This window comes from Bos indicus x Bos taurus, chromosome 16, assembly GCF_003369695.1.
Source record: "Bos indicus x Bos taurus breed Angus x Brahman F1 hybrid chromosome 16, Bos_hybrid_MaternalHap_v2.0, whole genome shotgun sequence".
Lineage (NCBI taxonomy): Eukaryota > Metazoa > Chordata > Mammalia > Artiodactyla > Bovidae > Bos > Bos indicus x Bos taurus.
This window is the reverse complement of record NC_040091.1, coordinates 3,407,479-3,513,243: the sequence shown is the minus strand read 5'-3', so window position 1 is coordinate 3,513,243 and position 105,765 is coordinate 3,407,479. Positions and strand designations below refer to the sequence as shown.

Genomic DNA, 105,765 nt, shown 5'->3' with positions numbered 1-105,765 from the left:
CCTCAGATATGCAGATGACACCACCCTTATGGCAGAAAGTGAAGAGGAACTAAAAAGCCTCTTGATGAAAGTGAAAGAGGAGAGTGAAAAAGTTGGCTTAAAGCTCAACATTCAGAAAACTAAGATCATGGCATCTGGCCCCATCACTTCATGGGAAATAGATGGGGAAACAGTGGAAACAGTGTCAGACTTTATTTTGGGGGGCTCCAAAATCACTGCAGATGGTGACTGCAGCCATGAAATTAAAAGACGCTTACTCCTTGGAAGGAAAGCTATGGCCAACCTAGATAGCATATTCAAAAGCAGAGACATTACTTTGCCAACAAAGGTCCGTCTAGTCAAGGCTATGGTTTTTCCAGTGGTCATGTATGGATGTGAGAGTTGGACTGTGAAGAAAGCTGAGCGCCAAAGAATTGATGCTTTTGAACTGTGGTATTGGAGAAGACTCTTGAGAGTCCCTTGGACTGCAAGGACATCCAACCAGTCCATTCTGAAGGAGGTCAGCCCTGGGATTTCTTTGGAAGGAATGATGCTAAAGCTGAAACTCCAGTACTTTGGCCACTTCATGCGAAGAGTTGACTCATTGGAAAAGACTCTGATGCTGGGAGGGATTGGGGGCAGGAAGAGAAGGGGATGACAGAGGATGAGATGGGTGGATGGCATCACTGACTGGATGGACGTGAGTCTGAGTGAACTCCGGGAGTTGGTGATGGACAGGGAGGCCTGGCGTGCTGTGATTCATGGGGTTGCAAAGAGTCGGACACGACTGAGCGACTGAACTGAACTGAACTGAAAGCAGTTGATACATTGCCAGATAAGTCAGGAATCCATACACAACATTCAGCCTTAATTATAGCACAGGTCCCTCTTTGAGCAGCTGTGAGTATGTCCAAAGCCATTCTATTTTCAATTACCACTTTTCTCACTTGGATCTGCTCTTTATTTAAGGCTTGGATGGCTTTTGTTCTATCTAGGAGGGCCTGTTTTGTGAAATTAGCCAAGGCCTCTACTTTAATCATAATATCTGTTTTCCCTATAGAGGGTACAAATAAGGCAACAATATACTCATACCACTGAAACACAGATCCTGTCCACCTAGCATGTAAATAAGGTAGATTTACCGGGGCTTGTTGTAGGTTAGGCTTTTGTTACACTGGCATTTATATCAAATGTAACCCTATGACCCAAGTCTATTGACTGTAGGTCTGGCTTATACCCAGAGAACAGGGAGAGATTATGATTGTGTCCCAGAAGACAGCAGAGTGGTTTAAAAGCTCCTTGGCAGAGTGGTGACAGCCACCAGGGAAGTCCATCCATCACAAACAGAGGCATAGCCCCACACACCCAGCAGTTGGAGGTATTGTGGAAGTTGGCGTAGGAATGTGCATGTTGATGAGACCAAGCAGCAGGAGTTGATTATGCAGCTTCATCCTCAAGGAGCTCATCTGGAATCTTCTTTTCCTTCTTCTTAAGGATGGTCTTAGTCTCTCAAAGGTCAGTGGGGTCCCTCTGTGCAGTCCACTCAGCGTTTTCTGGGTCTGTGTGGTATGTTCTCTTCACCCTCATATGATGGATCCAAGGGGCAATACCTGCAACTTTAACTGCAGTAGGAGTAGTTAGAATAACATAAGGGCCCTTTCACCAAGGGGTTAGTAAATCAAGTTTCCAATCTTTGACCCATACTTGGTCACCAAGTGTAAACTCATGAATCTGTTCCCCAGGGGGGAACGGCACCCTTTCTTGTACAAACTTGGTTACCTGATTTATTACCTTACCCAGTTCCATCTGCTGTGAAATCTTATCCCCCCTTACCTGAGGCAAATTTGTTGACACCTGTTTTATTATGGGAGGGGGCCTCCCATTCACAATTTCATATGGAGAATAGCCTTGGGACTGTGGGGTCATCCTGAATCTGAGCAGAGCCGTCAGAAGCAAGTCCACCCAGGAGCAATCAGTCTTTATGATCCACTTGGAGAGTCTCTTTAAGTGTCCGGTGGGTTCCTTCCACCATCTCAGAACTCTGGGCCTATATGCAGTGTGCAGTTTCCATTTGATGTTTAAAGTTTTGCTTACTTGTTGTACTAAATCAGCTATAAAAGCCAGGCCATTGTCTGATCCAATGCTGGTAGGAAATACAAGTCTGGGAACTATTTCCCTAAGCAGGCACTGGGCTACTTCTGATGCTCTTTCAGTCCAGGTAGGAAAAGCTTCTACCCATCCCGAGAACGTACATACTGTGACCAGCAGGTAACGGTAGTGTTGGTGAGGTTTCATTTCAGTGAAGTCCACTCCCAGGTGTTCAAGGGGCAGCGTGCCTTTCCGCTGAATACCCGGAGGTTTTTGCCTGAATACCCAAGAGGCAGCATTAACCTGCGAGCAGGCAGCATGGCCTAAGTGGGTTGCTTGGTGTGTTTGGCTTACCAGAGTGTGTGCCAGCTCCTCCGGTACCAATAATTTGCCACTTGGCAATTCCCACCATCCCTTTTCAGTCTTGATGGCCCCTTCTGCTTTGGCTAACCTGACAGCCATTGTCCTTGTTTTATCAGGCTAGTGTCATCAGTATATAGGACCCAATTAGGGTCTGGAACCTTGTGCCCTTCTTTAGAACAAACTTTACCTCCTCTTTGTAGATCTGTGCCTTCTTCTTCGACACCCAGTAACCTGCTTCCATCAGCTGCTGGAGCAATGTTTTTGTCCCTTCCCAACATTTTTCCTTGGTCTCGGCAGCCAGCAGCAGGTCATCCATGTATTGTAGGAGCCAACATCCATACTCTTTTGGATGGAACAAGTCCAGGTCAGAAGCCAAGACTTACCCAAAGATGGTTGGGGAGTCCAGATGAGCTTGGTGCCCCCGACTGGATCTTCCCATTCAAAGCAAAGATGGGCTGTGACGCCAGGGCAAGGTGTATGCAGAAGAAGGCATCCTTGAGATCTAGGCAAATATAAACTTTAGTCCTCGGCGGGAAGAGGCTAAGTAAGGTATAGGGGTTTGGAACAGTGGGGTGTAAAGTCACAGTAGCCTGGTTGACTAGCCTGAGATCTTGTACAGACCTATAGTCCTGTCCTTCTTCCTTTTTGACTGGCAGGATCGGTGTATTCCAAGCCGACTGGCACTCTACTAGAATGCCCACTTGTTTCAATCTATTGATGTGGGGCAGTATGCCAGCCCAGGCCTCTATAGATAGTGGGTACTGGCGCTTTCTAACCGGGATGGTGCCTGGTCTGAGTTCTATTATCACCACGGCTTGATATTTAGCCAGCCTGGGGGGAGGGGAGTTTGTCTTCTGCACAGACCTCAGGGAATAATTGAGTTAGCTCTCTCTCATGCTCTTCCGGCCCACCCGGTTCTTCCTTTGGAGGCTCATGCAACCTCCACTCATCCTGGGGTGGTATTGAGAGAGCAAATAAGTCATAGTGCCCATCCGGAAAGTTGGGTCTCTCCTCAGGGGAGAAAGTTACTTGTGCTCCTAGTTTGGAGAGCAAGTATCTTCCCAACAGGGGTACTGGGCACTCAGGAATGTAGAGGAATTCATGAATCACTTGGTGCCCCCCCATCTGACATTTTCTGGGCTGGCAAAACGATTTAATCATCTCTTCTCCCAATACCCCAGTTACAGCAGTAGTCTTTTTGGATAGTGGTGCCACAGGTTTTGTTACTACCAATAGTTCTGCTCCTGTATCCACCATGAAGTCAATGTTTTGGTCCCCCACTTTTAAGGTTACCATGGGCTCTCGGAGACCTGATATCTCTGAGCCCCAGCAGCCCTATTAAATTTCCAAGTCAGCAAGCCCCACAACTGCGGGAGCTTCCTATTCCTTCCTTGTCTTAGGTCATTCATTTTTCCAGTGGCCAAAAGCTCGGCACCGGGCACACTGGTTTGGCTGTAATGGGGCCCGAGGCCTCCACTGGGACCGGTTGAAGGACTATTCTGTCTCTGGGGTAGAGGAGGTTTTCCGGAGGGCCGGAGATAGACTTTCCCAGTGCAGCAGCTAGCATTGCAAATCTCTTGTCTGTTCTCTTTCATTCCCTCTGGCTCTCTGGCAGAGCGCGTTCTCTGCTTAATTCCAACCTCTCCCTCCTCTTCCTGTCAGTACTCACCAGGAGAAGCGGGTATAGCTTAGGCAGTTCAGCTGGAGCAGGATCCTGGAAGTGTTGGCCAGAGGTTTCTGCCACTGGGATCGGAGCCCGCCGAGGTGGCAGCCCTATGATCTCTGGGAGAGCTGGTGGAGGAGCAGCAGCTGCTTGCAGGAACTTCACCTGGCCCTGGATCGGGCATTAAGGCGGCCTCCAGTCATGGTGGAGCACTGGGCCAGCGGGCGCGTCATCATCCAGTATGGGGGAGGGGCAGGTCATCCTCGCCCAAATCCTGCCAGATCCCAGATGGAGAAGGAGGATCGGCGTGTCTTCAACTGCTGGTCAGCAAGGCCTAACCAGAACGCCACGTGGTCCAAGACTGTTTCTCCCTTAAAGTCCCTTCTGCCTTGGTGGGCTTGATCAGGTGCGGATGAAAACATCAGATCAGATCAGATCAGTCGCTCAGTTGTGTCCGACTCTTTGCGACCCCATGAATCGCAGCACGCCAGGCCTCCCTGTCCATCACCAACTCCCAGAGTTCACTCAGACTCACGTCCATCCAGTCAGTGATGCCATCCACCCATCTCATCCTCTGTCATCCCCTTCTCTTCCTGCCCCCAATCCCTCCCAGCATCAGAGTCTTTTCCAATGAGTCAACTCTTCGCATGAAGTGGCCAAAGTACTGGAGTTTCAGCTTTAGCATCATTCCTTCCAAAGAAATCCCAGGGCTGATCTCCTTCAGAATGGACTGGTTGGATGTCCTTGCAGTCCAAGGGACTCTCAAGAGTCTTCTCCAACACCACAGTTCAAAAGCATCAATTCTTTGGCGCTCAGCTTTCTTCACAGTCCAACTCTCACATCCATACATGACCACTGGAAAAACCATAGCCTTGACTAGACGGACCTTTGTTGGCAAAGTAATGTCTCTGCTTTTGAATATGCTATCTAGGTTGGTCATAGCTTTCCTTCCAAGGAGTAAGCGTCTTTTAATTTCATGGCTGCAGTCACCATCTGCAGTGATTTTGGAGCCCCCAAAAATAAAGTCTGACACTGTTTCCACTGTTTCCCCATCTATTTTCCATGAAGTTATGGGACAAGATGCCATGATCTTCGTTTTCTGAATGTTGAGCTTTAAGACAACTTTTTCACTCTCCTCTTTCACTTTCATCAAGAGGCTTTTTAGTTCCTCTTCACTTTCTGCCATAAGGGTGGTGTCATCTGCATATCTGACGTTATTGATATTTCTCCTGGCAATCTTGATTCCAGCTTGTGCTTCTTCCAGTCCAGCGTTTCTCATGATGTACTCTGCATAGAAGTTAAATAAACAGGGTGACAATATACAGCCTTGACGTACTCCTTTTCCTATTTGGAACCAGTCCGTTGTTCCATGTCCAGTTCTAACTGTTGCTTCCTGACCTGCATACAAATTTCTCAAGAAGCAGATCAGGTGGTCTGGTATTCCCATCTCTTTCAGAATTTTCCACAGTTTATTGTGATCCACACAGTCAAAGGCTTTGGCATAGTCAATACAGCAGAAATAGATGCTTTTCTGGAACTCTCTTGCTTTTTCCATGATCCAGCAGATGTTGGCAATTTGATCTCTGGTTCCTCTGCCTTTTCTAAAACCAGCTTGAACATTAGGAATTTCACAGTTCACATATTGCTGAAGCCTGGCTTGGAGAATTTTGAGCATTACTTTACTAGCGTGTGAGATGAGTGCAACTGTGCAGTAGTTTGAGCATTCTTTGGCATTGCCTTTCTTTGGGATTGGAATGAAAACTGACCTTTTCCAGTCCTGTGGCCACTGCTGAGTTTTCCACATTTGCTGGCCTATTGAGTGCAGCACTTTCACAGAATCATCTTTCAGGATTTGAAATAGCTCAACTGGAATTCCATCACCTCCACTAGCTTTGTTCGTAGTGATGCTTTCCAAGGCCCACTTGACTTCACATTCCAGGATATCTGGCTCTAGGTCAGTGATCACACCATCATGATTATCTGAGTCGTGAAGATCTTTTTTGTACAGTTCTTCTGTGTATTCTTGCCATGTCTTCTTAATATCTTCTGCTTCTGTTAGGTCCATACCATTTCTGTCCTTTATTGAGCCCATCTTTGCATGAAATGTTCCTTTGGTATCTCTGATTTTCTTGAAGAGATCCCTAGTCTTTCCCATTCTGTTGTTTTCCTCTATTTCTTTGCATTGATCACTGAAGAAGGTTTTCTTATCTCTTCTTGCTATTCTTTGGAACTCTGCATTCAGATGCTTATATCTTTCCTTTTCTCCTTTGCTTTTCCCTTCTTTTCTTTTCAAAGCTATTTGTAAGGCCTCCCCAGACAACCATTTTGCTTTTTTGCATTTCTTTTCCATGGGGATGGTCTTGATCCCTGTCTCCTGTACAATGTCACGAACCTCATTCCATAGTTCATCAGGCACTCTATCTATCAGATCTAGGCCCTTAAATCTATTTCTCACTTCCACTATATAATCATAAGGGATTTGATTTAGGTCATACCTGAATGGTCTAATGGTTTTCCCTACTTTCTTCAATTTAAGTCTGAATTTGGCAATAAGGAGTTCATGATCTGAGCCACAGTCAGCTCCTGGTCTTGTTTTTGCTGACTGTATAGAGCTTCTCCATCTTCGGCTGCAAAGAATATAATCAATCTGATTTCGGTGTTGACCATTTGGTGATGTCCATGTGTAGAGTCTTCTCCTGTGTTCTTGGAAGAAGGTGTTTGCTATGACTAGTGCATTTTCTTGGCAAAACTCTATTAGTCTTTGCCCTGCTTCATTCCGTATTCCAAGGCCAAATTTGCCTGTTACTCCAGGTGTTTCTTGACTTCCTACTTTTGCATTCCAGTCCCCTATAATGAAAAGGACATCTTTTTTGGGTGTTAGTTCTAAAAGGTCTTGTAAGTCTTCATATAACTGTTCAACTTCAGCTTCTTCAGCATTACTGGTTGGGGCATAGACTTGGATTACTGTGATATTGAATGGTTTGCCTTGGAAACGAACAGAGATCATTCTGTCGTTTTTGAGATTGCATCCAAGTACTGCATTTCGGACTCTTTTGTTGACCATGATGGCCACCCCATTTCTTCTGAGGGATTCCTGCCTGCAGTAGTAGATATAATGGTCATCTGAGTTAAATTCACCCATTCCAGTCCATTTCAGTTCGCTGATTCCTAGAATGTCGACATTCACTCTTGCCATCTCTTGTTTGACCACTTCCAATTTGCCTTGATTCATGGACCTGACATTCCAGGTTCCTATACAATATTGCTCTTTACAGCAACAGACCTTGCTTCTATCACCAGTCACATCCACAGCTGGGTATTGTTTTTGCTTTGGCTCCATCCCTTCATTCTTTTCTGGAGTTGTTTCTCCACTGATCTCCAGTAGCATATTGGGCACCTACTGCCCTGGGGAGTTTCTCTTTCAGTATCCTATCATTTTGCCTTTTCATACTGTCCATGGGGTTCTCAAGGCAAGCATACTGAAGTGGTTTGCCATTCCCTTCTCCAGCGGACCACATTCTGTCAGATCTCTCCACCATGACTTGCCCATCTTGGGTTGCCCTACAGGCATGGCTTAGTTTCATTGAGTTAGACAAGGCTGTGGTCCTAGTGTGATTAGATTGACTAGTTTTCTGTGAGTATGGTTTCAGTGTGCCTGCCCTCTGATGCCCTCTTGCAACACCTACCGTCTTACTTGGGTTTCTCTTACCTTGGGCGTGGGGTATCGCTTCACGGCTGCTCCAGCAAAGCACAGCCACTGCTGCTTACCTTGGACGAGGGGTATCTCTTCACCGCCGCCCTTCCTGACCTTCAACGTGGGATAGCTCCTCTAGGCCTGCGCTGTGAGAAGGGCGGTGGTGAGGAGATACCCCTTGTCCAAGGTACATTAGAAGTGGTCAAACAGGAAATGGCAAGAGTAAACACCAACATTTTAGGAATCAGTGAACTAAAATGGGCCAGAATGGGCAAATTTAATAGAGATAACTATTTAATCTACTACTAGGGGCAAGAATCCCTTAGAAAAAATGGAGTAGCCCTCATAGTCAACAAAGACTCTGAAATGCAGCACCTGGGTGCAGTCTCAAAGACGACAGAATGATCTCTGCCCTTTTTGAGGCAAACCATTCAATATCACACTAATTTAAGTCTATGCCCCAACCACTAATGCCAAAGAAGCTGAAGTTGAATGGTTCTATGATGACCTACAAGACCCTCTAGAACTAACACCCCCCAAAAATGTCCTTTTCATCACAGGAGACTGGAATGCAAAAGTAGGAAGTCAAGAGATATCTGGAGTAACAGGCAAGTTTATCCCTGGAGTACAAAATGAAGCAGGGCAAAGGCTAATAGAGTTTTGCCAAAAGAATGCGCTGGTCATAGCAAACACCCTTTCCCAATAACATGAGAGACCTCTCTACACACAGACATCACCAGATGGTCAATACCAAAATCAGGTTGATTATATTATTTGCAGCCAAAGATGGAGAAGCTCTATACTGTCAGCAAAAGCAAGACTGGGAGCTGACTATGGCTCAGGTCATGAACTCCTTATTGCCAAATTCAGACTTAAATTGAAGAAAGTAGGGAAAACCACTAGACCATTCAAGTATGACCTAAATCAAATCCTTTATGATTATACAGTGGAAGTGACAAATAGAATCAGGGATTAGATTTGATAGAGTACGTGAAGAACTATGGATGGAGGTCGTGACTTTGTACAGGAGGCGGTGATTGAGACCATCCCCAAGAAAAAGAAATGCAAAAAGGCAAAATGGCTGTCTGAGGAGGCCTTACAAATAGCTGAGAAAAGAAGAGAAGCTAATGGTAAAGCAGAAAAGGAAAGATACACCCATTTGAATGCAGCATTCCAAAGAACAGCAAGGAGAGAGAAGAAAGCCTTCCTAAGAGATCAATGCAAAGAAATAGAGGAAAGCAATAGAATGGAAAGGACTAAAGATCTCAAGAAAATTAGAGCTACCAAGGGAAAATTTCATGCAAACATGGGCACAATAAAGGACAGAAATGGTACGGACCCAACAGAAGCAGAAGATATTAAGAAGAGGTGACAAGACTACACAGAAGAATGATCCAAAAATGATCCTCATGACCCAGATAACGATGATGGTGTGATGACTCACCTAGAGCCAGACATCCTGGAATGCAAAGCCAAGTGGGCCTTAGGAAGTATTACTGTGAACAAAGCTAGTGGAGATGATGGAATTCCAGTTGAGCTATTTCAAATCCTAAAAGATGATGCTATCAAAGAGCTGCACTCAATATGCCAGCAACTTTGGAAAACTCAGCAGTGGCCACAGGACTGGAAAAAGTCAGCTTTCATTCCAATCCCAAAGAAAGGCAATGCCAAAGAATGTTCTAAGTACCACACAGTTTTACTCACCTCAACATGCTAATAAAGTAATGCTAAAAATTCTGCAAGCTAGGCTTCAATAGTACGTGAACTGTGAACTTCCAGATGTTCAAGCTGGATTTAGAAAAGGCAGAGAAACCAGAGATCAAATTGCCAACATCCACTGGATCATGGAAAATGCAAGAAAGTTTCAGAAAATCATCTACTTCTGCTTTATTGACTGTGTGGATCACCACAAACTGTGGAAAATTCTGAAAGAGATGGGAATACCAGACCACCTTACCTGCCTCCTGAGAAATGTGCATGCAGTTCAAGAAGCAACATTTAGAACTGGACATGAAACAATGGACTGATTCCAAATTAGGAAAGGAGTACGTCAAGGCTGTATATTGTCACCCTGCTTATTTAGCTTATATGCAGAGTACATCATGAGAAATGCCATACCGGATGAAGCACAGGCTGGAATCAAGATTGCCAGAAGAAATATCAATAACCTCAGATATGCAGATGACACCACCCTTTTGGTAGAAAGTGAAGTAAAGAGCCTCTTGATGAAAGTGAAAGAGGAGAATGAAAAAGCTGGCTTAAAACTCAACATTACAAAAACTAAGATCATGGCATCCGGTCCCATCACTTCATGGCAAATAGATGGGGAAACAATGGAAACAGTGACAGACTTTATTTTCTTGGTCTTCAAAATCACTGAAAATGGTGACTGCAGCCATGTAATTCAAAGACGTTTGCTTCTTGGAAGAAAAGCTATGACCAACCTAGACAGCATATTAAAAAGCAGAGATGTTACTTTGCTGACAAAAGTCCATCTAGTCAAAGCTATGGTTTTTTCAGTAGTCATGTATGGATGTGAGAGTTGAACTATAAAGAAAGCTGAGTGCTGAAGAATTGATGTTTTTGAACTGTGGTGTTGGAGAAGACATTTGAGAGTCCCTTAGACTGCAAGGAGATCAAACAAGTCAATCCTAAAGGAAAGCAGTCCTGAATCTTCATTGGAAGGCCTGAGGCTGGAGCTGAAACTCCAATACTTTGGCCACCTGATGTGAAGAACTGACTCCTTGGAAAAGACCCTGATGCTGGGAAAGATTGAAGGTAGAAGAAGTGGATGACAGAGGATGAGATGGTTGGATGGCATCACCAACTCGATGGACATGAGTTTGAGCAAGCTCTGCAAGTTGGTGATGGACAGGTAAGCCTGTTGTTCATGGGGTCACAAAGAGTCGGACATGACTGAGCAACTGAACTGAACTGAGCTTATGGGTCAATAATGTTATCTCTTTGAGCCTCAAAGCTCTTATTGTAAAATGGAGCTACTGAGTCCTTGCCTACTCCAAACGTGTAGGGGTCAGTCCAATAAAGCACAGAAGTGTCCATGGTACACAAACTGTAAAATGCTATTCTAGTGCAGGCATTTTAGACTTTTTTGTTCATACCTGTTCCTGTGGTATTTGGTTCATATCTCTGAATGTTCACCATTGTTTCATGGTTGGCCATGCAGGTCTCTGTTTCTCTCAATAAACTGAATTTTTGATGGCAGCAACAGATTTACGTTCAGAGTAAGTGTGAAATAAAGGTGTAATTATCCACATGAATAATCTCTATTCAGTGAACCCCTACTAGTGCCACACACTTCACCTTCATATTATCTCTATTACCAGAAGAGACTCAGAGAGGTGAGTGCCCTGCCCACAGCCATTCACCAGCGAGTGACCAAACCAGGATGGGAGCTTTCATCTCCCTGCCTCCAAAACCCGGGATCTGTCACCAACCCCAAGCTATCACCTGATTATCCATCACACAACAAAATATTTCACGAGCACCTGCTATGTTCTAAGTGCTTTATTAGGTGCTGGAGGCATGGAGATGGATAAGGCAGGTGTGCGCTTGTCCACAAAGAAGACAGAACCGATACATTAACAAAGAACTAAGAGAGGCCCACTTGGACATGCTGGGGGTCCTACCCAGGTTGAGAGAGGGAAGGCCTACCTGAGGCAGGGGCTGCAGAGCTGAGCCCTGAGAAATGAAAAGAAGCTGACTTTCAGAAGATCTTGGAGGAAGGGCCAACAAAGAAAACAAGCTGAGGTGTGAATGAGCGGGGAACGTTCTCCAAGCAGCAGGGCAATGAGTTGGTCTGAAGAGTCATGAGAAAGTAAGAGGTGAGGTAGGAAAGGAAGTCTGGATCTGCACCGGAGCAGGACCTCAGAGACTGTGGAGAGGAGCGTGGGGACCTTCAGAGGTTTCCCAGTGGAAGAGTGATGTGATCTGATGTATGTTTCAGAAAAGACATTGTTAGTAGTAGTAGTTTAAATGCAATTGGGGTTTGCCGATACTAATTATAACAATATTTAAAAAACATGTTTAGAAGACAAGCGACAAGGGCAAAAAGAGTAGGGAGTAGGGACGATAGTTCAGCAAATGATTTTCGCAAGTGTTTCCCTGCATCTGAACTTCAGCATAATTAAGCCTCATTTATTTTATATATAACAATCATGGGCTGTAAATGGAAAAAACTAAATAGATTTCCAGAGCTCTGCTGTGAGAGGGATCAGATTTCTTCCCCTTTCTCTTCCCACTCCCAAGGAGAGAGGTGGCCCAGCGCCCCAGGGCTGAGGGGATCTGTCTGCTGCTGTCTGGAGCAGGGTTATCTGTTTAGCAGCTTCCCTGGTGGCTCAGATGATAAAGAATCTGCCTGTAAGGCAGGAGACCCAGATCCAGTTTTCTTGCCTGCAGAATCCCATGGACGGAGAAGCCTGGCAGGCTGCAGTCACAGCCTGCAGTCACAAAGTGTCAGACACAACTGAGCAATGGCTTCCCTGGTGGCTCAGACGGTAAAGAATCTGCCTGCCATGCAGGAGACTGCGGGGAGCGAGCTCCGCCCCTGGCAAAGGTCATGAGGAAGGAGGCTTGGCATACGCAAAGGCGGGATCGAGCCTCAGGAGTCTCCCTGGAAATTCTCGAGCAATCTACCCCCAAAACCAGAGTCTGCCTACTTTCTGCTTTGTGCTTTCACCTACACCTCTGACTTTACGGGTGGCTGTCCCCCACTACCTCTCTGAAAAAAGAGTTAGCTTACAGCTCCAGTTAATAATTCCTGGGTGTGACAGTGTTTCAACCTACAAACTCCTTTGGAAGTCCTCTAGCCTGCCTGAATAGGTTTTTCCGGCCACATGTGATTGCTCAGAGCCTCCCAACTGTGAGAGGCATGAGATGTTCTAAACTGTCTAAATACAGATTCCTTTGAGCAGTTAAAAGATTGATTAGAAATTGTATTCGTGAAGGGATTTTCACTTGTTGGGCCAATGTTTGCTGCTAAGTCTCCATATCCCTTACCTGCTGTGTCCCTGGCAGTGTGTTGATTAATATAATTGGTGTAAGTAGTAGCTTTAATGTTTGTAACCTGGGACCCTTGAGTTAATTCTTTTTCTTGTTATAGCCCACCACACCTTTGCTCTGTAGGAATGCAACTTTATCTAATGCTTTTGGAGGGTGGCGCCTGACCAATCACCTTTAGAGAAAAATAAGTTTTCTGAAGAAAGGGTCTTAAAATATTAACAGGCCTCTGGGCCAGAAGATGATGCAAATCACCTAAGCTTTTGCATATGATAAGTTTGCAGGAAGAAAGCCTGGCTTGCTGCATAACTCTACCCCTTCCCCCGTTATCCTCTATGCATAACTTAAGGTATAAAAACTACTTTGGAAAATAAAGTGCGGGCCTTGTTCACCGAAACTTGGTCTCACCATGTCGTTCTTTCTCTTACCTTCTGGCTGAATTATTCAGCCTCTTTTCTCCACTGAATTTCCTCACTGAGCTATCCTCATTCTATTACTCTTTATATCCTTAATTAACATTTAATTAAGCAGTTGTTTCCTGATCTTCGCCTACACTGTCTCTCCTTTGAATACCCTGGATCAGCCGGGGCTGGACCCCAGCAGGAGACCCGGGTAGCAGTCTGGAGAATGCTTCTTAGGACCATTCCCTTCTCCTCAGGAGCAAAACTCTTAAGTTCTAGATACAGTTCAGTCTTGGCCAGATTGTGGTCTGGGAGTCGCGGTTCTTATTGTACAGCCTTGGTTGTCCTCTGGGAAATAGGCAGACAGCCCAGCCTCATCGCTGCTCTATAGCCATGAATTTGTGAGTAGAAAGACAATCCCACAGAGTAGGAACAACAGAAAGGGGAGACAGAAAGCAGAGGCCTCAGATGTCTACACCACCCCTTCTCCAGTTCAGATGTCTACACTGCCTGTCTTCTGCTCCCCATCCCCTTTACCATGTTCCTAGCCAGTCCTCTCCAAGAAGCAAAAGAAAATTCACGCTGAGGTTTGACAGAAAGCAGCAAAGTTCTGTAAAGCAATTATCCTTCTATTAAAACGTAAATAAATTTAAATTAAAAAAGAAAAAAGAAGAAGCAAAAGAAAGAAAACTCCAAGAAAGAAAAACTGTAAGAAGCAAAAAAGATCGAATTTGAACATTTCTGGACAACAGAGTAATCTCACCCATGCAAATTACATCGGATTATGCTAATTGTAGTGTAGCTCAGTACACTGTCACATTTCCTCTTCTATTTCCAACTTCAGCTTTTTGTACCCTAGAGGTGTTTGGGGTGAGGGGATCCTGGCAGAACCCCCTGTGCTGGTGCAAAGCTGGCAGAGCTGAGTTTTCCACTCCCAGAACTGCAGATTTCTTCCTTCAGTTCTGCTTCCCTCCACTCTGGCCACAAGGCATCTCCCAAAGGGACCTGGGGAAAGCCTTTGCCCATGCCTACCTCCCCAAAACACCCTTTGTCCTAGTGCCTGGACAGAATATTTATGTACCATATTTAGAGACGATGGGGCAAGTTTGAAGGAGGGAAGGGCTTAAAATAGATTCATGCAAATAGAACTCCTTTATGCTAATGATATGTAAATACAATTGGTTTTCTTTTCTTGGCCCCCTGGAGCCAAGAAAAGTCTTGTCTATGTGCACTGGACCAAAAAGAGGCACAGAGAGTGAGCTAGAGAGCAGGAAAGTAAGAAAGAGTGGCCTGAGAACCCTGGCTGACACACCACCCACCCATCCAATCACCCACCGCCGCCCCCCCACACACACATATCCTACCCACCACCACCACCTCCCTGCCCAGCCTAGACTCTTCTAAGCCCTGGACAAAGGATGCAGACAAGGCTGCCCAGGCCTCCAGAAGGAAGCAGAGCGCTCAGACGGTGGGGGTGGGGGAGTATCACCTGGGCTCTGAGCTTGCAGGACAGGTGCTTCCCCTTCCTCCCTGCGGGGAGTGCCTCTCACTGCCTCCCTCCACCTGTGGAGAGTCTCTCTCTGCTATTGTCTCCTACATTTGCTCGTAAATGACAACACCCCCCCAGCGGCCGCCCAGCACTTGAACCCCTCCTGGCCAGGCAGCTTGCCTGAGGATTAGCTCCTCTTTGGAGAGTCCACAATAGCCCTCCACATCCTTTGTGCCTCTGTTTGCTGCAAATATTGAAGCTCTCTCCTGAAACTCATTACAGGCCGTCAGGACAAAGGCTTTCCACGGGTCTCCAGGACAGAGCCGACACCAGGATGCTCCTCAATACCGTACCTGCTGCCTCACCTGCCACTTCTTCTCCAGTTACCCCTGAAGGGAAATGACCCACGTTCACACCAGCCGTCTCTGCTCCGAGGCGGTGGGCGGGCGGAGGCCGTGATGCCCACTTCCAGGCTTGCCCATCCGAGGGGAAGAGCAGGGCTGGGCATTCTTGGGGTGAACAGGGGTCCCAGGCAGTTGGGAGATGGGAGGATCTAGGGCAAGGGAAACGGATGGAGCCAAGGACACAGCAGCAGGGGCACTAAGCGCTCACTTGCCATCAGGCCTCCTTCAGCTCGGCCTGGAACGTTCCTCCCTCCCTCTCCTCAGCCTCACTTTCAGGGGCTGGTTTTACTTATTCCTCTGGTCTCACCCTAGACTTTGCTTCATCACCTCCTCCAGGAAGCCTTCCCTGCTTCCCAAATTTAGGTGTCCTTCCTCAGTGCTCACACTGGGTATTATAGATGCCTGCTCACCCTCTGCTTCCCTCGTCCCTCCGACACCCAGGCCTCTGAGGTCCCCAAGGCAGCTCATCATTGCACCTCACGTAACATAGCCCTTAGAGCGTGGCGAGTGAATACGGCTGAGCAAATGAACGACTGAATGAATTCAATCAGGTGTGGGCTATGCCTGGTCCTGAGTCCTCAGAATTCTGCTTTAGCACCACGAAGGGCCCTGAGGAGGAAAGGACCAAGAATCTCTTGCTGCCTTCTATGGAGACTCCTCTGTTTACTGAAGAGCACGGGACTGAGTCTACCTACCAGGAGACGCTGGGTGAGTCTCTGATCTCAGAGCCTCCGTCCCCTCGTCTGGCAAATGGGAAAAATAACATTGGGAAGGTGAAGCAGGCTGCTAAGTCGATTAAGTCGTGTCTGACTCTGTGCGACCTCATAGACAGCAGCCCACCAGGCTCTGCCATCCCTGGGATTCTCCAGGCAAGCACACTGGAGTGGGTTGCCATTTCCTTCTCCATTGCGTGACAGTGAAAAGTGAAAGTGAAGTCGCTCAGTCCTGTCCAACTTGTAGCGACCCCATGGACTGCAGCCTACCAGGCTCCTCCGTCCATGGGATTTTCTAGGCAAGAGTACTGGAGTGGCTTGCCATTGCCTTCTCCGAGGTGAAGCAGGAGAAGGCACCAAACACAGCAACGGAGTTGAGGTGTGAGCATTACGTGGGGGGAGGGAGGGGAATGTGAGACCCTGGCTTGGGGCCGGGGAGGGGCCTGGTGGGGACGCCTCACGAGCGGAAACAAGGGCTCTTCGGGTCGGTGCCCAGAGGTCACTCAGGACTAGGGGCCGGGCTGGAGACGAGGAGCCTGCCCGCAGGTCAGGGGGCAGCACGTGCGTCTCTGGGCCTGGGACTGTCAGGAGGCAACCCTAGAGCCTGAAAGCCAGCCGGCTCTGCGCGTGCGCCAGCCCCTTTGCTCACCCGCTTCCTGTGAGTGAGGGGCCTGGTCAGACAGCAGGGGCTGAGTACCGCCCCTTAGTGGGCAAGTTATTCGTTGCTCTTTGTGAAACAGAGAGGAAACGGTGCCCCCGCACAGGCCTGCTGAGGAGCCTGGATGAGATGACTGTGCAAACACTGAGCCCTGCTCTCAGCACCTCACAAGCACCCCGTAAACACAGTCGCTGTTCCTGCCTGTCCCTGTCTCACCCTCACCTTGTTTCGGGGAGCCCAGAGGTCATCCTCCCGTTTCACAGAAGGCGATCCCAGAGCGGTTCCGGAACTTACGAGAAGTTACCAGTGACTCAGGGAAGGCTGCACGAAGACCTGGGCTGTCCCAGTTTCTACTCCCATTTCCTCATGGTTTGGAACTTGACTCATCTCGCATTACTTCGTGTGTATAAATCCAGCCACCCCGTGGGGCAACAACAGACGTTTCTCCTGTATCTCTTACCCCCTTGGTAGTGCTGAGCTATATAGAAACCTTCGAAAATTAGTGCAATGGCTCACATACTGAGAGATGCACAGCAAAGCAGAAACGATTCCCTAATCCCCTCGGGCTCCTCAGAGAAGCTGACCAAGGGTATCTGGGAGCCCAGACATCCAGAGGTGGACAGCAATGCCCAGGTGACTCTGGCAGCTGCAGGAAGGTTCCTGACAGGCCTGGCAAGCAGGGCCAGGGGCACTGGTTCTGACACAGGACTGCCAGGCGCAGAGGCAGCCTGGGCTGTTCACTTGCCAACAGGCCTTTAGTCATATGGAAGGAGGCTTCTGTGGAATTGTGACGACATGCTGGAGAGCTGGCGGCCAGTCAGCTCTCTGGCTGTTTCCCTACAGGAGCAGGGGGCAGCTGTCAGGAGACAGGGCCTGCCACCCAGGAGTCTGCCCTCGATGCAGTTGCTTCATGAGGAGAAAGGCTTTCCAGACAGAAGGGACTCTCCCCACAGCCTTCAGCTTGGGAGGGCTGCCTGGTTCACGCCTTTTCCCCTCTGTGGAGCAAGGGCCAGGCCCACAGCAAACACCAAAACATACCGGAGGGACGACTGCATGAACTGTCCTCAAAAAACAGCAGGATGGAGCCTTTCACAGCCTCTTCCTGGACCATGTCAGGCCCTCAGGAGTCCGGTCCTCTCATCTCACTCCAGACCTTGAAGCTGCCACTGAATCTCCGATTGTCGGGTCAAGAGTCTAATAAGTAAGCCTCTCCAAGCTCTTGGATGGTGATAAGGTGCCCCCTCAGCCTTTTCTGGAATAAGTAATCCTAAAAATATCTTTCATCACTTCCTTGGCTCTCCGCTTGGCCCATCTCCAAGCCCTTCCTCAGATTTCCTGCTTGGACCCAAAGCCGCGCATTCCTCTGCAGGGGAGAGAGCTCTTGTGTGAAGAAGCCTGAGGCAGGGGGTGGCCACCCGGAGGTGAGAGCAATCTTCCGCTTCAAGGGCCCGCAGCCAGGGCGCTGCCTCCCTGCCTGGTGTCTGAAACTCTGTTCATTCAACCAGTCTTATCTTAGCGCCATCAACCCAGCCTCTTTCCCGGAACCCCGGGAGATGACCCCTTCCTGGCAGGGTACAGTGTGATGAGCTCAGGCCCTGGATCTTTCCCTTTACCATCCCTCAGAACTCCTTGAGGGAGCCTATTCAGAACGCAGATTCCCGAGCCCCGTCCTCAGCAGCTTTGATTCCAAGGATCTGGGGTGAGACCCAACCAGCTTCTTTTTAGCAAGCCCCCCAGATGCTGATGGCCCAGGAATGCTGCCCATGGACCGTCTCTCCAGGGGACCAAAGGGCTGACTGAGAGATGGGTGGCTCCTACAAGGAGCGCAGACCTGGTCTTGGTGCCCATGCCAGGCATGAGGCAAATGGTGAGGTGGGGGCTGGATAGCAACCAGGACCTTGGAGCTGGTCCTGGTGGTGGAAAGGGAAGCCCTCTTCCAGGTTTCCCCCCACCGGGGCCCAGAGCGTCAGGAAGCCAGTGGAGGCAGGAGCAGGAAGGCTGCAAGAGAAGAATGCTGTGCAGCCTCCACACTGACAGAGGCTTTCCTCCACCCAGGGCAACTAGCGGGCAGAGGCTGGGTGCCTAGCTGATGAAGGGTGCTGGGTGCTGGGTGGGGGATATGGAGCAATGGTCTACCTCCCCCCTCCGAGTGAGTGGCCCCTTAGTGACCTGTGAGCTTGTCCGGTTGTCCCTCCAGTCTCTGCCTCCCTGCCCTTTGCAGTCATTCTGGCCCCTGAAACTGACAGTCCAGCTCAAGGTTCCTGAGCTTCCTGACACCACCCGTCAGGTCCCACCCGCAGAGGAGCAGCAAACACCACGCCCCATCACCCCTTGACCCATCAAACTCAGGACCTCCACCGCAGTCCCAATCCACCCTTGATTCTGTGCAGCTCTGTGCAATCCCATTGCACCCCAGGGGAGCTGCCTGCCTCCCGGGCATCCTGGTTGATTTAGAGTCGAGCTAGGGCAGCCTCCAGGCATTTCTGAGCCCCAATTTCTTCATCTGTAAAGTGGGGCTAATGATCCCCACCTCCAGAGTGCCCTTGAGAAGGCTATGAGTGCTTGATCAGTCAAGCGCAGGTACAGTTGACTCAATATCCCTGTCTCAGCTGGCTTGTCCTCTGCACCACGCCCACGTGCTCCCTCTACATACCCAAACCCTGATCATCTCTCTAAGCCCGCAGACTCCAGCCTGCTCCCTGCATCAGGGTCACTTGTCAGTCTTCTCTCATCACCTAGACCCCATGTACCCCAAAAGCAACTCTACAACTTACCTGTTTGATCCTAGCCTTAAATAATCAGGTTCCAAAGAAGCCAATATCAATAGCTTCAGATATGCAGATGACACCACCCTTATGGCAGAAAGTGAAGAGGAACTAAAAAGCCTCTTGATGAAAGTGAAAGAAGAGAGTGAAAAAGTTGGCTTAAAGCTCAACATTCAGAAAACGAAGATCATGGCATCTGGTCCCATCACCTCATGGCAAATAGACGGGGAAACAGTGGAAAGAGTGACTGACTTTATTTTTTTGGGCTCCAGAATCACTGCAGATGGTGACTGCAGCCATGAAATTAGAAGACGCTTACTCCTTGGAAAAAAAGTTATGACCAACCTAGACAGCATATTAAAAAGCACAGACATTACTTTGCTGACAAAGGTCCATCTAGTCAAGGCTATGGTTTTTCCAGTGAGATTTGGACTATAAAGAAAGCAGAGCACCAAAGAATTGATGATTTTGAATTGTGGTATTGGAGAAGACTCTTGAGAGTCCCTTGGACTACAAGGATGTGAGATTTGGACTATAAAGAAAGCAGAGCACCAAAGAATTGATGATTTTGAATTGTGGTATTGGAGAAGACTCTTGAGAGTCCCTTGGACTACAAGGAGATGCAACCAGTCCATTCTAAAGGAGATCAGTCCTGGGTGTTCATTGGAGGGTCTGATGTTGAAGCTGAAACTCCAATACTTTGGCCACCTGATGTGAAGAGCTGACTTATTTGAAAAGACTCTGATGCTGGGAGGGATTGGGGGCAGGCTGAGAAGGGGATGACAGAGGATGAGATAGCTGGATGGCATCACCGACTCAATGGACATGGGTTTAGGTGGACTCCGGGAGTTGGTGTTGGATACGGAGGCCTGGCGTGCTGCGGTTCATGGGGTTGCAAAGAGTCAGACATGACTGAGCAACTGAACTGAACTGAAAGAAGCCAAAAATATCATAAAAGACACATCACACACACCATTCCCAAATCCATCCCTCTCTAGGAACTTGGAAACTAGCTGAGGATTTTCTAGTACCAGCTGGTATGATGGTGGCCCACCATAGAAATTCAGGATTGGGGGCATGCCAGTGATGGCCTGCCAATCAGTGTTCGCCAGATCGAACCGGAGTCTCCTGCATTGCAGGCAGATTGTTTCCCAGCTGAGCTACCAGGGAAGCCCTTCAAAATTCCTATTCAAGGGCTTTGGTGAAAGAAAGAGACCCTCCCTGGTCATGCTGGCCACCAGCAGAGACCTTTGTGCTCACATCCAAATGGTGGTATGAGGATCCAGGGCATTTGACTCTTCAGAGCATATAGAATTCTAGAGTTGGAAGCGGTCTTAGGGACCATGTGTTCCCATGTCCCTTCCCACCTCCACTTCACAGAAAGTCCCAAGGTCACCTCAGGGGACAAGGACAGAGCTAAAGAGTCCCGATTTCCTAGCACTCTGATCTGACTGTGAACTCCACGGGGAGGAATATAGGCTAAAGAGCTACAAAAGGTCAAAGCACTCTCACATTTGTATCTCATTTAGTCTCCTCTAGCCTGTGAGGTCGGAGAAGGCAATGGCACCCACTACAGTGCTCTTGCCTGGCAAATCCCATGGATGGAGGAGCCTGGTGGGCTACAGTCCATGGGGTCGCTAAGAGTCGGGCACGACTCAGCGACTTCACTTTCACTTTTCACTTTCATGCACTGGAGAAGGAAATGGCAACCCATTCCAGTGTTCTTGCTTGGAGAACCCCAGGGACGGGAGAGCCTGGTGGGCTGACGTCTATGGGGTCGCACAGAGTCGGACACGACTGACGTGACTTAGCAGCAGCAGCAGCAGCAGTAGCAACCTTTGAGGTAGAGCTTCCCAGGTGGTGCTAGTGGTAAAGAACCCACCTGCCAGTGCAGGAGACATGAGAGATACCGATTCAATCCCAGAGTGGGGAAGACCCCCTGGAGGAGGGCATGGTAACACACCCCAGTATTCTTGGCCTGGAGAATCCCATGGACAGGGGAGCCTGGTGGGCTACAGTACATGCGGTTCCAAAGAGTCAGACACATCTGAAGTGACTTAGTACGCAGGCATGCAACCTGTGAGGTAGGTATAATTAGTAGCATTCTAATTTTAATATTGGGGAGTGAGGCTCAGAGGGGTTAGGGTACCTGCCTGAGGTCACACAGCTGACACGTCTGGAGCTCTGGCCTCGGAGCCTGTCACACCAAGCTCTGTTAGAGACCCGAGCTCTCTGTGTCTCACTGGGCTTAAGGGAAAAGGGCCCTTGGCCTCCTAAGTGGGAGTGGGAGAGTGGCCACTGTAGGCAGTGGGAGGAAACCTCACTCCTTGAATTTTTAACCTTCACAATATCTCGAGAAGACTGTTCCCAAAGTTATACAACCACTGTAAACCAGTGGTAGCTCTTGGAACCAGGCAACGTGGAGATCTGCTGTTCTTGGCTGGTTTCTGTAGCCTTCCACCTGTGCATAAAAGTCCCACGGTGGGGACAGCTTCTGTGACCCAGAACCACTGACTCACTCACTTACTTACTCAACAAACAACTACTGAGCACCAACCACAGACCAGGCAGGGTGCTAGGCACTGAGGCTGCTCGAGCGACAAGGACAGTCAGCAGAGCCAGAGGGACCGGGCTGCAAGTGGGGCTAGGGTCCTCCCTGGCCTTCACCTCTTAGCCACTAACCTGCATGACCTGTATTCTAGTTGGGGGGTGGGGGCGGGCAGGGAATAGACACATCAACTAGGACTTGAACATTCACCCTGGTAGGTGCTCTGATAAGGCTCACAGGGGCTCAGGCAGCCCAGGGAGGGGCACCTGGTCCAGGCTAGGGGACGACAGGTGGAGCAAGTGGGCTGAGTTCAGAAGTATGTACAGAGGTAAGTCTAGCAAGAGAGAAGAAATGCCGCTCCAGGAAGCAGGTGTAGACAGCATGAGCAAAGGTGTGTACGCTGTTTGTGCATGCTTAGAGAAAGATCTGGAAGGGTGTACCCTCAGGTGCTAGGCTGGCTATCTCAGAAAATTAGATTACGGAAGCTTTTGCTTTCTTATTTGCACATTATTTCACTTGAAATTTTTACAACGAGCTGGAATTATTTTCATTAGCAGAAAAAAGAACACACAAGGCGAGAATGTTTTGTGTATGATAGAAGTGAAAAAGCACAACCTTTGACGAGTGTAAAACTGAAGGAGAAAATGCAAGGAGCTGTCAAAAGTCCCCAGGGCCTGGAGCAGTAGAGGGTTGACTCTAGCCTGCAGGCAGCAGCTGGAGCGCTCAGTCGTTGGGCGAGTCCTTTCCTGGGGAGGCTCAGGGCAGCTGGAGCCAATGTCTTCCAGCTAGAGCTCCTTGTGGCTCCGGTGCCCCCCAGTTAAAGCTCCCACTTTCCTTTAGGCGGGGAACCGTGCTGAGGTCAGGCAGAGAAGTGATTCCACTGGCAGCATCAGGGGGTTCTAGGCTCCTATTGGGTATTTCTCTTGGCCTCTGTCTCTGTTCCACTACCTCACTCCCAGGCCTGCAACTGGGCTAGACCAGTGAAGGACAAAATGCCTGAAGCTCTTTAAACAAGGTCGCTTACAAAAAAAATATTTTGATCTTATTGACCTTTCGAAGAGATTTTCTATAGACGTCATTTTTTTTTTTTTTAACAACCTCAGTATTAGTAGGCTCTTTCCCTATTTGTCCTTAGCCAGAGAAGGAGGAAGTAACTTGCAAGCTATAACTCAGGTGTATCAAACACACACACGCTTACAGTTTGTTCATCCATTCAGCAGAATCTATACGAAGAGACTGCAATGAGTCCAATCCAATCCAATCTCCTTCACTCGTATTTGGAATTGTACTTTAGAGTTAGACACTGCTCATCCTCTTCCTAAAGCTTCTATCTTCCCCCCACCCCACTACAAATGCCAGGATCAGGTTAGAGCCCAAAAATGTAATGCAGGTTTGTTGGTGGTGCATATTTTTCTCAGCAGAGATTTCAGATCAATTTGGTATTATTGGTTCCACTGTTTAAAAAGCTCAGAAAGTGGAGAGTGCCTGGGAACAAACCAGGGGTATGAGTTTGGTATGCCTTATCCACGCCCTCCTTCCACTGAGAACTGTGAAGAGTCTCCCAAGAAAAGAACGGGAGAAGTCAGCTTTCAGAGGAGGAGCTTGGTTCAGAGCCAATCCCCAGTCTGATCACTTCTCTTTTGGTTAGAACTAGGTGGATCCGCTCTCTCTCCCCTCAGGGAGGTGTGCATTCAGAGCCTCAGCAGATAAGGAACCCTCCAGAAGACAGGGACATGTCTCATTCAGTGATACCGCTGGTGACAGAGATGACAGGTGTCAGTATCAGGGTGGAAACGACACAGGAGACAGAGGGACATTTCAGAGAATTTTTCATTTTAAAAGTGATGATGTGAAAGATCATCAGTTACCAACCAAAATCGCATCGTTTGTGCCAGGAGACAAAACACATATTTGGGAGTCTAGGGAGGGAAGAAGGTGGGGTTAGGGCTATGGTTGGGCCTCCCTTACCTAGCTGAGTATTTAAATAGTCTACAGAATACTCATGACCAGGTCCCCGGAAACACAGTGAGTCGGAATATCTAGGGACAAAGCCTAAGAATTTTTTGAACCCTCCAGGTGTTTAAAGTATAGACCAGTTGGGGAAACCTAACTGTGCTTAAGATGAGGATGGAGGCTGGGGCAAAGAACCACTGTGCTAGGGCGGGAGAGGGCAGGGAGCCCAGCTCTGAGAAGGGAAGACCTGGAGAGAAGGAGTCCTGTGCCCATTCTGAGGTGGCCTCCTGATGCTGAGAGCTTGTCCGGAACTAACCCGGACTCGTTGTTCCAGAAAGAAGCGTCCCCAGCTCATTCGCTCTGCCCAGAAGCAGAGGCTCTGGCGGGGAGAGGTGGGGATGGGAGCGGGGTTTGCAGATCGGGCTCCAGCCCACTCAGCGCCCTCTCCCATAACCAATGTCCTGCTGAAAGAGACAACTTGGTTTCCCTTCGGGGGCCAGCAGAATGCACTCAGAGTGATTTTCCGGGTCCCTCAGATCCCGTTTCCCAGCAGTGCCTAAAATGCCTTTGCACAAGTCTCATCTCCAGGGCCTGCTGGTGGGCTGGGGGAGTCAGAGAACCCCCCAGGTGAGGAGGAAATCTGCCAGATCCTAGAGCCTTGCAGAGACCCCGCAGGGGGTTAGCGGGGGATGGGAAGGGTGGGACCCAGACCCGGTGGGTAGTGGGATGCCTCACGCACATGCACTTGTGAGGAGATGCTCCTTGAGCGACACTTCTGAAACTGTTTGGGTCCTCACAGTCCGCTTGCCTAGTTTGTTTTTTTTTCCTGAGTCTTCCGGCAGCCACCTTTGGATCTCAGTATGTTTCAACCTTTATTTATGATGATTGTTTTTGTGCGTCATCTCTGGATGGTGACCCGTCTCCCCCCAGGGGAGGACGCGGAACTGGCCCCCCAGACAGAGCATTCCGCCCCTCCTCCGTCTCCTGCACAGCATTGCCTGCGTGTCATCACAGAGTTGAGCCTCCTGTGCTGTACCTGTGACTGATTCCAGGAATGACTAAAAATCCATGACGTCAGAGCACAGCAGCTCAGTGGGGGCCGCGGGGCTGCCTGTCCTTAGGGAGCCTCGGTGGGAGTCAGAGAGGCCCAGAACCGGGAGCCTGTCGGCCACGTTGGGAGATAAAAGAGGGGACAAGTCAATATCGGTAGAGGCAGCACCTCGGTGGAAGGTGGTCCAGTTACAGTGTAACCAGACTATCAGCTATCTAGTGTAAATGACTGGTTATCAGATCCTCCTGGTGGGGGTTAGGGAGGAGGGGAGGGTGAGAAGGCAGGATCCTCAGTGCCAGAGTGGGGAAAGGATATAAGGGTTGGGGGACCCCGAAAGGCCAGCTCAGTTCACAGCAGCAGGAGTAGGCTGGGGGTTCAGAAGTCTTGCCAGCCTCCCCGCACCCACTCACAGCTCTCTGGAGCCAGTGGGAGCAGCCCTGTTTACCTTTAGCTGGTCAAGGACACCCAGAATGGGCACTGAGATGTCGCGCATGCCTTCGTAAACACAGTGTCCCGGCTTGTAACGAAGATTAGATTTGGGGACGTGTTTCCTGCTGGTTTAAAAAAAGTCTGACTTTATATAAAACAGACTCTTTTCCAAAGAATGCAGGATCCACTATGTGAAGGGAAAGAAGCCCTCCCAAGAAATCCAATTGTATGGTTTCATTTGTGTGAATAAAGTTACAGAAAGGCCAAACTAATCTACGGGAGAAAGAAATCAGAAGAGGTTTTTTTGGGGGGGGGGTGGGACTTCTTAGGAAGGAGTCTGAGGGGACTTTCTGAAGTCATCACCGTGTTCTGTAGCTTGATGGGGGTTGAGTTGCACAGGTGTATGCGCTTGTCAGAACTCATCCCTGGCACACGAGATCTGTGTGTTTCATTGTGTGTAAACCTTATCACACACACACAAAAAATAACTGCAACAAATATTGACCTCTTGTTCATGATATGATGCTGACGTACTGGCCTAAATGGGTACTGATGTCCGCACCTCACTTTTTAAAATTCTGTGTTATATTAACCTATAGTGGATTTCCAATATTGTGTTAGTTTCAAGTGTGCAGCTTCAGATTCTTTTCTGTTATAGGTTATTACAAGATTTATAATATAGCTCCCTGTGCTATACAGGGTGCATCTATTAATCCCAAACTCCTAATTTATCCCTCCCCCTCCCCTTCCCCCTTCACTAATCATATATTTGTTTTCTCTGTTTGTGAGTCTGTTTTGTAATAGAGTTGTATTATGTTTTTTAAGATTCTACATACAGTGTTTGTCTTTCTATGTGTGACTTATTTCTCTTAGTATGTTAATCTCTAGGTCCATCCGTGTTACTGCAAGTGTCAATATTTCATTCTTTTTAATGACTGAGTGATACTTCATTATATATATCATATGTATGATGCATATACATATATCACACCTTCTCTACTCTTTGTCTGTCGATGGACACTTAGGTTGCTTCCATGTCTTGGTTATTATGAACGGTGCTGCTGTGAACATTGGGGTGAATGTATCTTTTCGAATTTGAATTTTTATCTTTTTCAGATATTTGCTCAGGAGTGGGATTGCTGTCTCGTATGGTAACTCTATTTTTCGTTTTTAAAGGAAACTTCAGACTGTTTTCCATAGCTGTTGTACCAATTTCTATTCCTACCCACAGTGTAGGAGTGTTCCCTTTTCTGCACACTATCTCCAGCATCTATTATTTGTAGATTTTTTGATGGTGGTAGCTCTGACCGGTGTGAGCTGATTGTAGTTTCAATTTGCATGTATCTAATAATTAGCATTTTTTTCAGGGCCTGCTCCTCACTTTAAAATGCATCCAGAAATTAGATGGATAGAGGGATGGATAATGGGACATGTGATAAAGCACATACAGCAAATGTTAACGGTAGAATCTAGGTGGTGGGTATAAGGTGTTCAATGGAGAATTGTTTCGGCCTTTCTGTATGTTTAAAATATTTCTTAATAAAATGTGGAAATAAAAATAATTAGAGTATCCAGGAATCATCCTACCTCCTTAGGACTTTCTGAGCCCCTCTCACAGGTCTCGGTCGGTTTGGCTCGGTAGAGCCTGGCTAAGTGAGCGGAGAGCCCAGCACCCCTTCTCTAGCCTGCCTCACCCCTTTCCCACTTGTTCTGCCTGCTGAATTCACATGCCCAGGCCGATCTGATGACGACTCCCAATGTCCCTGGCCTCCTGAATACAGGGAAATGTTCCTTCTCACAGACTCCTCACCATTTCCCTGTTCTAAGGACCAAAGAGTCTTCTTTTTTGAAAACTTTCTGTCCAGCAGTCAAGCAGTGCCCCACTGCAGTATTCCAAGCCCCAGATTTCCTCCCTCTCCCATTTCCAGGTACAGAAATAAGCAAGGGGGAGAGTCCTGTGCACCTCTTTACTTTGTTCCTTTATTGCTTCTCCTTCTGCCTGGGCTCAAGGTGTTCGCCAGTAGGGACTGCACATCTTATTCATCTGGTTGCCTCTGGGCAAGTCCAACTGAAGTGTCTCCCTCGCCCCAACAATCAGAGAGATAAACATTTCTTCCACATTTACAGAGACTCTCAAGCTTCCTTCAGAAGATTCCACACTGCCCAGTCTCTGATCTAATACCCTCACTCCAGGAAGTTCTCCTTTGTGTCTAACTTAAATCCTGTGTGCTGCTTTACTAAAGAAGCCAGCGGGGCCTGAACCTGGGGTCTGTGGTTCTAGACATGTGGGTGTGCTCATGTTGGGTGCTCAGGACTGTTTGTGTAATTGGTGGGGCAGCAAAATCAGGAGCACCTGGGGTCAAGCCAACCTTCCTTCTCCACTGGCCTTTATCCTGCACTCCGCCCAAGTACCTGGTGTGGCTGAGCCACTGGAGGTGAAAGAGCAATCTCTGCCCCCTCCCCCCAAGTCTCCCTAGGCTGAGGACTCTCTCAGTTAACACTTTCCAGGAGCAGCCTAGTGGGGTTCACCCCATTGGGACATCTCTCCCCGCTGCCCAGGCCCTACCTTCCCCATATAAGCCTGCAGACCTGTTTGCCTTGCAGTCTTGGAGTAAGGGCAGGAATTGGATGGCGACAGGATGTGAGGGAAAAACAACAAGCCCTTTATTTGGTCTGGGAACTTCAGGGAAGTCCTGGGGCTTCACAGTGTTCACCAGTAGGGACTGTACATCCCATTCAACTGTTTGTCTCTAGACAAGTCCGGTTTAAGTGTCTCCCTTGCCCCTACCCTCACGTCAAGGAAGTCCTTCCCTTTTCAGAAGAAATGCAGGCCTGGTACTTCCTTAGCATAAATCAAAACATACCATTTTTTTCAGCCTGGCAGGGTGGAGACATAAGAGCACAAAGCTAGAAAGTCGGGAACCCTTTCTAGCTGGTCTAGAGGTCTGATGCAAGCTTGGGCATTTCCCAGGCGTGGGTAACTCATCCTTGGTTTCCACATATGCAAAACAGTGATGAATAGCCCCTGTCCCCGCCACAGGGCTGTGGCCAACAATTAGATGAGATGGTGCGTGTGGAAAGCACCCTATAAATTGTAAGCGCTCTATAAATATAAAGCACCATTTTTCCTTAACCTTAGTTAGTAACACAACTCCGTTTTTCATCTACTTGCTAATCCCAGGGAGACCCTAGCAGACTAGAAACTACCAATCCATGGGGTTCTTTCCCAACCCTAAGACCCCCAGCCCTTCCCATATCTTCTCATTCTAAGCAGAAGACAGAGGTGAACTAAGCAGGAGGGTAGAGCCCTCATCCAGGAAGGCTCACCTTAACCGGGGGCATCAACTATAAAGATTTTGCTGTTGGAGACAGAGAACAGACTTCCGGTTGCCAAGGAGTCAGGGTCAGGGAAGGAAGGATTGGGAGTTTGAGATTAGCAAATACAAGCTACTTTATATAAAATTGATAAACAACAAGTTCTTACTGTATAGCACAGAGAATTACATTCAGTATCTTGCAATAAACCATAATGGAAAAAAAAAATGAAAAATGTATATATATATACAGAGAGAGAGAGATAGAACTGAATCACTTTGCTGTACAGCAGAAATTAACACAACATTATAAATCAATAATTCAATAAAATCTTTTTTAAAAAAGAGAGAAAGGGAAAGGAGGAAAAAAATGATTCTGCTGTTGGGAAGCACAGGGCTGGGAGTCCCAGCTGACCAAATTGGGATCCAGAGACTGGGTGTATCCGATAAGCCAGTGAATCAGAGGTCCTCCAGACCTCTATTTACAGGAGAGGAAGAGTTCCTGTGGTCAAGTCTCCGGGGCAGAGGAGGAGAACCCAGGAAATGGGCGTCTACGTTCTCTCTCCTGAGCCAAGCCGTGGTGACTACAAGCAAAAGCTGAAGGGCAGTGTTTTCATCATACTCGGGGCCCACGTGTGGGTTAAAGACCAAACTACAATGAATGGAGAGGACCCCACACAGTGGACTGCAGAATAAAGTCGCTCTTTCTTCCTACAGCAGTCTCAAGACTACTGGAGCCCTCGGCTTCATAAGGTCATTCATGAGCTCAGAGCCTTTCCATCTGTTGTTTCCCGTTTGCCAGGCCACTGTCGTTGTGCACGGTTGATGCTGGGTCACCAGCATGGCTGGAGGAGGAAAGAGCGTGGAGACTTCCCCAGCATCTCAAGGCCCAGACCTGGAAGGAGCTCCTCTGGCTCTGCGTTGCATTAGTGCGCACTCAGTCACACAGTCAGGGAGGTTGGAAAATGGACTCTAGCGTGCCATCACGTGCCCACAGCAATGCTGTTGCTGGTGGTAGAGAGCTAGCAGTCTGTGCCATGGCTTCGCCGGGGTTGGGCCACCACAGTGTCAGACAGCCTGGAGGGAAGCACCCACCGTGCTCCTGTGGGACGCACAGAGTGCTGCTGGTCACAGGGCACAGTGAGACACTGGACCTCGAGGGCGGGAGCCCCAGGAGGCAGCAGAGCAGAACTCTCCAGAGAGGCCCTCTCTCCACGGCCAGTGTGCAATGCAGAGTAAGAATGAGCTAAGAGCAGAAAAACCTACCCAGGGATGCCCAGGGACTCCCAAGCCTGCCCACAGGAACCTCAGCCCTGGAGGGGAAGTGGGTCTTCAGTCAGAGGGATGGGGCACAAGCTGGCAAAATGGGGGTCAGTCGTGACCCTTGACTGGGTCTCGTCAGCTGCTGGGACGTGGCTGAAAATGACACACCTTCTGGAAAGCTTGGACCCTCACAGAGCAAGGCTGAAACCACAATGAATGATGGTCCTCCTATAATCGTCCTGAGGCAGGACCCAGGATGGGCTCTCAGTCCGTAGGTAAGCACTGGTATTAATAAGCTCAGGACATTTTGGTCTGTGAAGGACACAATAGAAGCAAAACACCCAAATCCTATGATCCAGGAAGGGAGTCCCTTGTAAACCATTAAAGCCAAATCCCTAAGAGCACATGATCCAGTGTCTGGTTGCAGTTATCACCTGAGAGAGCTGCAGGAGTCTGAACGCGGTCGGAGCAAACAGGCTGGCTGCACGGGAGACAGGTGGCTTGAGCTGAAGGACGTGGAGAGCTGAGAAGGAAGGAGAGCATTTCAAGGTGGGCGGGGACAGGCGAGAAGAGAAAGGACCAGTGGGTGGGGTGGGCCCTCTGGAAATCGCCAGATCTTGTGATAAATGTTTTTCCTGAATTGTTGCTGTTGTTCAGTTGCTTAGGCATATCTGAGCTGACTCTACAACCTCATAAATGGCAGCACGCCAGGCTTCTCTGTCCTTCACTATCTCCCTGAGTTTGCTCAAACTCACGTCCATTGAGTTGGTGATGCCATCCAACCATCTCATCCTCTGTTGTCCCCTGCTTCTCCCGCCATCAATCTTTCCCAGCATCAGGGTCTTTTTCAATGAGTCGGCTCTTCACATCAGGTGGCCAAAGTATTGGAGTTTCAGCTTCAGCATCAGTCCTTCCAGTGAATATTCAGGGCTGATTTCCTTGAGGATGGACTGGTTGGACCTCCTTGCTGCCCAAGGGCTTCATGAGTTACCTTGTTCAATCTTTCCGGTATCACTCTGCGGTAGGTGCTGCTATCGCTCTCACCTTGGAGATGAGGAAGCCGGGAGATCAGAGAGGCTCAGCAGCTTGCCCCAGTCACACAGCTTGCTCCCCGGGACATGCTGGCAGCAGGGTCTGCTCTCAGCCTCCTGGCAGGGCCAGCAGCGGCATCAGAACTTCCCAGGCAGACTTGCCACTGCCCTTGGCAAACAGCCCCAGGGTCACACTGAAGGCTGGCGAGCGCCCCTTCTCCCAGCTCCCTGCTCGACGGAGCAGTCCGGGGCCTGCCCGCAAGCCTGGCGCCCTGCCTGCCTCTGAAGATGTCCTCAGTGGGAATCACAGCCAACGAATGTACCAGCAGGATGAGACGAGCTAAACGCTCAAGCAGTTCCCAGGGAACAATGCGGCTCTGTGAGCAGCCCGGGCCGGAGCTCAGCCCTGGACAGCTGACAGGAACTAGCCCCAGCGACCAACTTGTCCTGGGGACTCCTCCAAAGCCGTCCGTGCTGTGGCCTGCTCCCTGCACTCTGGAGTTAGGACATGTGCTTCTTGAGCCTTGGACCTCAGAGCCTCATGGCCAGCCTCCGTCATTCCCGCCTCTGCCTGCTGTGCTGGGAGACCCAGAGAAACAGCCCCAGCCGAGGTCCCAGCACACTAGCCTAGGCCCCCTCCTGCACCATCCGTCCCTCTGGGACCACATTCTCCCACATTCTCAGGGAATTCCATGCATATCTTACGCCCCAACCCCCAGACTCCCAGAGGGATGGTGTTCAGGCTGCTCAGGACTGAGGAGCTCTGAGCATGTCCCGGGCTGAAGCCTTGAGCCGGCCCAGCCCCCTACCAAGAGTGGACAACCTCTTCTCTGGGGCTGAAAACCTACCCCAGCATGCTCCCTCCTCTGCCTGAGCCTGTGATGGCTGGTTCTGGGCAAGGAGAGGGCAGAATCAGGATGCTAGGTGACCTGACCTTGGAGGGCTGAGAAAACACAGCAAGGAAGGCTTATTTGGGGAATAACTTTCTGGACTTATCGCCCAAACACAGCCCCTGGGGGAAAACTCGGGGAGACACCTTCCCCTCCACCATCCCTCTCTCCAACATGAACTGAGGGGAGTCCCAGCTGCAAGGCTCTGTTCTTGCAAGGGCTGCCCACACCTTGTGCAGGTTCAGCTCTCGAGAGTCAGGCATATTCCTCAGGTAGGAGGGCACCAGGACCCAGAGGGTGAGGGGACCCACCCTAGCCCACCAGCCCACAGGCTGCAGGGTGAGGCAAAGACCACAGGCAGAAAGTAACTGGGGAGTTTGTGAGGTGGGGGGGCGGGCAAAAGTAGGGGTGTATACATGCCCTGAGCCCCACTCTGTTTTAGAAAAGCAACTTGTTCAGCGCCCACATCGTGCACACGCACACCGACATTCACGCTCACACCCTCTCTGCTTGGCACCTCCCAGAGGTAGGAGGGGAAGGGGGTAGGGGCTCCAAGGCCCAGGTGTGACTAATGCCCTGATGTTTTGTTGCAGCAACTCGGGAGGAGAGCCTTCTTGAACCTAGTCTGCCACTTGGCTGCATCCCTGGGAGGCCAGGAGGGCAAGGCCTGCAAGTGGGAGCCCAACACTCCTGACTCCTGAGACGAGGGAGCAGGGTCATTGAGGTGCAGGGTGGCAAAGGGTGTCACTGGCTGGGGTGGGGCCAAAGGGCTGAGGGTAGCAGGTATTGGAGAGGTAATGGGTATGCGCGAAAGGCGAGGGGTCATGCCCCAAGGGAAGGAACTTGCCTTACAAGAGCATTTCCTTTTTGTCACGTATCCCCTTTTACAGGTGAACAAACTGAGCCTCAAAAATGAACAAACTGGCCCAAGATCACATGACCAGCAAACCCAGAGCCAGAATCTCAGCCTGAAGTCTTTGTTCTTCCCAGTACATCCTGATGCCTCTCATGTACCTGTGACATAGTCACTGACTTCAAAGAGCTACTGGGGAGACAGTAACTAGAAGACCTAGACCACCTCACCTTTGGCCAGTTGGGGTTCAGAGAGCACAGCTGTCAGCACTCAGAGAGAGGCCTGTGTGGTCAGCGGTGATGGGAAGGAAGAGCTGGGAGGACGGGACTGGCTGGTGAGTGATAGGTACCTTCTGGTTTTATTCTTTCCTGGAAAATGTGGGATAAGAAAGGGGAGATGTGGAGACCTCATTTTCAATTTCTTTGCAATGTCAAGCCCCTCTTGTGATCAAATTGTCTCGCTGCCCAAGCTAGACCCTGGAGGTAGGGCGAGACCCTGGAGCCAAGTTTGCCAGTGCCTTGTTTCTCCAGCTATCTCAGTTCTCCTAGAATTGGGAGGGGGTCTGGGTCCTCTTATACCCCAGCCTCTATACTCCTCTTGGAGGCAACCCCTATACCAGGCTAATACACGCTTGGCTTAAGGCCCCAAAGCCAGAATTGTGGTCAATGTGACTAGACTTGGAACTCACCCTCGCCTCACCTCCAGCCTCATTCGCTGGGTTCCCAGGGCAGTGGGAAGTGCCTTGAACACCCTCACCCAGCCCGCCAAGGTCTGGCCCTGAGCAGAATCTTCTCTGTCTGGCAGCTGCAGGACTAGCACACCGGGGCTCCCAGGCCCGACGCTGTGGGCCTGCTTGTCCCAAACCTCACGGCCAAGTGTCCAGGCCCCACGAGCAGGGAAGTCCTCTGCAGGCAGCACTCTGGATACCCGGTGTCTCTGGAGAGCCCCTGGGTGACACGGACAAGGGAGAGAGGGTCACAAAGCCACCTCCCACCCCCTTTGTGGAGAGAGGTCAGGCTGGAGGGCCAGGTTGGGGTCCTGGGTCGCGCTCAGCCTGGGCTCTGAAACGGCCTCACTGGGTGACCTTGGGCAGGTCCCTCCCATCTCTCTCTCACCTGTAAACTGAGACTTCTTCTTCCGCTCCTCATCTGAGGGTTCAGCAACATTCCCCTTCCTCTGGTCCCAGATGCTAGGGGGTCTTGGCCAGCGCTGATCTGACTCTCTCCAGACAGATCCTGTCCTCACTCTACAGCCTTCAGAGCCCCCCTTAGCTTCCTTCCGACATACTGCCTGCCAGCCCTGTGGCCGTGTGTGCTCTCGGAAGCCTCCCTCTGCCTGCTCTTCAGGATCGCGGCCTCACGGGGCCTGGCAGTCTTCAGTCTTGGTCGCCAGCACATAGCACAGTGCCAGGCACACGGCAGAAGCTCCGGTTCCCTGAGTTAAGACTGGACACAGCTTGGCGTCCCCGGCTCTCGCCTTGCCTCCCCTGTCCCCTGACCCGTCTCAGATCCTCACCGCTCTGTGCTCTGGCTTCCCTGAGGAGAGAGGTGCAAGCTGGCTTCTCTGTGGGTACCCCTGCAGCCCTGCCAGCTCCCGGGAACTCTGGAAACTGGTACCTGCAGGGCCAGGTCAGATCCTGCCACCGCAGGGCAAGGTGCTGAAGATTTTTCTGACTCCAGCCTTGAGGTGTTTGCTTAAGTTGCTGGGCTGCTCTGCCCAAAACATGATCCTGCCTGCACGCTTGGCCCAGGCCCCACGCAGGGCACAGGTACAAGAAGCCAGCAGGTGCTGATAAGGCTAGAGGTGGCAGGATTCGTCTCCTTCTTGAGGAGTTTACTAGTGTGGAAACTAGCTGCTCCTTAGCTGGACCAGCTCCAAGGTGACATCGTTAGAAGGGTACTTTGTGACTACTTTGGCTTTACCTGCATAACTCAGTAAATCCCCCAAATCTGTTTGGTATGAGCATATGTGTGTCTATACACACACCGCTCTAAGATCTGCTGAAGAATAGGGTGGAGCTCTGGTCAGATGGAAACTCAGGGATAGGCTTTAAAGGGAGAACCTGGGATGGAGTCGGGGGTCAGAGGCTTGGAGACACGCTGGGACCCCTCCTCTATAAAAACAGTGCTTCCAGGACAGTCCCTGTCCCCCTTCCTCCTGGGAGTGGCCACCTGGGGTTTAAACCTCAAGTCCCAGGTTCTGGCCACGATAGGCCCTTCTGTGTCCTCTCCTGGGGAAAGCCTTTCCCAACCACCCCCCACCATCGCCACAGCCTCTCCTCCGCATGGCTATGCTCCTGTGATTGCATGTGATGAGGGTCTCTTCACCTCGCTGTCTTCCCCCCAGAGTGAGATCTTCTCAGGGCAGGGGGTGGGCCTCGTGGATCTCCGTACCCCCAGTGCAGCATCCTGGCACTGGGCAATGGTTAAGTTAAGTGAATGAATGGATGGATGGATGGATGAATACAGTTTTCAACTCTAAGGGTAAGGTTGTTACCAAAGGAGAATCTGTATGCTCCAAGAAAGTACAGGGTTGATGCTGAAATGTTTTTACCATAAAAAATGGACAATGATTTAACAACAATCAGGACTGTGAGCTGCTGGGATGTTGATGTGCTTGCTCTTTGCCTCTTGCTCTTGGTTTCTGAGTCTGCCTCTTCTCTGTGTTGTCATTTCTGCCATCTGTCTCTCCCCACCTTTGTTTTCTCCCCACCTACCCTCTGTCTCATAATTTAACTCCATCCAAGATACCCCTAAGATGTCCTTTTGAGCCATCTGCCTCTCCCTCCTGTCCTCTGCTTCTCTAGCCTCTGATCTGGCTTTCCCCAGATTCTGAGGGCTCCGTCTATCTCCCTTGGTGACTTCAGAGAACCCTCTAGGCTCTATGCTTCCTGTCACTATTATAAAAGATCAACCTTCCCAGAATTTTGCTAAGACGGTTGGAGAAGGATTAGGGAGGAGCGTTAACAAGTTGCCAGCCCCATTCTGTAGGCCTCAGCCATGTTTATCCAAGTTATCTTGGAAGATATACCTGATGGGGAGGCTGAAAGTGTATAAAAGGTGGAGTCTTAAAAGGTGAATGTCATCCTTTGCTTTGTAGGTCAAAGTTAAAATGATAAAATGGACTAAGCATAGAATTTGAAGCCATAATATCCAGTTTGGATTTCTGCCTCTTGAATCCAAGCCTTTGTGACTTTGAGCAAGTTATTTCACTTTAGTTTCAACTTCAGTTTACTCCTCCTAAAAATGACAGTAACATGACTACATCACATGGTTGCTATGAGAATTAAACCAGATAACCTGTCTGAAAGCCCAGTGTCACTATCGAAAGTCAATCAGATTCAGGAGAGACTGACTCACATTAACAAAACTCACACTAGATCAATCGATAGACCAAAATGTCCGTGGGTCATTTAAAAGAGAGAAATGTACCTGCAGGCAGGCAGTCCTAGATGCTTCAGACAGTTGGACAGTACATTCTCTGCACTAAAAGAACCAAAGTACAACCGAAAGACTTCCCTCGCAGGCATGGTATCCCAGCAAGGGAACTTACCTGTTTATTCTTGGTACTCATGGTTACCTGGCTATAGGGAGAGTCTGATAAGGTAGCTCAGACTGTAAAGAATCTGCCTGCAGTGCAGGAGACCTGAGTTCAATCTCTGGGCTGGGAAGATCCCAAGGGAATGGCTACCCACTTCAGTATTCTTGCCTGGAGAATCCCATGGACAGAGAAGCCTGGTGGGTTATAGTCCATGGGGTCTCAGTTGCACACAGCTGAGCGACTAACACTGATAACTCATCTGTGCAAAGTTTAGACCAGGTCATGCTACCCATGCCCCTGGGCAATACGAGATGGATGTGCCAGTTCTGGACCTCTGACTCTGCTTTGTTTGAAGATTTCATCACACAGTCATTCACCCACTGCACAAATCTATACTGAACTTTTACTAAGTGGTAGGCACTGCATTACATGATAGGGATGCAGGAGTGAATGGAACAGGCACTGCCCTACCCTCCTCGTGGAGTTCACAGTCCTTGGAGAAAGACAGTAACTGAACACATAATTTCCATCCATTGTGACCAGTGCTTCATTACTATGATGAAGCAGAGGGAACCGTGGAACACAACAGCTAAGCCTGTGCGGGGGCCTGGGGAAGGGCTGCTGGAGGAAGCGTCCACACACATACCCTGCCTTCGGCAAGTGGCAGGGCATTCTCAGGCCAGCTTCGTTCAGGCCCCTGGCTACACCCTGACAACTCTGAGTGACCTTGGGTGTTACCCTCATCCCCAAGAGCAATGCATCTGCAAACTCTCCCTTGGGCTGGGCTTGCAGACAATTCATTCTTTCATTCATTCAACAAATATTTATCGTGGGACTTCCCTGGCGGTCCAGTGGTTAAGACTCTGCTTCCAATGCAGGGGGCATGGGTTCGATCCCCAGTTAAGGAACTAAGATCTCACATGCTATGCAGCAAAAAGAACCCTACATTTTTTATTGAATTCTTTTTATGTGCTGCAGCTAGCTCATTTCATCTTCTCAGTGGGACTTTCTCCTTAGCTTCCAGGGGGACTTACTGAAACCCCCTGTACTGATTCCAACCCATCTCAGAGCCTCTGTTGTCTTCTGGAGAGATGAGAGGACAATTCAGACTAACACAGTACCGCCCCAGATATGAGAAGGAAGGGGCTTCTGGCACCAGCTGGGGACTCCCTCTCTCAGGAAATACGTCAAGAAACTCCCCTAACCCACCTCTCTGCCCTCTCTGAGGTTCTCAACAATGCTCAGTGGGCATGGAGTGGGTGGGCAGCTCTAACCCAGAAGGCACATGGCAACATGAGCCGAGCCACAACCGATGGGCATTAACTCATTGATTGAAGTGACAGAGGCCTGTGACAGAAATGTGCAAGTCTTCAGGCCACCATATAACTGCTGGCACTCCAGTTTCTTGAGGGTCTTTACCATATCCCAAACCCCCATGCACCCCGCACACCCTACCTGGGAAGTTAGGAGGGCATCAATCCAGACACAGAACTTACAAGTGACTTAAGGTTGGGGATGGACCTGCGAGCCAGGTCTCCACAACTGCCCCAAACCTCTCAAAGGCCCTCAGGCCTCCCCAAAAGTGGCCTGCAGCCTTCCTCAGGGGTTTTCAGAGCTCTACTGTCCCCCTGTAACACCCCAAGTCTCCAACCTTCAAAGCAAGAAGCCCCAGGCCCCCTCCCCTTGGGTGGCCTCAATGCGTCCCCTTGTCCAAGAGGCCATGTGGCTTGACCCCAGAAGCAGCAGGACAGCAAGCTCGGAGAGGGGTCTGCTTTGACCCCTCCTCAGCCACGGCTGGCTGGCCCAGGGGAGCCAGTGGGGCCGGGGCCGCTGAATGTGACCTATTGTCTCCAGGGTGGATTTAGGAAGTGCCAAGCTCCCATCAAACAGCCCTGCTCCTTGGGCAAAACAAAAAAAGGGCTGTTCATTTGGGACCTTTCTTCCCTTATCTCCTTTTCCTATCTCCCCAGGCTTAGCTATGGTGTAGTGTTCAAAACCACTTCCCCTCCGAGCCAATCGGAAGCCGGGGCTCACCCCGCGGCCCTGAGGTAAAGTTATTTATAAACGCCTCCCTGGATTATTTGAGCAGAGCCCTTTCGCACACCTCTCACACACCTTTCGGCTGCCCGCTCCCCAGACACGCCTGCAGCCCTGCCCAGACGGCCCTGCTCACCCACCGGTAAGCACCAGCCAGGCGCCCCTTGGACTGGGGTCATCCCTGGAGGGGGGCGGGGGTGAGGGTCCGTGAGGGGAGGGATGACAGGGACCAGCTGGCCACGGCGGCAGCTGTTTGCCAACCTGAGCACCTGTGGGGAGCAGGCTCCGGCCCCCCAGGGTCTGAGAACAGCGCCCAGCCCTTTAGCCCTGAGAAGCCCCTGGGGCCCTCACTTCCATGTGAAGGTCTCAGCTGCAGGGCCAGGGGCCAAGGGAGTGTGCAGGACAGAAGCTCCAGCGGAGAGACCCGCCAGACCCCCAGATGGGGTGAGGAGAAACAGCTGGCTGCTTTGCACGGGCTTCTTCCCTTTGCAGACGAAAGACCAAAAATATTGGACCTTCCCTGGGGCGCTGGCCTTCGAGGCTGCTGGCTGCACCTCTCCTTCTTTGCAAGTCTTGGAAGCAGCAGGTTCTTAATGCTTGGCTCTCCAGTCTCTGTGCGACTGTCTCCCTGTCCTTCTGCCCCAAGGCGTTCTCTCTCACTTGTTTGCTTCTCCACCTGCTCAAGGCACCTGCCCCCTGTCCCCTGTGCCCCCTGAGTCCTGAGAGGTTGGAGGAGGTTGGAGGGCAAAGTGAGGCTTAGAGACAGCAAGCAGGGCTCCATCAGGCAGGCAGGCAGCAGCAGGAAGCGGCAACCTGACTCCCTGGTGAATGCTTCACTCGGGTTGGGCCAGCTCCTAACTCCTCATCCGACAGCTCGGAGGGGGCCCAAATCACCCTCAGGCAGGACCCCCACTCCTTCCAATGAGCTCACAGGGTCCCCAGGCTCGGCCAAGCCAATCTGTCATTTGAGCACAAGCTCCCCCACTTACACTTGACCGCACTGAGCCTGAGGACCAGAGAAAGACCAGCTTTAAGGTCATGCCCCTTGGGGAGGCACAGCATGCCAAGTAGGGCAAGCCAAGAGAGGCCTTCCTCCCAACGGCATCACTCCCACTGACACCCCTCTGGCACGGCCCTCCCGGCCTCTCTCGGCCCTGGCATTCGGGATCCGGCAAGACCCTCCCTGGGCAACACCAAGACTGGCACACACAGCTCCTTCAGCACCAGGATGGTCTCTGTGGGCGCCTCCCAGAGCCTGGGCGACCAACCTGAAGACTCATTTGTATGAAAGCCTGGGGGACAGAGGAGGATTCATTTTTATCTCCTGGTGTCCAGAGTCTTTCAAGGGATGGTCACAAAGCAGGTATTTAGTGAATGTGTGTTGAGCTAAATCAACCAACCCACATCTGATCCCAGGGAAGTCCCCGAGGGAATGAGTGACCAGGTCAGCACTGAGGAAGCTCCAGATTTCTTAAACCAGAACAGCGGGCCCCTCACTGGAGTCCTTGGACACCCAGCTGCTTCCAAGAGGTGCACAAGACTAACCCTAATCTCCATACAGACCTTCAGGAGCCTGACCTGAAGGGTTTCTTGCACCCATGACCTTGGTCAGGTCTCACTGCTGGGAAGTGCCTTCCTGCTGGAGCTGATTCCTCAGCCCAGCAGCTGTCTGGGGCCGAGAAAGCAGAGAGGGGGTTCGCGAGCTTAGAGATGAACAGTGGGATGGGGTGGGTGGCAGGGATTCCCCCCGGGGGGGATGCCAGGTCCTAGAACAGCCGGAAAGCAAGAAGGCAACACAGGGAGATTTCACGCTCTCCCCTAGCACTACTGGTGAAAGAATTGGCCTAGGGTAAAGAAGGGGTGGGAAATTTGCCTAAGAAACATGGAGGCAGTAGAGATAAAAGGAATGTTGATAAAAGGTCTTGGAAACTCACAGGCCTCTCCACCCACACTCCTTCATGCCAGAGACGCAGTCACCAGCTGAGACCCCAGCCCTCCTCTCCCATCCCCAGCTCCCACCACACACACCCCAGCACCCAGCCTTTCCCTCTGGCTCCCACCCTGGGTGAGACGGGGAGGAACCAGCAGCTAGAGCAAAGGGGAAGCCTGAAAGTGACCTTTCCTCTGCCCAGGACACAGTGATCGCCCAAGTAGGGACCAGTGATAAGACCAAGGTGGGTTGGCCGAGCTGGGGTTGTTCCCGTGCCTGGCACGTGTGCACATCAAAGGACTCCCCTCCAGTCACACACACACACACCCGCAGGGCTGAGGAGGAAGTCAGCCTGGGCCACAATGACGGGATCACCCCCAGGCCACTGACACCCCACAGACGGGCTCTGCAGCTCTCTGCTCCCCAGGTGTCCTGCCCTTCTGAAATGACTTTCATTTCATTTCATTCTGCCTCTCACCAGTCCTGGAAACTTTCGGAGGAATAAGGGCATGGGGAAGGGCGGGTGGGAGGCAAGTAAGAGCAGAGTGGAAAAAGAAGCCCAAGAAAGGCAGAATGACCTGCCTGAGGTTACAGAGGCGTGATGAAGAGACCCCTCCAGGGTAATCGGAGTGATTATAAGCACAGTGCAAATTTGTTGCTCACATACCATGGCCGGGCACCGTTCCAAGCCCACAGTATTCCCATGGGCACTGTAGACAGACCTTGTCAGAAATACAACTGGGAGGAGATTACAGTGGGCTTTCTTTCGAATGAGCTCACTGCAGGGGGATTAAGATTCTGAGGAAGAACCCAAGAGGAGTGTCTGCTCCGTCTGTGCACTCCTGATGGAGTCCAGTTCCCTCTGTCCCCACCCCCAGCTCCTTAGCTCTGCAAAACCCCCAATCCCCCTTGCCCCAGATGTGACCCCAGTCCCCTGCCAAGCCTTGGGGACTGTCCAGACACCCACCTCTCCTGCCCTCTCTCTTCTCTTCTCACCTTCTGCTGCCCTTAAGCCCCACGCCCCCCTCTAGGTCCCTCCGGTGACTCAGGACCTGCCTTCCGTGCATCCACACTGGGGAGGGGCGGGGCACCCTTTTGTTCCTCCATACTGTCACATGGCACCTGCTGTTTGTCCCTGATCCAGTGGGGGATGGGGGGCTCTGGAGGGGCCCACACCGTTTGATGGGAGGCAGGCTGGGTGATACATGCCTATGGCAATAGAGCACTTGACTTTTTTCAGCCATGCTGACATCATTTGGCAGGGCTGTGTGTTTGTTTAACCAGGGATCAAGTCTTCGGGTTCCCTACACCCCCTCCCTTTCTTGCTCCCTCTTTCACCTTCGTACCCCAACCAGGCATTGTAGGAGCCCTTTCTGGGGGTCCCTGGGAGGCCCTGGACTCTCTGAGAACCCCGGGAGCTATCTAGGAGGGGTGGCTCCCACCACGCTGCCAGCTCACCGTTTTCCGTCTCTCCCTCCCATCCCCCTCTCCTCCAGGCCTGAAGGACTGGCTGGGGATGAAGTAACCTCCCCTCTGAAGCCCCACCCAGCTTCAACCCCTAGTCTTGGAATTAGGAAGTATGACTGGGGCACCTCCTCACCAGGAGCTGGGGCAGCTCAGGGGGTTGCAGGTTTCTGCTCTGTCTGTCCCTGTCCTGGGAAAGTCCAGGCCCGGGGAGGAGCCAGAACCTCCCACAGAGCCCTCAGGAGGAAAAGCAGAACCTGGACATCCTGTATCACTGGCTGGGATGGAAGGTCACGGGGTGTCCGATACCACTCAGGGATGCCACAGAGAAGAATCAGGGTCATCTCTGAAAAGTCTGGGACCTTTTCAACAGGAGCACTTGAGTTGGAGTCAAAGGCCTAGCTCAAAGTCCCACCTCTGAGACTCAGTTTCCTCGTCCACAAAATGAGAGATTTGGACCTGCCTGGTCCTCAGGTCCCCTTCTGAACAAAGCTTTCTGAGGCTGACAGGCTGCTGGGCTCTCATTTTTATACATAGACACTCAGGATTGGGAAAGCTCCCAGGGCCTTCTTCCCTTCAGCACCCATGTCTAGATGAAGACAAGCAACATATGGGGAGAGAGACAGATCTTACATTCCAGTAAAGGGAGGGATCTTTTCTCCTCTGTCAATGGGAACTCCCCTAACATCTAAGCCCCATCTGTATAAAGCCTGCCCACAAGGGCGGAAACAGTCCCATGTCATCCAAATTCATCTGTGCTTTCGAAAGGATTTCCAGCACCAATGCCCCCTTTCCTGCTTCCCTTTGCCAGAAGCCAACAGTGGTGTGCAGGCTGGAGGGGTCCAAAGAAAGGGGTTTTGAGGAGAAAGAGATCCCAGGCCAGGGTGTTCAGGAAGGCATCAGAGAAAAGGAGGAGGAGGGCAGGGAGAAGGAAGAGAGGGAGGAGGAGGAACCTAGCAGGTCTTAAGACTGGGCAGGGCTGAGTGAGGGCAGAATGAGTCAGGGCATCTCAGGTAAGGTGGAAAGTATGGACGGAGCCCCAGAGGGAAAACTGAGGAAGCTTGCTCAGGCGGGGTGAGTGGACAGCCCAGATACAGAGGGCAGATGCAACCTACAGATCTACTGAGTCCACCAAAACAGAGTCAGGCGACGCACAGACAAACATGCCAAAATAAGGAGTCTGGACTCGATCCCCTCCTAGACGCGAGGAAGCTGAGAGTTTCTGAGCTGGGGGTGTGGGCTGGGGAATTGGTCAGAAGGCTAATGCAACAGTCCAGGTGTGAGATAAGACCTGGGAGTGACACCGGAAGGAAATAGCAATGGGATTTGATGGGCTGCTGCCCATCAAATGTGGAGGCTGCAGGAGGGAGAGGGCAGGGACAAGTATGCCGGGTAGCGAAAGGTGCGACTGAGGACATGAGGGAGCCAAGCAGGCAGGGGAGCCGGGTGAGTGGGTTCTGTAGGATCAGATACTGACCATCCTCTCCCCACCCCACAGGCATACCCCTAGAATGCAGAGCCTCTGGTATCGCTGCATGCTGCTTGGCATGGAAACAAGATCTTCCATTGCCTCCTCTTCCCTCTCCTGGTGCAGCCCCCTTGAAAATCCCGGCTATTCCTTTATAAGTGGTCCGTTTGGTGGCCAGGCATAGACTCCCCAAGTCTCTGAGTCTTCCTCTGAAGCCAGGCTGGAGCTTGGGGTCCCTCCAGAGGGTCATGATCCCCACTCATTTCTCCCACAGAGCCCACCAGGCAAAGCACTGGGAAGGTTGGACCCTTCCAGACCCAGTGAGAGGGTGGGGTGGGGAGGGGGGAGCGAGGCCACACTGCCTCGTTGGAGGTGAAGGGCTGGAAGCCTCTGAACAGTCTCTCCCAAGAGGAAGGAAGCACCCTCCCATCTTAATCATAGTAATCATCGCCGTTACCATTCACTGGGTGCCCTTGGAAGACCAGACTCTACACTCATGATCTCGTTTAGTCCTCATGGCAAATGCCTGGGACTGTTATTATCCCCATTTACAGATGAAGAAACCGACTCTCTGAACCCAGGTCATCCTGGCTCCAAAACCTGTGCTGTTTGCCCTATGCCACTCAGTCTCTCTGCTTGTCCCACTGAAATGTCTTACAGGCCTTTACTCTTATTCAATTCAACCCCTGTGTTCTCCAAAAAGAACATTTATTGATCACTCAGCAAGCAATTGTTGGCTGCACACTAAGCACCAGGCAAAGGGCTGGGCAGGCTCACGCACAACTGCCCTGCCAGCCGAGTAGCATCTGGGGGGTTCTGCAGGGCACCGTGCTTACAGGCCCTGGTGGAACTCAGGGTCCTGTGACCCAGGGAATGGGACGCACCAGCCTGACCTTCGTCTTCCTGGACACAGTCTTATCCACAATAGCAACTTACGTTTATATCACTCTTACATTTTACACAAGCCTTTCTGGTCCATTTACTCATCTCTTCCTCAAACAACCTTGTGAGGTTATGGCCCCCGGTTTTGCTGATGAGGAATCTGAGGTTCAGAAAGGAATGCTGCCCCTTCCACTTCACCCGTAAAGCCAGCACTAGAACCCGTCTCTGGGCCCTTAGTTAATGCATCTCCCTCCTCTCCCCCAGGGTGGTCTTCCACAAAAAGCATCAACCAGCCTGCTCCCCTCTGACAACCTGTCACTCACCCAGCTTCTCCCCTGGGAAGCGTGCGGAGGAGCATCTTGAGTCCCCCGTGTGGTTTCTCACTTTTAACTCTCTCTCAAATCTTTTGCCAAACTGGCTACAGCTATCCCACACTCTCCCCCTGGGAGACATCATCTCCCTCTAAGCGTATGCTGTCTCTTTCCTCTCCCTCCTTCTTCCTCTGAGGTCGTCCAGGCAAGCTTCTCCCAGCGCTGGGGGGCAGGGGACAGGAGAGGGGACCAGCAATTGGAGGATGGAGGAGGAACGATCTCTCCCGGGAGCTCCTCTGGGCCTCGGGGGCCTGGCACTTAGCTCTGCCCTGCTCAGCTCCTGGAACGTCAGCAAGGTTGCGCAAAAAGCAAGGAGAGAGACATCAGTATACAGGGTGGGGGAAAGGTTAGACACAGGAAGCCGTGGGAGGGCCAGCCAGCGCAAACCATCTTGATTTTCCCAAACACCGCTGTCCCCCTGGGAAAACCTGTTGGTGAAGTCCTGGGCGGCTCCTTTAAGAAGGGTCCTCCCAAGGTCACCCTGGCCATCCCCCTGCCTCCAGGCAGCCTGCTTTCTTTCTTCCAAGCTGGCTGACAGGATGGTATGAGCCTTTCCGCCCCCGGGAAACTGAGGTGGGAGGGCAGGGCGAAGGGGCTTGTAAGGATACCAGGGGCCAGCGTGGGTTGCGGGGAGGATGCAAGGGAAGGAGGGAGAGGATCAACCCGCTGAATCCCAGCCGTGACTCCTGCCCTTGCACTCCTGCCTCCTTGTTGCCTGGTGTTCAGTGGGGGTGACAGTGATATCATAGATGTGGAGTGCCAACCACGTGCTGGGTGCCAAGCAAAACAGCCAGGGCAAGTGTATGCATCACCTGTGCCTGGGAAGGAAGGCCACCAGAAGAAGTGAGTCTGGTGGAAAGACTTGAAAGAGGGAAGGGTGGCACCTTGCTGGCTGGGGGCGGGGAAGACAGCATAAAACCCTGCTGAGCTAGGACCAGAGAGAGATGGCCCAGGCCGGCGCTGAGAAGGGATGCCCCTCATCCTCCCTACTCTGTTTCTCCCAAAGCTTGTAAATGCCCCAGACATGAGCCAGCCCAGGCCCCGCTACGTGGTAGACAGAGCCGCATACTCTCTCACCCTCTTTGATGATGAGTTTGAGAAGAAGGACCGGACGTACCCACTGGGAGAAAAACTTTGCAGCACTTTCAGGTAACATGGCTTGAAGCCCAGACTCCTCTCCCTTCTGCTCCCCACCAAACCCTCCCTGCACCAGGGCACGGCTCCTATACCGCTGTCCCTCAGACGGGACTTGGGAACCCTGAATTTGAGATCCTACACCTCATCTTTACTGAGACCCTCAAGGAAATGGGGAACGGGGATGAGGACCACTCACAGGTCCAGAGGGGCTGGCAGGTGTCCCGACCCCTGCATGGGGTCTCACCATGCAGCCCACTCAAGTCCCTCCTGGGTTCTCAAGGGCACTGGGGAATGGTGCGTCACCACAGCAGGTCAGAGCTCCCTCTTCTGCTGTCCCTTCTCCTGTCCTTTCCTCATCAAGGAAAATCTGAAGCCTCTCCCACCCCAAGGACTTTGTCCTCTTTCTCTCCTGGATCCTCTTTCCCTTCCCAGGTCCAGACAATGCTCAAAGGTAGCCCCTAAATTCCTGGGCCCCCCTAAATGATACTTACCAGGATGTGGTCTCACCAGCTTGTTGCACCCTCAGATCCCTGGAACTGTGCTGGTGGGTAGTGAAACCACACCTATAAGGAGGGGACTCCATGACGTGACCTATACCTGCACTCGAGGAACCTGAGGCTATGAACTTTACCTACCCCCCCACCCCCCACCCTTCGCAGACAGCTGGTAGACCTCCCTCAGGCCTCACTGTGGTCCCGGGCAAAAGTCACTTCCCCACTCCCCTGGGGAAACAGCTGATTCAGTTACCTGAATTGAGGTCACTGGCAATGGCTGAAGTGGAGATGCAGGTGGAACTGGTTCAGGCTGGGGGATCACCCACTTGAGTCTTCACTAAAAGCATCAGCCCAGCCCTATCTCTCCTGGGAGGCTCCGTCTCTGCCTGGTTATATAAAGACCTTGTCAGCATTTGTGCCAAGGAGTTTAAGTCTGTGTTGTTTCTGCACTGGAGGGATGAGGGTATCTGCTGCTGTCCTAAAAGATGAGAATGATGGAAACCATAATAAGATGTAGGGAGCTAACAATTCCCATGTGGCGGGAAGGAGAGCCTTGAACAGTACCTGGCACACAGAAGGTACTCCAATAAATTTTCGTTTAATGAATGAATGAATGTTTAGAAAACTAATCCACTTCCCACTATCCTCTTCCCACTTGGCTTCTGGAACCTCTCTATAGGTGTTTAGCATCTGTTTCCAGATCTTCTCTCAGACTTCAGAGAAGTCAGACTGCTTTGCTCAACTATGGCAGGCTTGCAAGTAAGGCTGGACATGTGCAAGCCCTTGAGAGGGTTGTTTTTCTCCCCCAGCCAGCTCTCCATTCATGAGTCCAGTTTTCCCTGCCATGAACAAACCTGAGAGAGTTCCTGGGGGGCTGGTTCTCTCTCAGGACAAGCCTTTAGAAATGCTTTAAGCTATTTACTACCAGTCCAACTCCCAGGGATGGGAGAGGCACTACCCACTGCAGAGGGGACTGGGGAGTTCAAAGGCGATGGCGATGCTGTTCCATGAAGTGCTGGTTGGGACAGAAAATCTACCCAGATTTTAAAGGGTACAAAGCATTGTCTGTGTTGATTTCAGTTTTGGGTGACATCCAGGGGACCCAGTGTCAGGGAAACTATTGTTGGGCAACAGTAAAGAACAGGAATCGGTGCTGGGCAGGAAAGGAGGCCTAATCACAGCAAGCCAGTGAGTCACCAGATGGGCCCTGAATATTTGAATTCCCTTAGCTGGGAGAAGAAAAGCAAAGGCCTCCCCACCTCTTCTGGTCATCAATCCACCAGCTGTCATCCTTGAGATTGAAGTCCCTTGTTTTTACCGCTTCTGAGTTTCTGATGAAAGGACCTCAAGGTGTTCAGCAAACAGGGGAGGGATCAATGCTCCCCACCCTGCGCTGACCGACAAATAGTTTCCCCATTCTTCCCTCTTTTGATGAATTAACAGGGGAAAGAACTCCAGCATTGGAATCATCACACACAAAGGATGGTGGGTCAGCAGAGGCGAACCCTGTGGGGAAAAAGGAGCCTTCCTTTAGGGAGAGTTCCAAAAAATACAGCAGCCGCCCCCATTCAGACTGAGTTCTGATTCAGGCCCATTCTTTCACTTACTCATTCACTCATTTTTCCAACAGATATTCACTAAGCATCCCAGGGTGATACAGGAGGTACACAAAGCTGGACCAGAGACCAGACTTCTTTCCATGCTGGTTTTACTGTGTAGTGGGGGAGAGAGATGAAAAGCAAGAATTACAACCCGAGGTATTGCTATAGGAGCCCAGGCGAGGGTGACTGGGCCTGTTTTCAGGCAGATCAGAGGACGGTCGTCTGAGCTGGACTTGACGCCTCGGAATGCTAGGCACCCACAAAATCCATGCCTTTGAGAGAAGTCCTGCAGACTTCCCAGGTTAGCAGTGGGCAATCAGAAGACCTCCAACCAGTGTCCAGAGCAAGGTGAAGGCTCTCAAGAGAAAAGTCTCTGCCATATCGTGTGCGTGCTCACTGAATTTTGCACGAATGCATGAACGAATGACCAAGAACAGGATATTATAACAATTCCCAACTCTGAATGCAGTGCTGACTGAAAACCTGCCCTCTTCCCCTCCAGATGTTCCTCAGCCAAGATCAAAACCACAGTGTTCGGGCTGCTCCCCATTCTCTCTTGGCTCCCCAAGTACAAGATCAAAGACTACATTGTCCCCGACATTCTCGGCGGCCTCAGCGGTGGATGCATCCAGGTCCCACAAGGTCAGGGGTCCCCTCAGCCACGCCCATTCCCCTTCCCACTCCATCTTCTGTGACCTGCGTCACCCAACTGTGCCCCCGGGCCTTGACTCTCTGTGTCCTGTGCAGGCATGGCATTCGCTCTGCTGGCCAACCTTCCTGCAGTCAACGGCCTCTACTCCTCTTTCTTCCCCCTCCTGACCTACTTCTTCCTGGGGGGTATCCACCAGATGGTGCCAGGTAAGGTCCCTCCCCTCTTAGCAGGCAGGTGACCTGGACCGCGAGGATGGGTGGTGGGTGGCAAAGTGGATTCGGGTGCTTTCCCATCTGCATTCTCCTCCTGCTGGCGCTGCTTGGTCCCGGAGGGACCGTCACCATGAGTGTCGACCCCAGGTCTTCTGTGACCTTGGAGAAGCCATAGAGCTTCCGTGAGCTCAGTTAGCATGAGCCGCTGAGTCTCCCTCCCTGGAACGTGGAGAAGACTTGGCAGGACAAGAAAGGCCGTAAAGGACTGAACAGATGGGAGAAATGGCCGTCCGACAGCCATCATCCAGCAGGCCACTTCAGGGACATTCGGAGTTCTCTGGTGCGAAGTGAGACAGAGGAAAAAGGCCTGGTCACAAAGCCTGTTTCTGACGCAGGCTCTACTTATATTTCCAAGCCTGTTTCCTCTCGTGTCCAGTAAAGTCATATTAACAGTTGGGGCGAAAGTATCTGGAAGAGTGTGGATCATGATCAGATACGAATGGTTACTGTGATGCCAGAGAGGACCCTGGAGGCCCGGAGCGCCATCCCTGTGGGGGCTGGGGAGCATTCCGGGCCCCCTGCTGGTTCCCATGGGTGCCGTCCAAACCTCTGACTTTTGCTGGCTGGGTGGGGCACCGCAGGTACCTTTGCCGTTATCAGCATCCTGGTGGGTAACATCTGTCTGCAGCTGGCCCCAGAGTCGAAATTCCGGGTCTTCAACACCACCACCAATGAAAGCTATGTGGACACGGGGGCCATGGAGGCCGACAGGCTACACGTGTCGGCAACGCTAGCCTGCCTGACGGCTGTCATCCAGGTGAGGAGCTCGGCTTCCGTCTCTGCCAGGGCCCCCCCTTAGTACAGCATCAGCTCGGATGGCCCCTCCCACAGAGGCCCAGCCTTGACCTTAAAGCCAATTTAGGCCTCTCCATCCTCCCTCTTCCCCATTTGGAGGCCACAAATGACCTTAAAAATGCAGAGTATCTCACCTGCCCTCAGCAGATGCCTAAGACCAGCATCCACACTTGATAAAACTGTCCTGAGCTAATGACTGTCTAAAGGACTCATGGCCTCTCTCCGATACCCTTTCCCGTGCCCAGCTCTCTGCCAGCAGTTTTCCATTTCTGTAACATTCCTTATCCCCCTCCAGCCGCCTCTGCTCCAAGCCACAGCACCTCCTGCATGAGATAAATTGCATTTCCGCCACATGCAAAGGACTCTGCTAGATTTCATGCAGGCAAATGCAGCAGGACAGAATGTAAGAGCAGGAAGGGGCCTCAGAAGTTTCATTCATTGATTCATTCAGTTAAGGTTTTTTGGTTGTTTCACCAGGCCAGGAACTGGGCTAGGCTCTGGGGATAAAAGATAAGTAAGAAAGAGGCCCAGATCTCCAGAAGCTCACAGCCCAGCAGAGGAAGTAGCCATATCAACAAATAAATGTGTAGGCAGTAAGATAAGCAGCAGAATAGAGCTATATACGAGTAGCTTTGGGAACATCAAAGAGAAAGTCAGGGAAGGCCTCTCCTCAAAGAGAGGAAGTGACATTTGACCTCAGTCTAAAAGGATGAGTAGAAGTTGACCGGTAACCATAGGAAAGAGGCACAGAAGGACAGTCCAGTCAGAGGGAACAGCACCCCACAGCACCAAGGCCTGACAGAGTGTGAACTGACCAGGGCATGGAAAAACAAGGCATTTGCTGTGGCTGGAGTGCAGGAGGCGTTGAGACAACGAGCCAGAGAAGAGGCCAGAGAAGTAGGCAGGGCGAGTGAGTGAAGTCTGAGGTCTGTCCCCTAAGCAGCAAATTTGGTTCCTATTTGGCAGTCAGATTGGATCAGTCAGACTCTGGAGAAGACGATGGATGGAAAGTAGATTAGAATCAAAGCACGGGGCCAGCTGGGAGACTATGAAGAGGCCCACGCAAGAGTGATGAGGGCCTAGACCAGAGTGGCGGGCAAGGAGACGGGGGGTAGACTGGAAGAACGCTTTGCCAGGAACAAAATAAACAGGGCTTGGGATATTAGAAATGAAGGGCGAGGGGGGACGACTTCCAAGTTCTGGGTTGGCCAGCTGGGCGGACGGGGGTGTCAATCACTGGGAGGGCAAACGCTGTTGAGTGCTAGGTTCACTGCACAGTGGAGGAGACTGGAGCCAGTGAGGTCAAGTGTCAGAGGCCTGTGCCCCGAGGGACTGACTTTCTCTGTCAGTACAAGGCAGGACAAGGTCACAAGGGACTCATTTTCCTAGAGCTACTACTATTTCAGGGCTGCATGAACTCCAGGCCTGGGTTTGGGCCAGGCAGGTGTGGGAGTGGCTGGCCCGTCATGGTCTGACCCCACCACTCCTCTGCTCTCAGATGGGCCTGGGCTTCATGCAGTTTGGCTTTGTGGCCATCTACCTCTCTGAGTCCTTCATCCGGGGCTTCATGACGGCCGCTGGCCTGCAGATCCTGATCTCCGTGCTCAAGTATATCTTCGGACTGACCGTCCCCTCCTACGCAGGCCCAGGGTCCATCGTCTTTGTGAGTCTATGAGTGCGCCCCTGGGAGAGGGTCTTGAGCAGACACGTGAGCCGAGTTCACTGTCTTAAGAAGTTGTGAGCACCTCGTTATGAGATGTTCTCAAGCAAAGGCTGTCTGACCCATTGTTCAGAATGGATTTCAAGAGGTTTCCATTTGGGGAGGGAGGGTCAAACACATGACCTTGACGGCTGGCTGAGGTTCTCTGTGATTGTGGTTCAGTCTCTCAGTCGTGTCTGACTCTTTGCAACCTCATGGACTGCAGCACACCAGGCCTCCCTGTGCATCACCCACTCCTGGAGCTTGCTCAAACTCATGTCCACTGAGTCAGTGATGTTATCCAATCATCTCATCCTCTGTCACCCCTTTCTCCTCCTGCCTTCAATCTTCCCTTGCATCAGGGTCTTTTTCAATGAGTCAGCGCTTCGTATCAGGTAGCTGAAGTATGGTTAAATCTCTGTGGTTAATTCCTGCAGAAAAGGAGAGGTACACTCTACATCAGTACCCCATCCCAGTGCCTCAAACCCTCCCTACCTGGAAAGTCTTTCCTTACGTCTAATCTCCATCCCGCCTCCATTAGCTTGAACTCTTCCTAGAGGAAAAGGAAGGGAATCAGCCTTCCCATCCCAGCATGGAGACAGGGGTGGGAAGTGGGACCGTGAGTAGGGTCTGGATTCTGCTTTGCTGTGCCTCTCAGAGCACTGATGACATCCCTCCACTGGCTCAGATGCTAGGTGGTGATGGTACAGGAGGAAGGGGTGGGAGCCCATGAGCATGATGCTCTCTCCCCCAGACCTTCATTGACATTTGCAAAAACCTCGCTCACACCAACATCGCCTCGCTCATCTTCGCTCTTATCAGCGGTGTGGTCCTGGTGCTGGTAAAGGAGCTCAATGCCCGCTACATGCACAAGATCCGCTTCCCCATCCCAACAGAGATGATTGTGGTAAGGACCTTGCCCAGGGCTGGGGTGTTGGGGCCCAGGCAAGAGGCTGTTGAAAAGGAATCTAGCTCCAGCCAGAAGCAGGAGAGCCCCTCTACCCATCCCTCCCCACCCACTTGCCCTCTGTGAGCTGGTAGGACAGAAGGTCTGGGGTGAACCCACTCCATCCCCCTGTGTGTGGTTCCCACTCTTCCTTATCCTCAGGTTGTTCCCTCTCAAAGAGTCAGAGGAGTGGGATTTGGGGTCCCCAGACAAAAGGGAGACTTGAGAGGGACCCCTACCCTGGCCCCAATTTAGAGCTAATCCCTGTTCTCCTATCTGGGATTCGCAGGTAGTGGTGGCAACAGCTATCTCCGGGAGCTACAAGATGCCCAAAAAGTACCACATGCAGATCGTGGGAGAGATCCAACCTGGGTGAGTCCAGGGGGCTGGGAAGCCTGGCCCACTCCCACTGTCCTCCCCACCTAGGTTCAGAGTCAGAGATGAGATGAACTCTAAAGTATGTTATAAATTCTATGACACTGACCAGCTATGAATTATTACTATCACTTATTATGGAGAAGAGCCACACAGCGCTGGCTGTTTCATGAACAGTGAGCCGTGTGTGTGCATGCTAAGTCGCTTCAGTCGTGTCCAACTCTCCACGACCCCATGGACTGTAGCCCACCAGGCTCCTCTGTCCATGGGATTCTACAGGCAAGAATACTAGGCTGGGTTGCCATGGCCTCCTCCAGGGGATCTTCCTAACCCAAGGATCAAACCCTCGTCTCTTACATCTTCTGCATCGGCAGGCTGGTTCTTTGCCACTAGCACCACCCGGGAAGCCCCCTTAACTGCCACACTCCCCTCAAAAGTTTCATCTGATGGGTGAAGCCTCTCTGATCAGCCCTTCTCTGGTTCTTTGTCTTGCTTTAATGCATTGGCTCTTCTACCCACATGGGAAAAAGCTGTTAGGATCAACAGAATTCACCGGCTATCTACTCTGTGCCAGGGACTGTGCGGGGCCCTAGGAGGAGAGGACCAGTGTTTACACGGCAGAGCTGGAGCAGACAATGGAGAAAAGGCCTCAGAGCACTGGGGCTGTGGCTCTGGGACCAGGGAGAGTGAGGAGTCCGAATTCTGGACGTGAACGAATGAGGCCCTACCAGTTGCTAGTGTGGTGACCTCAGACAAGCTGTGTTCTCTACGCCTCGAATCTTTGCGGTGTCAAGGGGAGTGGTGGTAGCTGCCCTGCAGCGTGACACTGAGCATCCAGTTTGGAAGTGGTGGTTCATGCAGAGGCCCTGGCACTGCATGGGGCCCTACTGCCCCCTGTGGGCGCTGAAGGACTCAAGGTGCCCTCCTCACACCCTTGGGCCCTGCTTCCTTTCTGGCTCCTTGGCAGTTTCCCCACTCCTGTGTCGCCTGTGGTTTCGCAGTGGAAGGACATGCTTGGCACGGCCTTCTCCCTGGCCATCGTGGGCTATGTCATCAACCTGGCTATGGGCCGGACCCTGGCCAACAAGCACGGCTACGACGTGGATGCTAACCAGGTAGGTCCAGCCACTCCCAGCAGGGCCGAGCAGGACGGGCCAGGGCCCACAGAGGCCTGACGAGGGATGTCAGGGGCTCTTTGGCTGACTTCTACTTGGTTGGGAGTGTATGGCTTTATAGCAGCTGGGTCATTCTCAAGTTCAAGATCCAGCTAGCTTGAATGACTATGTTTGGTCTGTACTGTGTGCCCCCCACACACACCGCCCCCACCCCAGCTTCCAATCCTGCCCCTGTGCCCACAGGAGATGATCGCCCTGGGCTGCAGCAACTTCTTCGGCTCCTTCTTTAAGATCCATGTCATTTGCTGTGCTCTCTCTGTCACTCTGGCCGTGGATGGAGCTGGAGGAAAATCCCAGGTGAGCATTGGACCAGGGCAGTGGGAAAGGGATTGGGCGTAGCAGAACAGTTGCCCTAGAGAATCCAGGTCAGCTGGTCTCCAGCCTGCCTCTCCTCTCCTCAATCTCCACTCCGCCAAAGGCATTTATTGGGGAAAAAAATCAAGAGCAAGAATTTCACACCTACGCCGTGTTTCCATCTCTTTCTCTGGATAGGTGTCAAGCCTGTGTGTGTCCCTGGTGGTGATGATCACCATGCTGGTCCTGGGGTCCTATCTCTACGCTCTCCCCAAGGTAAGAGCACAGCATGAGAGCAGAAGCCAGCGAGAGCCTCCAGGAAGAGCAGGCCTTAGGAGCTGTGTGATGCCTCACAGGCTACAGACTGCCGTCACTGTTACCCTTTGTCCTAGCCACAGCCTGCGAAGTAGTTAACGTAGGTTTTACTCTCGCCATTTTACAGGTGAGGGAAACTGAGGCTGAGAAGCGGTGACAAGGCTCACAAGCACAGGGCTGGTCTCAAGCTCCGGCCTTCTGACCTCAGGGTCCCCACCCGAGTCAGCGTTTACAGCGTCTGTGGGCCCCTGGCTCAGAGGGCCCTAGGCACAGGCTGTCCGGGGATGAAGGAAGAGGAGGGGATGGCAAAATTCAGGCCTGAGGGCCCTCTGGCTCCAGCACCTGCACTTTCCAACCCTAAGGTTGAGTGCAAAGATTTGGGGGCTCTGCCAGTTCTGGAACTGCAACTCTGTCCTGCCAGGCTCCAGCATCCGGTGTCTGTAGGAAGGGCAGGGAGAAGGGGCCACACCGCAGGTGACGGGGAACAGTGTTCTGCTTCCCCAGTCTGTGCTAGGAGCCCTGATTGCTGTCAACCTCAAGAATTCTCTCAAGCAACTCGCCGACCCCTACTACCTGTGGAAGAAGAGCAAGCTGGACTGTGTGAGTAGCAGGCGGCCCCGGGTGCCTGTCATGCCTGGTACCCCAGGCACTGCCTCCTCCAGCCCCACAAGCCTGGCACTTCTGTCAGTGGTGCCTCTGGTCAGTTGCTCTCTAATTAGCACGCACTCAGTCGCTAAGCTGTATCAGACTCTTTGTGACCCTATGGACAGTAGCTTAACAGGCTCCTCTGTCCATGGGATTTTCCAGGCAAGAATACTGGAGTAGGTTGCCATTTCCTCCTCCAGGGGATCTTCCCGACCCAGGGATTGAACCAGCATCTCCTGTGTCTCCTGGATTGCCAGGCAGATTCTTTACCACTGAGCCACCTTGGAAGCCCTAATTAGCATAACCGAGTGTTAACAGCTGAGGTTTTGGATTGAGACAGCTTATGTTCAAATCCTAATTCAACTGTTCACTGGCTCTGTGACCAATGGCAAGTCCCTTAACCTCTCTGAGTCTCGGCTTCCTCATCTGTGGTCACAGGTATTTTATACTCTCCAACCCTGCACCCCCACCCGCAAGGATGCTTATGAAACGAGATAAAACAAGTAAGGAACACATTGTCTGAATTGTATCTTGAGTTCAATAAAACTTAGCTGTTATTATTTTTATAGTTCCAAAAAGCAAAATGAAGTCATTTAAAAAAACAAAAAACCTAGGACATAAAGCCAGTGGACCAGGATCTTGGGCAGGTTAAGACTTCTGTGGAATTCCATCTCCCCATCTGTGATGGGGTGATATTCATGGCTGCACCATACACTGGTTCTGAGGATTAAACAAGATCAGAATTGGAAAGCAGCATGTAGCCGTGAACACTTAGCAAACATGACTTACTGCTTTGATAGTCACATTCCGAACACATCTCCCACTGGGCAGTAGAAATGAGGCTACTGTGTACCGAGCACACTGCTTACCCCTCTGGAGCCCGACGTAAGCTGTGAGAGAGGATTTCCTAGCCTCCTTTCAAGATGAGGACAGCAAGCCTCAGAGAGGTTAAGTAATTCATCAAAGGCCACAGAACTGGTTAGTGGCAGAGGCAGGGCTGGAGCCCCAAGTCTTAGCCTCCAAATCTCTGAGCTGTACTGTCTTCTGGGGGAGGAAGCACACTTACATGGTAAGGAAGGAAATCCTTAAAGTCTGAAAATGAGTGGTCCATCTGGGGTCCCCCTTGAGTGAAGGACAAGGACGGGGAGAAAAATGAGGCCCCAGTATCCACCCCAAAGGTCTGCTTTGCCGCATCCCAACCATCACTCCACAACAGCAATAGTCCTGGTATTCACATCGTGCTTTGGGTTCCCATCTTACCCTCCCGCTCTCCATCCCCCACCCTCCCGGCTTACACACACAACTCAGCCCCAGGCCATCAGGTCAGGAAGCTGAGTGCCGGTCAAGTGCACACTTTCTATCAGATGGAGGAATGGAACTCACGTTACTGTACCCATCACTAGGCTTGGCAGGACTTTATCTTCATTAATTCTTCAGTCCTTTCATGAAGCTGGTATTATTATTCACATAGCTGTGTGTGCATGCTAACTTGCTTCAGTCGTGTCTGACTCTTTGCAACACCATGGACTGTAGTCCACCAGGCTCCTCTGTCCATGGGATTCCCAGGCAAGAATCCTGGAGTGGGCTGCCATGACCTTCTCCAGGATTCACATAGCTAGTAAGTGAATATTCACAAGTAGGACAACAAAACTTGGAGCCCAGGTGTATCTGTCCCAAGACTCACAGTCTTCGTGCCATGCCAGCTCCCATTGGGTGCGGGGGTTGACTGCTAACATCCAGACAAGACCAGGAAGCCACCCTCAGTCCACTGGAAATGGGCGGGTGTCTCCGAAGCTCGCCTACGTGAAATACTGGGAAATTGCCATGAAGAGGGAAGGGTGGTGTAAGGTTGGGCTAGCAGAGAAGGGCCTTGGCTGACCCCGGAAGACTTCCCCAGTGGGCAGGCCCCCCAAGGCCTGCTCTGACGTCTCTCTCCTCATAGTGCGTCTGGGTAGTGAGCTTCCTCTCCGCCTTCTTCCTGAGCCTGCCCTACGGTGTGGCAGTGGGGGTCACCTTCTCCGCCCTGGTTGTGGTCTTCCAGACCCAGTTGTAAGTAATGGCCCCTCCCCCAGGGCATGGCCATCAGGCCCCAGCTGGTCTGCAGGGGCTGCCATGGGGGGCCTGGCGCAGCTCCTGGGCCCCGCTGCCCGCTGGGTCTGGCTCTGGAGGGGCTGCCAGGCCCGAGGAGAGCCCGGCCCAGCTGGGACTGCTGGCACAGGCTGGGCCGTCTAACTCCCATGTCCTGAAAACCCAGGGGAACCCATCATGGTCATAGAGGGCTGGGGGCCCAGAGGAAGTGGGGTTGGGCCGGCGGGTGAGACTCAGTGTCCTTCCAAAAGTGTGCCAGACCCCAGATTAGATGGGATCCCACCCTGAGGGAGCCGTGGGCCAGAGGACAGCTAAGTCTCTCCCATAAAAACATTAAGTGAAGCAGACAGGGAATCCAGTCCGGGGCAGGAAGGATCCTGAATGTCAGGGACCTGTTTTCTCCTCTTGAGAACTCAGAACCAAGAACCGGTGGCTTTGGGGCCACTTACGCTGTGTTCTCCACCTTCCTGCCCAGTGAGCCCCCGCCTGGGAGCTATGTCAGGGAGCTGCCTGCCATCTCTCTGATTATAGCCCAGCCACAGGCCACCAGGCGTGTGTCTCCAGCGCAGAAAGACAAACAGGAAAAGCCCAGGATCAGGACAGGACCCTCTCCTGCCCTACCTCTGCCCAGACCCCAGCCCAAGCGTCCCTCCAGGCCCGTCTGCTAATAGCATCCTCTTGTGTTTGTCTTTTCTTCTTCATCCAGTCGTAATGGCTGTGCTTTGGCCCAAGTCATGGACACTGACATTTACGTGAATCCCAAGACCTACAATAGGGTGGGTAATCTAAGCTCATGACCGCCCTCTTCCGCCCTACATCACCCCACATAAAAGGGTTTTGTGAAAAACCGATAAAAGATATTGCTGCTGACTGAGCTGACTCTCCCTGCCACAGGTCCAAGAAATCCAAGGTATAAAGATCATCACCTACTGCTCTCCTCTCTACTTTGCCAACTCAGAGATCTTCAGGCAAAAAGTCATTGCCAAGGTAAGGCTCAGTCCCCTGGTGACCAGAGGGAATGGACAGAGTGTGCCTGGCAGAGGCAAGAAAGGGTGCTGGGAGCCAAGATCTGGCCTCTTCCTCCAGACAGGTGTGGACCCCCAGAAAGTGTTGCTGGCCAAGCAAAAAAGCCTCAAGAAGCAGGAGAAGGGGAGAACAATGCCCAAGCAACAGAGGAAGTCTCTGTTCATGAAAACCAAGGTGAACTGAGGCTAGAAACAGCCCACGCCCTCTCCCTTGCCCTCTCTGACCTTGCCACCTGGTGCCCCACCTCCCAGCACCCTCAGAGGCAAGGACAGCAAGCCTCTGTGGCCACTGCCTGGTGGATGTTGTCTGTGGGCATCTTCTCCTTGGATGAGGAGCCGTCAGCTCCCAGGGTAACCACTTAACTCCACGGCCCCCTCCTCATTTTCTGGCTAAGATGAGATACACCCATGGACTTAAGTTGCAAGAGTTGCAGTGAATTTCCTGGGGTCCCCAGCCAACCTAGAACTAGGAAGGTGGGTGTGGATGTGGGAATTCTGCAGAGAAAAAGGTAAACACGGGTAAATGCAAAAAGGGTCTCAGTTGTTTCCAAAAGGGCTTCCTCCCAGAGCAGAGTAGACTGAAGCTTCAGTGGCTCTCTTAGAAGGGTCCTCTAACTTTGCCTGCGTTACGGAGACCAAACGTGCAGACCTGCTCAAAGAGGAGGCTTTAGGAGGCGCCAGTCCTCAGGGATTACAGGGGCTTGGATTCCCCACCACGAAGTCCTGTTATTCACCTCCACCTGCACGCACCTTGCCCCAGCTTCAGCCACAGCAAAGTCTGATTGAGCCTGATGACCCTGACTGCGCCCTCCCACCCCCCCTCCAGACTGTCTCCCTGCAGGAGCTGCAGCAGGACTTTGAGAACGGCTCCCCGACCGACCCCAACAACAACCAGACGCCTGCTAACGGCGCCAGCGTATCCTACATCACCTTCAGCCCTGACCGCTCCACCGCTGCCCACTGCGAGCCCCCAGCCTCTGCTAAGCCCAGTGACACACTGGCCGGCGTCCCACCCTTTGTCACCTTCCACACTCTCATCCTCGACATGAGTGGGGTCAGCTTTGTGGATCTGATGGGCATCAAAACCCTGGCCAAGGTGAGGGAGCCCAAGGCAGAGGGAGCCCCAGCCCACCCCCACCCCGACTCCCTCACCCCTACCCTCCCACACTCCCTTTCCCCGGAGCCTTCATTTCAAATGACTAAGTGAGGAAGCTCACCAGGGAGCCTACCATCTCCTAAAATCCCTTTTCCCAGATGCCACCAGGACAGGATGCTGCCTGCAGAGCAGGCCCAGACAGCACAGAACAATGCGTGCCCAGGCCCCGCGGGTCTACCCCATCCTAGCACCCCTCTCTAGCAGACGCGGGAACCTGGCCCAGGGTCCTCTGAGTAGAGCTCGTTTGGCCCAGGTTCACGGTCTAGTGCTCCTTCCCACACTCACCCAGCATCAGCCGGGTCTGGCCAACCGAGGGAAGAAGAAGAAATAATATCAGCGGCCCTCACCTTTAGGCCAGACGGCTCACAGGGCTGCTTGAATAAATGCATCCGTGTGATAGCTTTCAGCAGCCACTTCTGATGGCAGAGTCATCTCAGACTGGCCCAGAGAGAGGCAGCACAGTAGAACCGAGCACGAGAACACACAGGGTGATGGCCTCGTCAACCAGCGCACAGCCGGCTCCATCCCCAGACAAGGGCTCAGCCTGCTCCCGCAGCCTGGGTCTACTAGGATCCAGGTGGCTGAGGCATTAGCCATTCCAGGCCATGGTCCTCCCCCGCGGCTTCAGCCTAAGCCTCAAAGGCAGGCAGGAGGTGGGGTCTGGGATTCTAAGCTATCGAAAGAAAAGATCTGGCCCCATAAGAAGGGGCCACGGGAACACTAAGTGGCTGCCTTGCTGGCAAAGCCCCATGTCTGCCTCACTTTCCAGAGGAGCGGTCAGCCAACACTCCAGGGAGGAGTGGTGTGCTTTGCTGCTATTTTTATCTCAGGCTGCCAGGGCTCTCCTGGTTGCTTATTTGTTTGGCTTCCCTCTCAAGTGCGTTTTGTGAATCACTTTGGAGGCCCACTCAGAACATTCCTTTCCTTCTGTCTCCCTACCCAACTCGCTCCCGACTCCTCCAGCTGAGCTCCACCTATGAGAAGATCGGAGTGAAGGTCTTCTTGGTGAACATTCATGGTAAGAGAAGAAGGATGTTTCGGGGACTGGAAGGCTGACGAGGGCCTAGGATGGGACTAGGTGGGTGGGAGGCCGAATAGTGAGGGGGTAGAAACTAGAACAGCACCTGTTCCCCTAAACTACTGCCTGCTCACAAGAACTCAGGCACAAGTCAGAAGAGACTGCAGCATAACATCCTATATGCTGTGCTATGCTGAGTCCCTTCAGCCATGTCTGACTCTGTGTGACCCTATGGACTGTAGTCTGCCAGACTCCTCTGACCATGGGATTCTCCATGGGATTCTCTCTAGCCAAGAATACTGGAGGGGGTTGCCATGGCCTCCTCCAAGGTATCTTCCCAACCCAGGGATCAAACCCGCGTCTACTGCACTGGCAAGCAGGTTCTTTACCACTGCTGCTGCTGCTGCTGCTAAGTCGCTTCGGTCGTGTCCGACTCTGTGTGACCCCATAGATGGCAGCCCACCAGGCTCCCCCGTCCCTGGGATTCTCCAGGCAAGAACACTGGAGTGGGTTGCCATTTCCTTTCTCCAATGCATGAAAGTGAAAAGTGAAAGTGAAGTCGCTGAGTCTTGTCCGACTCCTAGCGACCCCATGGACTGCGGCCCACCAGGCTCCTCCGTCCATAGGATTTTCCAGGCAAGAGTACTGGAGTGGGGTGCCATTGCCTTCTCCGTCTTTACCACTAGCGGCCCCAATAAAAGAGTTGGGGGGTGGGGATTGTGAAGTTAAGGAGCAGCAACTAGGATTCTGATTTGCCCACCACTAATTTGCCATGTTCAGCTCAGTTGGTGAAGAATCTGCCTGCAATGCAGGAGACCCCAGTTCGATTCCTGGGCCCGGCAGATCTCCTGGAGAACAGCTAGGCTACCCACTCCAGTATTCTTGGGCTTCCCTTGTGGCTCAGCTGGTGAAGAATCTGCCTGCAGTGCGGGAGACCTGCGTTCGATCCCTGGGTTGGGAAGATCTGCTGGGGAAGGAAAAGACCACCCACTCCAGTATTCTGGCCTGGAGAATTCCATGGACTGTATAGTCCATGGGGTTGCAAAGAGTCAGACATGACTGAGCGACTTTCACTTTCAATTTGCCATGTATCCTTGGCCAAGTCACTTCATCTGCCTGGGGATCGATTGCCACCTACATAACATGAAGAGGTTGACTAGATGAACCAGGGAATCTTCTCCAAATCCAAAAGTCCATAAATAGGCAGAACGCACAGATATACCATAACTCTTCAGGGAAGATACACATGCAGTTTTACAAGATACACATGCAATCTCCACAGGGCCCACAAACACAGCCCCCAGTCCCTGTCCACACAGCAGTGGACTTCTCATCAGCATGTGTGTGGAGTACAGGGATGTGGACACAGCGAGAACACACAGACGCACAGGAGAAAGGGAAAGGCACACGTTTGCACACCCCACTGCCCTCGGGGGGCCAGCGCCTTTCAGCAGGACCAGCCAGCCCCTGCACCGGCCTGCGCGTGGCACGGACTCTGCAAGCTCCACCCGCGTAGAGTCTGCACAGGTTCTGCTCTGAGCGTGTGTGCATGCGCACCTGCTCTGTGTGTGCGCCAGAGCTGGAATCAGAGGCTCCCTGCCCACCCTCACTGGACACACCTCAGGAAATCATCCCCAGGGCTGAGGCGGAGTAAGGGCTCTGCCACACACCGGGCTCTGCAGGAAAGGTCTGGGTGAACAGGAGGAAGAATGGACCCTCAAGGGACAGAACTGGCCCATGATTTCGGCTTTCCCTCACCACCAAGTAGGGGAACCCTGAATCAAGCTATTTCCTTCTGCCCGGGGTTGAAGGTTCAGCATCCTCAAGCTCACGTTGCCCTCTGCTGTCCAGAACTGATACTGCAAGGCCAAGGCCCAGGCCCTGTGAGGCAGCAAGGGCACGACCCCCAGGCCTCTCTCTCTCTCCGTCTCCCCCACCCCCAGCTCCAGGCCACAGTGGCGTCAGCTTTTGAAGGTGACCTTTCCCTCCTTGCAGCCCAGGTGTACAATGACATCAGCCACGGAGGCCTCTTTGAAGACGGGTGTCTAGAGCGCAGTCACGTCTTTCCCAGCATACACGATGCGGTCCTCTTTGCCCAGGCGCAGGCCGCGGAAGTGGCCCCGGGACACGACTTCCAAGGGGTAAGGCCTCTGCACCTGGGGAATCCTAGGCCCCAGGGCATTGAAACAACAGACCGGTTTGCGTTCCAACACCTGTTCTATCAATTAACTTTCCTTAATCCCTGTTTTCTTAGCTGTGGAACGGGTGCCTTAAAGATCTCACAGGATCTTTCTTTTGTTTTGGTTTTAGGATTAACTGGTAATTATATCTTTTGTGTCACTTGAAAGAGCTTTGTATATTACAAAATATTTATTATTATCAGTTTTGAGGTCAAACACCCGAAGCACAGTAGGTTATGCCTGGTATTCTGACATGGCTCAACCATCCTATTCCTTCCCTCTTTCTACAAGACGTTTTGGAGAAGGGAGGGGAGTAAGCCTGCCTGTTTTAATTTAACCGAGATTAGAGATTTCAGGCTGGTGACGGATGAAGAGTGTGGATCAGGGTTTTGTCTCAGTGTCTTGACATTTAATTTAGTAGCTCAGTAAGTGGTATGCCAATGAGCTACAAATAACAGTGTCTACAAATAACACTCCAGAAAGCTGGGGAGGCAGAAAAAGCCCATCCCATCGGCATTCCTGCCCAGGCCTCCCCAGACAGCTCCATCTTCCAGGCTGCCCTGCCAGCTCATCTTCGGCCCTCGGCCTGCCAAGCTTCTGTGCCCTAGTCCAGGATGCAAACCCCTTCTACCCTCAGGGATCATAAGAAAGGCTTTTCTGGCCCTAGAGCAACCATTTGCTCTTTGCTTTTTGAGACTGATGAAGCTGGAGCCATCTGTTCTGGGTGCAGAAAGCCTGTCCAGGGAAACACGGGGCCGGGCACCCACCCGCCACACACAGAGGCAAACTGTGTGAGAGCAGTGGCCTTCCTGGCCTCGTGCCCTTTGCCAGCAGAGCAAAGAGAGGGAGATTCTGGGGAAACCCTCATCATCATAACTGCACAAATAATGCCCAGTTTTTACAGTTTAAATTCTTAAAGATGTATATTATACCAATTGTATATTTACATATTACATATTACAGAATATGTTCATATCTGTAAATTATATACACACACACACTGTTTCAACAGCGTGGTAAGGCAGAGAGCCAGCAAAGTGAGTGTGATCATCCTACTTTTACAGAGAAGGGAGATGGATTCCCCAGGTCAGGCAGCTAGGTGAGCTAGGTAAACCTTTCCTGCTTCTAAAGTGCCCACCAAGGGAGCCGACCCCGATGCACACCTGTCTACAGGGAAGAGGGAAACCGCGGCTGTGCTATATTTTGAGAGGCAAATGAGGGAGGGGAGGGAAAGGACAAGAGGCCGAGTTACATCAGAACACATGATGCCCTCCCCGAGCCCGCCATTTGTGCCAGACCATCATTCAGTCGCTGCAGCTCACTCTGCACTGGTTTCCCCCACCCAGGCGCCCGTGGATCCTGAGCTTTCTCTGTATGAGCCGGAGGAGGACAGCCCCAGCTACTGGGATTTAGAGCAGGTAAGCTGACTAGCGGGGGTCAGGGGAAGGAAGGAGACCCTCTCCCATCCAAAGTGTTGGCTGGGCTCTCCCACCAGAAGCCAGAGCAGTCACCTTGAAGGCAATAATGTTTCTTTCTCACCTTTCTTTTAATAGCAGATCTTAATTCTTCTCACTCCCTGAAAGGCATCATGGGGGACAGGAGAGCCACTGGATCAAGTCCTAGAGAAATAACATCTATTCTTACCTCTCCCACGCACTGGCCACATGATCTTGGGCAAGCCACGTGACACCACCAGGCCCCCAGTGTTTATCTTTGTAAAATAAGGGAAATACGAGGAATACCTGTCCCATCTACCTAACAAGATTAGTGAGGGATGCTTTTGTTCTTTTGTCAATTCAACTGGTATCAATGGTGTGCCTACTACTTGCCTGACACTGTCCCAGGGTGGGCACATATCCGAACAGATGAATTCCAGGGGTACAAATACTACTGCAGGTGGGCAGCCCTTCCGAGCCATGCAGATGTGGCGTGTACTTCATATAGAACTCTATGATCCCGACATGAAAAGTAGCCCCACCCCAATGCCCTGAATCAAAGAAACCAAAGCTTTAGAGAAATCCAGCTCTGGGTCTATTAGAAAGAACAGCTCACTCTGTGCCTCTTCCCATTCTTTTTGAGCGTGAGTTCCGATGGTCCTCTGAGCCCATCGCTGGGAGTGCTGGTGGCATGCAGCAGGCATCAGGGAATAGAGCCAGGCCGCAAAGACTTGGCACACTGATTTCTGGGCCCCCACAGAATCTCCAGCACATTCCAAACACCTGGCTAGGACAAAACAGCTTGTCGGAGCAAGAAACGACTTTAGAGCTTTTCTGATCTCAATCCTCACCTGACCTAATGAAGAAAGGAGAGCAAAAAAGGAGGGAGGGACCTGTGACGGTCACACAGCACAGCAGGGGTGATTCAAAACTAGATTTCAAGCTCCTTCTCCCATCACCAGTTCACCTCTTGGGCTGACCCTGCCCCTCCACTGTTCACACACACACATCCACACACCCACCCTCACTTCCTCATAACGCCTTCCTCGAAACGCCGGCCAGGGCCTCGTAGGGTCACCTGGCAATTGTGACCACTCAGATCTAATGCTCTCTCCCCCACGCCCCTTCCTGTGGCCGCTGCAGGAGATGTTCGGAAGCATGTTTCACGCAGAGACCCTGACTGCCCTGTGAGGGCCCAGGCTGCCTCCAGAGCACCTCGGACGCCTGTGAAGGATGAGCCTGGGACTGCAGGGAGTGGAGGGTCGAGGAGAACACCTCCACCGGAACCCCGGTGCCTCTCCATCCTCCTCGTCTCTCACTCTTACGTCCCCCCAGGCACCTCTAGAGCTAGCCGATCTCACCAGCAGGAAGAGACACCTCTTCGCCCTCCTACTGACCCGCGGGGCCCCAACCCGCAATGAGCATGCCTCCTGCTGGCTGCTCTGCACCTGCCCACACCCTGCCTGTGGCCGCTGAGGGGACCCTTCACTGCCAGGCTCCAAGAGTGACTCGGGAATGGAGAGAAAGCTCGTGCTGACGTAGCACGCAAGCACTGAGAGTGCCCTGAGACCCGCACGCCTCGGCGTCAGGTCATGTCACGCTGTCACAGGACACAGGGAGAAGCCGGCCCACGACTCTGTGGCTCATCCCCTCCCACCACCCCAAGTCAGTCCCCGGCAGCTCTGTACGCCTGGGCCATGGGCTCCAACCACCCAGGAATCTCCGTCTTGGCGACTGTGCCCCCTTCCTCCTCCTCTCAAGGCTGCTGAGACCCCCACTGCTATTTGGCACATCAGACTCTAGTCTGGGGAGCGGCCACCAAAAGTACCTTCCCAGGGGTAGCCTCCTGAAACGTTATCACTCCCCCTACCCTTGAGGGCTGCTCCCCTCTACTTGAGACCAGGTAGAAAGCCAGGAGGAACAGGGGGTAGCTGGCAGAACCCTCTGGCAGCCTAGCAACAGATACCAGTTATTCTACACAAAAGCTTTGGGCAGTCCCTGTACTGGAGACATGGAGGTGAAGGGACGCTCCATCAGTCCAGGGCCAACTGGTGGGGCCCAAGCCCTGACAGCCCCCCTGACCTTAGAAACACCTCCCCCACTGGAGAAGTCTGCCTTGTCCTCTTCTTTGGGAAAGAGCCAATGGTTTTAACTCTCCCTTATCAACTCGGGGCCTGAGTGGTTCAGTCAGGTGAGGGAAGATGCCTCCAAGGGCATATCCCACCTGCGTGCCCAGTGTGGAGAAGGGCTGATGCAGATTGAGTCTTCCGCCACAGGGATCCCATAACAAATTCAGGATCTGAGGCCATCTCCTTCTAGGAAAGATGAGAAGAGGGGTTAAGCTCTCCATATTTATAGAAAAACGTAGAAGAAACCCACTATTGACTTGAAAATAAATAGGTTCCATGGTCAGGTGTTTTGGGAAATTTTCCACGGAAGTGCACAGAAAACGCTCTGGCCTCACCGCACTGCATCTCCCAAGCTCCTTCGGTGAGTGATCCCTGCCCAAAGGCTGGGCTGGCCCAACCTGGGAAAACGCTGGAGTTCCTAATCTCTGCCTGACCTGCATTGTGTGTCTGTTGACCGTGAGCTGGTCAGCTAGCAAGTCTTCACAGAGTTAAAGGAGGGGGTGCTGGTGAAGAGCCAACAGATTCTTGGCCTACAAGCATTGCTTCTCTGTGAATTCATTATGCCATCTGGCTGCCAGTGGAACTCAAAACTTGGAAGGCAGAGGACAGTGTTATCTGGGATTCACCGTGCCTAGCACCCGAAGTGCCAAGTTTCGGGAGGACAAGAACCGTAGCCAATGAAAACTCAACCTCCCCTGCTCCACCTCCTGCAAAGTCCAGCTCAGGCCCAAGAGGTGGGGGAAAGATCACAGACTCTCAGGACATCCCAAGTCACAAGTGCTTTGGGAACCAAGTGTCTAGAACCCTCGAGGACTTGCTGAAGTGACTGCAAACCCCCAGGCCAGCCCCAGACATAAAGGGGATTGCTGGCACACAGGGGCCTCGAGTGGGGGCTCACGGAGGGATCCAGCACCACGTCTAAGAGTGTAAGTGCCACCAGAGTCCACAGCGGAGGTGAGGTGGGAAACACCTGGGGTGGAGAGAGACAACCGGAAGAGAACTCACTGCTGGAACGCCTTAGCGAGAACACAAACTCACACAGACCACTTACCGAACGTGACTGAGGCAGGGAAGGTGGGAAGGTAGAGAAAGCATCCACGGTTTCAAAACTTCTGAATGTTCTTAGTGATACTGATGTGGTTCCCTGGAACCAGGACTCTTGAGATATTTGTGTAATTTATTTAATTTAAACGCCATTCTCCTTTTGTTCATTTTGCTAATAAAGTGGTTTTGAAATGTGAACGAATGCATGTGTTCAGGTGGTTTTACAGAGAGACAAACAAGTCACCTCCAGGAAGAGGTGGCCTTTCTTTGCCCAGTCCCTGGGGGGAAAGAAACAGAAAGCTAAGACTTCTCCTTGAGTCTCCCAGCTCCTCTCTGGGGTCTGGTTTTCCACTCCTGGGAATGAATAAACTCCCATGATACAGCTGAAGAACAGAGACAGGGTAAAACACCTGGTCCAAGGGATCCTCCAACTCAAGACCCGTTCCCAGAGCCAACTTTGTGATTTCTGTGGCTATCAGGGAAGTTGAACTTCCACTGTTTCATGTGCTAGTACTTCAGCTTTCATGAGAAGTCTCTCCAACGGGCCAATCCTATCAATACTCAGCAGAGCTTTCAGAATCCCCAGTTCGGGGGAGCACACAGCCTAATCCCACATTTCCTTCCCCTGTTTGTGAGACAATGCAGGGAGCAAAAGGCCAAAGGACTCAAGTGTCCAACAAGCTTGGCTGATCAGGAACTTTGTTTGCTAACTGTAGGAAATAAGAGGAATCACAGAAAAAGAGCAAAGACTCCTTCTATCTGAAGGAGGCAGAAATAGGATGAAGTAGCAAGAGAGGGAGAACTAGAGATAAGACAAAGCAAAGAAGGAAGGACGATCAGCAGGATAGATGTATGGAAACAAAGACATCAAGAGCACTAGAAAAGGGAGAAACAGGTGAAGGAGGAAGAGGATAGGTTGCAGAGGCAGAGAAGCCATTGAGTTCCAAAACAACAATGTATCTAAAATAAATTAATCTTGCCTCACCGTGCTATATAAATGCCCTTCAAGATCTGAGTAAGCTGGCAATGGGCATCCCTCCCTTTTGAATTGTATATGTATTTTTAATGATACTATCTTAGCCTGACCACTAAAAGTAGAACATGAGACAAAAGCTCCCACACAGGTATTTGAGAAGCGACACCAGGGAGCAGGAGTGAAAGGCTGAAGGAGTGAAACAGGCAGGGAGGGAAAACCAACAGAAGAATGAGTTACTGTGGTAGCCCCTACGGAGGGCAACTGGGGCTCCAAGCTCCCGGAGGCTGCGAAGCGCACCTCCAAACTGACCTGGAGAAACGTTTAACCATCTTTCCCAGCTTATCTTGGTCAAGGGTGACCTATATGGGTTGCAAGGACGTGAGCACAGAGTAGTTCCCGAGGGGCCCTTTGCTATGGCATCAGGAAAGCCCCCCAGGGCAGGAAGGAAGAGATGTGCTTGGCTCCAGGAGAGGCCAGTAGGTAAGACTGCTCAGAATATTACCTCTCAAGAGGGTTCAGAGGAGAGTTTTGAGTGGCATATAAGCAGCATCTAAATCAGATGCGTTTCTTTAACCTATCTTTAAAACCCATTTTTACCATTAGTTGTAAAACTACAACATGGCTTTAGCAGTCTTTAGGGAAGAAGTGTCAAAACTTCTGTGTTAGCTAGACTTACTGTGGTTATTTCACAATATAAAAAATATCAAATCATTATATTGTATACCTTAAACTAATAAATTATTATATATCAATTATATCTCAATCTTTTAATTCTATAAGATGATCTCCCCATTCTACCATGGAATGGAGTATTTTAAGACTATGCATTCCTAAACATGGTCTCTAATACAATTCGTTATTAAGAGGTACCAGGGCCCCTCAGAGCAATGACTGGTTACAGGGCCAGGGCAGGGTAGGGACGAAATGAATCTGAAACAACTTTTTATGCCAGGAGGCAAGAAATTGCTCCCCAGAAATGATGGAGGCATATCACAAGGTCACAGAAATCAGATTCAAACACCTTCTACTAACCAAATGTATGGTAATTGGGGCACCAAAATAAACACAATGATGGATTTTAAACCACTAAAAACAATAATTGAGACTATACCAATACTAGATAGATAGATCTCAGGTGCTCTTGCTAGTGATTCAGTCACATCCAGCTCTTTGTGGTCCTGTGGACTGTAGCCTGCCAGGCTCCTTTGTTTAAGGGATTTTCCAGGAAAGAATCCTGGAGTGGGTTGCCATTTCCTCTAGATAGATAGAAGATAGAGAATTTGTAGTATTTTTTTAACATCTGGAAAGGTTAGTCCCCACCTACAACATTTTTATGATATAGTTTTCTTATTGAAGGATGTAATATTCTTTCCTATTTAGATCTCCTTTTGATAATTTAAGTAGTGTTTTCTCATATAGATCTTATACATTTCTCGTTTATTCCTAGTTTGTTTTTTTTTTTTTTTACCTTTTTCTTATATAATGTAATCTTGTATTTTCTAACTGGTTGCTGTTTGCTATTGATTTCTGTATATTAACTTTGTATCCAGAGTACCTGCTGAATTCTTACAATATTAACAGTTCTATGATAGTTTGGCTATTGAATATTTCAAGTTTGTCAGCAATACATACTATGTCTACAAATAATTATAATTTTGTCTCCTTTCCAAATCTTTATACCTCTAATCTCTTTCTCTTATTTATTTGTCTTGACTAGTTCCTGCAAAAATGATATTAAATAATACCAGTGAAAGTAGACATCCTTCTCTTATTCTCTGACTTTAATGCTAAAGTTTCTATTTTTTATCATTAAACATAATTCTGACTTTAGTATTGGAAAATATACTTTATAATTTTTTTCACATTTTTGTCACAAAAGGATTGAGAAAAATCAGTCTTTCATGACAGTGTGAGACACTACATTGACCAGCTCCCCAGTGAAACTGGTAACATTTTTTTTTTAATTTAAGCCTCTATAAATGGTCCTAAAAGGGAAAACAGCAAATTAAGAAATATCTATTCAAGAAATAGCTATTAAAAGAATATAGATATAAGATATTATAAAAAAAAAAAGAGGTAAATTTTCATGACCTAGAATTTGGCAAAATATTCTTAGATATGACACCAAATGCACTATAAAAGAACAATAAAAGAAGAAAATAGGTACACTGAATTCATCACAATTTAAAACTTCTGTGCTTCAAAAGATACAGTCAAGAAAGTAAAAATACAACCCACAGAACGGGATAAAATATTTGCAAATCATACATCTGATAGCAGGGACTTGTATCTAGAACATTAGAAAACACTTACAACTCAAAACATTCTAATAGACATTTCTCCAGGGAAGATTTACAAATGGCCAATAAGCACATGTCAACATCATCATTTGTCACCTGGGAAATGCAAATCAAACCCACAATGAATTATCCATATTATACATTCTTAATATTCTTTTCCATTATGCTTTATCACAAGATACTGACTATAGTTCCCTGTGCTATACATTAGGATCTTATTGTTTATACATGTATAACTAAGTCACTTCACTGAACAGCAGAGATTGGCACAACATTGTAAATCAACTATTCTTTAATATACACGAAGGTTTATACTAACATTATTCATAATAGTCAAACAGTGAAAATCCAAATGTCCACCAATATATGAAAAGATTAATAAATGAAATGTGGTATACTCATATAATGTAACATTATTTGGACAGAAAAAGGAATGAAGTACTAATACAGGTGAACCTTGAAAAATATGTTGAATGAAAGAAACCAGACACAAAAGATCACATATTATATTGTTCCATTTACATGAGATGTCCAGAGTAGGCATGTATATAGAGATAGAAAGTAGATTAGTGATTGCTTAGGTCTAGGGAGAAATATCAATAACCTCAGATATGCAGATGACACCACCCTTATGGCAGAAAGTGAAGAGGAACTCAAAGCCTCTTGATGAAAGTGAAAGTGGAGAGTGAAAAAGTTGGCTTAAAGCTCAACATTCAGAAAATGAAGATCATGGCATCTGGTCCCATCACTTCATGGGAAATAGATGGGAAACAGTGGAAACAGTGTCAGACTTTATTTTTCTGGGCTCCAAAATCACTGCAGATGGTGACTGCAACCATGAAATTAAAAGACGCTAACTCCTTGGAAGGAAAGTTATGACCAACCTAGATAGCATATTGAAAAGCAGAGACATTACTTTGCCAACAAAGGTCCATGTAGTCAAGGCTATGGTTTTTCCAGTGGTCATGTATGCATGTGAGAGTTGGACTGTGAAGAAAGTTGAGTGCCGAAGAATTGATGCTTTTGAACTGTGGTGTTGGAGAAGACTCTTGAGAGTCCCTTGGACTGCAAGGAGATCCAACCAGTCCATTCTGAATGAGATCAGCCCTGGGATTTCTTTGGAAGGAATGATGCTGAAGCTGAAACTCCAGTACTTTGGCCACCTCATGTGAAGAGTTGACTCATTGGAAAAGACTCTGATGCTGGGAGGGATTGGGGGCAGGAGGAGAAGGGGACGACAGAGGATGAGACGGCTGGATGGCATCACTGACTCAATGGACGTGAGTCTGAGTGAACTCCAGGAGTTGGTGATGGACAGGGAGGCCTGGCGTGCTGTGAGAGCATTTGAACTGAACTGAACTGAGGAAGAAAGGTGAATGGAATTAAGGGATGATGGTTAAAAGGTACAAGTTTTCTTTAGGGGGTGATGAAAATATTCTAAAATTGACTGTGGTGATGGTTGCACAATTCTGTGAACATATTGAATTGTATACTTAAAAAAAAAAGAAATTTGACATCTAGACACCTTGTAATGAAACTTAAGAACACTAAAAACAAAGAGAAGTCCTTAAAAGGAGCCAGAGAGAACAGTTCACTACAAAACATCAATAATTACATTATCAGCCAACTTCTCAACAGAAAAAAATGGAAGCCAGAAAACAGTAAATTAATGTCTTCAAAGTGCTAAAACAACCATCAACTTAAAATTGTATACTCAAGAAAATTATCTTGCAAGAATGAGTATAAAATAAAGATATTTTCAAATAGACAACAATTGAGAGAGTTGACTGTCATGACTTTCAGTAAAGTAGCTTCAAAAGAATGAATTTTGGGAAGAATAAAAATTATTCTGGAAGTAAGGTTTGAGATTCAAGAAGAAAGATTAAACAAGAAAACTGGTAAACATATTGGTAAATATAAAGAAATATCTATATAATAATAATAGCAATAACTATATTATTTTTTAAAATAAATTTAAAAATTAAAATAACAAACTACAAGAGCATATAAAGAGAAGGCAACCAGAGTTAAAGTGTTCAAATGTCTTCTTATTTTTCAAAGGAAAAGAATTACAGTATTAAATTCAAATTTATTAAGTATGAATATAAAATTTCAATAGTAAATCATAAGATAGCAAAGAATATAATTTCCAAACCAGTGAGGCAGAGGAGAATAGGATAATAAAAAAATGCACATGATGAAAATTTAATAAGCTGTTTAAAAAGCCAGTACATGGGGGGAAAGAAGCATAGAAAATGTAGTGCTAATAAAAAGAAGATAGAAATAAGCCCAAATACACAAGAAATCACAAAAAATATAACTAATCTCACTAGTAAAAGAAATTGTCTGATTAGATTAAAAATTAAATTCAGAGACCCTGTAAAACATAGGGTCACAAAAATGGAAGAAAACATATACAAGACAAATATTAACCAAAAGAATGAGGTAGCTATATTAATTGCAAAAAATTGGCTTTAAGACCAGGAGGCCATTGAAGCATAAAGAAGGCCACTATGTCATGATAAAATTTTCAACAGTTCTAAATTTGAATGAACCCAATAGAAGTCTCAAAATAAATAGAGCAAAATTGATACTTTAAAAACTGGAAAAAATGGCAAATCCAGCAACATAATGGAAGATTTCAATATACTGTTGGGAACTCATACAGATTTTTTAAAAGTTAGGTATGAAAGAGTTAAGTAATAAAATAAACAATCTTGAGGGAGTGAATATACAGAGAATTATGCACACAACAACTAAAATGCACACTTCTTAAGTACACATGAAATATTTACAAAAAGTGTTCATATACTAGGCCCCACAGCAATTCTCAACAAATTTCAAACAGAGGTATCAGTCCACATTTTGTGACACTGCATTGTAGTTAAAAATCAGTTACAAAAAGGGAATAAAAAGGTATGCATTTTAAAAATTTTAAAAACACTTCTGAAAAACTCACAAAGAAGAAATTATATGGAAGCTTTAAAACACTTAGACCTAAACAATAATGAAAATATCAAAACCCATGGTACACAGGGAAGAGTGCATCAAAATAAATTTATAGCTCTAAATGCTTTTATCAAAAAAGAAAAAAAGACAAAAATTAATGAACCAAATATTCAACTATGGCAGTTGGAAAACAAGCAAATGTAAAGAAAACAAAAGACAGGAGACAGTAAGAACTGCTAACATCCATTCAACAATTACTATATGCCATGTGATCTTCTAAGTCCTTCATGTACATAAACTAATTTAATCTTCCTAACAACTCTAAGAGGTACATACTGTTAGTATCTCCATTTTACAGATGAGGAAACTGAGGCTCAGAAAGGTTAAGTGAATTTCCCAAGATCATTCAGCACAACTCAATGAATGTGGAAGGCCTAGGAATTTAGCTCAGAAAATCTGGCTCCAGAGTTTAAACTCTTAGCTAATATAAAGTTGAAAACTTAAGTGATGAATAAATTGCTAGTAAATATAATGTACCAAAAATGGAATCAAGAAAACAGTAGAAAGCTGAAAAGTCCTGTAACTATTAAGTGAAATCATCAGTTTAAAATCTTCCCACAGAGACAACATCAGGTCCAAATTATTCTATTTTTTAGAATTATGAGAAAATATCTTAGATATTTGATTCTACTTTATATACACTCTTCCAGAAAATACAAAAAACAAACAACAAAACAAGTGGGAGGAAAGTCAAGCCTAGATTTCCCTTTCTTTTCCCTCCCCTCCCCTTCTTCTTCTCCTCCTTCTTCTCTCTCCACCACCTCCACCCACAACCAACTCTCTCCCTCTCTCTCTCTACCTCCTTCCCTCCCCATAAAAGCAGATCCTCATGGTCCAGCGTGCCTGCTAGAGCTGCCAGCCATCACATGTGAAACTGGAGAAAGTGATTTAAGCAGAGAGTATCTACTTATCCTTCATTCTCCAAATTTAGTCACATGGCAAACCTAGCTACAAGGGTGGGTCTGGGAAATTTGTTTTTTTATCTGGGTGTCAATGTGTTGAGTTCATCAGGGTTCTTATTACTTAGAAAGAAGGAGAAACGATTATAGGGGCAGCTAGAAATCACTACAATATTCTCTAACTAGATTTCTACTATACACTTGATACCAAAGCCAAAAAAGAAAAATTACAGACCAATCACACTTAAAAAGAGAATTGCAAAAACCCTAAAAGAAGACCCAGCAATGGGTTTATCTAAGTTGAGTTTATCCTAGGAATGTCAGGGTGATTTACATTTTTTCAACTTATTGATAGAATTCATTACATTAACAGGCTAAAGGAGAAACATGCTCCACCAGATGTTGAGATATATTTTAAAGTTATAGTAGTTAAGACAGTCATATTAGCATAGGAATAAACAAAGCCAATGGAACAATATAGAAAGCCCAGGAATGGGCTCATTCAACTGAAAACTTAGTAAATAGGAAAGTTGTCCTTGTAGATCACTGATGAAAGGATAGACTGTCTCATGAACAGTCCTGGGAAAACTGCTATCTAGTTGGAGAAAAATAAAATTCGACCTGGCCTCACACCATTTATAGAAAAGCAATTTCAGATGGATTAAGATCTTTGATGTAAAAGGCAAAAGTTTAAAATGATAGCATATCAAAATATATTTATAACCTTAAATAGGAAATGACATTAAACAAGAAAACAAAAGATTGATAAATTCACCTACATTAAAATTAGACTTCAGTTCATCAAAAGAACATAAAGAAAGTGAAAATATAAGACACAAATGAACATAAATATGTGCAACATAAATATAACCAACAGAATATTACTATCCACAATATTTAGATACTCTAAAGAGTCAATAAGAAGGAAAACAACTCAAAGCAAAAATGGGCAGAAGAAGTGAACAGCCATTTTGTTGGGAAAACACAAATAGCAAATAAACATATGAACAGATACTTAAACTCCTTAATAAACTGGGAAGTACAAATTAACACCACAATGAGATATCATTTTCCAGCCACAAAATAAGCCAAATTATTCATCTGAAGTGTCTAGTGCTGGCGAGAAAGTGAAGCAACAGGAACTTACATGCTATGCACAGCCCAATGATGGGAATACAAACCGATTCAGCAGCCTTGGAAAATGATTCAGAATTTCAAGTTGAATACTCTCATACAGAACAACCCAGCTTTTCCACTCTGGGATATACACCAGAGAATCTCTCTCACCTGTAGCCCAAGAGACAAGTACAATGTATGTTTATATATTCACAGAATGCAATATCATGCGTAGTGGAATGTGAATAGACCACAGCTAGATATAACAGTATAAATAAATGCCACAAACAAACTTGTGAGTGAAAAAACTTTTCATAGGACTTTGGATTGCATGCTCTCATTTTTATGAAAGCAAGCAAAAACAAACTCTCCTCTCATACATATACATATATGTCAGGGCTCACACATATGTGGTAGAACTATTTAAAGCACACACATAGACACACACGATTTCAGATAGTGGTTACTTGGGCAGGAATTGAGGGATAGAGGCAATGGGTCACATACACATCTTCAGTGTTATTGACCATTGTGGGGAGGTCACAGTTGTTTGCATTATTATTTGCTTTACATAGTCATTGCATATACTCATTAACTTTTAAATATTACATGATAAGAGAATTTAAAGAATATTTAAGGACAGGGTAATATTCGTGATAATGCCGAAAGAAAGAAGCAGAATATAGAACTCTGCGTATAGTATGCATCTGTTTCATTTTAAACATACTTCATGTGTGAATATTTGTGAACGTAGGAAAAAACTGGGCAACATCAAAATATTATGAGTGGATATCTTTGGATATCGGGATGGCACCTGATTTTTTTTTCTTTCTCTTTCCTGTGTTTTCCAAATAGTTCACAGGAGCATAAATGTATATTAAGTTGACAATTAAAATTTTTAAGTTTGGGGGGTAGTTCCCTGATGGCCTGGTGGTTAGGATTCCGAGCTTTCATTGCCATGGCCCAGGGTTCAATCCTTGGTTGGGGACCTGAGTTCCCACAAGCCCAGCAGCTTGGTCAAAAAAAAAAAAAAATTAAGTTTGGTAAGAATTAAACTACTTTTAATAAAAATTCTGTCAATGTCCCCTTTTAAAAAATCATTTCAACTCTATTTTTTTTTCACATTCAGAAATCTCATCTAATTTGTGGTGCAAAAAATAGACATATCCATTAGGACCTTGTACTTCCACAGAGTAGTTTTGCTTGAGGGATGACAGGGGAGGTGATAATGGCCCCATGGTGAAAGGACAGATGCTAACATGGCGTGACGGGGGCGCCGCTGGGACTATGACCCAGATTGGGGCACAGGTATACCTACAGCTCTGCTGCACCCCTGCCCCAACCCTCTGCCTAACTTCAGGGCAGACTCTGGCCAACAAGCAACTTCAGTTCAGTTCAGTCGCTCACTTGTGTCCGACTCTTTGCAACCCCATGGACTGCAGCATGTCAGGCCTCCCTGTCCATCACCAACTCCCGGAGTTTACCCAAACTCATGTCCATTGAGTAAGTGATGCCATCCAACCATCTCATCCTCTGTTGTCCCCTTCTTCTGCCTTCAATCTTTCCCAGCATCAGGGTCTTTTCAAATGAGTCATTTCTTCTCATCAGGTGGCCAAAGTATTGGAGCTTCAGCATGAGTCCTTCCAATGAATATTCTGGACTGATTTCCTTTAGGATTGACTGGTTGGATCTCCTTGCAGTCCAAGGGGTCAAGAGTCTTCTCCAACACCACAGTTCAAAAGCATTACTTCTTCAGTGCTCAGCTTTCTTTATAGTCCAACTCTCACATCTATACATGACTACTGAAAAAAAAACCATAGCTTTGACTAGATATACCTTTGTTGGCAAATTAATTTCTCTTCTTTTTAATATGCTGTCTAGGTTGGTCATAGCTCTTCTTCCAAGGAGCAAGCGTCTTTTGATTTCATGACTGCAGTCACTACCTGCAGTGATTTTGGAGCCCGAAAAAATAAAGTCTGACACTGTTTCTACTGTTTCCCATCTATTTGCCATGAAGTGATGGGACCAGATGCCATGATCTTCGTTTTCTGAATGTTGAGCTTTAAGCCAACTTTTTCACTCTCCTCTTTCACTTTCATCAAGAGTCTCTTTAGTTCTTCTTCACTTTCTGCCAAAAGGGTGGTGTCATCTGCATATCTGAGGTTATTTATATTTCTCCTGGCAATCTTGATTCCAGCTTGTGCTTCTTCCAGTCCAGCGTTTCTCATGATGTACTCTGCGTAGAAGTTAAATAAGCAGGGTGACAATATTCAGCCTTGACGAACTCCTTTTCCTATTTGGAACCAATCTGTTGTTCCATGTCCAGTTCTAACTGTTGCTTCCTGACCTGCATACAAATTTCTCAAGAGGCAGGTCAGGTGGTCTGGTATTCCCATCTCTTGAAGAAATTTCCACAGTTTATTGTGATCCACACAGTCAAAGGCTTTAGCATAGTCAATAAAGCAGAAATAGATGTTTTTCTGGAACTCTCTTCTTTTTTCCATGATCCAGCGGATGTTGACAATTTGATCTCTGGTTCCTCTGCCTTTTCTAAAACCAGCTTGAACATCTGGAAGTTCATGGTCCATTGTTGAAGCCTGGCTTGGAGAATTTTGAGATTACTTTGCTAGTATGTGAGATGAGTGCAATTGTGTGGTAGTTTGAGCATTCTTTGGCATTGCCTTTCTTAGGGATTGGAATGAAAGCTGACCTTTTCCAGTCCTGTGGCCACTGCTGTGTTTTCCAAATTTGCTGGCATATTGAGTGCAACACTTTCAAAGCATCATCTTTTAGGCTTTGAAGTAGCTCCATTGGAATTCCATCACCTCCACTAGCTTTGTTTGTAGTGATGCTTTTAGTTCTTTTTGGTGAGAAATGGCAACACAAGTCTGTGGCACGAGTATAGTATGTGGTGAAGGTCCACTTTACAGACCACGGAGAGCCGGAGCTGGGGAGGCTGGGGAGAGAGCCTCCCCTCTCCCCAGGTCAACCTTGTGGGAACCTGCAGGGAGGCAGTATAGAGCTGGGAGCAGTGGGCCAAGGTAGCCAGAAAGCCACACATCTAGGGTCTGTGCTGATCTGGGCAGTGGTGTTCAGATTAGCTGGAACTTCCTCACTTGTGTTTTGTTATCATCTTCAGAGTAGCACAGACTTGGGTCTTGATGTGCTTGAGCCTTAAGAATGGAGGGGCGGGGGACCCTACAAACAGGACCACACACCCTACCGGGAGTGTGGACAGAGGGCCAACGCCATTAGCTGCCCATAGCACAAAGGGCAGGTTCGGGGCAGGAGGCGGAATGCATTCCCTGGCCCCATCCCAGCAGGGAGACGGGAGGACTATGGTTCCCCTTGAGCCCACTCCCAGCAGCAGGCAAGACAGGGAAGGGGTGACAAGGGACCTCCTAGAGCAGCTGAGTCTCCCCAGCCCACCAGCCAGGGCCCGGCCCTACTGCCAAACTTAAGTGTGGCCATGTTAGACCATCCAGACTCAAGCCTGCTGTCAGCTGACAATGGTCACAGTGTGATCTCAGGCCAGACTGGCAGAACTGCCCCCAGCTGAGCCCAGCCCAAATGAGTGCCCCACAGATCATGAGACACAAAGTTGTTTAAGCCTCTAAGATCTGGGTATCTTGTTCTGACATGCATGGTTGGTTCCCTGAAATCAGAGCCAGGGGCAAATATTTCACAGGAGAGACACAATCCCAAAGGGTAGTGAGTGTGGGTGGAGGCTGGGCCCTGGTTCACCAGAAGTCACACAGTTGGCCCTGCAGCAGATGTGACCACACCCCCAGGACAGCTGAGGAAAGAGGAAAGAGGGGAAATGACCACTTTCCATCTAGTCTCCCTCTTCCCATTTGCCAAGTTTTTCCCCTTGGGGAGTGAGCTTCCACACCGTCAAAGGGCACCCCAGCCCCTTGGACAGCCATTCAGAAACCCAGGGGCCCTTCAGTCCACCCACAGCCAGAAGTGGCAGAAGAAGCAGCTGAAGGAGACTGCGCTCTCCCCAAGCGCCAGGCGGGAGGCTAGAGGGTCTAAGCTGGACCCCAGGTCAATTCCATCTTTAATATTCTAGGGATTAAGCTGCGTAGTGAATACAGAAATGTTCATTTTATTATATTTACATCTTTCTACATGTGTGAAGTTTTCATAATATTGTTTCAAAATTCTATTGAAAAGCAAGTATATGATTGCAGAGTTTTTTTTATTTTGGTTTTTCAAGTAGGATAAGTTAAAGAGTTGGAGCAAAATACTTCCTTTCTGAGCTTTTGCAAACACCAGGAGTGTGAATTTGCAAGTTTGGTCATGACTAGTTACTGACCGTAGGGCACTTATGAGTTTTTTTTAGAGAATTGTAAAATGTGAAAGTGATATCATATTAAATTGCATCAAGGGATCTGAAAGGAAAAGTTTTTTTGGTTCCAAGAAATCTAATTTTAAGTGTATTTTACAAGACTTTTTTTTTTCCAGAATGACCCTCTACTCTGAAAGCTATCACATTTCAGTTTGTTGGACACACTGAAGTTAGTAATACATGAAAGTGAAAGTTTAGTCGCTCAGTCGTGTCCGACTCTTTGTGACCCCATGGACTGTAGCCCACCAGGCTCCTCCGTCCATGGGATTTTCCAGGCAAGAGTACTGGAGTGGGGTGCCATTTCCTCCTCCAGAGGATCTTCCCGACCCAGGGACCGAACCCGGGTCTCCTACATTGTAGGCTAGATGCTTTACCGCCCGAGCCACCAGGGAAGTCTAATAACACATAATCTTTCTAAAAATCCTTCAGGCAAAATGCATTTGCCTAGAATTGCAAAAATGGAATTTAACATTGATATCAAAAACACTTCCAGCGAATTCCTAAGCAGAAGCAATCCTTCTGTTCCAAAATACTTTAGAATAATGTCCATGGACAGAACAATATTGTCCTGATTCAAATGAAACCGAGCCGAGTGTTGGAGAGCTCCCTCAAGGTACCTAGGAGAATGGTCAAACCCTAAGCTTCAGAGGAAGCGAGATCAAGGTCTGATAAGCTTGGTTCATTTACTTACCTCTTCCCCCTTTTATCTGATTTGTTGTCACGAAGAAAGGGATTGACTAGCATCTCAAAGCAGAGGGTGAGACGCACGCAAGACCTGCTGGGTAACTAACCTGGTGCCCCACTACACCTCAGCTCCACCGCGACCCGCTACCCGCTGGAGGCCACAACCCCCGAAAGGCCTTGCGGGCCTGGGGCAGGGCAGTCCATGGATTGGTGGGCCAGCGTCTCCAGGAGAGCGGCGATTGGCCAGCTCTGGGAATGGGCGGGGCTAAGGCAGTTGCGGGAATTGGAGCCGTGAAAGGGGGAAGAACTCGGTCTGCGCGTTTAGGTCCAAACTCCAGCCGCCGACTGGCAGCGAGGACGTGAGAGGAGCATGGCTCGGCCGTCCGTCTGCCTGCTGGCCTCGCTGTCTGCGCTGCTCCTAGGTATCGCCGCCGTCTCCAGATCGAAGGGCCTGCGGGGCACGGAGAGTCAAAGGGAGCCGCGAATCCCTTCTCAGTTCAGCCAAGAGCAGCGCATCGCCATGAAGGAAGCGCTCAAAGGTGAACCCTGGTCCCCTTCACCGCTTATTCTCAGATAAAGGTCCCCGTCTCCTCGGGCCAACCCGTGACTCCCTTCCCCTGCCGCAGAGGTCCGCCCCTCGAGCTTGAGCTCCGCAACACCCCACCACCAAGCCCCGGACCCATTTCCGGCCCCTGGAGACCGCACTCTGCTCCTAGACCTGCCTTCTGGGGACTCCAGGGCGTTCCTTGCCTACCCTGGAAGCTTCAACTTCGCCCGGGTTGACCAGGCTGTCATCCACCCCACCCCACCCCACCCCCACACCAACCTCCGCTTGCCTGGAACATTACAGCCTTTAACCTTTGGCAGTCTTCACTTGTTAAGTTTCTTAGGACTAAACGATCTGAACCTTATGTACCCATGAGGAAACTGAAGTTTAGGTCAGCTGAACCATCTTCCCCAGGACCCTACATCTTGGAGTAAGCACTGGGTGACAGCCTCTGTTGCCTGTAGGATCCTGCGGGTTCTAGATGGCTCCATAAAGAAGTATGGGGCTGTTGCTGAGGTGTGAGATGTTCCTAATTTCCTCTACCAATTAAAGGACATCTTTCCCCTAGACATCAAACCAAGCTAAAAACTTACTTACCTTCTCAGTCTGCATTATCCAGGAGAAAAGAGGTGGTGGCTCAATATTGAAAGGATGGGAAGGACACGGGTTCAATCCCTAGGTCGGGAAGATCCCCTGGAGAAGGAAATGACAACCCACTCCAGTATTCTTGCCTGGGAAATCGCATGGACAGAGGAGCCTGACAGGCTGCAGGCGTCAGTCCATGGGGTCGCAAAAGAGTCAGGACATGACTTAGGGAATAAACAACAATGAAAACAATGAGATCCTTCCTCACCGTTGGGCTTACCTTCAGTCTTTTCCCTTCCATTAAGTAATGGATTGAAAGAAACTGCCTAAATAAACCTGCAGGTAAATGCAAAAGCTAGCCCTTGTTGTTAAATATAAACTGTGTTTGTGCTGGAGTGATAGGCCTGGGAGGCAGAGCAGGGCTTTCCCAAAGCATCCTAGTGTAAAGAGTTCTCTGAAAGGCATTGGGCAGCCATTCACCAGAGTCTCTTTGCACAAAAGAAAGCAAAAGCTAAATAAGAAACTAAAATACAGACCTCATAGCACCATGACTTAGAACCCCAAATATATGGAATATTGAAGTCACTCAGTCATGTCCTACTCTCTGTGACCCCATGGACTATACATATAGCCCACCAGGCCCCTGCGTCCATGGGATTCTCCAGGCAGGAATACTGGAGTGGGGTTGCCATGTCCTTCTCCAGGGGATCTTACCGACCCAGGGATCGAACCTGGGTCTCCAGCATTGTGGGCCGAGGGCAAAACATCTGAGTTCAGATCTTGAGTCTGCCTCTCAATCTCACATAGGCAGTTCCTTTAGTCTTTTTGAACCTTGGCTTCCCCACCTATTGGTAGGCTATGGTGCAGGGTTGATTCTTCACAAAACTGAGTACAGAAGTCAGAGGCCTCCCTTGACATCAAGCTGCTCTGGGTATTTTTCTTCCTACTGTTTTTGGATAGCCATCTAATCAGATTGACTTCCCTGGTGGCTCAGACGGTAAAGCGTCTGTCTACAATGCGGGAGACCCAGGTTCGATCCCTGGGTTGGGAAGATCCCCTGGAGAAGGAAATGGCAATCCACTCCAGTACTATTGCCTGGAAAATCCCATGGACAGAGGAGCCGGACACGACTGAGTGACTTCACTTTCTTTCACTTTCTAATCAAATTATCTTATGACCCCACCCCCACCCCCTACTGTTTGCATTTAACAGTGGAACTCTAAGAATATAAAACCTTCCCCAAGGAATGAACCTAGTGACAACTCAAGAACTGGACTTCTGGGTAGAATGGATTAGATCGTTTATGACAAAGGAGCTTGTTTGGGAGCTTCTAAATCCCCGCCCCCTTCCCAGGCATCATGTGCCCCCAAAGCTGACTTGGGCTGAGATCAATGACACTCTGGATTAACCAGTCTGTGAGGAATAAGCCTACTCTCTGTACACAAAGAGTACTCCCCTTGTGGCTCAGATGGTCAAGAATCTGCCTGCAATGCGGGAGACCTGGGTTCAATCCCTGGGTTAGGAAGATCCCCTGGAGAAGGAAAAGGCTACCCACTCCAGTATTCTGGACTGGAGAATTCCATGCACTGTATAGTCCATGGGATCACAGAGAGTCAGACACGACTGAGGGACTTTCACATACTCACTGTACACAAAAAGATACAAAGCTTTGTTCGCAAAGGGACCCAGGACAGTGGGCTCCTTGGATTCATCAAAGGGTTGGTGGTTTCAGAGGCAGAGTGAGGCCTTAGCAGCAATTTATAGCGGCTTCCCACTTAGGATCAAAATTTACTCCTGTCTGACCTCCCCCACCCCATGCCAGTTTGGACTTTATGTTCCTTTAAGAACCATATTAGCCTAAACAAAGGACTTGAGTTTAAATCCCAGTTCTACTGGACAATGTTGAGCAGCTCACCTAATGCTTCTAAGCTTGTTTCCTCACCTTTGAATTAGGGAAAACAACAATGCCTACCTGGAATGATTGTTTTGCCCTCCACAATAGGATAATGAGTGCAAGAGAACTTTTTATGTACACAGGGCTGTGGAAAAATCAGTGGTTGTTATCATCTTCCATCTCTGACTCCAACAGGTGCCATCCAGATTCCAACAGTGTCTTTCAGCCCCAAGGAGCTCAACACAACAGCCCTGGCTGAGTTTGGAGAATACATTCGTAAAGGTCAGCCACAAACCATGGGAAAGGGTTAGGAGAGGTAGCACTGGAGACACAGTGATTTTACAAGGTGATAAAGAAGTTTATCTTGTGACTGACCAGAGGGCAACCTAGTGTGCTTGGGCCTCTTTGGATGTGTTTGTATACAAGGGGGAGGGATAGAAGGGAGAGTTCAGGAGTTAGAGTAGACACAGAGTAGAGACTAGATTCACCCTTTGAAGAACCAAGGCAATTTAGCCATTGGGTTGGCTGTCAATTTTTGCCCTTTAATGTCAGTCAATAAAATAAAAAGATAGGACTTGGAATTCCTTCTTCATTTGCAAGTTTCCAGAACTGCACCACGGGCTCCTCCCCTCCCTACCTCCATACACACACCTACAGCCTACACACAGGCACACTCCACCTACCCAGGCCCTGCTCCAGATTCATTACTAACACTGAGCTGCTAGGCAGTCAAAAACTTTAAACTGTCACATAGTTGCTCTCTTCTCACCCCACTGTCCATGAGCTAAAGAAGGATGGGTCAAGGGGAAAAAGGAGACTTGGAGCTCTCCCTCCCCATAGAGAAAACTCATGCAGAGTAGTGAGCCCACTTTACTAAATCAAATAAAAAACAGCCCCCTCTCAAGTCATCAGGAGTGGGAGAGGCTGGCACAGCACAGCAAGTAGTCCCTTCTCTAACACTCTGGGATGGGCAATTGGGGTGGGGTGGGAATCTGGGATCAATCCCCAGTGGCCAGGCTGAAAGTCTTCACTAAATATGAAATAAAATTGGGAAAGAAATGTTCAGCAATAGTAGACTAGATAAGCAGGCTGACAAGAAAAAATGTTTATTCTTCTTTAGTTTTTTGTTTGTTTGCCTGCTTGCTTGTTTTCAGTTATCCACAGAGGCGTGTATGGATTCTTCCAACACAGCACAAAGGGAGATCAAAGTTCTTTCTCCCATGCTTCTAAAGCCACCTGTGTTATTACCTATCTGTAACTAGCATAGTTGACCCTGAGAACACTTGAACACGGAAGTATGGCCATGTGCTCGACAGGATCATCTTTTATCTCCATATAACACAAACATTAGGAGTATTGTTTTGCAAAGGAAAAATATTTCTGATTTTTTAATATATATAGATAAGAGTCATGTTTGGTTCCAAATAATTTGGATACTGGGGCCTATTATATTTAAAATTTAATGTAATCCTAGTCTGCATCACTCTATAACTTGTATTTGTGACAACATTAGAGGTCGGGTCAGTCCAGATCTTGAGCTCTTATCTGTCATAAATGATGTGGTCTTGATATGCATGTGATTACACAGTAATAGCACATTGTAATATGAGGAAGAGATATTTCAGAGATTGTCTGGGCGAATCAGGAATCAGACTAGCTTTGGCCCAGAGGGCTTCCTAAAGGAGGCTGCCTGTTTTAAAGGGGAGGAAAAAGGCAGGGAGAATCAGTTAGGAGGAAAACCAAAGGCAACTGTTGAATCTGGCTTTCTCTCATTGCTTTGCATCTCTTTGCTTCTAGTCTTTCCTACTGTGTTCCATACCAGCTTTATCCGGCATGAGGTCGTAGGAAATTACAGCCACCTGTTCACTATCAAAGGCTCAGACCCCAGCATGCAGCCCTACATGCTCCTCGCTCACATTGACGTGGTGCCTGCCCCGGACAAAGGCTGGGACGTGCCCCCCTTCTCTGGGTTGGAGCGTGATGGCTTCATCTATGGTCGAGGCACACTGGACAACAAGAACTCTCTTATGGTCTGAAATGCTGTGTTCCCTCTGCCTTAGAGTCCTAAAGATCGATCCAGGGTGGGAGTGCTCTGCTAACCCCTGGGAGGTGGGAGGTTCTGGTAGAGAAAACCTTGGTGCCAGGAGATCTGAGTTCCAGTCATCAGTTGGTCACTTCTCTGGGTCCTGATTTCTCAACTGTGAAATATAGATCAGAGTAGATGATCCCAGGTACCCTTTCAGCTCTGACATTGATAAATTTATGCTTTTCTCCAGGCGGGGATGGTTTTATGTGAGCTCTGTTTCCCTACAGGGATTCCCAGGTGGTTCAGTGATAAAGAATCCACCTATCAATGCAGGAGATGCAGGAGTTGTGGGTTCAATCCCTGGGTGGGGAAGATCCCCTGAAAGAGGAAATGGCAACCCACTTCAGTATTCTTGCTGGGAAAATCCCACTGACAGAGGAGCCTGGTGGGCTACAGTCTGTGGGGCCACAAAGAGCCAGACACAACTGAGTGACTGACCATGCATACACCCGCTGCTTCCCTCCATTCCATCCCTGGGGCCATTTTAATGTGTTCTCTCTAAAAGGAATCACATCCTAGCCCTGTTCCCAGCTGCTGAATATCTCTGATGCCTTGGTACCACCACTTAGATAATAAGCCTTTCTCTTCTCCCATTGTCCTTCTGTCCCCCAGGCAATCCTGCAGGCCTTGGAGCTTCTGCTGATCAGAAACTACATCCCCCGAAGATCTTTCTTCATTGCTCTGGGCCATGATGAGGAGGTAGAATGCCTTCATCCTAAGCCTATCTCTGGGTCCCCTCCTTGGGGAGGGAGTAAGCTTCACTTTGGTCCGGTTTGCTCCCTGGCTGCACAGTTTGCCAACTTCTCTGTGGATATGTCTTCTTGCCTGGAAAATTCCATGGGCAGAGGAGCCTGGTGGGTCACAGTCCCAGGAGTTGCAAAGAGCTGGACACAACTGAGTACACACACACTGTGCATGTGTCACCAGAAATTTCTAAGGACTTTGACCAAAATGTAGATGCCTGGGCTCTGTGCCACAGACTTGATGTTTTTTTTCTATTTCTTTTTAAGAGCAGTTTTAGGTTCACGGCAAAAATTAGAAGATACAGAAATTTCCTTTCTTCTCCAACCCACACACATGCACAGCCTTACCCAATATCAACGTCCCCCACCAGAGTCATACATTTGTGACAACTGATGCACCTGCCTGGACACATCATAGTTACCCAAAGCTATTGTTTACATTAGGGTTCACTTTTGGTGTTGTACACTATAATGGTGTGTCATTATGGTATCGTACAGAGTATTTTCACTGCCTTAAGAAACCTCTGTGTTCTGCCATTCATCCCTCTCTCCTTCCCCAAACCCTGGCAACTGTTGATCTTTTGACCACCTCCATAATTTTGTCTTGTCTAGAATGTTATATAGTTGGAACTATACAGAGTGTAGTCTTTTCAGATTGGCTTCTTTCGCGCAGTGTTATGCACAGATCTGAATGTTTAACAAACTCCCTGGTGACATCTGCAGTAGGCACATAGTCCATCAACTACACCTTGAGAAACACCAGTGTAATGGGAAGAGAGAGAACAGGCAGATCAATGAATGTGTTTTATTTCTAATGATGCCACTTATTTTGACCCTGGGCAAATCACTTCATACTCTGGGTCCTGGTTTCTTAGTTTGGGAAATGAGGGGGTTGGGCCCTTCCGGCTCTGACATTCCAGATTCTTTGAGGCAGGATTGTTGAGGGCCCTGTCCCTCATGAAGGAGCCTGGATGGGGAGGCTCTGGAGCACCCAGCTATGCTGAATGGGTCTCTGTGAGCTATCTCTGGAGATCTGACTGAGGAGAACTGTGGCTCTGGGTTTAATATCTGCAGATATCAGGGATAAACGGGGCTCAGAAGATCTCAGCCCTGCTACAGGCAAGGGGTGTCCAGCTAGCCTTCGTGGTGGATGAGGGGAGCTTCATCTTGGACGGTTTCATTCCCTACCTCAAGAAGCCCTTTGCCATGTGAGTATAGCACCCCAGCCCTACCTCAGAAGAGGTTCTCACATGGGAGTTGACCTCAGTCTGGTTATCGATAAGCCTACTCCTCTTGCTTTAATCAACCTGCTCCAGGATTCTTGCCTGGAAAATCCCATGGACAGAGGAGCCTAGTGAGCCACAGTAGATGCGGTCACAAAGCATCAGACACGACTGAGCCATATACACAGGCACGCACTTGCTTTAATCACCCCAAGCTTTGACCAAGTCTGAGCTCTCCTTTCCCTATCTCTTCTAAAGTAAAACTCTTTAAGCAGCATGAAACAGACCTCTTGGCTTACCAGACCCCTGTACAGATGGGCCTGGGGGTCATTCAGGGTGGGAGGAAGTCAGGAGGGCCTTCTCTGATCCTTCTTACAGGGTTTCCGTTTCTGAGAAGGGTGCGATTAACCTCATGCTGCAAGTCAACACGACTACAGGCCACTCTTCAGCTCCTCCAAAAGAAACAAGCATAGGCATTCTCGCAGCCGCGGTCAGCCGGTAAGCGATTCCCGGCCTTGCTACCCACACCAGACTCCCGCTAGAAGACCTGGCACTTCCCCACTTTGAGTTGAGGAGGTTAAGCTTCCTGTCCTGATGGTGGGCTGAGAAGCCACGATGGAGGTTATAGGGAGGACAGAGCTAGCAGTACCCTGGCAAGGGTTATAGGTCAGAAAAGGACCTATCCATATGGCAAGCAAGGGCCAGCAGACAAAAGCTAGGTTAGGTAGCTGGAATAGTCCAGGCCAGAAATGATAGATCACAAGCTGGAAAAGAACCATCTAATTTCTCCCCTTGCCCCAGCAAGATGACTTCAAGATAAGCAAAGGCTGCTGTCTGTGGATGAGGACAGCAGGGTTTGTAACAGCAGAGCTTACCTCTGGCTGGTTTTCTTGGAGAGTAGGAAGAAAAGCTATATTCTTTCAGCTAAATATTTAACTATCTACCATGTTCGAGACTTTGTGTCCAGTAATGGGCACGCGGTGGTGGAAGAAACGGACAGTCCCTTTCCTCCAGGAACTCAACAGCTAGTGGGAGAGGCTGACAGCTTTGCTACAGTGTGGTAGGTGTGATGAGACGGGGGTGCCCTCTCTCAGACTTGGTATTCGGGGACAGCTCCTGTGAGTGCAGTAGAAGTAGCCCCACTTGTGCTTGGAGATCTGGAATGGTGGAGGTGATGGAGCGGTGAGCAGGAGACCTCCTGGCCAGGCCTGTGGAAATGTCCTGTCTCTCGTCTTCTCCTTGGACTGCTGAGTTGGGTGAGTCTTGAAAGCTCCCTTTCTCTTCCAGACTGGAGCAGACACCAATGCCGAACATGTTTGGAAGTGGGCCATTGATGACGGCAGTGGAGCAACTGGCAAATGAGGTGTGAGGAGTCTCACAGACTCTGGTCAGCTGTGGAAGGGGAAGAAAGGGTGGTGGAGAAGCCGCCTTCAGAGTAATAAAGGGGCCCTACTGATAACCAGTGCTATGCCCATTCTCCCCTATTTCCAGCTGCTGGCTGGGCCAAAACACAGCTTGTTCATTGGGGCTGTTGGTGCTCAGGCTGAGAACCTGAGCCCCAACACCAGCCACTCTGAGGGAGGTGGCTCCCACTCACCCTTGAGGCTACTGCCCCAGGCCCTCGAGGCGGGTCTAAAGCAAGGACAGGCCCAGGTCCCGAACAGTGAGCCTGTTATGCTGACCCCTTTGAAACCCTCTGACCTGGTGCTTTCCTTTTCAGTTTCCCTTCCCTACCAATATAGTCTTGAACAACCTGTGGCTCTTTCGACCCCTTGTAAGCAGGTAAGGTTTTATCTTTCCGTTCCTCACATCCCCACCCCAAACCTACCCACTTCCCCATCTCCTCTCTTTGGCTTAACCAGGCCTGACTAACCATCCCTCAGCCACCAGACACTACATCTAACTGGTACGCAGGACATCCCTCCTAGTCTTAAAGATCTCCAAGGTTCAGGAAAGGGGGTATCCTACAACCCTCTCTTCCTTTTGCCTTAGGTTGATGGAGAGGAATTACATAACCAATTCGCTGGTCAGGACCACCACGGCGCTCACCATGTTCAATGCCGGGGTCAAGGTAACGCCACCTGACTCCTCCCACACACCCCTCCATCCCTTGGCTTTATCTTCTTGGCTTCTCCTTCCTTCTCTGGCTACAGTTTGGATAGTAGGAAGGCTCAGTGCTGAACTGTCCTATGTCATCAGATGGGTAAACCTCAGGAGCAAGGGTTCTAACTGACATCTGCAAACTCCATGAAGTTCCTGGCCAAGTTTCATGTATGTGTGTTTCAGAGGCCTCCCTCAGGTTCTTTGGGACTGTACCCGTTGAAAAACATAACCATTACACTGATGTGAAGAGACATTATTTGGGAGTTAATTTTTGTGACCTGTACTCATTTAACATGTAATATATTCATCTGGCATTTTGGTCATGTAGGCTAAAGATTCCCAACCTCTTTACCACCTTTTTATTATTCTTTGTCATGTTTTGAAAGCTTTATTCACCTCACAAATTTAATGAATGATTAATATCCTTTCCCTGAGTTGAATTAGAGAAACTCACCTACTATTTTAAAAATCTGTAACATTTGTGATGTATACAGCCTTAAAATACATACATTGTCATTCTCCAAAATAAGGTAAATTTTGGGTGGCCTTCAAATATATAAATTCTATATGAGATTTACTTTTTTGGCTTGTGGGATCCTACTTCCCTGAGCAGGGATTGAACCCTGGCCCTTGGCAGTGAGAGTGTAGACTCCTAACCACTGGACCACCAGGGAACCCCTAAGGTTTACTTTTATAGAAATAAGTCTCAGGTGAACCAATACTTTGATAAAGTTTTTTTCTGAGAACTATTTTTCAGCAAATCGGTCTACTTTCAGCTAGACCAAGCCGCTAAGGAGCTTTTCTGTTTGAACTAGCCACACTAGCTCACCAGGGCTGAGACTTTTCTGAAATCTTGAAAGGAGTTAGACCGTTCCAGTTTCTACCAGTACCACCAGTGCAACGTCAAGGAGGATCATTCACCCAATGCAGCCTTGCGGAGCTCTGCTAACGTGCAGCCCAGGTTGAGAATAAGTGAATGGTGCCTCAGAATTCATCTCTGCTCTGGCTGGTCGGTGTGTTTGGCATGTCAGCCAGACCTGAGCTGTTTTCACCAGCTGCCTAGAGAATTCACCAAAATAATAGTACTGTGTACTATGTCCTTGCATTTGAATGGTGTTTTTATCTGTCCAGAATACTTTCACATCTGTTTTTCCATTTGGTCCTCCTAACAGAGGAGGAGCCAGCTGAGAGACAGAGACACAAAGAGGTTGTCATATCTGAAAATCACACAGCCAGTTTGTATCAGCCCAGTTCTCCTGGCCCTAGCCTCGTGCTTTTTTGCACCATAGCAGTTCAAAGAAAGATACACAATTGGGGAATCTCCTCTCTCATGGGCTCTGAGGAGAAATTCCCTCCATAGCTCAACCCTCTTTTCTAATTAGTCCTGAGTTTTTTCCTCATCAGACAGAGAACAAAGTTCACAGTAGGATATGGAAAATCACTACCACCCTCGGTTATAGTGATCATCCCCCTCAGGGCTTAATGGGGCCTCAGAGGCTCTGGGGTGCCCCTCCTGAGTGAGAACTGACTCTGACCACTGCAGAACTGCCCTAGGCACCCTGGGAAAGAGCGCACATGGAAGACCGCCTGCAGCACTGTACAGGCCAAAACAGAGGCGTCCTGGCAGCCCCAGGAAAGCGGTCTTGCTCTGAGCAGCTCTCTGTGAGCCCTCCAGGACCAAGAAACATGAAGGTCTGGCCTGAAGCAGAGACAGGCCACTAGCATTGAACATAACCACATGTCAAGGGCCCAGAGAAGACAGTGGCTGGCTAAAAATATTAAGCCTTGAGTTCTTCAGTCAAATCAGCTTCCTCTCCCTCTACTGGTGGTAATTGGCTTTTCCTGGGCAGGGGTCAGGTGTGAGGGACTAGAGGTCAGCTCAGGCCAAGGTTTGTGGTTCTCTCTCCAGGTGAATGTCATCCCCCCTGTGGCCGAGGCCATCATCAACTTCCGACTTCACCCTGCACAGACTGTTCAGGAGGTACGTACCATGTGCTCCCGAGGACTGGCTCAGCCCCACTGAAGTGTGTCCGTTGGGACTGGGCGGACCTGGCCCAGGGCCTTATTTGTTCAGTGATTTTTCAAAGGCTTCCTATGTGCCGGGTGCTTGGCTGGGATAGGAGATCTCTGGCTTTAGGGAACGTGGAGTTTAGGAGTGGGAGATGAATGATGATAATTAATGATAAATAGGAAATGATAATAGTAGCAACACAGATAGTGGGTTTGCTGTGCTCTTGGCACTGTTCTCAGGTATACATATACTATACTATATACATAGGATATATATACACACACACACACATACTATATACATGTACAGTAAACATATACTATACATATACATTTAACCCCTGCAGCCGTTCTGTGAAGTGGGGAATGTATTATCCTCATTTAACAGGGAAAATGGAGGCACAGATCCCCACAGCAGGTAAGTAACATGCCCAGTATTATACATCCAGGACCAGTTCCAGAGTCTGTGCTCTCAGCCTCACACTATACTAGGATTATAACAATTAGGGATAAACAAATTACCATAGAACCTGAGCCAAAAAAGGGGGCTGATGCTACCTCGAAGAACAAAGGAAGTCTTTTCCAACCACTAGAAAGGACTTAAAGGACAAATAGGATTTGCTAGAAGTTGGCCATTCACAGAGTGGGACACGACTGAAGCGACTTAGCAGCAGCAGCAGCAGCAGGACATTCAGGGTACAGGGAAAATGAAATCTAAAGAGTAGTATAATTTGGGGAAAAGTGATGGAAGATGAAAATGGAGTTGTATTGATAGTTTGGGGCTCAAGGCTTTGTGTGCATGCCAACGAGTTTGGGCTCTAATCTGTGGACAAATGTCAGAGGTCTTCAAACAGGGCTGTGAGAGACTCAGGTTCTCTTAGAGAAACACTGCTGATGGCGATCCTGAGGAAGCCTTGAAGTAAGAAGAAACAATTCAATTGTTGCAGCATCTCAGGCAGTGCGTATGGAGGTCTTAACTGAGGCTATGATCATGGGGTAGAGTAGGTGCCCGCAGAGGAGTGAGAGAGAGGTGGCTTCATCAAAATGCAGTGTTTCATGATTGGTCGTTGGGTAGAGTAGGTGCCCGCTGAGGAGTGAGAGGTGGGCTCCTCAGGACGCAGTGTTTGATGTTAGTTGGTCATTGCGTAGAGTAGGTGCCCGCAGAGGAGTGAGACATGGGCTCATCAGGACGCAGTGTGTGATGGTAGCTGGTCGTGGGGTAGAGTAGGTGCCCACAGAGGAGTGAGAGGTGGGCTCATCAGGACGCAGTGTGTGATGTTAGTAGGTCGTAGGGTAGAGTAGATGCCCGCAGAGGAGTGAGAGGTGGGCTCATCAGGACGCAGTGTGTGATGTTAGTAGGTCGTAGGGTAGAGTAGATGCCCACAGAGGAGTGAGAGGTGGGCTCATCAGGACGCAGTGTGTGATGGTAGCTGGTCATTGCATAGAGTAGGTGCCCGCAGAGGAGTGAGAGGTGGCTTCATCAGGATACAGTGTGTGATGTTAGTAGGTCGTTGGGTAGAGTAGGTGTCCGCAGAGGAGTGAGAGGTGGGCTCCTCAGGACGCAGTGTTTGATGTTAGATGGTCATTGCATAGAGTAGGTGCCCGCAGAGGAGTGAGAGGTGGCTTCATCAGAATGCAGTGTTTCATGATTGGTCGTTGGGTAGAGTAGGTGCCCGCTGAGGAGTGAGACGTGGGCTCATCAGGACGCAGTGTGTGATGGTAGCTGGTCGTGGGGTAGAGTAGGTGCCTGCAGAGGAGTGAGAGATGGGCTCATCAGGATACAGTGTGTGATGTTAGTAGGTCGTTGGGTAGAGTAGGTGTCCGCAGAGGAGTGAGAGGTGGGCTCCTCAGGACGCAGTGTTTGATGTTAGATGGTCATTGCATAGAGTAGGTGCCCACAGAGGAGTGAGAGGTGGCTTCATCAGAATGCAGTGTTTCATGATTGGCTGTTGGGTAGAGTAGGTGCCCGCAGAGGAGTGAGAGGTGGGCTCCTCAGGACACAGTGTTTGATGTTAGTTGGTCATTAAGTAGAGTAGGTGCCCGCAGAGGAGTGAGAGGTGGCTTCATCAGAATGCAGTGTTTCATGATTGGTCGTTGGGTAGAGTAGGTGCCCACAGAGGAGTGAGAGGTGGGCTCATCAGGATGCAGTGTGTGATGTTAGTAGGTCATAGGGTAGAGTAGGTGCCCGCAGAGGAGTGAGAGGTGGCTTCATCAGAATGCAGTGTTTCATGATTGGTTGTTGGGTAGAGTAGGTGCCCACAGAGGAGTGAGAGGTGGGCTCCTCAGGACACAGTGTTTGATGTTAGTTGGTCATTGTGTAGAGTAGGTGTCCGCAGAGGAGTGAGAGGTGGGCTCCTCAGGACGCAGTGTGTGATGGTAGCTGGTCGTGGGGTAGAGTAGGTGCCCACAGAGGAGTGAGAGGTGGGCTCATCAGGATGCAGTGTGTGATGTTAGTAGGTCATAGGATAGAGTAGATGCCCGCAGAGGAGTGAGAGGTGGGCTCATCAGGACGCAGTGTGTGATGTTAGTAGGTCATAGGGTAGAGTAGGTGTCCGCAGAGGAGTGAGAGGTGGGCTCATCAGGACGCAGTGTGTGATCGTAGCTGGTCGTGGGGTAGAGTAGGTGCCCACAGAGGAGTGAGAGGTGGGCTCATCAGGACGCAGTGTTGCCGGGGTCCTGCCCTGGCTGATCCAGGGTATTCGAAGGAGAGACGGCATAGGCGAGGATCAGGATACAATAGCTTCAATTAGATATTAATTAAAGATATAAAGAGTAATAGAATAAGGATAGCTCAGTAGGAAAATTCAGTGGAGAAAAGAGGCTGAGTAGCTTGGTTTACGCGGGAGACCAATAAAACTTCAAGACAAGAGGTTTGCACCACTTACGTAGGCCGCAGGCGTCCTTCCGTTCTCCCGAAGGAGAGGAGACACTGAGGCCTCCCCGGTCGGATCTTAGAAGCCCAGGCATAATTAGTAAGCATGGTGGGTTCCGCGCTCCAGATGGAGACTCAACCAGAGTGAGAGAGAGAGCGACATGGGGAGACCAGTATTTCGAGAAACTGATCCCAATTCTTTATTTTCCAGAGTCTGTTTTTATACACTGAGATGTTATACAAAAGTCACGTGGGGACAGCAGTCCTGACTTTTATTAAAGTCAGGTGCTTCACACAAATGTATACAGAGGTCTTAGGGGTGTTACATCATCTTCTGGCCAGGGGGGCCTGCTGACAATTTACAACCCTCTCCTTGTGACAGCGGTCAGTCAATCAGGACACTTATTTCTCCAGGGCTGATTATTCTCAAAACAGACGCCACCCAAATAAAGTTACATTCCTACAGGGTGAGGGTGTAGTGGGTTTTAGTTAAGGAAAGAATTTACTTAGCCTAAGGTCTAACGTGATTAATATCAAAGGTTAATACTTGTTCCTTCTATATATTCATTAATGTGTGTAAGGGCAGGGGATATGGAGACTTAGCAACAAACATTGGCTCAACAAATGAAAAACCCTTCACCAACACAATTTCTAATTAGCCCACTATACTTATACTTATAGTTTTCTAACTTCTCTAAAGAACCTGTTTTTAGAGGGTTTAAAGCATCTCATGCCTCTCACGGTTGGGAGGCTGTGAGCAATCACATGTGGCCGGACAAGCCTGTCAGGCAGGCTAGAGAACCTTCAGAGGAGTTTGTAGGTTAAAACAGTCTTATCACACCCAGGAATTATTATTAACTGGAGCTCTAGGTTAACTCCTTCTCCCAAAGAGGTCGTGGGGGACAGCCCCCCGTAAAGTCAGAGATGTAGGTGAGAGCACAAAGTAGTAAAGTAGGCAGGCTCTGGTTATGGGGGTAGATGCTTGAGGATTTCCAGGGGGACTCCTGAGGCTCGATCCCGCCTTTGCGTATGTCGAGCCTCCTTCCTCATGACCTTTGCCATGGGCGGAGTACCTCACTCTGGCCCCCAACACAGTGTGTGATGTTAGTAGGTCGTAGGGTAGAGTAGATGCCTGCAGAGGAGTGAGAGGTGGGCTCCTCAGGACGCAGTGTGTGATGTTAGTAGGTCGTAGGGTAGAGTAGATGCCCGCAGAGGAGTGAGAGGTGGGCTCATCAGGACGCAGTGTGTGATGGTAGCTCGTCGTGGGGTAGAGTAGGTGCCCGCCGAGGAGTGAGAGGCCAGCTCGTCAGGACGCAGTGTGTGATGGTGGTTGGTCGGGTGCTGGTGCCTGTAACCAAGATTGGGAATTCAAGAGGAAAGCAAGTTCTCAGAGAAATATAATGGTTTAGAAATTTGAGAGGCTTCTAATATATTAATAGACAGTTATAAATTCCTTAGATCCAAAGAGATAATAGAGACAGAGGCTGGAGTATTATTAATTGAAACCTGTAGAGCCAATAAAATACCATGGGAAGGGTGTGTAACTCCTTGGAGAGACGAGGTTGCAGACAGACTTGTGATGTTCTGCTATGAACATCAATTTAAAAGTTAGAAAAATGAATGTGTAACTGCAAACCAAGATGAGCGCTATGAGGAAATGGGGCTGCTGCTATCGAAGAATCTAAGAAGGAATGAGAATCTGTCCACAGGTCAGGCAAGACTTCCCTACGTGATATCTGAGCTGAAAGCTAAAGGGTGAGAAGAAATACACAGAACGTTTGACATATCTAGGAAAGACTAGCTTATTTAAACATCAGGTTGAGCTAAAAATAATTCAGAAGGTAAATCTGATCCTTCCAAAAATGATCAAAAAAGCCCACCTGACAGCTATGAGATGAGCATTATATTCCAGGGTTAAGCAAGGTGAGGGCCAGGTGGTGTTTCCTGATGATCCTCCTGGCGGATCCTCAGGGGTCTGCCACGCTTCAATTTCTATGGTCCTTTCTGCCTGGGGCCTTCCCTATGGAGGATGCTGTGTCCTTGCACAGGCTGGGGGGCGTGCCCGCGTTGCAGGGGCTGGGGCAGCCTGCCCAGAGTCACCCAGCATTGGCAGGGGGCTGGGACAGTGTAAGCCCTGGGCTCTGCTGCTTTTCATCCAGTGCCAGCCTTTGTCCTCTCCCTGGGGGCTCATGGGGCCAGGAAATCACTGAATTCCCCTCACTGAGCTTCTTTCCACCAGTTTTTTTCCAGCCTCATTCCAACTCCATGCCCTTTCCAAGGGCTGTTTTCCACCAGCTGGGGCTTTCATCTCCCCAGGTTCTGGCACGCTGCCCTCCTCTCCAGTCCCCTGCCGCAGTGGCTTTCCTTCCCTGCCAATCTGATGAGATCTCTGGGCTCCGTAGGCCCACCCTGCTCCCCTGCTCCCCTGCACCCATGGGGAATGGAAAGCCCCCATCACCCCAGGAGCACACAGTACCTCTTCGTCCTGGTCACGCCTCTTCCTCATGCCCTGATTCTAAATGGCTCCCTGAGCCCTCTTCGTCCATCTTTACCTGGTCTCACCCATAAGTTTTTCCAGGAAGGATCTGAATGAACTTTGTGGCCCCATCTGTGAGGAACAAGAGCCTTCAGAAACGTAACACACTGCCACGTGGGAAGGAAGGCTTGTCCTGTGGCCCTAGAAGGGGAGAGAGAAGGCCACTGGGAGATGTTTCTGGGAGCCCCCACTTAAAGCAGAGTTTTGGAGTATGGCACCGCGCATGATAGTGAGCTTCTCAGAGGCTGGATGTCCACCTAACTAGAGTGTTTTACAGAAAATTCCTGTCTTCCTTCATTTATTCATTCACTGTTTATTCAATGGCTACTGTGGGCTAGACATTCTTCCAAGCACTTGGGAAAATGGTGAACAGGCCAAGATTCCCATTCTAAAGATGTTTACATGCTAGTGGCTGTAAGTAATCAAATATATGAACAAGTGGGAGAAGTAGGCACCACAAAGAAAATCATAGGACAAGGTGTCACGAAATGGTTGTGAAGTGGGGTTGGGGCAGTAAGCAGCTTTGTATCCATGGTCAGTCCTCTCTTAGGGGCTTCCCCTATGGCTCAGCAGGTTAAGAATCTGCCTGCAATGCAGGAGTCACAGGAGAGGCAGGTTCAATCCCTGGGTCGGGAAGATCCCCTGGAGGAGGAAAATGGCAACCCACTCCAGTATTCTTGCCTCAAAAATTCCATGAACAGAGGAGCCTGGCAGGCTACAGTCCATGGGGTCGCAAAGAGTCGTACGTGACTAAATGACTGAGCACATACACAGTCCTCTCTCGTGAGGCATTTACACCAAAACCCAAAAAGGAGCAAAGACCTGGGAACAGCATTCAGGCATCAAGAGCACAGGCCTCTATTCTCAATAGAGGTGAAATCCTGCTGATGGCTCGAGTACTATTGATACTTTATCCTGTGGACTCTACAGAATATTTTTAAAATAAATAAAAGAGTATGAGCAGGTTAGATGCTACAGGAAGCCGTACCTCAGTTCATCATTAAGAAGATGCTCATCACAGAGTACAAAGATGAGATGGATTGAAACACATGATGGTGAGCTTTCTGCCGCTGGAGATACTGAAGCACAAGCCAGTGACAGCCTGTCGTGGTTGTTTTGATGACCAGCCTCACAGTAGGGTGGAAGCCGGTCTTGCTAACTCTAAGTACCCACTGTCCTTGCCCTCGAACTTATTCACTCAAGAAGAAAATACAGCTTAGCCTAAAATAGAAAACAACATAATGTGGGAATACGGACTGTAGGAGCTCAGAGAAATGAGGAATCAATGTGCTCTGCCTTTGAAGTCCCCGTTACCGTTGATGAATCCCTCCTCTTAGTCCCGTCCTTGTGCCTCTGATCGTTGCCCAGAGTGGTCCCTCCCTTCTAAACAGGCAAATAACAACTAACATACATTGAGTGCCAGGAACCAGCCTAAGCATATTACATGCATCCAGTCATGGTAACAAGCACCTTACCAGGTAGGTGCTGCTGTTATCCTTCTGTTAACAGATGAGCAAGCTGAGACGCAAAAAGCTAAGGAGCTCACGGAGTGTCACACAGCTGTGAGTGGCTCCACGAAGCACAGAGCTGAGTCTCTGTGCATGACCCCTCCATGCTCAGACTGTCTCTTGCCTCTTCTCCATCATTCTCATATCCTGCCTTCAAATTCTGGCTCAAAATTCATACCACTAAGAAATCTGTCTTAAATGAGCACCACCCTCTTTCTGGCTCTGCTGCTGCTGCTGCTGCTGTCACTTCAGTCGTGTCCGACTCTGTGCGACCCCATAGACAGCAGCCCACAAGGCTCCCCCGTCCCTGGGATTCTCCAGGCAAGAACACTGGAGTGGGTTGCCATTTCCTTCTCAAACGCATGAAAGTGAAAAGTGAAAGTGAAGTCGCTCAGTCGTGTCCGACCCTCAGTGACCCCATGGACCCCATGGCTCCCCCGTCCATGGGATTTTCCAGGCAAGAGTACTGGAGTGGGGTGCCATTGCCTTCTCCTCTACTCAATGCCATTTCAACCTGCAGGCACTTTGGAAACAGTAAACAACCATCCTTGTGAAGTCAGATGCCCAGCCCAGCGATGCCACCTCTATAAACCTTGGGCAAATTCCTTAATGAGACAACTCCTGTTGTTTTTATTATTATTATTGTTTCACATCTTGTAAAATGTATATATGCAACATTCATTGCGTACCTTTTATATTCTTGGTACTAGACATGAGGAAATGAGGCCTTTGAGTCCGGACCTAGCCTAGCAGCTGGTGGGAAACCTGAGCTCTGTAGTGCTCATTGCAGGTGTGTGGGCTCAGTCATGTCCCACTCTTTGCGACCCCATGGACTGTAGCCCGCCAGGCTCCTCTGTCCATGGGATTCTCCAGGCGAGAGTACTGGAGTGGGTTGCCATTTCCTCCTCCAGGGCATCTTCCCCACCCAGGAATCGAACGCGTGTCTCCTGCATCGCCAGGCAGACCCTTTGCTGCTGAGCCACTTGCTCACTGAGGTCCAGTCTGTGTGCCTTCTTCAGTTTCTGGAGGCAGGAATCTTTAAGTAATGTGGGGTAGGGCACAGAAGACACTTCTGGGGATGACTTTAGGAGCCTTCCAGAGGGTCAAGAACATATCCAGACTATATATTAATTCTTCTATCAGAGTATTTGAGACATCTGTGCTGGAGTGAAAATAAGCTCTGACAAGTGAGTTGCCCCTCCCCTCAGTCCAGCAGCACAGGATTTGCTTTGCCTCAAATGATGGTTTCTAAGTCAGAAGAAGGAACCCTCATTTCCTTTCCAGACCTGACACTGACCTAAAAGAGGTCCTCCCGAGATAATGCCCCCCAGTTATGAGACAGACACTCCCCTTTCTAGGGCAGAGACCATCCTAAAGCAAGTGTTTATCAGATAGCTTGAGACTGGTGCTGGAGCTTTCCCTAGATGGCTGGGTGGGTTTGTGGGGCTAGACTGTCAGCATCCTAATCCATTCCCACACAGCTTCATGTGATCTGATCCTCAGGGTCTGGTCTACATCCTGCCTGGGACCAGGACTTTTGCTGAGTTCAGCTTTAGTTACTTCAGACTGAAATTTCTAGAAGCTTCCTCATGTTCCTTCCTGAGGAAAGGAGGCTCAGAGAGAAAACTTGAATACTAGCCCCCCAACTTCTAACTTTTTGTCTGTTGAGCTCATCTTCCTGGCCCCAGTGCAGATGGTTACAAACAGGAAGCAGGGATGCCCAGAGAAGGAAGAAAGTGTATGACCTGTCACCACCTGTCTGAGACTCTCCCAGGCTGAAGTGAGGTCATCATATCTACCCCTCTGCCTCGAGATGGTTGAGATTTCCACTGTGCTGTCTCCTACATTTTCACCTAGCCCATGGTTCTCAGCCTAAGGGAAATTACCCAATATCCTGATTTTGTAGTTCCTGACCTGCCTCACGGCTATAAGGCAAGCCTTCCAAGCATCTAACCTAAATCTACTATGCTGTAGATTTCCAGGAAGAACAGCCATTCTATCTCCTACAACCAGTAGGCTGAAATTGAGGTCTCAGAGCTACAGCGAATCTCCTCTGTAAAGGCTCTGCCTTGCTGGAGAGAAATCAGGACCGTATAGATTCATAAAGTATTTGAATAGCAGATCAATAAGAAATCAGACTTTCTTTGTTTCCTCTCTCAAGGTTCTAAAACTAGCCAAGGACATTGTGGCTGATGACCGCGTCCAGTTCCATGTGTTGGATGCCTTTGACCCCCTGCCCATCAGCCCTTCTGATGATCAGGCCTTGGGTTACCAGCTGCTCCGCCAGACCATACACTCTGTCTTCCCGGAAGTCAACATTGTTGCCCCAGGTAATGACTTCATCAGCTGTGGCTGGGGGAGTTTGGCGGGGGCAGTGGGGGTGTGCTGGAACTGTATCCTATCTGATATCCACTGCCCCACCCCCATGCCAGCTGTTCAGCCTGGAAACAGCTGGCTGCTTCCTCTCCTGATGGGACTGGAGCTGTATTTTCCCCTCCAAGTGGAAGTGAGAAAGCAAACAGGAAAGCATCAGAAACAATAAATTAGGTCAGCCAAGCCTGGGTCCTGGCTTAACCTAGGCCGGCCACTCTGGCCTAGAGGGAAGGATCGGCTCAGATTCCCCTTCCTCTGGAGGAGCCACAGAGGGGGTTGGGTTCCACCTATGCAGTCTGGTTCTGATCTGTTCTAAGGTAAAAGCTCAGCAACAGAGCTCAGAATTTGCAGCCCAGGAACTTCTCCTGGCTGTACCATTGGAATTAGCCCCCTTCACCTCTCCCAGTAGCAGTGCGTCTATGCCCCTCCCCCAGTCTTCCAGCATGCCTTCCAAATCTATGCTGTATGGATGGTGGTTCTCAAACTCAAGAGGACAAGAGGATCACCTAGGGAACTTATTAAAATGCAGATTACCTGGACCCACTCCCAAAGATTCAGGTATATTAACTCTGGAGAGCACCCTGGAATCTGCCTTTTTAACAAATATCCCAGGGGATTCTGACAGCAGCTGATGGCTGACCACAGTTTGAGAATCTCTGGTCTGATGTGAGGAAAAGATGCTCTAATGTGAAGACTTGTGTTCACTTTGCTTTTATATACCTTCAATCATGGAGTCTCTCATTTTTCTAGTCTAATTCTTAGGACCTGTTAGGCGTGGACCTTAAAGATATTATAGTGAAATTCTACAACCATAAACTCCTTGGGTATTGGGGGGGGAAAAAAAAGCACTCTTAGTTTTTAATCAACTTAAATCTAACTCATTTCTCAGAAATTCAACCTCAGGCATTATTGAAGCCTCCAAGCAACCCCACCACCCTCACCTTGAATCAGGCCTCAGGGTCTCATGCAATAGCATAGCGTCAGGATCCCTTAGTCTGTGGTCATCAGTCCTTGTGTTTGCCTCTGAGACATCCATTATCCTGCCCACAAGGTCACTTCAGGTTGCAGATTTCCTCTGATTCCTTGACCTGTCTTGGGGGTGAGAGCTCTGGATCCAAGATCTCCCCTGAACATTACCTCTGAGATTCCCTGCCTCCTTGGACTCCTGCCACAAAGCAGGACCTGGGCCCCTGCCATCGAGGAACCCTGGCTTTCAGGCTCCCAGGTTCTCCTCTGTTGGCCTCAGAGGCTCTCTCCCTTTCCCTCTCCCTGTGGGGCACCTACGATAATCTCATCAACACAGTTAGGCTTGTACAGAATAAAGATAGGCAGACATCAACTGGCAGAAATCTCCAGGAATTGTGAAGGGACCCATTTGAAACCAGGAGTGGAAAGTAGAGCAGCGGACCTAGAGGTTATCATACTAAGTGAAGCAAATCAGACAGAGAACGGCAAATGCCGTATGGTGTCACTCGTGTGAAATCTAGGGCAGTGATACAGGTGAACTTACTGCAGAACAGAAACAGACTCAAAGACACGGAGCACAGACGTGTGGTTATCAAGTGGGAAAGGTGTTGGGCAGGACAGACTGGGGGCTTGGGAACAACAGATAGACACTACTGTGTATTAAGTAGATGAGCGGTGGGGACCCACTGTGTGGCACAGGGAACTACATTCAGTGTCTTGTATAACCTGTGATGGAAAAGAATCTGAGAAAGAACAGGTATATCTGAACATGGATGGCTGGGTCACTTCGCTGTCCACCTGAAACTGGCACTGTAAGTCAGCTATACTTGGATTTTAAAAAGGTGCTCAAACAGAATGCGCGTGCGGCACGTCATCCCAGGTTTGCTATAAAGCAACAGCCAGTTGTATTTTTGAAATTTTTCTGTCACTTTTAAACTATTAAAAATACCTATCCAACTACATGAATACAGAGCTATGACCCTGGATCTTTATGCATAAGCCTAATAGCTTCATGATAAATCTGTTCCGCCTGAAAGTACTTAAAAATGGGATACATTTCTAGAATAAAAGCGTTAACTCAATCAAAATAAAACACAAATTGCCATCTCAAATTCATCTCACCACACTTTAACTGATAAGCTAGGGAGTCTTTTTTCAAAGAACATTCATAATGGGGAGGAGTCCCAGCCCCGGCTGGGGAGGGGGACGACCTACTGCCTTCAGGAGAATGGGACACTAGAGAGTATCCCGGGACTATACGGACCTGAAGTTTGACTCTGGGAAGATACAGTCCTCCTTCAGAAGACAGGAATAACCAGAAATTATGTTCTGCTTTTCTTCTTGCCTGGAGAACCCCCATGGAGAGAGGAGCCTGGTGGGCTACAGTCCATGGGTCGCAAAGAGTCAGACACAACTGAGCGGCTAAGCACAGCAGCACAGCATGTTCTACTTTAAGAGGGTTGCCATCTACAGCAGTAAAACTCCCCCAGAGAGTGTTTGTTTCTGACCTGAGTGATACACAAGAAAGCTTGGGCAATAAAGAAATGGTGCTTAGATTTCTGGATATCTAGGTTTCTACTGATAGAATAACCTGGCCATGAGTATGAAATGAAGCCGCTTGGCCTCTGTGTTCATCATGGAGAGAGGACACTTAGCCTTGGACCATGTAAGGGATGTCTCTCTAATGCCCTTGGGAGTTGAGTCCATGTTCTTGGCTGAAATGGTATCTTAGAAAGGTTTTGAAAATGGGTAGGCTGAAGGACAAAAATCCTTGGCTGCAGTCTCCTAGGGAAGATCCAGACGTCTTCTGTGGTGACACAAGGGTCCCAATTTTCTAGGTAGCCTACTTGCCACCACTTCCTTGGCTTGGCTGCTTACATAAAGCTCTGTTTCTCTGGATTCTTCCTTTCTAGGTACTTGTATTGGCAACACAGACAGCAGACACTATCTGAATCTTACCACTGGCATCTACCGGTTCAACCCCATCTACCTACAACCTCAGGACTTCAGTAGGTGAGTGAGTGGAACAGGTTTGGACAGCTTGGAGGAGAGAGGAGATACATCTGACCTGTCCCTTTCCCACTCATTCTCCTGACAGTCCATAGAATGGGGGAAACCTGGAATTTGTACAAACTAAAAGATACTGCGGAGCCCAACTGGCCAGCTTTTCTCAGTGCCAGAGTCTTGCCACTCCCCAGAATTTGGTGGAATCAGTGACTGTTTTTCAGGGATGGAGATAATCAGATGACTGGAAAGAACCTGGTAGAATTAGGGCCCTTGACTCCCACCTCTTCCTTCCTTTGAGAGAAGCCCTCCCCTCTGGATCTCATTTCCCCCAAAAGTGGGTACTCCAGAATTCTCAACTTCCACTTAGTGAACTGCAGACACATTTGAGGTCAAAGATGAACTCATGCTTTGAATTCTCAAAACATACTTTGGGAATCTAAAACATATTCACCAGTTTCACCTCCTGTGTGTGAACTACTACTTTGTGGGTTCTTCAGCAAATTTTTAGTCCTGGGATATAGGGGCATGATTTCCATTTACCTCTCTGCTCCTTACCATACCCAGCTCTGATTTCCTCATCATAAGTCAAGTTGTTTGAATATATATTTGAATTTGAACTTAAGAACAGATTTCATGGGAAGGGGGTTCGTTGGTTTTTTTAAGGAGTGTAGGTGGGGTTAGCTATTCTTTATCTCCTTTCATCTTCAAGGTTACATGTATGCTTCGGTAGTATTGTTGTGTGGAGGCAGGCTGTGGGCATCGGATCTGGTAGTGAAATTTGAGGTGAAACAGAGAACCCCATAGGTAGCCTGGGTTCCTATCCACTTGTGCCCCTAATAATGTGGGGAGGGGCGGCTGGCATAGGGATAAGTCTAGCTGGGACTCCAGCCTTAGAGAGAGAATTAAAAGATAACTTTAGTAATTTCCCCTCAGAGGAGAAATTATTAAATGGATTCCAGAGCAGGTGATGATTTGTACCCCCCAGGACTATCATCTGCGCCCACTGCACTTTGCCGTGGATGTAGATCCTGGAGAGGTGACCAACCTGTCATCTGAAATCTCACTTCTTCCAAATGGCTGCTCCCACCTTGCCCACTTCCTACCCACTTTGACCCCTGGAGGGTCAAAGGCCAGTGGCTTCAGGGGTGTAGGTGCTCTGCAATAACATTTGTACTAAAGCAATGGCCTCTCCCTCAAAACTTCTCTCCCTCAGCATCCACGGAATCAATGAGAAAATCTCGGTCCAAGCCTACGAGACCCAGGTGAAATTCGTCTTCGAGTTTATCCAGAATGGTGACACAGACGAGGAGCCAGTTCCTCACCTGCATGAACTGTGAGGTTGGGGACCAGCGGGATTAGGGATGCCTGATGCTGGACCAGGACTAACCCAAGGGGGGAAGCCAGTGTTGATGAAACTTTTGGTCAAAAATCATGTTATAATGACCTCACCCCCCTGCCTTGGTCACTCCTAAACTCATGGCCAAGAAGGGGAGGACCAGCAGGAAGCTGGCTTCTCCCTCCCTCCCGACCTCCTTGGTTTGCCATCCGTTATTGCCTTCTTTTTCCTCTCTTATAATAGAAGGTATCTGGCTTGTCTGCCTTGCACTGGTCATGTCACTGCTCCTTGTTAAGGCCTAACTGAGCAAATACAGATTTGAAAAATATCAACCAGATTTTACCTTTTAAAAGTTTAATTTAAGGCACGCTTGTTGGGCTGCCTTTTCCTCGGCTTATAAATTTGTTCTTGTCGTAACTTCCTTTCCTTTTTTTCCCCCTCTCTTCTTGGATTGTTTATCTGGTTCTTCATCTCTCCCCTCCTCCCCCTGCTTCTCACCTCTTCCCCTCCCATTTATTCTACACCTGGAGCAGGACTGTAACTATGTCACTACCACAATTACCACAACAGCTGGTCAAATAAAGTGGTCTGTGCAGCACCGTCTGGTCACTGGGGGTAAACTGAGGCTGGGGGCTTTGGGGGAACCCCAGACCTCCTGGTTCTGGAGGTTGGAGCCTGGAGAAGACAACCTCCGTCCTTGGGCTCCTCCCAAGGGCGCCCTGGGTTTCGCTCCCCTGCCCTATCCTGCCACCTGCTGCTGCCGCCCCACCCCAGGAGACACTAATCTGCGGACACATTTCCCTGGCACATCCTGCGAGCTGAGCTCCCAAGAGAAAGGCAGCCTCTCTCTGGAGCCCAGGAGCAGCAGGGCCCTGGCCCTGCCATCGTGTCCTGGATCAGACTTATCG

The 105,765-nt window shown here is 49.3% G+C and overlaps 2 protein-coding genes and 1 long non-coding RNA gene across 6 annotated transcripts; 2 read left to right on the top strand and 1 right to left on the bottom strand.

Annotated features, from left to right (window-relative positions):
• Positions 1 to 30,697: 30,697 nt before the first annotated feature.
• Positions 30,698 to 80,251, bottom strand: LOC113906326. 3 transcript variants are annotated; one of them, XR_003514844.1, is made up of 7 exons: positions 80,076 to 80,251; positions 47,496 to 51,338; positions 47,148 to 47,394; positions 46,142 to 46,274; positions 45,886 to 45,957; positions 33,254 to 33,512; positions 30,698 to 32,933 (listed from the first exon to the last, which is right to left on the bottom strand). It is a non-coding gene; the product is annotated as an uncharacterized LOC113906326 (long non-coding RNA). The 3 variants fall into 3 exon arrangements; XR_003514845.1 differs by having other exon boundaries at positions 33,265 to 33,512; XR_003514846.1 differs by lacking the exon at positions 30,698 to 32,933 and having other exon boundaries at positions 33,253 to 33,512.
• SLC26A9 (solute carrier family 26 member 9) lies at positions 43,408 to 66,935 on the top strand. The gene is made up of 20 exons (XM_027564298.1): positions 43,408 to 45,406; positions 47,992 to 48,131; positions 48,237 to 48,347; positions 48,995 to 49,170; positions 50,707 to 50,871; positions 51,662 to 51,814; positions 52,143 to 52,225; positions 53,196 to 53,343; positions 53,587 to 53,700; positions 53,896 to 53,973; positions 54,517 to 54,612; positions 56,600 to 56,706; positions 57,452 to 57,521; positions 57,640 to 57,732; positions 57,832 to 57,945; positions 58,597 to 58,866; positions 59,890 to 59,944; positions 61,940 to 62,085; positions 63,471 to 63,542; positions 64,704 to 66,935. The coding sequence occupies exons 1-20, from the start codon at positions 45,228 to 45,230 to the stop codon at positions 64,749 to 64,751; spliced, it is 2,418 nt and encodes an 805-aa protein (XP_027420099.1). The 5' UTR covers positions 43,408 to 45,227; the 3' UTR covers positions 64,752 to 66,935.
• PM20D1 (peptidase M20 domain containing 1) lies at positions 66,528 to 105,455 on the top strand. Of its 2 annotated transcripts, XM_027564296.1 has the most exons (14): positions 66,528 to 66,615; positions 80,394 to 80,607; positions 83,290 to 83,376; positions 84,892 to 85,124; positions 85,793 to 85,879; positions 86,998 to 87,131; positions 87,525 to 87,644; positions 88,434 to 88,509; positions 88,867 to 88,928; positions 89,139 to 89,217; positions 91,159 to 91,230; positions 100,337 to 100,505; positions 103,428 to 103,527; positions 104,735 to 104,858. In XM_027564296.1, the coding sequence occupies exons 2-14, from the start codon at positions 80,439 to 80,441 to the stop codon at positions 104,856 to 104,858; spliced, it is 1,512 nt and encodes a 503-aa protein (XP_027420097.1). In that variant the 5' UTR covers positions 66,528 to 66,615; positions 80,394 to 80,438. The 2 variants fall into 2 exon arrangements, with proteins under 2 accessions (XP_027420097.1, XP_027420096.1); XM_027564295.1 differs by lacking the exon at positions 66,528 to 66,615 and having other exon boundaries at positions 80,327 to 80,607; positions 104,735 to 105,455.
• Positions 105,456 to 105,765: the final 310 nt, after the last annotated feature.

Coding starts and splice junctions, on each gene's coding strand:
- PM20D1 (XM_027564295.1), top strand. CDS start 80,439: ATGGCTCGGCCGTCCGTCTGCCTGCTGGCCTCGCTGTCTGCGCTGCTC. Junction 88,510..88,866: donor TGGAGCAACTGGCAAATGAG/GTGTGAGGAGTC, acceptor TTTCCTTTTCAG/TTTCCCTTCCCTACCAATAT. Junction 103,528..104,734: donor CAACCTCAGGACTTCAGTAG/GTGAGTGAGTGG, acceptor TCTCTCCCTCAG/CATCCACGGAATCAATGAGA.
- SLC26A9 (XM_027564298.1), top strand. CDS start 45,228: ATGCCCCTCATCCTCCCTACTCTGTTTCTCCCAAAGCTTGTAAATGCC. Junction 53,974..54,516: donor ATCTCTACGCTCTCCCCAAG/GTAAGAGCACAG, acceptor CTGCTTCCCCAG/TCTGTGCTAGGAGCCCTGAT. Junction 54,613..56,599: donor AGAAGAGCAAGCTGGACTGT/GTGAGTAGCAGG, acceptor CTCTCCTCATAG/TGCGTCTGGGTAGTGAGCTT.